General features: G+C 36.8%; 1 protein-coding gene across 1 annotated transcript; it reads right to left on the bottom strand.

The window, feature by feature from the left end:
- Positions 1-11486: 11486 nt before the first annotated feature.
- Positions 11487-100915, bottom strand: MROH9 (maestro heat like repeat family member 9). The gene is made up of 20 exons (XM_049707880.1): positions 100644-100915; positions 82848-82927; positions 76338-76473; positions 75677-75763; positions 73596-73700; positions 65101-65236; positions 56767-56891; positions 53328-53477; positions 42411-42565; positions 39917-40082; positions 38603-38745; positions 31196-31333; positions 30482-30602; positions 27806-27943; positions 25527-25703; positions 23482-23634; positions 23264-23380; positions 22599-22701; positions 13349-13411; positions 11487-11830 (listed from the first exon to the last, which is right to left on the bottom strand). Exons 1-20 carry the CDS (start codon positions 100644-100646, stop codon positions 11487-11489), a joined length of 2640 nt encoding a protein of 879 aa, XP_049563837.1. The 5' UTR covers positions 100647-100915.
- Between the last annotated feature and the right edge of the window lie 43264 nt (positions 100916-144179).

Consider the following 144179-nt stretch of genomic DNA (forward strand, 5'->3'; position numbering starts at 1 on the left):
GAAGCTGGGGTAGCAACCTGAATTAACTGAGAAGACGTTTCTGTTACCAGGCAGAAAGGGAGGGCTTGTGATAAAAACTAAGTTGTTATAGACAAAAATGCAGGTAACATATTAAACTAAATGTCTTGCATATTAGAATTTGTGCTTGTGAATATTCTTCAGTACAGTAAGTATCATTTACTGTTGGATGTATGCTAAGAACTGTGCCAAGTCCTTTATAATAGTTTTTTCATTTAGTCCTCATAATGAATTTAGGACAGGGGTTCTATTTGTGTTCCCCCATTTCACATTTATGGGAATTGAGGCTTGTAATAGGCAAGTCACTTCCCCAAAATTACAACTGGGTCACAGGGTAAGGAGTCAGTTTCTGTCTCACCAGATCCAAAGCGTCTGCTCTTAAATATTATATCAGTTCCTCAGATTTATTTTCTTAGAGTTGAAATAGCAGAAATTTGGGACTGATCTTTATCACCTTGCTTCTCTTACCCTTATGTTCGATTTCAAGACCTATGGAGTCTACGTCTAAGATACACATTGACTCCATCCACTTCTTTCTGTTTTCCCTGATAGCACACAGCCCACATTACTGTCAAAGCTGCCACATACCAGAGGGAAGCCTGCAGACCATGGAAAGCTGGTCTGCCTTCACAGAGTTTCACAATGTCTTAAAAGGGGGGAATTGCGAAAGGTACTTACACATTTCAGGCGCTGGAATTATCAAAGGGATGTTTTAAGACAGAAGAAGAAAGCAAGGTCTTGGTCAGAATTTGTGAACTTGGCAGGAGATGCTGGTCTTAGGAAAGCATGAGTCTATGCAGTTACTACTAGAACAGCTAATCAGTGGTCTTCTCCTGGAGCATGTGGGTCGCAATGAGCTGGTAACTATTTGACCTTGGTTTGTGGTACACATCCTAGTTGGGATGCTTTATCTATCTCATGAGTCGCAGCATAGTTCACTACCTCCACCTCTTTCTTGGCCTTGTGTAACAGCCCGATTAGTCTCCCTGATTTCACACTTTCTCACCTCCAATGCTGTCTTGACAAAGCAGCCAAAGCGATCTTTCTTAAAACCTCAGATTGGATGTCATTTCCCTGCCTAAAACTCTTCAATGGCTTCTCATTAAACTTGAAATAAAACACCAAATTCTTGGCACAGACTTCACCCCTGTCAATAATTCCAGTATCATCCTGTGCTATTCCTCCTGCACACACTGTGCTCCATCAACCCTGGCCGTCTTTGTTTCTTTTTCTTTTTAAAATTTTTATTGGAGTGCAGTTGATTTATTTTGTTTCTTAAATGTGCCAACTCATTGCTGCCTCCATCCCTTCACACATGTTCCAGCTGCCTGAGTGATCTCCAGTTCTTCCACTGCTACATTCCTTACAACCCCCATATCTCAACTTAAAGAAACCTCTCAAATCCACCTTTCATAGTAGGTCCCTTTAGATCACAGAGTGCAATGTATTTCCTTTCATAGCATATGTTAACAATTTATAATTGTATACTTGAAACCGTGCAACTCAGATTGGGACTTGAACCCAGCCAAAACCCAGATTGGGACTTGAACCCACGGTCTTTTAACTGAGATCACACACCTGGTCTCAGGACGTAATGAAGCTCAGGTTCTTGATGTTCTCGTTGCAGAAAGAATTCAGTGAGAGACAAAGTGATAGGTAAGAAGTAGATTTATTTGGAGAGAAACACACTCCACAGACAGAGTGTGGGCCATTTCAGAAGGTGAGAGGCACCAGGGTATAGGGTTTTCAGGGTATAGGGGTGGGTAATTTCACAGGCTAATGAGTGGGAGAAGTATTCCAGCTATTTTGGGGAAGGGGTGGGGACTTCCAGGAATTGGGCTGCTACCCACTTTCTGACTTTTTATGGTCAGCCTTGGAACTGTCATGGTGACTGTGGGTGTGTCATTTAGCATGCTGATGTGTTACAATGAGCGTATACTGAGGCTCAATGTCTAGTGGAAGTCAAAATGTCCACCATCTTGGACCTGTTGGTTCTAACCAGTTTATGTCATCTCCTTGGGCTGTGTCAGTCTGTGACCAGCTCTTAATTAGGAAAGGTAACAAACCTAAAGTTTATTTTTAAAAAAATCTTAAAAAGGGATATATCCTATCTACAGTGAATAAAGTTGTTGTGAAGATAAGAGATGTAAAATGTTTTTGATAATCAGGATCTTTGTATGAATAAGATACTGTAACCACAAAGTGTGATGACCTCATATGATAAGCCTCATAAGATTAGAAGCAACAGAGCTTATCGGTCAAGAGTTGGGTGGGTTAGAGTCAGGAAATCTGGGTTAGAACCCTTGAACTTCATGTACTAGTCGTGTATCCTTGGACAAATTAATCTCCGTCTTTGTGCTTTCATTCCTTTGTCTATAAAAAGAGAACAAAATAATTACCTTCAGAGGTTGGGGATGAAATCATATAATACATATAAAGTGCTTGGCTCTTGGGAAGAGTTTACTCAAAGAGTTCAGTAAAAGTTCGTTATGCTCAGCTTTAGATATAGAAACATAATTTGGGGAAGGGAGTGGGAAACCAATAGAACCTACAAAGACAAGCAGGTATCGGTTACTTTGTAATTGTGGCAAATTAAAAAAATTGCGAAGAAATTTTGGAAGTCAATGTTAATGCTTTGAGAGAATAGTATTAAAAATATATTTCTTCATTTAGTAAAAACAAGTGTTTGAAATACCTGTAATATCCTCTGAATGTGTGGATTCTGCTTATTTTAAACTTTTCTGAAGTAGTTAGATAATATTTCATTGTTGGGGTTATTTTATGATTTTCAGTAAACACATCTGTAAAGTGTAGAACAGTTTAAGAGCAAGGAATGACCTAATATACTCCCAAACTCCAAGATGTTTTGTAACGATTTATGCAATTAATATTGCATGCATATCAGGCCTTATTGATTTATATCCTCAGTATCTTCCTGAAGAACGCTGTGAATTACCAAACTCATTTATTGTAGTGGTTGTCATGTTCATTTTAGCCACTGTTGGCCCAGAAGACTCCTATTACTTGTGGGTTTTCCTCCATTCATCCCTTCTCTTCAATTAAAAAGTCATTTTTGGGGGGGTTACACTTGGCCACAGTTACACCCCTTAATGGAATACTTTCCTCTGTAGCTGATAGTTTGTGAACATATTTGGGACAAATTTCATATATGCTGGTGGTAAAAAGGGAGAATAAAAGGAATGGAGAAAGGCATTAACTGAAATCAAGCTGTAAAGAAATAGGACTCCAAAATATCAGCAATTAAATTCCCTGACATTGTGGGACAGCTTGGTGTTTCTGGCCTCATGAATATATTTCTAAGTGGTGATCCAGTTGCAATCAATATGTTATTATAGAATTGCAGTTCCCATGTCCTCTGACAAAGGACCTCCAAGAAGAATATTTCCTACCATTCTCCTTTCTATAGATTCATAGTTCCACTAGATTTTCTGTCTATGTCTTGGTGAAGTGGTGAAAGAAGAGGGCAGGAAGGGAGGTTTCCTTGAAGAGGAATCAGCAGAGTCTAGTGAAACTAGAGCATTAAAAGCAAAAGCAAAACAAAAAAAAAACAGGCTCAAAATACAACTTTACTCTTGTCAGTCCAGTGGAAGTATTTTTCCATTGTATATTGGGCCAGACCATGGGAAGCCACACTTGACTAAGGAGTGGGGGTATCATGTCACTCAGAGGTCACAGAATTGGAGCTAAGAGCAGTAACTGGATGAGACCATTGTCTTCCTCAGGGAAGGGGTATGTTTTGGTTGAATAGAAGAGTTGTGTTACGTTTTACATTCTCCTCCAGAAAGGATCCTTTAGACTCATTTATTTGTAGACACAATTGAATGCTACCTCATTATGCTACTGCTTCTTGAGATACAGTGTTTGCATTTTAACAGAGTTGTTTTTATGGCAAAGGGTAAAGATTTAAAAGTGTAATTTCAGGCTTTAGGGACCTGGGAGTTTGGAGAGGGGCTGTATTAATTAGAGTGAAGACTAAATCACTGCAATAGAGAGATCTATAAATGCAAAGACTAAAATAGGTAGTCATTTATTTCCCTTTAATGTAAAAGTCCAGCATGGGTAGGACCTGCTCTGAGAAGCCATCCAGATATCCAGGCTGTTAGGGGCTTTTCCATATTCCAAGGGGCATAGTATATTATTATTTTCTGCAAGTTTGAAGCTGAGTTCCACATCCACATTCAGCCATCAGGAAGGAATAAGGCAGATTTCCTTCTTAAGCAAGTGATTAGGCTAAAGTCTTATACTTTGCTTCTGCTCACCTTCTATTGGTGAGAACTTTGGCCACCCAGAGACCAAAGGGGACTGGTCTCTGGTTGATTAGCCATGTGCCTATGCTGGGTAATTAGCTGACTCAGCTATGGAGGGCTTTCCTTTGCCTTGAATTATTTCCTGAGACCTGCCTTATATATTCCACCACCACTTGACTCCATATTCAGAAGTTATATTTTTTATTCTTTGAAAAAAATGAAGATATCTCAGTTGCTATGATAGTCATAGACATAATAGCTGAAAACTTCCCTAACCTGGGAAAAGAAATAGACATCCAAGTCCAGGAGGTGCAGAGAGCCCCATACAGGATTAACCCAAAGAGGAATACAACATGACACATTGTAATTAAAATGACAAAAATTAGAGAAGGAGAAAGAGCAGGGAGAACCAGGAGATGATGGAGGAGGTTACTGTAGTAGGTTGAAAGTGAGGAAGAAATCCTTGGTCACCAGCCTAAAGGACTTTGAAGAACATGTAAATATCACAGAATATCTGACCTTTTACAAAACCCTCAACATTTGTATAAGGTCCACTATACTTGTTGCTATGTCTGTTTCTTTGGGAGGGTGGGGGTTGGAGAAGGGTGAGGAGTTATGAATTGGTTTGGTTTGCTTTGTTTTGTAGAAATCTAGGTAGGTATATTAGTTTCCTATTGCTGCTTTAACAAATTACCACAGATTAATGCCTAAAAACAATAGCAATTTAATATCTTATAGTTTTGGGGTTCAGATGTCCAACTGGCTTTCACTGGGCTGAAACCAAGGTGTCGGTAGGACTATGCTCATTCTGGGAGCACTAGGGGAGAATCCATTTCCTTGCTTTTTTCAGCTTCTAGGTTTGCATTCCTTGAATTCCTCGGCTCCTGTTCCTCATCTCCCTCTTCAAAGCCAGCATCATTGCATCTTCAAAAATCTTTCCTCTCTAACTTCCACCTTCCTCTTATAAAAACCCTTCTGATTACATGGGGCCAGCCCAGATAATACAGTTTCCTCTCCCTGTCTCAAGATTCTTTATTTAATCATATATGTAAACTTCCTTTTCCATGTAAGGTAACATACTCGTAGATTCTGGGGATTAGGAATTGGAGGATCCTGTGGAGGATGGAAGAAGATATTCCATGCAAATGGAAGTCAAAAGAAAGCTGGAGTAGCAATACGCATATCAGATAAAATAGACTTTAAAATAAAGACTGTTACAAGAGACAAGGAAGGACACTACATAATGGTCAAGGGATCAATCCAAGAAGAAGATATAACAGTTGTAAATATTTATGCACCCAATATAGGAGCACCTCAATACATAAGGAAAATGCTAACAGCCATGAAAGGGGAAATTGACAGTAAAAGAATAATAGTGGGGGACTTTAACACTCCACTTACACCACTGGACAGATCATCCAGGCAGAATATTAATAAGGAAACATAAGCTTTAATGACACAATAGACCAGATAGACGTAATTGATATTTATAGGACATTCTGTCCAAAAGCAGCAGAATACACTTTCTTTTCAAGCACACATGAACATTCTCCAGGATAGATCACATCGTGGGTCACAAATCAATCCTCAGTAAATTTAAGACAATTCAAATTGTATCAAGTATCTTTTCCGACCACAGTGCTATGAGATTAGAAATCAATTACAGGGAAAAAAAAACCCTGTAAAAACCACAAACACATGGAGGCTAAATGATACACTACTAAATAACTAAGAGCACTGAAGAAATCAAAGAGGAAATAAAAGCATACATAGAAACAAATGACAATGAAATGTGATGACCCAAAACCTATGGGATGCAGCAAAAGCAGTCCTAAGATGGAAGTTTATAGCAATTCAATCCTACCTCAAGGAATAAGAAAAATCTCAAATAACCTAACCTTACACCTAGAGCAACTAGAGAAAGAAAAACAAACAAAACCCAAAGTTAGTAGAAGGAAAGAAATCATAAAATTCAGAGCAGAAATAAATGAAATAGAAATGAAGAAAACAATAGCAAAAATCAATGAAACTAAAAGCTGGTTCTTTGAGAAGAAAAATAAAATTGATAAACCTTTGCCAGACTCATCAAGAAAAAAAGGGAGAGGATTCAAATCATAAAATTAGAAATGAAAAAGGAGAAATTACAACTGACACCTCAGAAATACAAAAGATCATAAGAGACTACTATAAGCAACTGTATGCCAATAAAGTGGACATCCTGGAAGAAATGGACAAATTCTTAGAAAGGTACAACCTTCCAAGACTGAACCAGGAAGGCATAGAAAATATAAACAGACCAATCACAAGTAATGAAATTGAAACTGCAATTAAAAATCTTCCAACAAACAAAAAGTCCAGGAACAGATGGCTTCACAGGCAAATTCTACCAAATATTTAGAGAAGAGCTAACACCCATCCTTCTCAAACTCTTCCAAAAAATTGCAGAGGAACGAACACTCCCAAGCTGATTCTCTGAGGGCACCATTACCCTGATACTAAAAAGCAGACAAAGATATCACTGAAAAGGAAAATTACAGGCCAATATCACTGATGAACATAGATGCAAAAATTCTCAGCAAAATACTAGCAAAAAGAATCCAGGACTTCCCTGGAGGCACAGTGGTTAAGAATCTGCCTGCCAGTGAAGGGGACATGGGTTTGATCCCTGGTCCAGGAAGATGCCACATGCAGCGGAGCAACTAAGCTGCTGTGCCGCAACTACTGAGCCTGTGCTCTAGAGCCCATAAGCCACAACTACTGAGTTCATGTGCCACAACTACTGAAGCCCATGTGCCTAGAGCCCATGCTCCATAACAAGAAAAGCCACTGCAATGAGAAGCCCACGCACCACAACAAAGAAAAAGTAGCCCCCTCTCGCCTCGACTAGAGAAAGCCCGTGCACAGCAACGAAGACCCAATGCAGCAAAAAATAAATAAGTAAGTAAATAAATAAATTTATTAAAAAAAGAATCAGACAATACACAAAAAGGATCATACACCATGAACAAGTGAGTTTTATGATCAAGGATCATACACCACGATCAAGTGGGTTTATCAAGGATTCTTCAATATATGTAAATCAATCAATGTGACACACCATATTAACAAATTAAAGAATAAAAACCATATGATCATCTCAATAGATGCAGAAAAAGCTTTTGACAAAATTCAACACCCATTTATGATAAAACTCTTCAGAAAGTGGGCATAGAAGGAACGTACCTCAACATAATAAAGGCCATATATGACAAACCCACAGCAAACATCATTCTCAATGGTGAAAAACTGAAAGCATTTCCTCTAAGATCAGGAACAAGAAAAAGATGTCCACTCTCACCACTATTATTCAACATAGTTTTGGAATTCCTAGCCATGCTAATCAGAGAAGAAAAAGAGATAAAAGGAATCTACACTGGAAAAGATGTAAAACTGTCACTGTTTGCAGATGACATGATACTATACATAGAATACTAAAGATGCCACCATCAATGATGCTAATCAATGAACATGGTAAAGTTGCAGGATACAAAATTAATGCACAGAAATCTCTTGCATTCCTATACACTAACAATGAAAGATCAGAAAGAGAAATTAAGGAAACAGTCCCATTTACCACAGCAACAGAAAGAGTAAAATACCTAAGAATAAACCTACCTAAGGAGGTAAAATATCTGTACTCTGAAAACTATAAGACACTGATGAAAGAAATCAAAGATGACACAAACAGATGGAGATTTTTCTTGGATTGGAAGAATCAGTATTGTGAAAATGACTACACTATCCAAAGCAATTTACAGATTCAGTGCAATCCCTTTCAAATTACTAATTGTATTTTTCACAGAATTAGAGTAAAAAATTTTACAATTTCTTTGGAAACACAAAAGACCCTTATAGCCAAAGCAATCATGAGAAAGCAAAACGGAGCTGGAGGAATCAGACTCCTTGGCTTCAGATTATACTAAAAAGCTGCAGTAATCAAGCCAGTATGGTACTGGCACAAAAACAGAAATATAGATCAATGGTACAGGATAGAAAGTCCAGAGATAAACCCACGCACCTATGGTTACCTAATCTATGACAAAGGAGGCAAGAATATACAATGGAGAAAAGACAGTCTCTTCAATAAGTGGTGCTGGGAAAACTGGACAGCTACATGTAAAAGAATGAAATTAGAACACTCGCTAACACCATATACAAAAGTAAACTCAAAATGGATTAAAGACCTAAGTGTAAGACCAGACACTATAAAACTCTTAGAGGAAAACATAGGCAGAAAACTTTTTAACATAAATCACAGCAAGATCTTTTTTGACCCACCTCCTAGAGTAATGAGAATAAAAACAAAGATAATCAAATGAGACCTTATTCAACGTAACAGCTTTTGCAAAAGAAAACCATAAATGAGACAAAAAGACAACACTCATAATGGGAGAAAATATTTGCAAAAGAATCAACTGACAAGGGATTAATCTCCAAAATATAAAAACAGCTCATGCAGCTCAATATCAGAAAAACAAACAACCTGATCAAAAAATGGGCAGAAGACCTAAATAGACATTTCTCCAAAGAAGACATACAGATGGTTAAAAAGCACATGAAAAGATTCTCAGCATCACTAATTATTAGAGAAATGCAGATCAAAACTACAGTGAGGTATCACCTCACACCAGTCAGAATGGCCATCATCAAGATATCTACGAACAATAAATGTTGAAGAGGGTGTGGAGAAAAGGGAACTCTCTTGCACTGTTGGTGGGAATGTAAATTGACACTGCCACTATGGAGAACAGTATGGAGGTTCCTTTAAAAACTAAAAATAGAACTACCATATGACCCAGCAATCCCACCTACTGGGCATTACCTTGAGAAAACCATAATTCAAAAAGACATATGTACCCCAATGTTCATTGCAGCACTATTTATGATAGCCAGAACATGGAAGCAATCTAAATGTCCATTGACAGATGAAAGGATAAAGAAGATATGGTACACATATAAAATGGGATATTACTCAGCCATAAAAAGGAACGAAATTGGGTCATTTGTTGAGACATGGATGGACCTAGAGACTGTCATACAGAGTGAAGTAAGTCAGAAAGAGAAAAACAAATACCATATGCTAACATATATATATGGCATCTAAAAAAAAATAAATGGTTCTGAAGAACCTAGGGGCAGGACAGGAATAAAGTCTCAGTTGTAGAGAATGGATTTGAGGACACAGGGAGGAGGAAGGGTAAGCTGGGACGAAGTGAGAGAATGGCATTGACATATATACACTACCAAATGTAAAATAGATAGCTAGTGGGAAGCAGCCCCATAGCACAGGGAGATCAGCTCGGTGCTTTGTGACCACCTAGATGGGTGGGATAGGAAGGGTGGGAGGGAGACGCAAGAGGGAGGGGACATGGAGATATATGTATACGTATAGCTGATTCACTTTGTTATACGGCAGAAACTAACACAACATTGTAAAGCAGTTATACTCCAATAAATATGTTTAAAAAAAGGAGAAAAACAAATATTGTATATTAATGCATATATGTGGAATCTAGAAAAATGGTACAGGTGAACCTATTTGCAAGGCAGGAATAGAGACACAGATGTAGAGAACAAACGTGTGGACACAGTGTGGGGGGAGGAGGGGAGGGATGAATTGGGAGATTGGGATTGACATATATACACTATCATGTAAAACAGTGAGCTAGTGGGAACCTGCTGTATAGAGCAGGGAGCTCAGCTCAGTGCTCTGTGGTGACCTAGATGGGTGGGATGGAAGGTGGTGGGAGGGAGGTCCAAGAGCAAGGGGATATATGTATACATAAAGGTGATTCACTTCATTGTACGGCAGAAACTAACAGCATTGTTAAGCAACTCTACCCCAATTAAAAAAAAAATAGAGGACTGGAAATGTATCTCAGATATATCAGGGTTCAATTAGAGAGGCACAACCAGAGGTTTGACTAAGCAATTGTGGGAGCGGGTTAAGAAGTCTCTGCAAAGTTGTCATCTTCACACCTTGTGCTGGAGCTCAAAGTCTGCAGGGCAGGCAATTGGCAAAGGAGTGTGGGTGTGAAGTGGAGAGCAGGGACAAGGTAGAACCCACAAGCGTGTGACTGTATCAGTCTCTTATTGCCTCCAACACTGATGATGTTGATGATGCAGATGTCCTGCAGGAGAAGCTGGTGTCCTTTGTCAACATTACTAAACCCACCTGGCCCAGAAGTCAGAGAAGCTGAAGAAGGACCCAAGGGAAGGTAGAATGGCTGCTGCCCCAACTCCCAGCAAGGCGAGCTGGCAGAGAAATGAGAACATGTGTGAACTGCAAGTTGACACATTCCAAAGCCACAACATCTGAGTCAACAGAGGAAATGGGGCTTTCATCTACCAGCAAGTAATTCCCGGTGGCTGAAGTGGTTTATGCTAGGGTGGGATGCAGGGGTGGGAGGAAGGTAAGGTGAGATGAGAGAAAGATGAGCCTGGAGCCTTAAGTCAAGCAAGATCACTGCAGTTCAACATTTATATATCAACTTCCTTATAAACCAGGACGAAGTGTTAAACTGGATCCTGACGGCCATGGGAACCACTAACTATGTTGACTCTCCAATTTTCATTTCAAAAAGTTTAAAACCATTGGCACAGCACAATCTTCCCCTCAGGTCTCAGCTCTCCCTATTCTTTCCTTAACCACCTGTACCCACAACAAACTCTCCAGCTTCCCCCAACACTCTTCTTGCCTCAGTGTCTCTACCTGGAATAGTTTGCCTGCTCTAAATCCTCTTCCCCTGCAAGCTCCATTTCTTCCTTTGTAAATACCGCCCTTGGCAGCATTCATCAGAGCAGGGTGTAAATAACCACACTGTGTGTCACTAGACTGTGGCCTTCCTGAGGAAGGGAACCTTGTTTACATCATCCAGATAGCGTCACTATCTAGCATAGTGTCTGGCACTTAGAAGATGTTCAGTAGCTATGTATTGATTAATGCAAGCTCCAAGAGCTTCTCATCAAACACTTTGCTTATATGTTTTTTCAATTTTGTTAGTTGCTTTGATGAAGTAAGTCTTCTAATCACTGTCAGACAGAGAGAGGCAACACATTTCTATATTTGAGTAGAGAATCAAGAAGAAACAGTAAAGGCTTCTAGTGTCCTTCTGAAAAGCATCTACAAACGGACTCAAGTTATCAAGAGGGAAAGGAAAATCATTCCTCTTCGGAGGTGTGCTCCAAGGCACTCGTGAACCTTGCATTCTTTACCGATACATCTTTGTTCTTTACCAGTACGTCTTCATAATTATTGTCTGTAATGGCTTCCTTATCATTCTTGGTTTCTTTAATCCCCATAGGACTGCCTGTCAGGTCCTTGGGAAGGTTATAATTATAAAGAGGCTTCAATTTTTTGATGTAGATTAAGTTAAACAGTCTTCGGAAGCTTTGTTTAATATTTGAGGAGGTCAGTCTATGGGCTGTTTCCATAAAAATTTTGTTTGTTATTTTTGCAAACTCCCTGATCACAGGATCTTCATCCCCAAGCACTGGGTCAATAGCTGTAACAGCAGAAAGGCCATTAATTCAAGGCATCACTCTCATAGTCTGAGAAGCTCTAACCCTAAATAGCCTCACCACCTTTCACAAAAGCCCCCCTCCCCCAATTTTTGTTACTTTGACAAATAGCATCCAGGAAGTTTTTTATCCTCTGTCCTCACCAGACCTCATTAAAAGAAAAAAGGAAATATTCACTAAGTGTTTACTGAGTGCCTGTTCTGTGCTGAGCATTCTGGTAGACAGCATAAACATATATTCATGAAGAGGTTCAGTATTGCTCATAATAATGAAAAAAGTGGAATCAGTCTAAATGTTCATCAATATGAAAGTGCTTAAAAATTAGAGATATCATAAAGTGAAGTAGCACATACATATTAACATGATGATGTAGACCCATATTTCTTGGCATGAAAAGATGTTTCTGACACATGAGTAAGTGAAAAAGTTATAAAACAGTTATGATAGTTTTAAAAATAAATAGGTAATAGTTTATATTCTTTAAAAATATCTGCAATAAGATATATACCAAAATACTAATATCATTATATTCATATGTTGAGCTTGTGGGAAGTTATTATTTTCTTTCTTAATAAAAAGAAATAGAGAAGGAAAAAAGGACAGGTATAGAAAAGAGAGAAAAAGTAGAAGGAACAGAAGGAGGAGGAAGAGTGAAAGAAGAAAAATATTCTGAGTGACATGGAGGGAGTGCTTAGTATTTAGCCGGCAGTCAATAAATATGAATGGATAAAAAAGGAAGATAATGATGTGTCAATGTAGATTCATCAACTGTAACAAAGGTACCACTCTGCTGGGGGATGTTGGTAACTGGGGGAGGCTCTGCATGTGTGGGGGCAGGAGGTATACAGGAAACCTCTGTATCTTCCACTCAATATTTCTATTAATGTAAAATTGCTCTAAAATATAAAGTCTATTACCAAAAAAGGGAAGGAAGGCAGCCACCTTATTTTCTGCCTCCCCTGTTTGTAATTCTGATCCTGAAGGGGAAATAGGCAGAGGCTAAGAGAGAGATGCTGAAGATCCAAACATTTTGAAAGAATAAACATTACCCTTCTTTAATTTCTTCTGGTGCAAGTGTACATTGCTCTCCACTAAAATGTAAATCCTCTGAGGGAAGGGACTTTGCTTTGTCTGCTGCTGTATATCCTGCAGATAGAATAGTGCTGTCACATAGTAGATGCTGGAAAAATGTTTGTTGAATGGATTAATGAGTGAATGAATTCTTAACTCTCTGTAGTTCCTAAGGACTCTAGGATAATAGTTAGGTCTCAACTAATGAGAGGGACAGATGGAGAGATTGAAACAGAGAGAGAAAGAATAAAAAATAAAGAAGATGTCCCTTAACCCAGTCCTTCCACTGATTTCCCCTTAACTGCCTAGCTACCTCTACCACCCTCTTCCCATCCCTGGCATCACTATAGAGCTCAGATATAAACTGAATCACAAACAGTGAAGTTATTTAGGCCTATACATAAAGATTTCATTATAACTTCAACACTTACCCTCAAGCATGACTTGAATTTCATCTCTGAGCAGTAAATGGCCACCCAATTTTGCCAAGTACCCTATGCACAAAGTAAAATTAAAGTTACTCCAAAATACGTTATGAAAATGCATCATCTGATATTATCTGGCTACTACCTTCATTGCTTTCTTCAAAGCAAAGCATCTCTAGATTATCCTTGAATCATCTTTTAGTGCTTTCAAATAATTATTAATAAAATTCTTTATTGAGATATACATGTGTTTATAAATGTGCAGAAATCATAATTGTACAGCTCAATAAATGACCACATAGTGAATACGTCTAGCTACCACCTAGGTCATTAAATAGAATATTACTATTTTCCTAGGAGCCTCCCTCATGCCCTTTGCAGCCTCCTCCTTCACCTTTCAGAATACATTCTTTTGCTCAACGTTATATTGTATGATTCATCCATGTTTTTAAACATAGCAATAGGTCATTCATTTCCATTGCTACATGACAGAGGTTGGCAAAGTTCTCTTGAAACACAGCCATGCTTATTGGCTCATTTGCTTATGGATTATCTACGGCTGCTTTCACCCTCCAACAGCAGGGTTGCATCGTTGCGACAGAGACCATATGGTGGTACTCAAAGCCTGAAATATTTACTATCTGGTTCTTTACAGAAAGAATTTGCAGAATGCTTTTATATGATATTCCATCTTATTAATGCAGCAGTTTTTAGCCATCCTGCTTATGATGGACAATGTGTTGTTTCCAATTTTGGGCTATTATGAATAATGATGTTATTGTGGGCATTCTTGTACATGAATTTTTGCGTAGATTTGTGTGCATTGCTGTTTGGTATATAGCTAGGAGTGGACTTATTGGCTAATGGATGTGCTTATGTTCACCTTTAATCATTACTGCAGAACAGTTTCCAAGGTGGTTGTACCAATTTTCACTCTTACATTTCCATTGCTGTACATCCTCTCTAACACTTGAAATTGTTAGTCTTTTACTTTCAGTCAGTCTCATGGGTTTGGTGGTATTATTTTTGTATATTTATTGGCCACTTGGATATTTCTTTTTTTTTTTTTTGCATTACGTGGGCCTCTCACTGTTGTGGCCTCTCCCATTGCGGAGCACAGGCTCCGGACGTGCAGGCTCAGCGGCCATGGCTCACGGGCCCAGCCGCTCCGTGGCATGCGGGATATTCCCAGACCGGGGCACGAATCCGTGTCCCCTGCATTGGCAGGCGGACTCTCAACCACTGAGCCACCAGGGAAGCCCTGGATATTTCTTTAGTGAAATGTCTGTTCAAGTAAGTCACTTGTTTTTATATTGAGGTGTTTTTAAATTATTTATTCTTAGGCATTTTAAATTCTGGATACTAATCTCTTAGAATATTACACCCATTACAAATACCTTCTCCTACCCCAGGGCTAAACTTTTCCATTTGTATTGTTTTTTTGGGTTTTTTTTTTGATGAACAGAAGTCCCTAATTTTAATGTAGTCCAATTTATGGTTAGTGAATTTTGGAGTCCTGATAGGGAATCTTTGCTGTCTGAAGGTCATAAAGATATTCTCCCATATTTACTTCTGGAAACTTTATTGTTTTACCTTTTCACATTTTTGGATTGCAAGCCCAACTGGAATTATATGGCATAAAATAGGGGTTGAGATTACTTACCTATGAAATTAATCGAGCACCATTAAGAGAAAAAAAACAAAGTCCTTTCCCTAATGCTTTGCAGGGTCATTTATATCGTGAATTTTGCAGGGGTCAGTGTCTTGACTCCATTCTAACATTGTGCCACTTCCATAGTACCTTAATGTAAAATGGGTCTTGATATCCAGTAGTATAAGTTCTTCAACTTTGTGATTCTTCTTCAGATTATCTTGGCTATTCTCAAATCTTTAAATTTTCATGTAAAAATTAGAATCAACTTCTCAAATTTCACACACACACACACACACACACACACACACACACACACACACACACAAAACCTCTGGTGAAATTTTGTTTGGGGTTGTATTGAATATACCGAACATTCTGGGGAGAGTTGACATTGTTACAATACTTAATTCTTTAATCCATAAACATGATATATCACTCTATTTAAGTCTTCTTAAAAACTTCTCAACATTTTCTAGTTTTTTTGTGTATCAGTCTTGTACATCTTTCCTTAGTTTTATTTTGAGGTATTTGATGAATTTTGGTACAATGCATTAGGCATCAAAAAATCGATTTTCTAGTTGTTTATTGATAGTGTGTAGAAACCCAATTGATCTTTGTATATTGATATTGTATATAGAAAACTTGCTAAATTTATTTAATTCCAGTAGTTTTTCTGAATTCTTTCCAGTGTTCTAAATACTCAATTATTTATCTGCAAATTTTGGAAGTTCTATTTTCTTTTTTCCAGACTTATACATTTTATTTCTTGTTATTACCTTATTTTAGTTTTGGAAAATTTTTGGTCATTATCTCTTCAACTATTTATTTTGTCTCATTCTTTCCCCACTATCCTTATGGAATGCATATGTTAGACCTTGTAACCATATCTCATATTATTATGCTCTGTTCATATTTTCCATTTTTAACTCTTTGAGCTTTGATCTTGAGGCTGAATATTTTATTCTGACATTTCTAATTCTCTTTATCTCTTTTCAGTTCTTTCTAGTCTGCTGCTAATTTTACCCATTGAGTTCTGCATTCCATCTCATTATTTAATCTTTTGAACATACTAATCATATTTATTTTAAAGTTCCTATCTGATAAATTTCAATAATTGCATATACTAGATTGTTTCTATTTTTTTTCCTCGTAATTAAAAAAAATCTAAACCTCTGGTTATTTTTGATTAAATCTCAGCTATTGTGTATACAATTTTGTGTAGATACTTTTAGGCTCTGGGCAATTTATCTTCTCCCAGAGAGGATTTATTTTTGCTTTTTTGGCAGGCAGTTAGGCTAGAGGTATATCCCCTTAATCCAACCAGGGAGTTAGATATTCAAAGGTTCAGTAATTTTAAGAGCTGGCCTATTTTTAGTTTACTCTCACTCTTAGGGTAGAGACATCAGGGATCCCAGTTGAAAACTTGGGGGTATTTACCAGAGTTCCTCCTCATTGTCAGTCCACTCCAAGTTTTATTCCTCCAGCTCTGTGAGACAGCTAAAATTTCTGCACAGTTTATCAGCCTCCCAGATACCCTTTTTGCATTTAGAATTGATCTATAAATTTATAAAAGAAAATCTATAAAGGAAAATAATCCCCAAATCTCAGGCCTACTTCTTTTGGTTTTTCTACTTTCTCTTCACTGCCTTTATAAAAGCTCTTACATGTTTTCAGATAGATTTAAGAAATATTTTTTTGCTGTTCTTATTATCCTCATTTTCCATGTGATAAAATAAAAGTTCATAGAGATTAAGTAACTTGGTGAAGGTCACACGGCTAGTGGGTGTTCATTCTGAGATTTCAATGGAAACGTATCTACTCTCACCAATATTTCACACTGCCTCTGCTTCAGTCAAAATAGTGACCACAGAAATCACAATAATACATTATTTTCATAATACAATTTACAGATAGTAAAGCTCAAGATATTCTTATTGACAGGTGGAACATGGACTTAAAAATTTAAGAATAGGGCTTCCCTGGTGGCGCAGTGGTTGAGAGTCCGCCTGCTGATGCAGGGGACACAGGTTCGTGCCCCGGTCCGGGAAGATCCCACATGCCACGGAGTGGCTGGGCCCGTGAGCCATGGCTGCTGAGCCTGCGCGTCAGAGCCTGTGCTCCGCAACGGGAGAGGCCACAACACTGAGAGGCCCGCGTACAAAAAAAAAAAAAAAAAAAAAAATTTAAGAATAATGTTTAAAAACAAAGCCCTGTGTTGTGGAGGTATCCTTAATTGGCATACTTTTGCTTAAGTTTGTAAATCAATGCAATTCCTTTCAGAATTAGATGGCGGGTACAAATAATGAATGAAAATTTCTTATGCTAGAGAGTACTAATTTCCCCTGTTGTCAAATTACTTCTTTATCTTTACTTCTCTTACTAAAACTACCAATTTTTAGCTGGACACGTGGCCATCTAGCAGATGACTAGACTTTTAAGACTTCTTTGCAGCTGGGTATGGCCACATCTATGTTCCGGGCTAATGATCATTTAGCAGAAGTTACAGTTGCTCTTTAAAGAGATGCCTGTGACCTCTTGATATTTTCCCCTTTCCAATTGAAGTGGTTGCAGGAGATGGAGGAAACATCTTGGACCTGATGTAGGAAACTGTGTGGTGAGAATACTAGAGCAACAGAAGAGCTGACACTAGTCTACGTATACTTGGATTGTTAAATGAGAGAGAAATAAGCTACTATTTTGTTTAAGCCGTAATTATATTTGGGTCTTTCTTATACTGTAGGAACTTCAGAAATACAACATTAGCACCAAAGGAGCAAAACAGGTGGTAAAATTAGGCAAAAACAACTGAAAATTAAATGACTCTACTGAAATGGTGTTTTTGAAAGTTACAAATGAACTTTCAAATAGAATTTGATGTTTTGAAAGTTTTGAAACACGGCAGACTAACCACAATGCCAACAAGGTGCACGTGGAAGAATACAGTTAGTAGTGGTGGGGAGCGTGGGGACAGGAACTACAAGCTCCATCCACAAGCAGTCAGCTCTGCTCAGTTGCTACCAGGCAGAAATGCAGGTTCAGTGTAGCCTTATCTCCTCCCCCTATCAAATAATTGGAAATACAGATACTTATGCGAAAACTCTTAAATTTGGCAATTGTGACACACTGCTAGCTGTCAATCTAATATCATTGTCCCCTTCTTGCCCAATAAAAAAAGTGCCAAGCAGCTCTTGCAAATGATGGTGGCATTGTGACAGTTCTGGTCATTGGGAGGTATAAGATGAATCACTGGTTGGGATTTTGAAGAAAGCCTTGTAAAATTAGGTTGACCCAGAGACACCTTTTGCCCTTTACGTTTTTCTTTCTCCTTGGTGTAACACTGCGAAAATACTGAGGGTAATCAGAAAACACAAATAAGGATACAAGTCACATGCTAAGGATGATGGTATTATAAAGCCAATGATGCAATGAATATCTACATGCACACATTACTTCTCATATGTGACTATATCAGAGGATAAATTCTCTTGAGAAGAGATTATTAAGTCAAAAGAATATGCATTTCACATTTGGATGGAAATTACCAAACTGTGCTGAGATTGTAGTAATTTACACTCTGACCAGTAATGTAAGTGTTTGCCTACTTCCTGCAACCTGGACAAAACTATGTAGTATAATCATTTTTGTTCTTTGTCAGTTTGATGGATGGAAGCACTTTATCAATTCAATTTGCATCACTTTTTGGATGAGGCTGTGAAAATTTTATGTATATGAGCCAAGTAATTTTCTTCATGTACTTTGTCCATTTTCCTAGTGGGTTGTTTGGCTTTTCTTATAGATTTGTAAGGATTCTTTAGACAGTACGAATTCATGCACCCTTTATATGTGATAAGTGCCATAAATATTTTATTACAATTTGGCTTTTGACTTTGTTTATAGTGGTTTTGCCTTGCAAAAATATTTGTTTTTACATAGTTTGTCAATCTTTTATGATTTTTACTTTTACTTAGAATGATCTTACCTACCCCATGATTATAAAGCAAATTCTTCTACACTATTTTATCTAATCTTATTTATTATTATGGTTTTATTTTTAGCATTTGAGCCTTTGACCATCTGGAATTTATTTAGTGTAAAGAGTGGGATAGGAATAAAATAATTTTAAAAATTCCAGATGGCTCACCATGTGTCCCCAAACCATTTAAGGAATATTCCATATTTTCATCACTATTACTTAAAGCCAGTGATTCACTGTAAAATATTGCATGTTTTGGCAGTTATTTCTAGATGGTATTTTGTTCCATTTGTCTATCTATTCATTCCATGTGATTTTAATTACTGTAGCTATATTAATATCTGATAAGGTTAGTCCTTTCTCATTCTTTTTTGGTTAGAACTTCCTGGATATTCTTGCATGGTAACTTTTCTATATTAATTTTAAAATTAGGATGTCAATTTTGAAAAAAAAAAGCCCTATTGATATTTCAACGGGCATCTTATTCCATGTATAGATTAATTTAGGAAAGGACTGGCACATTTACAATTTTGATTCTTTCCTAAAATATGGTTTATACCTTTCAATTTATTTAAAATTTTTTTGTGTCTTTCAGTAATGTTTGCAGGTTTTCTTCATAGAAATACTGCATACATTTTAAAGTTTCTTTTTAGATCTTCCTTCCTTCCATCTATTCAATACATGACTTCATACACCTAGAATTGATTTTTGTGTAGGGTGTCAGGTAGGAATTTGTGTGTGTGTGTGTGTGTGTGTGTGTGTGTATTCCCATTGTCCTAGCACCTTTTATTAGACAGCCCATCATTTCTGATCTGATATATAGTACCAGTTCTGATCTTTTATATTAGGTGTTTGTATATGTGTGGATCTGTTTCTAGGCTTTCTATTACAGTTTCACAGTTCTTGTCTTTCCTTGAGTGAGTAACGGATTGTCTAAAATTTGTTAGGTATATCTTCTTATGTTGGTCTTTTGCTCTTCCACATACATTTAGAATCAACTTGTCAAGATCTATGAAATTATCTGTTGGTATTTTTTATTATAACTGGATTGAACTTATTGATCAGTATTTCTCAGTAGGGGCTCTGGGGTTTCTAGATGGGATAATTTGTGACTAACACTGTTACAATTATTACTGAATATTAAGCATACTCCTGTAACATTAAATGCATTAATGGACATTAAATGCTATACCAACCTGAAAGCAAGCTGGCAAGGGAGATTGGGAGATGTAGACCATAGAGGTCAGTTTTTGAGGCATAGAGAAATGTAAAACATAGTGAAGAATGGATTGGGAGCTGGAAGTCCTACAGTTAAGTAGATACTGTATGTCCTTATGTGATAGTTTATCCATTCCTTCTTTAGTTGGCTGAATTCCATCCATCAATGATTTCTTCAAGAAGGATTCATGGTAATGAACTTATGCTGAGTTTTTATGTTTTAGAAATGTTTTCTTATTATTTTTATAGTTGGATATAATTTTGATAAGTATAAAATTCTTCAGTCATAATTTTTTTCTACTTAGGATTTATAGGCTCTATTCTACTACATTTTAGAGTTGAATACTGAAGTGGAGAAATCTAATGCCACATTTATTTATTTTGTAACGTATAGGTGACTTTTTTTTTGCTCAACGGCATGATGAATTCTTTAACTCTGAAGTTCCATAACTTTGTTAGGAAATGTCTTAATGTTTCATTCTGTATAAAACATTTCTTGAACAATTTTTACCATCAGTATATTTAATCAAATTTTTTTTAGTTCTTAAATTCTATCTTTGAATACTTTTTTCTGTCTAATTGTTCATTTTTCTTCATGGATATTATCTATGCATATTTGCATTTCTTTCATCTATCTTCTATATCTATCACTGCTCCCTAATTTTTCAAACTGTTTCTTGTTGGTTTATATTTTATTTTGCTAACATTTTTCAACCCTTTCCTCCTTGTTCCTTACTGGGTTATCAACAATATATATTTGCTCTTTCATTGGCTGCAATGAAGTTTTTTGCAATGGTTATATATTTTTTCTTACACTTTCCATCATGCTTTGAAAGCTTCTTTTACTTTTTGAAATTCTCTATTTTGCCATATATTTTCTTGAACATATTAATCAGTTTTTAAAACATATATCTCACATCTATGTCAGATAACTTTAGTATCTGGCTCTCCTGATGTTCTCCTTCCATTGTCTATTTTTTAAAAAAAATTTTATTGGAGTATAGTTGATTTACAGTGTTGTGTTAGTTTTAGGTATACAGCAAATCTCCTCCTAGAGTAATGAAAATAAAACAAAAATAAACAAATGGGGTCTAATTAAACTTAAAAGCTTTTCCACAGCAAAGGAAACCATAAACAAAGCAAAAAGACAACCCTCAGAATGCGAGAAAATATTTGCAGAGGAAGCAACCAACAAGGGATTAATCTCCAAAATATACAAACAGCTCATGAAGCTCAATATCAAAAAAACAAACAACCCAATCAAAAAATGGGCAGAAGATCTAAATAGACATTTCACCAAAGAAGACATACAGATGGCCAAAAAGCACAAAGCACATGAAAAGATGCTCAACATCACTAATTATTAGAGAAATGCAAAGCTTACTCTTCATGTGTTCCCGATATCCCATTATATATTCCCTGTGTGCTTATATCATTAGATTTTTATTTTAAAAAGTTTTGGATTCATGAATATATTTACCATGATTTTCAACTACTCTGTAGAAACATTTTCTAAAATTTGATTTTCTTCTTTATGGGAAGTTTGTGGAAATTTCCAGTGTAGAATTCCGAATAGCATGAATTCTTTATGGTTTGAAATAAAGTTCTTATAATACAGGGTTCTCTGTGTGTGTGTGTTCCTCTACTCCACTCTGATCAACACAGATCATGAACTGTAGTGCTGATCATAATACAACTTGTCTTCTACCCTGACTAATGACAGACTTTTCTGTACAAGTATAATGTGACTAAGTATTTCCTCATTCCTTGGGGCCCCAGCTATTCGAGGATGCCAAATGGGGTCAAGGGAAGATCCCACTACCAAGTTGGGAATTCAGTTCCTATCATTCCAAATAAAGGATTATTAGTTTTGATCTTCATGGCGAGAATCTAGGCGGAAAAAAATGATTGGTCAGGTTTGTCCAAGGTCAAAAATTATAGTTGTTTTCTTTTAGAATCTTCCTGCACTCCCACAACTTTACATTTTCTTCTTCAAACTTTATTGGATTTGGTAGCTCTTCCTCATCTGTTGTAGTCTGTGGTTATAGATGTTCATGTTTTGTTGAAGATGGCATTTAAAAAATACATTATTCTTATTCTTTGGGGGGTGATTTTTAAGCAGTGAAGGAAAACTGTAGTGGTTTGCCACCATCTAAAATTTTGAAATTCATCCTGTTGAATGTACTTTGTATGATAATTTAATCACACCGCTATACCCACTGTGTATTATAAAGTAGAACTCTATACTCATGATATATTTTAACTTCTGTTCATCTTAGATATCACCATGAAAAGTACTGTCTATCATAAAGAAAGAAAATTTATAATTTTTTCAAGGAAAATTTCTAGCTGCTTACCCCATTCTTTACCTTTTAAGACAAATTAGGAAATTAAAATTGAATTTTACTTACCTATTAAAATAACTGATCCTCTTCTCAGATATGTTCTGGAACTCCTCAGGAATCCTAAGGTATCAGCTATCAAATCTATAACATATTTCTGATGAGAAATAAGCTGAGAATAAAAAAGGAAAAAAAATTCTCTCACTTATTGAAAGAGCACATTTGCTCTCTCCAGAGAGGCTTTCAGGGAAAAGAACTTGGTTGCTTATACCAAATCAGGGCCAGTTTAAAACTTGGGGGTTTCTGTGTATGAACGTTATTCTTTTGCTTGCAGGTATTATTCAGCTTATTACATGATATCCAAAGTTTGGGTTTCCAACTTTTGCTTAACATCCTTCCATCCCCATTTGTCTATCGTTGCAGTTTATGCTAGTTTTCAGAGAACCAGCTCATTCAGCCATGGAAAAGAAATTCCAGCTTTTCTTTTGGTGATCTGAAATGTTGCTACCTTTACACTGCTCAAAGTAGGTAGGTTGGAGGAAGAAACGATAGATGGAAAATGTTGAGGAAAAGAGAGTGGAAATTTTTAATTTTCTCTTGTCTCAAGTTCTAGCTATAATTGTTCATTTATCTTTTCTTTATATTCCTTGCTCATCATGCTTTTCATCACTTTGGATATCCTTTAAAGTTCCTCCTATAACTCTTGTGGTAGTAAACCCTGAGGGATCACTTACAAGATTGTTACAGATGTTGAGCACTACCAGCTCAAAACTGTAATGTTCATCCTTGAGCAAATATGATGTTGCCCATTTTAATTCTGAGGCACAGATTTCTAATGTATATTTACATGCCTGTGAAGTAGAAAAAGGTCAGTAAAAATCTATTCATCTGGTGTTACATAAAGCACTGCGATTCTCAGCAAAACTAAGAAAAACAAAATCACAGGACTTACTTTAACTACTCTTGCCTCTGTATCTTCCAGAAACAGAATCAGAGGCACCAAGCCTCCGAAAACCACATCATTCAGCATCCATGTGTACTGACTCATGTCCCTGAGTAACTCACCAAAGTGTCGAATGGCCATACTCCGAATGCCTCCATTACTCTGAAATATGCACACAGAAAAGACCTCATTTGAGGATATTTATATATATGCACACACACTATATACTATATATACTATGTATACTTATATACACTATATAGTATATATATTTATACGTATATATACTATATATGATGTGTCTATATGTATATATATAATTTTTTTTTTTTTTTTTTGCGGTACGCGGGCCTCTCACTGCTGTGGCCTCTCCTGTTGCAGAGCACAGGCTCCGGATGCACAGACCCAGCGGCCATGGCTCACGGGCCCAGCCGCTCCGCGGCATGTGGGATCTTCCCAGACCAGGGCATGAACCCTTGTCCCCTGCATTGGCAGGTGGACTCTCAACCACTGCGCCACCAGGGAAGCCCGTATATATATAATTATTATCATTTATTTTTAGAAAAGATTCAGTTTGGGTCTAAGAAGTCTAAGGGTCTAAGAAGATTCACTTTGGGTCTAAGCTTGTCTTTTGATTTTAAAATAAGACTTGCTTACCAAAATTCAGATTACCTTAAAGAAAATCCCCTGTGAAAAGTGAGTTTCTTAAATTTAGGAAGATAGTATTTAATAACATCCTAAAATTATAACATGTAAAAATCTATATAACTTGGAGATGATTTCTATAATACTTAGGGTAATGTGACCATGATGTCTTCAAATGCTGGAGGACTTTGCAGAATTGCCAGTGAATACCAATGCAAGTTCTTTGCATAATGGCATAGTACTAGGTTTCCAAGGGCTTACTTATGCCAAATAGGAAGGTGATTGGATTATAAAGATTCTAGAAGAGAAAAATTTCAAGTCAGAGGAAGAGGTTAATTTTTTAAAATATAATATCACCTTCAGTTTTTAAAAACAGTTTATGATTCCATTTTGAAAATAATTCTTTACATGGGCATGCCAGCTACTTATTAGCCGTGTGAACTTGCCCAAATATTCATTTCAGTTTTCCTCAGTTTCCTTATATGTAAACTGGATAATAGCAATAGAGTTTGTTAGAGGATTATGTGAAATTGTCCATGTAAATCCCTTAAAATAGTGCCTGGTACATAGTAAACGCTCAATACATTTTAGCCACTATTATTATTACTATTCTTATCATTATGTCCTTATGAAAATATTTTCTGCCACTGTTTCCTTTTTCTATAGTTTAATAATATTGGACCTTTCTTCAATGAAATCTGCAGAACTAAGAAGTTACACATTTTGGCAAGATAATTTACTATGAAATAATTCTCTGGTTCACAAACACTCATCAAAGGAATCTTTAAAAACAAATAGATTTCCCATAGCATACCAAAATGTTCTTGTTTATTAAAATACTATATTACTGTCATCCAACTTTTCTGGAACACGTTTACCATAAAAAATGAGAATTTTCAAAATGTACAACTTTCTGATGAAATACTTTCTAATTAAAGTTTTCTATGAAAATACCATATTCATTTGGGGCATTACACATGTCAACTCTAATACCCATAATATGCCTGCTATTCACTCTCTTTTACAGATGATGCACTAAGAGACTGAACCACCTGCTCAAGATTTCACAGCTAGTCAGTGGCAGCACAGGGATTTGAACCTAGGAAGTCCAGATTCAGGGTTAACAAACACAGCCACTAAACTATAATTCCTCTTTCATCTAAGAACAGAGGCTACATTTTGATTCTCTTTTCCTATGGGCAGACTTTTCCAGGTTCTCATAGTGTAGTTTAAAAACAAACAAACATAGAGCTTACTTGATTAATATTATTATCTCTGGAAAAAAAAAGGTAGCTCTGCACAAAATGACTGCCTTTTGTTGACTTATTCTGGGATGTAATAGCATTGCCTTACCTGGGGCTTCAGCTTAATGATAAAACCTAATGATCTCATATATCTATGTAACTCACATGATCCATCAGAGAACAGTAGCTGCAAGCAATTCTGGTACACAGGGAGGAGTAGGTCACCTTGTCCAGTTTGCCTAAAAGTCTTCGAAGGGTCATCAAGGCCCGAATTACAACAGTCTTGTCTTGGGAAAGGAAGGCATCCAGGATAGCTATTAATAAGCTGCAGACATTTTCTATCTATATGTAAAAGGAAGAAAATGGTGGGATTTAAGAACTAGAAGGAGACTTGAGGTAGCTTTGGTACACACACCTCTGAGTTTGGGCAGTATGCAGTGATGTGCTGGAGCTAGCTTACAAGAGTCAATTGCCAAATTGTCAAAAATTTTGCAAGCTGATCATTAAAAGTCACTATTAAAAATTAAGTTTTATAAATTTAGAAATAAAAACTATGGTAATAAATACTGAAGACTTATCACTTCCCGTTCTTTTGCTACATTTTGCTCTTTTATGCCTTTGAGGTTATTTACATGTAGTGTATCTGTATGGTGGGGATATTAAATAATGATGCACTACTGTGCATCTCCTCCCAAATCCATGTCTACTGATGTCCCTTTGATAGATTGAAATCATCCATAGTGGGAGTTTTTACACCAGAGAAATTGGTCTTATTTTCACAGAGCTGCTTGTTTAAACATTTACCAACACACCACTGGCAGTATAACCTCGAAACTAGGTGACAATGACCTGTTTGGACATGAGAGCCACTGAGCTGCTGAGCTAGGTCATGGGCATCAATTGCAGATCAGAGACAAGCAGAGTATCAGGCAATTAAAGCATGAAAAGGAGACACAAAAGGAGTGAAAGAAAGGCTGGAAAGAAAGGAAGTAAAAGAAATAAATAATATTTGCCAAAATAACAGCCAGAGGACACTTGTGTCTGGCTGGAGTCTTTACCAATAGATAGTACGTGAAACCTCAAAACAGATCCCTCTCCACTGTTTCTCTCCCACTTTCCTAGACAACTTTGTTACGTTGTTAATCGCATTGGTAAGAGGACTAGACAAGGCAATAAATAACTTTCTGTTCACAATACATCCTATTGACTTGTATGATTTACCTAAAGCAAATAAACTATGGCTCATTTCGTTCTAAATGCAAAATGAGTGCCCACTGACAGGCTTTAAGCTTTCAGAGACTATGCTTAATGGATATACTAGGATTTATTATTAAATTTATTATTAAATCAGTAATAATTTATGGAATATCTACAGTCTCAGCATTGTGCAGGCTACTTTGAAATTTACAAAAGAATTACAACACATAGGTGTATGCATTGACACACTCTTCCTGGAAGGCAAGAAGTATTCACATGACTTAGTGGGAAATGATATAGGGCAGTAGTTCTCAAGTTCAACCTGCATTAGAATTACCTGGAGGACTTTTGAAAACATAGATTGGTGGGCACAACCCCCAGGATTTCTGATTCCATAGGCCTGTGATAGGGCCTGACAGTGTGCTTTTTTTTTTTTTTTTTTTTTTGTGGTACGTGGGCCTCCCACTGTTGTGGCCTCTCCCGTTGCGGAGCACAGGCTCCAGACGCACAGGCTCAGCGGCCATGGCTCACAGGCCCAGCCGCTCCGCGGCATATGGGATCTTCCCATACTGGGGCACGAACCCGTGCCCCCTGCATCGGCAGGTGGACTCTCAACCACTGCGCCACCAGGGAAGTCCGACAGTGTGCATTTTTAACAAATTTCCAAAAGACTCTGATGCTGTTGGTTCAAGAGTCATAGGTAGAGAGCCATAAATATGAAATATTATATAAGCAAGTGCTTATAGTTGGTGTGGCCCTGAAAGGGTTGAGGCTGCTAGAGACCAGAATATCCAGTGAAGTTCGACTTGAGCTGATCATTGGAAAATAAGAAAAATGTGAATGGGTGAAGGAGGAAAGTGGTATAAAGGAAGAAAAAGCTTGAGCGAGTGCTCTGAGACAGGAAATTAATGTGTATGCATGTGTGTATGTTGGAGTGGAAAATAACGTATGTGTGGTTTAGAGTGTAACAAGAGTGTTCATGTAGAGCAATGCTGATAAATTCTGAGTGTAATGAGCGATTTTCTGGGAAAAATATAAATAAGGTGATAAAGCCAATAAATTGACTTAACGCATCCTTTCCATTCAACCCAGTTTCCTTATTGATAAAACACTCAGCTTTGATATTGTGTTAGTGACGTATAAACTAAAAAATAATCAATGTTTTGTCAGTAAGGATACTGAGTTCTACCAAATCTCAGATTATGAGTTCGATGGTGCTGGCAGACACAGATCACACACACACATACCTCGTTGATAACCGGTGCCATGCTGGCAATCTTCTGAAGGCTCAGTTTGCTAACTGCAGGATCAGAGTCATTGACCCAGTTTCTGAAGAGAACCAAAAATTCTTCTGGGAATGGGTCCTTGAAGAAATTATTGAGAAGCTAAAAGAAAACAATTAAGTTCATAGGCAGAGTAATGGCCAGGCATTGTTCTTGCTTCAGTCATAAAAATCAAGACATTTTCAGTAAAACAAACACAAATCACACTAAAACTCTAAATACTTACACATATTTTTACATATATTTCTGTGCCCATAGAGGGAAGGAGAAGTAGCAGATGGAATAGGAAATACATGCTTTGTTTTATATATATGATGAAAGAAATTTTCACATGTGGAATAACAGAGTTTACGTTAACTTTTTACACTTTTATGTTGCCTCATCTTTCTCTTACGTGGAAAACCTTGGTGCCTAATAGCATTAATATGTTTACTTATTCGTTTTCTACCATATAATGCATATACTAGTCTTAAAATTATGATATCAACACATATAACATCAATAAACCTCCTGAGGAAAAATAAATATTTCTTTACAGATTTTTTTTGTCCTTGCAATTTATCTCACTAAGGATGTACAAAGCACAGTGTTCATGTATTACTTGATCTTTCACAAATCTGTGGGGTGTGTATATGTATGTGTGTGTGTGTGTGTGTGTGTGTGTGAGTGTGTGAGAGAGAGAGAGAGAGAGAGAGAGAGAGAGAAGCATACAATTCACAGAGAAAGACACTAAGATCATAATAGTTAAATAGGTAAAGGAAAGATCAGGTTGTTCATAATATGGAACTTTAATTTATAAATAATATTTTAAAAATGTTCAAACTCTCTTTAAACAATAAGTACAAATCAAATCACCCCACAGGACATCACATCTGCCTCACACATTGGAAAGCTTGTTTATGGTGGTGAGAGTGCCATGGGGTAAGCAGACCCACGAGCTGTGTGGGGAGCTCTGATTGGCACTGCTTTCCAGATAGCGGTTTGGCATTAAAAATCCTTAGCCTTGAGAATGTTTATACCCTTTGGTTATTATTTCAGATTCTTGGAATCTATTATAAGAAAATAATCGAAAATACCAAAAGAAAGAAGATTTAGGCACAAAGATGTAAACTTGATTACTATTTATATCAGTAGAACTTGATTGCTATTTATATCAGTAGAAAACTAGAAATAACAAATATATATAAATAAATGGCATAGGCATTGGTAATACTATCTTAGGTATCACTGGCTGATAAGACCAAAATAAGGTAAAATGCATAGATTGTGTGTTCAGAACAACAAAAGGCCAAGGGACCTCACAGTTGAACTGGAAAGTTGACGATTGCCCAGAATTTCTAAACAGAGAAAAGTGGTGGGAGAGTGTGGTCATTGCTGAGTTCCTGGAAAGACAGGCATGCCAATCTCCAGTAGCAGGAAGCATTACATTCATGATGAGAGAGGCAACTAGGTTTCCATCTAGGTATATTAATGATGCTTACATAAATCTTACGTAGTTTGTAAATTTCTTTTAAATGTAGCATTTTATGGAAGGGATTTTGTATCTCATGTTTAGACCTGTTTGGTGTTTGTACATACTTAAAGGGTAGTACAATAAAAATAATGAGTCACATAATAAAATAATGAGAGGTTCAAATGGATTAAGCAAGTTAGAAAAATACTGATTTGCTACTGCAATGTTAAGTTAAACTAATTCATGTATCCTTGTGAAAGCTTTAGAAGTATATAGTAGGGCTTCCCTGGTGGCGCAGGGGTTGAGGGTCCGCCTGCCGATGCAGGGGACACGGGTTCGTGCCCCGGTCTGGGAAGATACCACATGCCGCGTAGCGGCTGGGCCCGTGAGTCATGGCTGCTGAGCCTGCGCGTCCGGAGCCTGTGCTCCGCAACGGGAGAGGCCACAACAGTGACAGGCCCGCGTACCGCAAAAAAAAAAGAAGAAAAAACGAAGTATATAGTATACTGTATGGGTATGCCTTTTATACTTTATTAACTATTTTGACATGAAGTTTGAAATGTAAAACTTTTGGGAATATTTGGCATCGTACCTTAGATCAGTACTTCCTTATTATATATTACTTTTATGGAAAATTAGATTTGACTCAGATAATTTCAATTTATAGAACTTTTTACATGCCTTTTGTAAGCAAAAGTACTGCCTCAATTTGCTTAACTCTGGTATGGCATTCCAATATTTGATGTAATATTCATATACAAAGTAATATAGTTCTATATCTTCATGTTACCCAGTTATTTAGCCCATTCCTTTTTTCCCCTAGGCAGTCTGAAGTATCGTTTAGACACTAGATGTTACCTACCACCTTTAGTAAACTTAATTATCCCTATATACTTTAAGAAGCTTGTAAAGAAATATGAACTAGGACTACAAAAATAATTAGTTTGTGCAAATCCGCACCCCCTAGGAAACTACAAAGGCCAACTCCTGAAACAGTCTAAAGGGACAACCCTCTCATAAATCTATCTTCGCCTTACGCCCCTCAGCTTCAGATATCTGTTATTGTCTTAACTTTTGGTAAGAATCAATATTCGGAGAGGGAGACAAAACATTAGAGAGTTGATTTAAGTTTGGATAAGGAAAGGGAATGAGAACTTGGTTGTTCACAGTCTCGTAATAAAACTCACTTCAGTGAGGAATATTATTGTGATGACGTTGTCTTCTGGCCTTCTAGGACCTTCCACTGAGAGCTTATAGAGATAATGCAAGGTGTCTGGAAACTGTGGAAAGTTATAGTCACTGAGAGTTCTGTAAAGAAGAATAAAGCACTGAATTAGCAAAGAAGATGAAAACACTTTCTGCATCAGCAAATGCTAATGGTAGAAAAGAGGGAAACATTATCCTCATATTTTGTATCACCAGATAAAAAGAAAGATATTCTTGAATATTCCTTAATCCAAGGTAAAGTGCGGGCTCAGTATGAGTTCTACGCAGACTCTGTGGATAAAAGTCCTCTTCTATTATACTTTCCCAAATTTGTCTCATTGGGTACAGGTTTTTATCAGACCTCTTTAAAGTGGGAGCACATGTCTGATGCCTGCAGAGGAGGAATCAGTTAACAACAGAGGAAGGAAAAAGCAGATTCACCTCTAGTTCTCCATATCTGTTCTGTGGAGGGAGAATAATTTGGTGTCTACATCACTAGGTAAGAGAGCAAGGCAAGGAAAAGTAAAACCCCCCAAAATAAGTGAAAAAGTAGAAGTCAAACGGCAATTCAGATCATTAGGAGAGATTTGGAAGTTGGAGTGGCTATTGACTGTGTTCCCACAGTGGCTTAGTCGAAGAAAGATGAAACAGGTGGGAAAGAGACAGAGAACATTTCTCAATGCCCCTGTTCTTACTTGGCAACAAGGTAGACTCCATGATGGTGAAACAGTGCTTGGGAAAACTGGTTCCAACAATTCTTTCTCTTTAGAGCAATATCCACTTGTTGCAGTCCAGAACAATTCAGCAGAACTCTCAGTGCATCTCGAGCATAGCTAAGGTCCCAAAGAAGAGGAGAGTCATCACCTGCAAGTGGCCTTCACATAACTAGATACAAGTGATTATTTGCCTTTTCATTCTATGTTGGGCAGGATGCCAGTTTTGGGAAAGGGGGGTGTTTCAAAGGAAAAGACCATTAAATGCTCTTAATCTCCCCTGATTAACAGGACATGGGTTGCGGGGTTAAACTGAAATTGTAGCATGTAAAATCTAGGATTAATCATAGAGCAGCTTATTAGTTTATTAAAAGCTTGTTAGCAAAAGATGTTAAGTGATGTGAAGACATGCTAAAGGTGCCTGTTGATTGTCTTCTTTGAATGCTTTAAATAAATAGATTACATTCTTATCTACTTGGGATGATTTGGTGTCTGTCTGCTTGAAAGACAGAGAGTGGATTAAATATCTTAATGGGATTGTGTTTTAGAGTCCTGCCTGACTTAGAAGTCCACACCAGATGAGGGCAAATAGCAGAAAGTTGGGTCCTGATTTCCCTGGAGAGCAGGGAAGCTTACTGTAATCTCTTGGGCAAAAGAGAAGAGCTGAACCTTACCTTATGTGGACAGAATGACTGCATGCTATCATAAGCCCACACATCACATCACCAACCGCAAAATAAATTTACAGTTCACAAAGCACATTTGTGCACATTATTATTTTTTCTTTTAACATCTTTATTGGGGTATAATTGCTTTACAATGGTGTGTTAGTTTCTGCTTTATAACAAAGTAAATCAGTTATACATATACATATGTTCCCATATCTCTTCCCTCTTGCGTCTCCCTCCCTCCCACCCTCCCTATCCCACCCCTCCAGGCTGTCACAAAGCACCAAGCCAATATCCCTGTGCCATGTGGCTGCTTCCCACTAGCTATCTACCTTACTACGTTTGTTAGTGTGTATATGTCCATGACTCTCTCTCGCCCTGTCACAGCTCACCCTTCCCCCTCCCCATAACCTCAAGTCCGTTCTCTAGGAGGTCTGCGTCTTTATTCCTGCCTTACCCCTAGGTTCTTCATGACATTTTTTTTTTCTTAAATTCCATATATATGTGTTAGCATACGGTATTTGTCTTTTTCTTTCTGACTTACTTCACTCTGTATGACAGACTCTAGGTCTATCCACCTCATTACAAATAGCTCAATTTCGTTTCTTTTTATGGCTGAGTAATATTCCATTGTATATATGTGCCACATCTTCTTTATCCATTCATCCGATGATGGACACTTAGGTTGTTTACATCTCCGGGCTATTGTAAATAGAGCTGCAATGAACATTTTGGTACATGACTCTTTTTGAATTTTGGTTTTCTCAGGGTATATGCCCAGTAGTGGGATTGCTGGGTCATATGGTAGTTCTATTTGTAGCTTTTTAAGGAACCTCCATACTGTTCTCCATAGTGGCTGAACCAATTCACATTCCCACCAGCAGTGCAAGAGTGTTCCCTTTTCTCCACACCCTCTCCAGCATTTATTGTTTCTAGATTTTTTGATGATGGCCATTCTGACTGCTGTGAGATGATATCTCATTCTAGTTTTGATTTGCATTTCTCTAATGATTAATGATGTTGAGCATTCTTTCATGTGTTTGTTGGCAGTCTGTATATCTTCTTTGGAGAAATGTCTATTTAGGTCTTCTGCCCATTTTTGGATTGGGTTGTTTGTTTTTTTGTTATTGAGCTGCATGAGCTGCTTGTAAATTTTGGAGATTAATCCTTTGTCAGTTGCTTCATTTGCAAATATTTTCTCCCATTCTGAGGGTTGTCTTTTGGTCTTGTTTATGGTTTCCTTTGCTGTGCAAAAGCTTTGAAGTTTCATTAGGTCCCATTTGTTTATTTTTGTTTTTATTTCCATTTCTCTAGGAGGTGGGTCAGAAAGGATCTTGCTGTGATTTATGTCATAGAGTGTTCTGCCTATGTTTTCCTCTAAGAGTTTGATAGTTTCTGGCCTTATATTTAGGTCTTTAATCCATTTTGAGCTTATTTTTGTGTATGGTGTTAGGGAGTGATCTAATCTCATACTTTTACATGTACCTGTCCAGTTTTCCCAGCACCACTTATTGAAGAGGCTGTCCTTTCTCCACTGTACATTCCTGCCACCTTTATCAAAGATAAGGTGTCCATATGTGCATGGGTTTATCTCTGGGCTTTCTATCCTGTTCCATTGATCTATCTTTCTGTTTTTGTGCCAGTACCATACCGTCTTGATAACTGTAGCTTTGTAGTATAGTCTGAAGTCAGGGAGCCTGATTCCTCCAGTTCCTTTTTTTGTTCTCAAGATTGCTTTGGCTATTCGGGGTCTTTTGTGTTTCCATACAAATTGTGAAATTTTTTGTTCTAGTTCTGTGAAAAATGCCAGTGGTAGTTTGATAGGGATTGCATTGAATCTATAGATTGCTTTGGGTAGTAGAGTCATTTTCACAATGTTGATTCTTCCAATCCAAGAACATGGTATATCTCTCCATCTATTTGTATCATCTTTAATTTCTTTCATCAGTGTCTTATAATTTTCTGCATACAGGTCTTTTGTCTCCTTAGGTAGGTTTATTCCTAGATATTTTATTCTTTTTGTTGCAATGGTAAATGGGAGTGTTTTCTTGATTTCACTTTCAGATTTTTCATCATTAGTATATAGGAATGCCAGAGATTTCTGTGCATTAATTTTGTATCCTGCCACTTTACCAAATTCATTGATTAGCTCTAGTAGTTTTCTGGTAGCATCTTTAGGATTCTCTATGTATAGGATCATGTCATCTGCAAACAGTGACAGCTTTACTTCTTCTTTTCCGATTTGGATTCCTTTTATTTCCTTTTCTTCTCTGATTGCTGTGGCTAAAACTTCCAAAACTATGTTGAATAACAGTGGTGAGAGTGGGCAACCTTGTCTTGTTCCTGATCTTAGTGGAAATGCTTTCAGTTTTTCACCATTGAGGATGATGTTTGCTGTGGGCTTGTCATATATGGCCTTTATTATGTTGAGGAAAGTTCCCTCTATGCCTACTTTCTGCAGGGTTTTTATCATAAATGGGTGTTGAATTTTGTCAAAAGCTTTCTCTGCATCTATTGAGATGATCATATGGTTTTTCTCCTTCAATTTGTTAATATGGTTTATCACATTGATAGATTTGTGTATATTGAAGAATCCTTGCATTCCTGGAATAAACCCCACTTGATCATGGTGTATGATCGTTTTAATGTGCTGTTGGATTCTGTTTGCTAGTATTTTGTTGAGGATTTTTGCATCTATGTTCATCAGTGATATTGGCCTGTAGTTTTCTTTCTTTGTGACATCCTTGTCTGGTTTTGGTATCAAGGTGATGGTGGCCTCGTAGAAGGAGCTTGGGAGTGTTCCTCCCTCTGCTATATTTTGGAAGAGTTTGAGAAGGATAGGTGTTAGCTCTTCTCTAAATGTTTGATAGAATTCGCCTGTGAAGCCATCTGGTCCTGGGCTTTTCTTTGTTGGAAGATTTTTAATCACAGTTTCAATTTCAGTGCTTGTGATTGGTCTGTTCATATTTTCTCTTTCTTCCTGATTCAGTCTTGGCAGGTTGTGCATTTCTAAGAATTTGTCCATTTCTTCCAGATTGTCCATTTTATTGGCATAGAGTTGCTTGTAGTAATCTCTCATGATCTCTTTTATTTCTGCAGTGTCAGTTGTTACCTCCCCTTTTTCATTTCTAATTCTATTGATTTGAGTCTTCTCCCTTTTTTTCTTGATGAGTCTGGCTAGTGGTTTATCTATTTTGTTTATCTTCTCAAAGAACCAGCTTTTAGTTTTATTGATCTTTGCTATTGTTTCCTTTATTTCTTTTTCATTTATTTCTGATCTGATTTTTATGATTTCTTTCCTTCTGCTAGCTTTGGGGTTTTTTTGTTCTTCTTTCTCTAATTGCTTGAGGTGCAAGGTTAGGTTATTTATTCTAGATGTTTCCTGCTTCTTAAGGTGGGCTTGTATTGCTATAAACTTCCCCCTTAGAACTGCTTTTGCTGCATCCCACAAGTTTTGGGTCGTTGTGTCTCCATTGTCATTTGTTTCTAGGTATTTTTTGATTTCCTCTTTGATTTCTTCAGTGATCACTTCATTATTAAGTAGTGTATTGTTTAGCCTCCATGTGTTTGTATTTTTTACAGATCTTTTCCTGTAATTGATATCTAGTCTCATGGCATTGTGGTCAGAAAAGATACTTGATACAATTTCAGTTTTCTTAAATTTACCAAGGCTTGATTTGTGACCCAAGATATGATCTATCCTGGAGAATGTTCCATGAGCACTTGAGAAAAATGTGTATTCTGTTGTTTTTGGATGGAGTGTCCTATAAATATCAATTAAGTCCATCTTGTTTAATGTATCATTTAAAGCTTGTGTTTCCTTATTTATTTTCATTTTGGATGATCTGTCCATGGGTGAAAGTGGAGTGTTTAAGTCTCCTACTATGAATGTGTTACTGTCGATTTCCCCTTTTATGGCTGTTAGTATTTGCCTTATGTATTGAGGTGCTCCTATGTTGGGTGCATAAATATTTACAATTGTTATATCTTCTTCTTGGATCGATCCCTTGATCATTATGTAGTGTCCTTCTTTGTCTCTTTTAATAGTCCTTATTTTAAAGTCTGTTTTGTCTGATATGAGAATTGCTACTCCAGCTTTCTTTTGGTTTCCATTTGCATGGAATATCTTTTTCCATCCCCTTACTTTCAGTCTGTATGTGTCTCTAGGTCTGAAGTGGGTCTCTTGTAGACAGCATATATATGGGTCTTGTTTTTGTATCCATTCAGCTAATCTGTGTCTTTTGGTGGGAGCATTTAGTCCATTTACATTTAAGGTAATTATCGATATGTATGTTCCTATTCCCATTTTCTAAATTGTTTTGTGTTTGTTATTATAGGTCTTTTCCTTCTCTTGTGTTTCTTGCCTAGAGAAGATCCTTTAGCATTTGTTGCAAAGCTGGTTTGGTGGTGCTGAACTCTCTCAGCTTTTGCTTGTCTGTAAAGGTTTTAATTTCTCCATCAAATCTGAATGAGATCCTTGCTGGGTAGAGTAGTCTTGGCTGCAGGTTTTTCTCCTTCATCACTTTCAGTATGTCCTGCCACTCCCTTCTGGCTTGTAGGGTTTCTGCTGAGAGATCAGCTGTTAACCTTATGGGGATTCCCTTATGTGTTATTTGTTGTTTTTCCCTTGCTGCTTTTAATATGCTTTCTTTGTATTTAATTTTTGACAGTTTGATTAATATGTGTCTTGGCGTATTTCTCCTTGTATTTATCCTGTATGGGACTCTCTGTGCTTCCTGGACTTGATTAACTATTTCCTTTCCCATATTAGGGAAGTTTTCAACTATAATCTCTTCAAATATTTTCTCAGTCCCTTTCTTTTTCTCTTCTTCTTCTGGAACCCCTATAATTCGAATGTTGGTGCGTTTAATGTTGTCCCAGAGGTCTCTGAGACTGTCCTCAGTTCTTTTCATTCTTTTTTCTTTATTCTGCTCTGCAGTAGTTATTTCCACTATTTCCACTATTTATCTTCCAGGTCACTTATCCGTTCTTCTGCCTCAGTTATTCTGCTATTGATCCCATCTAGAGTATTTTTAATTTCATTTATTGTGTTGTTCATCGTTGCTTGTTTCATCTTTAGTTCTTCTAGGTCCTTGTTAACTGATTCTTGCATTTTGTCCATTCTATTGTCCATTCTATCTCCAAGATTTCGGATCATCCTTACTATCATTATTCTGAATTCTTTTTCAGGTAAGCTGCCTATTTCCTCTTCATTTGTTAGGTCTGGTGCATTTTTATCTTGCTCCTTTATCTGCTGTGTGTTTTTCTGTCTTCTCATTTTGCTTATCTTACTGTGTTTGGGGTCTCCTTTTTGCAGGCTGCAGGTTCGTAGTTCCTGCTGTTTTTGATGTCTGTCCCCAGTGGCTAAGGTTGGTTCAGTGGGTTGTGTAGGTTTCCTGGTGGAGGGGACTAGTGCCTGTGTTGTGGTGGATGAGGCTGGATCTTGTCTCTCTAGTGGGCAGGTTTACGTCTGGTGGTGTGTTTGGGGTGTCTGTGGCCTTATTATTATTTTAGGCAGCCTCTCTGCTAATGGGTGGGGTTGTGTTCCTGTCTTGCTAGTTGTTTGGCATAGGTTGTCCAGCACTGTGGCTTGCTGGTCGTTGAGTGAAGCTGGGTGCTGGTGTTAAGATGGAGGTCTCTGGGAGATTTTCGCCGTTTGATATTATGTGGAGCTGGGATGTCTCTTGTTGACCAGTGTCCTGAAGTTGGCTCTCCTACCTCAGAGGCAGAGCCCTGACTCCTGGCTGGAGCACCAAGAGCTTTTCATCCACACGGCTCAGAATAAAAGGGAGAAAAAGTAGAGGGAATTAGTAGAAGTATGAGGAAAGAAAGAAGGAAAGGAGGGAAGGAAGGAAAGAAGAAAGAAAGAAAGAAGCAAAGAAGGAAAGAAGGGAAGAAAGGAGGGTGGGAGGGAGGGAGGAAAGAAGGAAGGAGGGAAAGAAGGAAAAAAGACAGAAAGAAAGAAGATACAGTAAAAATAAAATAAAGTATAATAAAATTATTGAATTAAAAAATTCTTATTTAGAAAAAAAAGAAGGGACGGATAGAACCTTAGGACAAATGTTGGAAGCAAAGCTATACAGACAAAATCTTACACAGAAGCATACACATACACCCTCACTAAAAGAGGTAAAGGGGGAAAAATCATAAATCTTGCTGTCAGAGACCACCTCCTCAATTTGGGATGATTCGTTGTCTTTTGGGAGGTCTGAGGTCTTCTGCCAGCGTTCAGTAGGTGTTCTGTAGGAGTTGTTCCACGTGTAGATGTATTTCTGGTGTATCTGTGGGGAGGAAGGTGATCTCCGCGTTTTACTCTTCCGCCATCTTCCACTACTGTTTGTATGCACATTATTTTTACCTTACACGTAATTTACCCTGAGAGATCACTATCAGAGTAAATGGCAGAGCTAGTACATGTCTGGTTTTGGACCTGTTTTTCCTCCCTACTCTCTCTCTGCGTGGTGGCTTCCCTTTGTGGCAGGAATAAACCGTGTTCTGTGGGAGTGGTTTTTTATATACTGCATACACATTCAGGGAAGGTCCCAGCTTACTTCTAGGTACTTAGGATAGTTACTTTTCCAAAGGCATCCTACCCTGCAGAGGAGAGAAAACTGTAATAAATGAATATACTGCGCAAGGGATTATATAGTTCCACATGAACCCAAGGGAGTAGAAATATTTGATAGCTGGAAGCTCATTTCTTATACCACTAGTATCTCACAAAGTCCTGTCCTCTGTCATCAGTCTCAGGTTGCTAGTGTAATAGAGTTGAAGCATGAGGGCCATCAAGAGCTGGGGGAAAAACTGGGCCACCGCTTTCTTGTAAGAACCAATAGGCAGCAATGTGCACAGGGCCTGGGATGCCTATAAGGGAAGGAAAAAGGAGTCAAGAATGTAACCATCTCCCTTTAAACCCAGTCAGCAGTGGTGAGGTGGGTGGAAAGGCAGGGACTCTGCAACTCCTCCCCCAAATTCCTTGAAGGAAGCCTGAAGCATGCATGTGTATTCATTCATTCAATAACAGTTACTCAGTCCATTTTGAAGCAGGAACTGCACCAAGCATTCTCTGACCATGGGCTCCCAAATCACTATCAACAGTGCCTGATTGCCAAACCAGCAGGAAGCAAGCTGATTCTCAAGGAAGGCATACCTCCCAAGGCTCCATGCCTATGTGCTCATGAAGAATAGTCTTGCCAGTAACCCAGGTCCTCCCAGTGCTTCAACAATCCAGGGCAGTGAAATATTTAAGGAGGGGCATGCCAGGTCAACTAACAAATTTTTTGGTCTACTGACCACTACAATACCCACTCTATCAGAGAAACACATCTCACCACCTCACATTTCTGGAGGATTATCCAGTTTTTCCCCTCCTATATGTCTGCAAGACTTGAATTTACTCCCAGGAGTGGCGATTTGGGTGCTTGGGAGATATATAATGATGGACACAAATGAGGTTTGGCCTTCACATGCCTATCAAGAGTCTGTGTGATCTGGCTGGTGGCTACCTCTCTGATACCATCTCCTACACCTTCACCCTTGCTCAGTACTCTCCAGATGTTTTGGCCTCCTTGCTTCACTGATATACCAGGTAAGCTCCCGTCACCACGTGGCTTTTGCCCTTCTCTCTGTCTAGAACTCTCATGCCCAGATATCTGCAAGGATCACTCCCTCACCTCATTCAGGTCTCTGATTCGATGTCACTGCAGCAGAGAGACCTGCCCTGACCAATTTACCTAAACCTTCCCTGCCACTTTCTTTTCCCCACCCCACTTTATATCTCTTCTAAGCTTTGTATCATCTGACACATAACACATTTTTTTGGTTCATTGTCTGTGTCTCTTACAAGAATGTAAGCTTCATGATCGAGGTGTGACATGTAGTAGGCATTCAATAAATATGTGTTGAGTGAATGAATGAATGAATGAATGAGAGCCAGATTGTGTCAAGGAAGTATGACTCAGGCTGCGAGCAGATAGGGATTTTCACGACTAAGAAAACAACACCAGGAAAAAGAAACACTCATTGTATTATTTACCGCCACGGGCATCATGTTAGTAGTGTCAAGAGAGAAATGTCTTCTTTCCGTTTTTCTTTCTTCCATTGTCCCAGGCTTTCCTTTCAGTATCAACAAGATTGTCTTCAGCACAAGTGGAGCCACACTTGACTCAGAACCAGCCGCCTGCCACATCAGCATCAGAGTGCTGCAAACACAGCCCCCCATCCCCGATAATGAAAATCATACGTTTTTCATTTCCTACTCAACACTGTGACACAAATCAGGAAAAGAGTCTTGGTTTTACATCTTTATAGTGCGAAGAAACTGCAGACAAGTCCAAAACTAACTGATACTCCCATTTCCAAATGATCCCATTAAGTTTCTTGTCCTTGAAAACAGGGGAAGAATTTCAATATGATCTTGTGGAAAATACAGACTGTAAGTCTGCAAGTTCATTTCCTACTGCTATTTAAATACCTGTCCAGCTCAGTATCAGGAACTGATCAGCTTTCTGTACTCCATACTCTTCCCTCCCACCTTGTGACCTTGTTTGTCTAGGGATAATAGAGTATTTAAAAACTGGTACGGAAATACAAATTAATATATAAATATATCAATTAAAAAAACTAGGTAAAATAACTAAATTAAAGAAAAACTACATAACTTAAAAATTAGAAAATTAAATTTAATAACTAGGGCTTCCCTGGTGGCGCAGTGGTTGAGAGTACGCCTGCCGATGCAGGAGACACAGGTTCGTGCCCTGGTCCGGGAAGATCCCACATGCCGCGGAGCGGCTGGGCCCATGACCCATGGCCACTGAGCCTGCGTGTCCAGAGCCTGTGCTCTGCAGCGGGAGAGGCCACAACAGTGAGAGAGGCCCACGTACCGCAAACAAAACAAAACACTGAGCCATTTCCCCAAATGTCACACATATAGTCAGTGACACAGATGTAACTAGAACCCTGACTTCTCAATCTCCAATTCCTGAGCTCCTTTCCCTACGTACCTGTCACACTTCAAGATTATTCTTACCATTGCTCATCTTAAAAACTGCTATATGTCAAGCCATGCTGGGTTCTGAACTCTGTCGTTCTTTCTCTTTGCATTTAGGTTCCTAATATGGGGGCCTGGTCCCTCAGAACATGGACACACCTATCTCTCTAGAACCCCAGTACTCAATTGCTTTTATCTGCAGGGCTTATTCGTAGTACCATGCTTAGAACCGCATGGACATCAAATCTCTCAAGCCCTGTCTCATTCTCTTACCTCTTGATCACACCTTCTTTCTGTTTCTCTGTTTGAGCTTACCTACAAATCCCAGTTTTTCTACCTCAATCCTCACCTACTGTTGCACAAGACCTGCTAGTGACTATTTTAATTTTCACCTAATTCTAATTATGTTTGCTTTTTGTACCTCCTCAGTACACACTGTTTGTAATGGATTCATTGGAAGCTTTTATCTTATATCCATATGGGTATATTCACTCTCCTCAACAAAATGCTTGAAGGCTGGTAACTTTACACACAATGGGTACTTAGTTCCTGAGTGAGAAAACACTGAGTCTTATGAATATTTTTAGTTTCCAAGAATTTTCTAAATAGTAAAATACTTTGTGAGTTTAAGCTTCCTAAAAAATACAATCTTTAAGTTGGAAATAGAAAGTCGGTCATATAATTGGTTTAGCATTTTGTTGATTTCATTGCCCTCTTACAGACATTAACTAATTTAATCCGTATAACAGCTTTATAGATGAAAAGAACTTTCCTCGTTTCACAGATGAGGAAATTGAGGATCAAGGAGTTTATGAAACTTACATGATGTCACACAGGATATAAGTGTCAAGGCTGGGATGCAATTCATTTTCATTTGTTTCCAAAGCCTGAATCCTTTCCATAATGTAATTTCCTGCCTTTTAAACTGTTAATAGTAGAGAAGTAATACCTTCCCTTCCAATGTACAAACTATAGAAATGCAGTGGTGTGATTTAATAAGCTCCTCTAACGTGGCTGTTAGATTCATAGTGTCACGTAGGCTCACCTTAGCATACTTTCTTCTTAAATATTTCTCATGACCCTGGATCATGAATTTCAGATAAACAGTTAAGGGACAGGGACAGGTAAAATTCCCAATTATACCTGGGAATTTGAAATGTTTTATGATTTAATAGGTGGTTGGAAATATGTCTGTCCTTCATAAATGAGAAAAAAACACTATGAATTTTATCACATGTGGGGAAAAAACCATTATAAGTTTGAGAAGAGGTTTTTCAATGTGGGATATGCAGCAGAACACAATTTAAATCCTCAGATAAATAATAGCAGCAGTTATGATTTCTTGATGGTCTACTGTGTGCCACATATTTTACGAAGATATGAATACTATAGATGATCTTATTTAAGCCTTACAATCATCCTATGTGGTACAAAAATAGATATTCTCTTTCAGAAAAAAAGAAAACAGATCTGATTTGTTCAGGTCTGTCTGACTCTGGAGACTGAACAAACTCTGTGGAAGGGGTGAGAGGGGCCTTACTTGTCTGCTGGGACTGGGTAGTCCATAAGTTGAAAGATGACCTTCTTTGGTGAAGTACGTGTCAACAAGGTAATGACCCTCAACATAACTTGCTTCAAAATGGGAGAAGCATTTCCACACAATTGTTTATAAATAACATCCACAATTTTAGACACCTGGAAAAGCAATTTCACAGGTCAACAAGAGTCTCTAGTTGCACAGCCACCTCTAACCGAGGCGTTTCTTAGACAAAAGAATTCAGTCTTCTCAGAATGACCAAGGCAGCAATTAACATACAAATAAGCACTAGAGGAAAGCATATTTATGTGTATTACTACACAATGAAAATGTTTATTTGGATGAGAAATAAACATATGCATTTATTTTTTTCTTCCGATTTTATTGAGATATAGTTGTCATAAAGCACTGTATAAGTTTAAAGTGTATAGCATAACGATTTGACTTACATCGTGAAATTATTACCACAATAAGTTTAGTAAACATCTGTCACCTCATATAGATACAAAATAAAAGGAAAAGAGAAAATATTTCCTTATGAAGAGAACTCTTAGGATTTACTCTCTCAGTAACTTTCATATATAACATAAAGCAGTGCTAATTACATTTATCATGCTGTGCATTACATCCCTAGTACTTATTTATCTTCTAACTGGAAATTACCCCTCCCACCAGCCTCTGGTAACCACAAATCTGATCTCCTTTTCAATGAGTTTATTTATTTTTGAAGTATAGTTAACCTATAACACTATGTTAACTCCTGGTGCACAACATAGTGATTCTGTATTTCTATACGTTACAAAATGTTCACCATGTTAAGTGTAGTTACCATCTGTCATTGTGCAAAGATACTATATTATTCTTGATTTTATAAGTTTCCCACACTGTACATTTTGTCCCCATTACTCACCAGAGTCTATGTCTCCAGGTGAGTCCAAGTTGCCTCCTGCCTCTCTAGGAGGCTCTCCAAGATCAGTAAGTGGGTCTGACCCAGGCTCCTTTCAAATTACTGCTTCTGCCCTGGGTCTTGTGGAGCATGTGAGGTTTACTATGTCCCCTTTAAGAGTGAAGTCTTTGTTTCTAACAGCCCTCTGGCTCTCCTGAAAGCAAGCCCCACAGACCTTCAAAGCTAGATGTTCTGGGGGCCCATCTTTCTGGTGCAGGACCCCCAGGCTGGGTAGCCCAATGTGGGGTTTCGACCCCTCGCTCCTTGGGCAGAACCTCTGAAATTGTGATTATCCTCCTGTTTGTGGCTCGCCTCCTTGGGGGTGTGGATATTGACTATACAGTGTCTCTGCCCTTCCTACTTATCTCATTGTGCTTCCTTCTTTACAGCTTTAGTTGTAGATTTTTTCTGCTAGTTTTCTGGTCTTTCTCATCAATAGTTGCTCTGTAAATAGTTGTAATTTTGGTGTACCTGTTGGGGTAGGTGAGCTCAGGGCCCTCCTATTCTGCCATCTTGGCTGCCTCCCAATCTATATGCATTTATGGATAGTGGGAGAATACCCTTTTTTTTTTTAAAAAAAGTTTATTTTGGATGGGTAGACTTTATTGTATAAAACATATAAGCTCAATTCAAAAAGCATATGTACAATATAATTTGAGTCCTTTAAAAAGAAAGTCAAAATAATGGAACAGAATAACAAGAGAACAATATACTTCTGAAAACATTTTGACAATTAAAGGAGATATGAATCTATATTTTGAAGGAGTGAACTATGTGTTGAGGGAATGGACTAGAATGGTAAAAACTGAATCATAATCATTCAAATTTTCTTTATAGGCTCCAAGATAGTTTTATTTTTTCCTTGTTTTCTGGCTGTATTCTTTTTTTAAAAAATTATTATTATTTTTAACATCTTTATTGGAGTATAATTGCTTTACAATGGTGTGTTAGTTTCTGCTTTATAACAAAGTGAATCAGTTATACATGTACATATGTTCCCATATCTCTTCCCTCTTGCGTCTCCCTCCCTCCCACCCTCCCTATCCCACCCCTCTAGGTGGTCACAAACCATTGAGCTGATCTCCCTGTGCTATGCAGCTGCTTCCCACTAGCTATCTATTTTACGTTTGGTAGTATATATATGTCCATGCCACTCTCTCACTTTGTCCCAGCTTATCCTTCCCCCTCCTCATATCCTCAAGTCCATTCTCTAGTAGGTCTGTGTCTTTATTCCCGTCTTACCCCTAGGTTCTTCATGACCTTTTTTTTTTCCCCCTTAGATTCCATATATATGTGTTAGCATACGGTATTTGTTTTTATCTTTCTGACTTACTTCACTCTGTATGACAGACTCTAGGTCCATCCACCTCACTACAAATATCTCAGTTTCGTTTCTTTTCATGGCTGAGTAATATCCCACTGTATATATGTGCCACATCTTCTTTATCCATTCATCTGATGATGGACACTTAGGTTGCTTCCATGTCCTGGCTATTGTAAATAGAGCTGCAATGAACATTTTGGTACATGAGTCTTTTTGAATTATGGTTTTCTCTGGGTATATGCCCAGTAGTGGGATTGCTGGGTTATATGGTAGTTCTATTTGTAGTTTTTTAAGGAACCTCCATACTGTTCTCCATAGTGGCTGTATCAATTTACATTCCCACCAACAGAGCAAGAGTGTTCCCTTTTCTCCACACCCTCTCCAGCATTTACTGTTTCTAGATTTTTTGATGATGGCCATTCTGACTGGTGTGAGATGACATCTCATTGTAGTTTTGATTTGCATTTCTCTAATGATTAATGATGTTGAGCATTCTTTCATGTGTTTGTTGGCAATCTGTTATATCTTCTTTGGAGAAATGTCTCTTTAGGTCTTCTGCCCATCTTTGGATTGGGTTGCTTGTTTTTTGTTATTGAGCTGCATGAGCTGCTTGTAAATCTTGGAGATTAATCCTTTGTCAGTTGCTTCATTTGCAAATATTTTCTCCCATTCTGAGGGTTGTCTTTTGGTCTTGTTTATGGTTTCCTTTGCTGTGCAAAAGCTTTGAAGTTTCATTAGGTCCCATTTGTTTATTTTTGTTTTTATTTCCATTTCTCTAGGAGGTGGGTCAGAAAGGATCTTGCTGTGATTTATGTCACAGAGTGTTCTTCCTATGTTTTCCTCTAAGAGTTTTATAGTGTCCGGTCTTACATTTAGGTCTCAAATCCATTTTGAGTTTGTTTTTGTGTATGGTGTTAGGGAGAGTTCTAATTTCATTCTTTTCCATATAGCTGTCCAGTTTTCCCAGCACCACTTATTGAAGAGACTGTCTTTTCTCCATTGTATATCCTTCCCTATTTTGTCACAGATTAGTTGACCATAGGTGCGTGGGTTTATCTCTGGGCTTTCTGTCTTGTTCCATTGATCTATCTTTCCGCTTTTGTGCCAGTACCATACTGTCTTGATTACTGTAGCTTTGTAGTATAGTCTGAAGGCAGGGAGTCTGATTCCTCCAGCTCTGTTTTTTTCCCTCAAGACTGCTTTGGCTATTTGGAGTCTTTTGTGTCTCCATACAAATTTTAAGATTTTTTGTTCTAGTTCCGTAAAAAAATGCCATTGGTAATATGATAGGGATTGCATTGAATGTGTAGATTGCTTTGGGTAGTAGAGTCATTTTCAAAATATTGATTCTTCCAATCCAAGAACATGGTATATCTCTCCATCTGTTGGTATCATCTTTAATTTCTTTCATCAGTGTCTTATAGTTTTCTACATAAAGTTCTTTTTTCTCCCTATGTAGGTTTATTTCTAGGTATTTTATTCTTTTTGTTGCAGTGGTAAATGGGAGTGTTTCCTTAATTTCTCTTTCAGATTTTTCATCATTACTGTATAGGAATGCAAGAGATTTCTGTGCATTAATTTTGTATCCTGCAACTTTACCAAATTCATTGATTAGCTCTAGTAGTTTTCTGGTGGCATCTTTAGGATTCTCTATGTATAGTATCATGTCATCTGCAAACAGTGACAGCTTTACTTCTTCTTTTCCAATTTGTATTCCATTTATTTCTTTTTCTTCTCTGACTGCCGTGGCTAGGACTTCCAAAACTATCTTGAATAATAGTGGTGGGAGTGGACATCCGTGTCTTGTTCCTGATCTTAGAGGAAATGCTTTCAGTTTTTCACCATGTAGAATGATGTTTGCTGTGGGTTTGTCATATATGGCCTTTATTATGTTCAGGTAGGTTCCCTCTATGCCCACTTTCTGGAGAGTTTTTATCATAAATGAGTATTGAAGTTTGTTGGAAGCTTTTTCTGCATCTATTGAGATGATCATATGGTTTTTATTCTTCAATTTGTTAATATGATGTATCACATTGATTGATTTGCATATACCGAGGAATCCTTGCATCCATGGGATAAATCCCACTTGATTATGGTGTATGACCCATTTAATGTGTTGTTGTATTCTGTTTGCTAGTATTTTGTTGAGGATTTTTGCATCTATATTCATCAGTGATATTCGTCTGTAATTTTCTTTTTTTGTAGTATCTTTGTCTGGTTTTGGTATCAGGGTGATGGTGGCCTCATAGAATGAGTTTGGGAGTGTTCCTTCCTTCGCAGTTTTTTGGAAGAGTTTGAGAAGGATGGGTGCTAACTCTTCTCTAAATGTTTGATAGAATTCACCTGTGAAGCCGTCTGGTACTGGACTTTTGTTTGTTGGAAAATTTTTATTCACGGTTTCAATTTCATGACTTGTGATTTGTCTGTTCATATTTTCTATTTCTTCCTGGTTCAGTCTTTGCAGATTGTACCTTTCTAAGAGTTTGTCCCTTTCTTCTAGGTTGTCCATTTTATTGGCATACAGTTGCTTGTAGTAATGTCTTATGGTCCTTTGTATTTCTGTGGTGTCTGTTATACCTTCTCCTTTTTCATTTCTAATTTTATTGATTTGGACCCTCTAGTTTTTCTTCTTGGTGAGACGGCTAAAGGTTTATCACTTTTAAAAATGTTTTCAGAGAATGAGCTTTTATTTTCATTAATCTTTTCTACTGCTTCCTTGGTCTCTATTTCATTTATTTCTGCTCTGAACTTTATGACTTCTTTCCACCTACTAACTTTGGGTTTGTTTTGTTTTTCTTTCTCTTGTTGCTTTAGGTGTAAGGTTAGGTTGTTCATTTGAGATTTTTCTTGTTTTCTGAAGTAAGGTTGTATCGCTACAGACTTCCCTGTTAGAACTTCTTTTGCTGCATCCCATAGATTTTGGATTGTTGTTTTCATTTTTATCTGTCTCTAGGTATTTTTTGATTTCCTCTTTGATTTCTTCAGTGATCTATTTGTTGTTTAGTAGCATATTGTTTAGCATCCATGTGTTTATGTTTTTTACAGTATTTTCTTATAGTTGATTTCTAATCTCATAGAATTGTGGGTGGAATAAATGCTTGATATGATTTCAGTTTTCTTAAATTTACTCAGGCTTGCTTTGTGGCTAGCATGTGATCTATTCTGGAGAATATTCCATGTAAACTTGAAAAGAATGTGTGTTCTACTTCTTTCAGATGGAATGCTCTTTAAATGTCAATTAAGTCCATCTGGTCTAATGAGTCATTTAACACTATTAGTGTGTTACTGTTAATTTCTCCTTTTTTGTCTGATAATGTTTGCCTTGTACATTGAGGTGCTCCTATGTTGGGGGCATAAAAATTTACAATTGTTGTTTCTTCTTCTTGGGTTGATCCCTTGATCATTACATAGTGTCCTTCCTTGTCTCTGGTAACAGTCTTTATATTAAAGTCTATTTTGTCTGATATGAGTATTGCTACTCTCACTCTCTTTTGATTTCCATTTGCATGGAATATCTTTTTCCATCCCCTCACTTTCAGTCTTTATGTGTCCCTAGATCTGAAGTGGGTATCTTGTAGGCAACGTATATATGAGTCTTATTTTTGTATCCATTCAGCCAATCTGCGTCATTTGGTTGGAGCATTTAACCCATCTACATTTAAGGTAATTATTGATATGGATGTTCTTATTACCATTTTGTTAATTGTTTTGAATTTGTTTTCTGTAGGTCTTTTTTCTTTCCCTTTCCTCTTTTGTTCTCTTCTCTTGTGATTTGATGACTATCCTTAGTGTTGTGTTTGGATTCCTTTTTCTTTTTTGTGTTTATATCCATTATAGATTTTTGTTTTGCAGTTACCATGAGGTTTTGGTATAGTAGTCTCTCTCTCTATATATATACACACACATGATTGTTTTACGTTGCTGATATCTTAATTTCAAATGCATTTAAAATATCTTGCATTTGTACTGTCCTCCTCTCATGATTACTGATTTTGAGATCATATTTGTGTGTGGATAATTTCCTACATTTACTGTAAGTTTGCCTTTACAGGTGAGCTACCACTCTCATAATTTTCTTGTTTCTAGTTGTGGCCTTTTCTTTTCCACTTAGAGCAGTTCCTTTAGCATTTATTGTAAAGCTCGTTTGGTGGTGCTGAGTTCTTTTAGCTTTTGCTTGTCTGTAAAGCTTTTGATTTCTCTATTGAATCTGAACGAGAGCCTTCCTGGGTAGGGTATTCTTGGTTGTAGGTTTTTCCCTTTCATCACTTTAAATATATCATGCCACCCACTTCTGGCCTGCAGAGTTTCTGCTGACAAATCAGCTGATTCCCTTGTATGTTATTTTTTTGCTTTTCCCTTGTTGCTTTTAATGTTTTCTCTGTCTTTAATTTTTGTCCATTTGATTACTATGTGTTTAGGTGTGTTCTTCCTTGAGTTAATCCTTTATGGGATTCTCTGTGCTTCCTGAACTTGGGTGATTGTTTCTTTTCCCATGTAAGGGAAGTTTTCAGCTATTATCTCTTCAAATATTTTCTTAGGCCATTTCTCTCCCTCTTCTATTTCTGGGACCTCTATAATGTGAATGTTGGTGCCTATGACCTTGTCCCAGAGGTCTCTTAAACTTTCATTCTATTTTCTTTATTCTGCTCTGAAGTGGTGATTTCCACCATTCTGTCTTCCATCTCACTGATTCATTCTTCTGCCTCATTTATTCTGCTATTAATTCCTTCTAGTGTATTTTTCATTTCAGTTATTGTATTCTTATTTTCTAACTCTCTGATGAAAAGTTCTTGTAATTTCTTGCTCTGTGCATCCATTCTTTTCCCGAGTTCTTGGATCATCTTTAAGTTCATTACTCTGAACTCTTTCTTGGGTAGATTGCCTATCTCCACTTCACTTAGTTGTTCTTCTGGGGTTTTATCTTGTTCATTTTGTCTGGAATATATTCCTTTGCCATCTCTTTTTTTTAAATTTCTATTTGTATTTAATTTCTATAGTAGCTTAATTATGTTTCTCAACCTTGAAGAAGTGGCCCTCAGTAGGGGATGTCCTTTGTGTCACAGCAATATACTTTCCTCTTATCACCAAATGGCCAGGGACTAGCGGGTCCCAGGGTAGGTTCTCACCTGTGTTTGCACACTCAGTTCTGCAGCCTGTGGGATCATAATTTTCTTGCTTCTGGTGCCTGCCCCTTGGTGGGTGAGGCTGGTTTAGAGGCTTGTGCAGACTTCCTGGTGAGAGGATCCAGTGCCTGCCTTCTGGTTGGTGGACCTGGGTCTTGGTCCTCTTGTGGGCAGGGCCATGTCAAGGGGTGTGCTATTCGTGGCTATGGGCTCAGGAAGTCTTTAGACAGCATGTTTGCTGATGGGTGTGGCTGTGTTCCCACCTTGTTGGTTGTTTGGCCTGAGGAATCCCAACACTGGAGCCCACAGGCTGTTGGGTGAAGCCAGATCTCAGTGCCAAGGACCCAAGCAAGATATCTTCCTCCAGCCAGAGTTCACATAGATGAACACTCCCTGATATGTCCACCACCAGCTTTTATGACCCCAGAGAGAGCCACAGCTGCTCCCTGCCTTCCCAGGAGACCCTCCAAGACCAGCAGGTAAGTCTGGCCCAGGCTTCTATGAAATCACTGTTTTGCCCTGGGTCCCAGTATGCACAAGAACTTGTGTGTGCCAAGACTGGAGTCTCTGTTTCCCCCAGTCCTATGGAGCTCCTGCAGTCAAGCTCCATTGGCCTTCAAAGCCAAATACTCAGGGAGCTCCACCTCCTGATTCTGAGGAGACTGCCATGGAGCTCAGAGCTCTCACTCCTGTGGGAGAACTTATGTGATATGATTATTCTCCAGTTTGTGGGTCGCCCACCTGGATGGTATGGGATTTGGTTATATCACTAGTGTGCCCCTTGTACCATCTCATTGTGGTTTCTTCTTTGTGTCTTTGGATGTAGAATATCTTTTTTAAAATAGATCTTTACTGGAGTATAATTGCTTCACAATACTGTGCTAGTTTCTGTTGCACAGCAAAGCGAATCAGCCATATGCATACACATGTCCCCATATCCCCTCCCTCTTGAGCCTCCCTCCCACCCTCCCTATCCCATCCCTCTAGGTCATCACAAAGCACTGAGCCGATTTCCCTGTGCTATGTGGCTGCTTCCCACCAGCCAACTGTTTTACGTTCGGTAGTGTATATATGTCGATGCTACTCTCACTTTGCCCCAGCTTCGCCCTCCCACCCCATGTCCTCAAGTCCATTTTCTATGTCTACCTCTTTATTCCTGCCTTGCAATATCTTTTTTGGTAGGCTCCCGTCTTTTTTGTCAATTGTTGTTCAGCAGTTGTGATTTTGGTGTACTTGTGAGAGGAGGTGAACTCAGGTCTTTCTACTCCACCATCTTGTCTCCAATCCCTCTTCATGTTTGAATAAGGAGAGTTTTAGCTAGACCTGGAATTTTTCTCAAACCATTGGTTGTATATTCAACATCAAATTTAATCTACCCAGATCACCTCACTTCTTATTTTGAAAGTACTTCTCAGAGACCATAAGCTGAAAAGTTGTTTGATGTAAATTTACATTCCATTGCAATTGCCTCGTATACAATTGAATTATCTGTGTCCAACCCTCTACTCTAAACAAACAAAATGAAGTGTTTATTGTAAAACATTCATCCCACCACATATGCTCCAAGGTAAACATGAAATGGGAGACATAAACCAGTGATCTTCTTCAGAGTTCTCTTAACTATTGGGTTTAGAGCTTTTTCTTCTCATCCTCCTCCTCCTACTTTAAATGCAGCATGCCCCTAAAACAAGCCAGCTATGTTACTGTATGCTCAATTGTAGAAATGATGATTTCCTTCAGTCCTCAAGGAAAGACGTGCTGTGTTAGATTTATTTAGAAATAGTAAGCCCACAAACTATACTTGCAATTTAGGAGATTTTCAGGATAATTTTAATGCAATTCTTCATTATAACTGACTTTAGAATCCAACCCTGTTTAAGCCAAGAATCCAGTGTATTCAGTAGTTCAATTGTTTGTGGGAGCTGGGGTGGGGAAATAAGTTGCTGAACCCCATTTTTGTTCAGTTTATTTCTCCATGTTTAATGATTTCATTGTAGCACAGGCTAGGTTTACACATCTAGTTTTCCAATTGGCTTCTTGTCTTCTGTAGGACCTGATATGGTTTTACCTAGCCTCCTTTTCTCACTGCATGAGAGGAGAACTTTTATTTTGTGAAAGAAATAACTGTTGCCCTCCAGCTTTCCCCTTGGTCTGCATGCCTTTTGGAATGCTCCTGTCTGTAGAAGCATGAGAATTTGTAAGAAGCATTATTTCCCCTTTCCTGCTCTCTGAGTTTGAGTGCAAGCACTCAGTTTATCTACAATCACATAACACTGCTATGTCAGGAGAGGGAACTGGGAGTTCAGCCCTTATGTCTCCATCAGGGCTGGTTTCATGGGCATATGACCTATGCTTTTGCACAAGGTCCCACATTCAGAAGGTCCTTCACTTTGTTTAAACCTCTGCTGTCGTCATATTGAAATTTTTAATAAGTTTTTCCTTGAGTTTGTGTTTTGTAAGTGAAGTCCCATGGGACAATGGAGCCTGTGTGTGTGTGTGTGGCAGCCTGTGTGTATGAGAGTCAGCTACGGTTCCTGCAGCCTCATTCAGAGGCAGCATTCACAATTCCCTAAGAACACAGAATTCCAGTAGACCCATGATGTGCAGGGGTTAAGTAGGAAATCGAAGCAGGTATAAGATAAACATTTATTGATGCCTCAACCACTTAGGCTGAAAATGATGACATAGAAGGAAAGAGAAAGATGTGGCAATCCATAAATTCTTTTCCTTTCAATCTTTCCTTACTCACGAACAAAATGAAGATAGAGAGTGTTAATAGAATGTGTGAATGACAAGGAGTGAAATAAAGACAATTAAGGTAGTTTTGTGTAGTGTTTACCACTCTTCTGGTAAGAATAAAATACATATGCATGCATGAAATATGAAATATGAATTGTAGTATTTTGTTAAGTTGTGTGCTCTTATATTTGCAGCTATGATTGGCATTGCACAATAGAAAGATGGATGGCAAAATGCATGCTAATATTATAAAATTTTAGTGTTTTTTTAACTTAGAAAATAACAACACCATGACAAATTGAGAGAGAGATATGTTTCTACATCTAATATTTTTCTACATCTAATAGTAGTTTTTTTCTATGTTTTGAATAAGAAGCCCCACATTTCAGTTTGCACTGGGCCCCACAAATTATGTGGCCAGCCCTACAGCTAGCTGAGGGTTCTTAAAACTTTACTTAATGGTTACACAGGGGATTTCAATTACAGTTACACAGGGGATTTCAATTACAGTTGTACTATTTTATTGTTGTTAAAGCATTTCTTTAAAATTTGAAGCAAGTATAGCAAAATGTACAATTTGGTGTGATTGGTGAGTGAATGTTCATTACATTATTTTGAAACTTTTCTGTATGCTTGAAATATTTCACACAAAAGCCTCATTTTATTGAAGTGACATAATGAACAATGGCAAGAAATATATATGAAAAGAAGTAGGCATATAACAAATGCAGTAAGAGCCCATTAGAGAATATATTCTGCACTCCCCTGCTGATTGTCAAGTATCTTACCATGGTGACCTTATGGGCGTAATATTCCAGAGTTGGTTTCAGTATGGTTGCTGCCTCGGATGCAGTTGTTTGATCAGGTGCAGAGAGTTTCATCAGGAGACTCCACACAAAGTCAGTTAGCAAGCGTGGCAATAAGGTTTGTCCTACACTCTGAAACCAAAAAGGAGAGTCATGATCTCAGGCCTTACTTATATCAAGAGAAGCAAGACAGCTGAACCCAGACATCCTGAGGGAAGCTTCAGGGCCAGGCAGGGCCATATGATTTTTGTGGGCCCTAGGCACCTTTGCTGCTGTGGGCCTTTTCCTCCATTAAAAAATATTAAAAATTATATTTTACAATTGTGTTTCTATTAAGATGACTGTAATTCAAGTTGAATTATATATATTTTTTCATCTGATTTTTAAAGCAATTAAAACATTTTTATCTGAATAAGTCAGCTCTGGGGGCAAGCCAGGGAGAAGTGGAAAATCATGGCATTGCAATTCAGAAGAACTATAAAATATTGATTTTATCCCATTTCAGCTATTCAGATACTAGAAATTATTGTGAACTTCCGCTTTGGAAATGAATTTGCTCAGATCAGAAACAAGCATGATTTGTAGAAGATGAAGGAAAGGATGGGGTAAGAAAGGCAGGGTCATTCAAAGGTGTGGACTTTTTCTCAGAGAAGTATCAAGAAGTGGGAAGAGAAAAAAAGGCCCTATGTCCACGATTGAGGTACAACAACTACAATTCAAACAATCTCTTTTTGAAGTTAGAGGAATATCCATGGGCCATAAAATGTGAAAAAAAATCACAATATTATGGATCTCTCAAGAAAGATGAATGAACCACATTTCTTCCTTTTGTATATGTGTGTGTGTGTATATATATATATATATATATATTCAAAAAATATATATATATTCAAAATTTTCCTTTATGTGTGTGTGTGTGCCATTCTCTAAAATACAGAAAGTACTCAATATTGCTTATAAAAGCTTTTCTCCATCCCAATTAAAGGAATTGAACATAGCTCTTTCTGGTCAATAGGGAAGGACTGAGATCTGAGTGAAAATTGATGACCACCAGGCTCCCTCCTACTGGACAGAGGGGTGAGGAATAGTATTTTTGGAAAGCTATGAAAGATGGATAAAGGAGGGTCACTAAGGCTTGGTGAGGTGAACTGAATATTATAAATAGTTTGCTCTACTTTGAGAAAGCCAGATTTAATTATATAAGATGTTGAATTTTAAAAAATCATTGGAAGAGGGAATATTCTCTTTTGCATATTTTTTTATTCAACAAAATATTTTAGTTTGGTGTCTATTAAAATGTTGTAGAAGGAGCAATTCCTAGTGAAACATAGAGATAGTGTTAGAGGTTTCTGGTATGTCAAGGTTGAACAAAGAAGAACAAACCTGACTCCATATTGGATCTATTCCTTCAGCTCTAGCCTTTGTGCTCCATTGCCTGTGCTTAGTCATGCTAGCTTTGCACCTTTGTCTCAAACAGTAAGAGAATGTGGCCTATAGCCTGGAATATACATACTAACCCTTTCTCAATATTCTGCCTCCCAGGCTTGACCTTTAAATGTATAACACGTTTCCATTCATATAGAGATAAAAAGTGCAGAATAGAAAATTATAGTTGTCTTGTTGGAGGTTTACAGGAACATTGTTACCAGACCTATCTGGACAGCTGCAAGAACAAAGGATTTCAGCACCAGTTAGTTTGTAACAACCAGTCACACCTCCCCTCCCCTTTTAATGTAAAAGAAGCCTGAATTCTAACTCGGGTAAGATGGTTCTTTGGGACACTAGTCCACCATCTTCTTGGTCTGCTGGCTTTTCAAATAAAGTCACTATCTCTTGCCCCAACACCTTGTCTTTTGATTTATTGGTCTGTTGTGCAGCGAACAGTATGAGTTTGGACTCAGTAACAAAGGTATAGATATGACAGTAGAGTATCAAATGATAGGGCTCCCTTTATAAAATGTGATCTAGCTCTCTTGGCTAAAAACCTTGATGCTTTTCCTCCTATTTGCATCCTTAGGACTTTGTCTTTGGATATGGTCCTCTTGGTTTCCTTACTACAACCTTAGATTCTCTCACCCATTTGTCCCAATCTACCTCTGAAAGTACCTACCTCAGGATTTTCCAGCTACCACTCTTGCACACAGTGCTAGTACTAGACCTGCTTTGATCTCACAATTGAGAACTGAATAACAGGTCATGAACACAGGACCCAGGACACCCTCCCCCAAATCCAAGGATTTCTAAATCTGATGGACATTAAACTCAGAAAAGAGAGGATGCTAATCTGGAAGTGGAGATAGTAAGACCCATGAATCACTTGGAAGAGACCCTGAGGAAGCTGCCAGTCTTAGGCTAACTAGCCTAGTTGTGGGGCTCAGGATTTCAGTTCTAGGGCTCTGGAGTGAAGCATGGAAGGATGTAAAAGGATTTTCTAGTAAACCTCTACAGATGCCTGGTTTCTTCACTTAAATAGACAACTTTGTAGTCAACCAGGTTTGTGACTTTTGAGGGGAGGTGGATTATGAATAATGCTTGATTTTGGAAAGATGCATCATCATGAAGATGCATATTTAGGATATCTATGTGGTATTTTTGATTGTATTATTTGAGGTATATTGTTTTCATATCTCCTCAGCCTCCCACAATTCTATCTACCTCAGCCATGGGAGGGCAAGGCACTGCTTTATGCATGTACCTTTAGGAGGAGCCATAAGACCCTCCCAACTCAAGAGATGAGCTAGCCTGAAGAGCCTCCCCAGCAGGCTTTGCTGAACTGTTGACTCAATGTGTGTACCTAGACAGCCATCTGTTGGACAGCACAACTTAGGCGCCAGTGACCTCTCAAGCATATGAATAAGCCCATATACTTTGAAGAAGGTGAGGGAATGTATACAGTTATAGAGCCTCATGATTTTCCCCAAAGGTTGGGTCAGTGTAAAAATTATTTACTTGGTCCTGAGGTTTATCACTTGAACTTTTAAAAAAATTTAAATTTAAGAGGTTTTTAAAATGTAAATCGCATTATTTTGATGTTTGCTGAATAAATTATAATAACATTGAAAAGGCTGTTAATTGTTGACTTCATTAATTTTGCTAGAAAATCAGAAGTTTCCCATCTTTAATAACTTATTAGCCAAACAATAAGAAGCATAACAACTAGGAAACACCTATCTCATTTGCATTCTGTAAGGATTAGGTAAAATAATATAAATTGTTATATTCTGGAATAATAGGCATAATTCTCATTAATAGAGATGAAAATCAGGAAGCCAAATACTCTATCATTTACTCTTTGCTTTACTGAATTTAAATAAAACAGAAAAAATCTATTAAAAATATAAATTTTGTTGAAATAAGTTACCACTAAAAGTAATAATACACATGAAACAAAAGCCATAGGATAAAGTGGGGGCTAAGTTACCTGAGCAATTTTACTTTTGTCTCTTTGCAAGATCTTGGGTAGAAATTCTATATCAGAGGGAGAAGGCAGGAAGCAATGACTTCCAGGCTTATCATACTTTGTACTTTTATTTTTTTTAATATCCGCTGTATTAAGGAAAAGAATTTAAGGTTTTTATTTGATCACTGGTTCCTCTATAACATTGCTATTTCCAATTTCCTCTTCCTGCCCAATTCTGGAAGTCTAAAGTTTCTGAATGTTTAACTCTCTGCTAACAGTTTAGTCACATAAAATACTATGACTACATTGACCCAGAGTTTAAAAAGTGTTTAAGAGAGGCCTCTTTGAAATATGAATAAAGGACATAGATAATTTTAATAAGTTGACCAAATATCAAGTACATTTAGGCCATCAAATGCATTGTTCAGTGCAATGGAAGAGCTACTGCTAAGTTGGGGTGTCTATTGGTAAAAGAGCAGACTTGGAGGCATTTTGCAAAGAGCTAGGGGAGTGATACAGCAAGAAAGAGAAAAGCCCTCAACATAAGCTTCAGGTGCAGATGTCTTTTGTTCTAGAGAAGGTAGGTTTTAAATGACTTTGCTTGTTTGCTAACAGCTTTATAGAGATATAACCAATATGCAACATAGTTAAAGTGTCTAATTTGGTAAGTTAATATATATGTATGTGCCCATAAACATCACTGCAATAAAAAAAGATTTATTCCCTCCAAAAGTTTCCTCATGTCCTTTTGTAATTGATCAAACCTGCTCCCAGATCCCAGTCCCCGATTCAAAGGCAGGCACTGATCTACATTCTGTCAAGTTAGTATTTTCCAGTTTTATATAAGTGGAACCATTTAGTATATACTCTTTTGTTGTTTGGAATCTTTCATTTAGCAAAATTATTTGCAATCCATCCATGTTTTTTCTTGTATCAGTAGTCGTAGTGATGGATACTATTCCACTGTACATATACACCATCATCTGCTTATTCATTCACCTTTTGGTAGACATTTGGGTTGTTTCCAGTTTTGGGCTATTACAAATAAAGGTGCTATCAACATTCATGTACAAGTCTTTGAATGGATATTTGCTTTCATTTCTCTTAGGTAAACACTAAGCTGTGGAATGACTGGATCATATGGTAGATGTGTGTTTGACTTTTTAGGATACTGCCAAATTATTTTCTAAAGCTGTTGTATCACTTCACATTCCCTCTAGCAATGTATGAGAGTTCCAGTTGCTTCACACCTTTAATAACGCATTGTATGGTCAGTCTTTTCAATTTTAGACATTTTAACTGGAGTACAGTGGTGTCTCATTGCAGTTTTAATTTACCTTTCTTTTATGACTGTATATTGATCATCCTTTGATGTGCATCCTTGCCATCTGTGCTGCTTTAGTGAAATGACTACTCAAATCTACTATTATTATTTTAATTTGGTTGCTTGCTTTTTTTTTTTTTTTTACTGAGTTTTGAGTGTTCCTTTAAAATAATGAATGCAATTCTTCTATCAGATATGTAATTTGCAAATATTTTCTCACTGTCTGTGGCTTATCTCTTAAGTGTCTTTCAAAGAGCAGAGGTACTTAATTTATCATTTTTTTTCATTTATGGGTCATGCTTTTGGTGTTATATTTAAGAAATCTTTGCCTAATCCAAGGTACAAAGATTTTTTCTAGTTTCATAGTTTTAGGTTTTACGTGTAGTCCTATGATCCATTTTGAATTAGCTTTTATGCATTTATGAGATATATATCAAAGTTCTTTTTTTGCATACAAATCACCAATTTTTCCAACAATGTTTATTGAAGTTTATCCCTTCTCCACTGAATTGCCTTTGAACCTTTGTCGAAAATCAGTTGACCATACGTGTGTGGATCTATTTCTGGACTCTTTATTCTATTCTATCCAAAGCAATGTTGAACAGAACTAATGACAGTGCACATCCTTGTCTTTTTCCAGGTCTTTTGGGGAAATCATTCAGTATTCCACCATTAAGTATGATGTTAGGTGTAGATTTTTTCATAGATGTACTTTAGCAGATAGAGGAAGTTTCCTTTCTATTCCTAATTTTCTGAGAGTTTTTATTAGGAATGGATGTTGAATTTTGTCAAGTACTTTTTCTGTATCTACTGAAATAATCATATGGTTATTTTTTTCATCTGTTGATGTGGTATGTTACATTGGTTGATTTTCAAAAGGTTAAATTGACATTGCACTTCTGGATAAATTCCACATAGCCATGGTATATTATTCTTTTTATTTAGTGTACTGTTTGATTTGCTAAGCTTGATTAAATTTTTTCATCAGTGTTCTTGAGGGACATTGGTCTGTAGTTTTTTTGTTTTTATTTTTCTTGTAATGTCTTTGTGTGATTTTGGTTTTGGAATAATGCCAGGCTCATAGAATGAGTTGGCAAGTATTCCCTCATCCTCACATTTCTGGAAGAATTTATATAGAATTAGTATAATTTCTTTCATAAATGTTTGATAGATCATTTCAGTCTGGAGTTTTCTCTGTGGATCTGGACTTTTCTTTGCAGAAGATTTAAACTACAAACTCAACTTCTTTGCTAGATACAGAAAATTCAGATTATTTCTTTTTGAGTGAGCTTTGGTAATTTATGTCTTTCAATAAATTTGTCTGCTTAACTTGTCAAATTTATTGGCCTAAAGTTGTTCATAATGTCACTTTTTATTCTGTTAATACCCATAGAATCTTTAGTGATATTATTTCTCTCATTCCTTATATTGGTAATTTGTGTCTTTTCTCTTATTTCTCTCCTGATCTTCTCAGAGAATTTGCTTTTGGCTTCATTGCTTTCCCTTAAGGTTTTTCCGCTTTCTAGTTTTATTGGTTTTTGTTCTGGTCTTTATTATTTCCTCTCATCTTCTTACTTCTGGTTTTATTTGCTCTTCTTTCTCTACTTTCTTAAGGCAGAAGCTAAGGTCATTGATTTAAGAACTTTTCTCTATTCTAATGTAGGCATATGGTGCTAAGAATTTCCCCTCTGGAATCTTGTTTAGCTGTATTCCATAAATTTTGAAATTTTATATTTCCATTTTCATTTAGTTCAAAATGCTTTAAATATCCCTTATTTCTTTTTTTTTGACACATTTGTTATTTAGAAACAGGTTATCTAGCTTCCAGATATTTTGAACTTTCAGTTATTTTTTTTCTTTTAAAATTTATCTCCAGAGTTTCCATTTATTAAAAAGTTGATAAAAGTTTAACTTGAATAAATCCTTTCCCCACTTCTATTTATTTTTAACTTGTTTAAAATCTAAAAAAATTTTATTTTACATTGGCGTATAGTTGATTTACGATCTTTTGTTAGTTTCAGGTGTACAGGAAAGTGATGCAATTATACATATACAAGTATCTATTCTTTTTCAAGTTCTTTTCCCATTTAGTTTATTACAGAATATTGAGCAGAGCTCCCTGTGCTATGCAGTAGGTCCTTGTTGACTATTTTAAATATAGCAATGTGTATATGTCAATCCCGAACTCCCAATCTATCCTTCCTCCCCACCCTTCCCCACTGGTAACCATAAGTTCATTCTCTAAGTCTGTGAATCTGTTTCTGTTTTGTAAATAAGTTCATTTGTGTATCATTTTTTTCTTAGATTCTGCATACAAGTGATATCATATGATATTTGTCTTTCTCTGTCTTACTTCACTTAGTATGACAATCTCTATGTCCATCCATGTTGCTGCAAATGGCATTATTTCATTCTTTTTAATGGACGATATTCCATTGTATATATGTACCACATCTTCTTTATCTATTCATCTGTTGATGGACATTTAGGTTGCTTCCATGTCTTGGCTATTATAAACAGCACTGAAATGAACATTGGGATGCATGTATCCTTTCAAATCATGGTTTTCTCCAGATACGTGCCCAGGAGTGGGATTGCTGGATCATATGGTAGCTCTATTTTTAGTTTTTTAAGGAACCTCCATATTGTTCTCCACAGTGGCTGTGCTGATCTACATTCCCAGCAACAGTGTAGGAGGGTTCCCTATTCTTCACACTCTCTCCAGCATTTATTATTTGTAGATTTTTTGATGATGGCCATTCTGACTGGTGTGAGGTGATATCTCATTGTAGTTTTGATTTCCACTTCTCTAATAATTAGTGATGTTGAGCATCTTTTCATATGCCTGTTGGCCATCTGTATCGTCTTTTGCCTATTTTTTGATTGGGTTGTTTGTTTTCTTTGATATTGAGCTGCATGAGCTCTTTATAAATTTTGAGATTAATCCCTTGTCATTCGCATTGTTTGCAAATATTTTCTTCCATTCTGTGGGTTGTCTTTTTGTTTTGTTTATGGTTTCCTTTGCTGTACAAAAGATTTTAAGTTTAATTAGGTCCCATTTGTTTATTTTTGTTTTTAAATCTATTACTATAGGAGACAGATTATAAAAGATATTGCTGCGATTTATGTCAAAGGGTATTCTGCCTATGTTTTCCTCTAAGAGCTTTATAGTATCTGGTCTTACATTTAGGTCTTTAATTCGTTTTGAGTTTATTTTTCTGTATGGTGTTAATTCTGTTTTTGATTTCTAATTTAACTCTGTTTTCGTCATATTTTGTATGACTTAACTACCTGTTGATTTCTTGAAGCTTGTCTTATGGTCTATAATATGGTTTATTTTGGTAAATTTTCGGTTTTTTTCTTGAACAGAATGTTTATTTTTCCATTTTTGGAAGAGTGTTCTATAAATGTCAGTTAGATCTAGCTGGTTCAGGTCTGTATCCTTATTGATTTTTTGTGTAATAGTTTATTGAAAAAGTGGTATTGAATTCTGTGATTGTAATTGTAGATCTATTTCTCATAGTAGTCCTATCAGCTTTTGTTTAATGTATTTTGATTATTTTAATATGTTTTGTTTTCAAGTACATAAGTGTTTTGGATTATGTCTTCTTAATTAATTGACCCCTTTAGCATTATGAAATGACCCTCTTTTTCCCTGGAAACGTTCTTTGCTCTGAAATGTGTGTATTTTTTTATATTGATATAGTCATTTCAGCTTTCTTTTGACTAGTGTTAGCATGTTATATCATTTTCCAACTTCTAACTTGTATTCTATTTGTGTCTTTACATTTAAGGTAGATTTCTCATAGGCAGCATATAGTTGAGTCTTGCTCTTTATCCAGTGTGATAATCTCTGCCTTTTCATTGGAGGTACTTAGAGCATTTATATATATTATGAGTGGATTTAAGTCTTCATTTTACTTTTTGCTTTCCATCTGTTTTTCTTTATATTTTTTGTCTTTTTTTTATTAAGTATTTTTTATGATTCTATTTTATCTCCATTTTGGCTTATTATATAAAACTCTTCGTTATATTAGCTAAGTAGTTCCTTTAGGATTTATATTATACATCTTTAACTTATCACAGTTTACTTTGAAGTGATATTTTATGAATTTATGGATAAGAACCTCATATTTCATGCTCTTTCAAGACTCTGTGATATTGTTGTCACATATTTAGCTCTTACATTGTTTTTGTTTGTTTGTTTGCTTTAAATAGTTGATTCTCATTTAAAGAGATTTAAAAAGTAGGGAAGAAAATTTTAATATTTTCCTTCATAGTTGCAATCCAATGCTCCTTATTCCTTTATGTAGACCTAGATTATCATCTGACATCATTTTTTTCTTGAATAATTTCATAAAATATTTTTCATACTGCAGATATGCTAGTGATAAATTCTACCAGCTCTTGTATATCTAAAAAGTCTTTATTTCACTTTTGCTTTTGAAAGAGTACCACTTTTGCTGGTTAAAGAATTCTAGATTGACAGCTTTTTCTTTCAGTACATTATGAGGTTGCTTCATTGCCTATAGCTTGCATTGTCTCATGAGAAATTTGCTATAATCCTTACCTTACCTTTACTCTGAATGAAATGTTCCCCCCTCCCAGCCCCAGCTCCTTTTAAGATTACACTGTTGCACATGAAAAGATTCTCAGCATCACTAATTATTAGAGAAATACAAGTCAAAAAAACAATAAGATATCACCTCACACCTGTCAGAACGGCTATCATGAAAATGTCTACAAATAACAAATGTTGGAGAGAGTATGGAGAAAAGGAAACCTTTGCACAGTGTTGGTGGGAATGTAAATTGGTGCATCCACTATGGAAAACATATGGATGTTCCTCAAAAAACTAAAAATAGAACTACCATATGATCCAGCAATTCCACTCCTGGGTATATAGCCAGTAAAGTAAAATGAAGAAAAAATGAAAACACTAATTTGAAAAAATACATGCATTCCTATGTTTATAGCAGCACTGTTTACAATAGCCAAGAAATGGAAGCAACCCAAGTGCCCATAAACAGTTGAATGTATAAAGAAGATGTGATATATCTTCTATCTATCTATCTAGATATATAAAACTCATCCATAAAAAAGAATGAAATTCTGCCATTTTCAGCAACATGGATGGACCTAGAGAATATTAATGCTTAATGAAATAAGTCAGACAGACAGAGGGAGACAAATACCATATGATATCACTTATATGTGGAATCTAAAAAATTAAAAAATGCAAATGAATGTATATGCAAAATGGAAACAGACTCACAGATATAGAAAACAAACTAGTGGTTACCAAAGTGGAGAAGGAAGAGGGGATGGGCAAATTAGGCATATGGGATTAAGAGATACAAACTACTATGTATAAAAGAGATAAACAACAAGGAGATATTAACGGCACAAGGAATTATAGCCATTATCTTGTAATAACTTTTAATGGAGTAAAATCTGTATAAATACTGAATCATTATGCTGTACACCTATTGTAAATGTATATTGTGTATATTGTAAATCAACTATACCTCAATAAAAAAGATTATACCGTTAATCCCTGCCAGAGTGTTTTTCAGCTCAGATATTGTAGTTTTCATCTCCTGAGGTTTAATTTGGGTCTTTTAGAGACTTTTCTTTGTCTCTCATTAACATGTTCATCTTTTTCTCTAACTCCTTAACTAAATGGAATATGTTATAATAATTGTTTTAATGTCTCTACTAATTCTATCATCTGTGTTATTTCTGGGTCAGTTTTTATTCATTCTACTTTTTATTGTGGGTTGTATTTTGTTTCTTTGCATGCCTAGTAATTTTTTATTGCATGTCAGACGTTGTTAATTTTAACTTGTCCAAACTGTTCATTTTAACTTGTTAAGTGATGGAATTTTTGTATTCCTAGAAGTAAGCTTGAGCTTTTTCTGATAAACAATTAAAGTATTTGGAGATCAGTTGATACTTTTAGGTCTTGTTTTTAACTTTTGTTAGGTGGCACTAAAATAATTCAGGGATAATTTTTTCCTCTTGATGAGACAAAATCTCTTTGTACTCTGCTTCATTACTTATGAATTATGAAGTTTTAAATTCTAGCTTATAGGCATAGGCACCATTTCCAGTCTTTTGGGATTCAGTGGATCCTTTAACCATTTTGGGTGTTACCCCCACCCTCTCCCCTGCAAGCCTCAGGTAGTTTCCTCACATGTGTGCTCTGATCCTTACATAGCCAAATAGTTAAAGGGCTCTCTGCACATCTCTGGAGCTCTCTCTTTGTGCACTCCTTTCTGGCGCTTTGCCCTGTGAACTCTAAATATCTTGATCTATCTGGATTCCCAATTCTGTCTCTTCAACTTGGTGAGACTCTTGGGTTACTCCTTTCTGGGCTGCAGCCTAGAAACTTACTCTAGGTTGCAAACTCAGTCAGTTGTATACTCTGCCTTATTTGTTCATTTGTTCCCATCTCATTAGGAATCATTGTCCTTTGTTATCTGATGTCCAGTGACTTGAGAACAATTAGTATATATAATCTTTAAATAGTTGTTTATTATGGGACAGTAAATCTATTCTCTGTTAAAGTATTTGGAAATAGTTTGATACCATAAGGTCTTGCTCTTATGCTTTGTTAGGCAGACCAGAGCAGCATTTATTTAGGTCTTGGGCTAATTTTTCCCCACCATTGAAGCAAGAATCTGAGTATTCTATTTGATACTCCATTACAGAGAAAAAGTAAGCCTCTTTTTAGAAAGTCCCATTGGTAATTTTTCTTCCTCTCTTCCCTGCCTCCACCCAGCATTCCTGTTCCCACCATTAACACCCAACACTAATCTAAATGTAGTATGTTATAGACATTGAAGAACCAACTATAACATTATAAAAATAATTCTATAAAAGATTTAAAAATACATTTTAAAAAGTGAAGCTATAGATCTTGGGGCAGGATTTTGAAATCTACAGATGTAGAGCCCCCTTGGGACCCACAAGTATAATAATTAGGAACAGATTATTAGTAACCCTTAGAAAAGATGAATCTTTCTTACCATTCTGACACTTTGCAATGCAGAGGAGGTGATACATTCCCAAGGATGCTTGTTGTGTGATCGAGGGATCAGCATGGGAACACAAAAGAGACAGTTCTGCTGCCAGGACACCCAAACATGGAACATCAACACTTGTCTAGTGAAAAAACAAAGTAGAAAAATGTATTTGCTATGCACGGTCAACATTAAATGTTTGTGTCTGATGTATATATCAGACTACGGTTAGAGTTGAGCTTCAGAGTTCGCAAAATCTGTATTAAAATCCTCACTCTGTTACTGAGCCTCAATTTTCTCATCTATGAAATGTATATAACAAATGTTACCTTGTAACAGTTATTGTAGGAACTAAGGGGGTAGCATTTATGACAAAAAAGAAAGTTCCTAGCAAAGTGCTTGGCAATAATAGAGACTCAACTAACGTTAGTTTCTAGTCTATATTTTAGGGAGCTATTTGTAGGTATCAAATTCTTAGGATACTGGGGTGGGGGAGTCAATATCCAGAAACTTTCATGCTTCCTTCTCCATGTATGAAACACTTTACATGACTCTGTAAGTCACTGGAGAACACTTCAGATGACTCTGTAAGTCACTGAAGAAAACTTTTCTTCTGAGAATTGCTCTGATTCTTCCCAGGGAAATTAATTTTTTAAAAAACTCAAAGCATTTGCTTCTGGTATCAAACCTACTGCCAGAACATTTATATATTCCCCCCCTACACACACACAACTTCCTTGATACATAGGCTTCTCAAATATTTAGGTTTTTATCTTGACTGATTTGTTTAGCCAGATAAAATACAAATAGAGAGAGGAGTAGACACATAAAAGAAGAAAGGAGAGATGGAAGAGATATTTTGCTTTTGTGAAGATATGAGAATTATTACCAATTTTCTTTAAACCAATTTTCTTTTTCTTTAAAAGGACTCTTCCCACATGTAGGTTTGCTAAACTAGTAGACCTGCAGAATCTTCTTATCTCTCAGACAAATTATTACTTTTCCTAGATAGATGCTTTGGTGGTAAAAGTTAGAGTTCAAGTCAACCTTCCAGGGAGATCCCAAGACCTGTTTCTCCTTCTTTGTATTACTCTTATATACCCTTATCCTTGCGTCTCTTGTTGCTTGACCCACTCACGTCTCTCTGTCTGTCTGTCTGCCTGTCTCAGTCTTACACACACACACACACACACACACACACACGGAATCATTCCTGAAGAAGAATGTGAGGTGAACTAGGTCATGGGCCAAGGATATGACTGAATTAGGATGTTGGGAGTGATAGTCTTAGTAAACGAAGGGAAGATAATCTGCTTCTGTGGATGTCTTCCTTGGATTCTTTCTGCCTATATTTCTTTGTAAGGGTACCTGCGGCTCCCCCTATTTTAGGAGTCCTATGACTTAGAAGAATCTAGAAGCAGACAGTAGGGGTTGCTATTTATTCTAGGCCCTAGGAAGAAGTATTTTATTTTCCCCTGGCTATTCTCTTCTTTTGGTTTGCATTCCAAATTTCTTTTTCTATCAAATGGCAAGATTTTAAGAACCACCTTTGCATTATGGGTTTAAGAAAAAAGGGGAAGGTGTTCTGTTTCTCTGTTGGGCATGATGGAGGAGTATGAGTATGTGTCCAGTATTTTGCCACAAGCTTCTCTTCCATAAACATCTTTGCCACGAGCATTTTTGCCGCAAACCCTTTTAATACATGACTAATTGTCTGTAAGGCAATTTTGCTGTGAAAGATAAAATAATTAGTAGACTGCTTGGTTTGACACTTTGGTTTCAACTGGTTGAAATGAGTTAGACTTTCTTTCAGTTAGCCATTTTATTGGTGGCTTTATTGAGCTGAGAGATGACAGTGATTTGCCCCAAGAGTTGGTTTCTTATTTTGAAGCACACTACATTGGAGGAGAAAGAGGCTAAGGGTCTCAGAGGTACAGAGTTGAACCCACATTTCCCATAGAACTTTGGAACATCTATGAACAGACATGTGGCAAGATGCCAAGAACAAAAAACAGTGCAGAGGTTTTTATAATGCAATACAAAGCTCAGTTAGAAATATGCATCCTGATATTTGGAATGAAGGATGAAATGAGGGAAGAAATTTTAGCAAAAAAGAAAAACTATCATGCTGAATGCGGAGATGAATCAAAAAGCAAAACACATACTGTGAATGAAAGACTTCAAAGACAAGTGCTTAAGTACAACCCACAAAATAAAATCAGTTATTTGGCAGGATTGCCATGAATTTACACACAATTTAAATATATTTAAATTGTATGTAAATATTTAAATTGTATTTCTCAAGAAAGCCTTTTAAATTTTGTTATTAATTTTTCATGTTTCATTATGACCTTTATAATGTCCCCCTTTTATTTTTCGTTATTTTATCTTTTATGAAAAAATTGCCTTGCGGCCAATTCGTTATGCTACAAAGATGTCTATGGCAAAGACCTTTATAGCGAAAGTACCTAGAACCAGGGGAGTACTTCTCACAGCTTAGCTCACTGAACCTGGGGACCATTTACAGAGGATTGGTTTTAAAGTTTTATTGTGTTATAGTTTTTGCCTTGCACGTTCTCTCTGATTATTCCTTCTCATGAACTTGTGGATGTGTAACTCTTAGCAGGTGTCTTTGTAAAGGAAGCTGCTAATGATGCCAGATAGGGTCTGTCTAGATGTGTGTCTCTAGCAGAGTAGGTGTGGCCATGTCTAGATTGCATAGTAGCGTGTTTGAGGAGGAGGGGAGACCTGACCTAGGACAGGCCAAGAGAGGAATAAAGCTGTGTGAACCATGGGGCACACTGATGATGCCCTGCACAGTCCCTTCAGAAGTGTGCCAACCAAGTCACACCCCCTCAAACACAAGACTTTGGGAACATTAATACAGTATAGTCCTGCTTTTTTAGAAAATCTATCTAAAGTGCTGAAAGAAGGAAAGAGTTAAGACCTGGAGAAAAGTAACTTCTCTGTATTTGTTCCTAAGTCTAAGTGCTCCTGCTTAGTTTTCTGGCCCTTTCTTACTGGATTCCTTCTTCTGTGTACATCTGGACTCTCCAGTTCCTTATCTTAACAATTATGACAGTTTTAGGTGCTAAATTCCAGAAGCAACCACTTCTAAGTTTTTTAGCTGCTTCTTTTGGAAATCAACTGTACATCTCTAAACAATGGACTTCTACTTTCAGTTCTAAAATCACTTCGGGACATTGCCTATCTATTCCTGCTGTGATGAATCAGTGCATAGGCCATACTCATTTTTAGTTATATTTCCTTTTGGCATATAAATATGTCCTCTCTACTCCTTTTGAGACTAAATTCTCATCTGTACTCAGAATTATCTATTTTTGATAATCATTTTTGTTCTCTTTATTTACCTGGGGCTGTCTCTTGTATTTGGAGGGTTTTGGGGCTATCTCTTTTGTGTTTGTATTTGGAGGGTTTTCTCAAATGTCTGGCAAATTCTTGGTTGTCTAGTCATATGTAAGAACGTGATTCCACTGGTGGGATTTTGACCAAGGCTTGTCAACTGGTGGGCTTGGCTTTAGAGTAGTTGGGTGGGTAGGCTGGGGTCATGCTGAAGTGTATCTAAACAACAGAACCAAGATGATCGTTTCAGGGAATTTACAATTGATTTGAGAAAAATGTCCTCAAATTTTACCTACCAATGGGCTCATGTCCCTGTGGAATATAGAGTGTGTGTGTAAACGGGGATGGGAGGCACTATAGATTCTTCTGTATAAACTTTCTATGAGTCTTTTCAGTGCATGTGTATGTCTTCAGCTTTCCTTTGCCTCCCACTCTTCATCATTACTTGGGCTTCCATAGCTCCAGACTCTTCAGGGTTCCATAGGGATACCCCCTCCCTTTTCAGCTGTCCTCCATTCTCATGTTCACATGCCCCTGCCTTTCAGCTTCCCCTGCCAGACTTTATCAGTTACCATCTTCTATCTATTCTGTCATGCAGAAGTTTGCTGACATCACTAGCCAACTGAGAACCCGTTACTAATTCTCTTTGTTGCAATGGCAACATTTAACAAATTTTATTACTATCATTTTGTGGAGGGGGAGGAGATAGACATGTGGACAATCTGTTAGCTTTGACTGGAAATCTTCCACCTGTCTTTTTTTTTTTTTTTTTTTGGTAGTACGTGGGCCTCTCACTATTGTGGTCTCTCCCGTTGTGGAGCACAGGCTTCGGACGCACAGGCTCAGCAGCCATGGCTCACGGGCCTAGCCGCTCCGCGGCATGTGGGATCTTCCACGGACCAGGGCACGAACCCGTGTCCCCTGCATCGGCAGGCGGACTCTCAACCACTGCGCCACCAGGGAAGCCCCCACCTGTCTTTTAAATGCTGATGTGCCAAAGGAACAAACCTAGGAAAAATCTGTTAATGAGATAATATGACATGTTTAGCTCACATTTCTTCACCCGTTTGGAAATTCACAGTTTAATTGAAAGGACAAATATTCTTTGAGTGTAGCAGTTTCTTCATTCTGATAGGCACACAGGTCATATAAGAGGAATACCACTTTAAATTCTGGTAGAATACAAATGAAAGTATTGTTCAATAGGGCAAGGGCCTCTGAGAGTCTGGGAGACATAGGCTAGGGTAATTTATGAAGAAAATAGTTTTTATCCAGTGAATGGCCAGAACCTGAGAACAGAATAGGTAGCTACGTTTAGTTAGAGAATGGCAGAACAAATCTTCATTTATTATTTACAATGTGTCAGATATAGAGATACACAGACCTTGCCTGTGGGTAGTTTAGCTTTTAATTTATTAATAATATTTTTGATTGTTTTATGTATTTGTTCCCCCATCTCCATTAATTTCACTGACTTATTATCTTCAGAAGATAATTATCTTATCTTTATAAGATAATTATCTTATTTTAAAGAGAAAATTAACTTAGTAAAGGTTTATGCTTCCATGACTGTGATATAAGCCCGTTGAGGCTATCTTAGTTCCCACCTTCTGGAAAATGCTGGTGTGCTTCCACCTGGTGGCATTCAGCAAGCATTGCGGAACAGAGGAATACGTTAACCACTTGGCTTCTCAAAGGTCTCAGTTATAGCTTAGGAACCCTCAACAATTTATGAGAGCCTTCTGCTGTACATATGAATTTACACACTTATTTTTTCACAGTTGAAGGGTGGGCTATGTGCTGGGGAGAATGAACTTTACAACTGTAATTGAAAGAGAGTAGAGGTAATAGCAGAAGATGAAACCCCCAAATGTCATACCTGCTACCTGAGTGGAACTCACTAGTAGATATATATATATTTATACACACATATAGTATATATCTAGTATATAAATATACACTAGATATATAAATAGAAAATATATATGTGTATTGAAGTGCAAAGAGAAGCGTGTGAATGGTCTCCATCAAATGCTTGCTGAATATATAAAACATGTTAGGAACTATACAGAAAACAGACTGGAGTGTTGAACTGCACTTAATCTCAAGCCTCACTTGCAAAATGTTGTGTCCATTTGAATGGACATTCCAAACCATCTCAGAAATAGAGGGAGACTGACTTCCCAGGCCAAAGAATCAGAATATTTAAAACAAGCCACTCAGTCTCTCTTTTGGACACCGAGCTGGGGAATTAGCATGATGCAAAGAACATCGTGGACTGTATTTTCCATGTAAGTAAATTGTATTATGTTCCAAAGCTTATTTTATTTATTTAGTTTTTGGCTTTTTCTCACTTTCTTTTTTTAAATTTTTATTGGAGTATAGTTGTTTTACAATATTGTGTTAGTTTATGCTGTACAGCAAAGTGAATCAGCTATATGTATACAATTATCCCCTCTTTTTTGGATTTCCTTCTCATTTAGGTCACCACAGAGCACTGAGTAGAGTTCCCTGTGCTATGTAGTAGTTCCCTGTGCTATGTATTTTATACATAGTATAAATAGTGTATATATGTCAATCTCAGTCTCCCAATTCATCCCACCCCCCTTTCCCCTTTGGAATCCATACATTTGTTCTCTACGTCTGTGTCTCTATTTCTGCTTTTTTTTTCAGATTCCACATATACGTGTTAATATATGATATTTGTTTTTCTCTTTCTGACTCACTTCACTCTGTATGACAGTCTCTAGGTCCATCCATGTCTCTACAAATGACACAGATTCAATCCTTTTTATGGCTGAGTAACATTCCATTGTATATATATATACCACATCTTCTTTATCCATTCCTCCATTGATGGACATTTAGGTTGCTTCCATGTCCTGGCTATTGTAAATAGTGCTGCAGTGAACATTGGGGTGCATGTGACTTTTTGAATTATGGTTTTCTCTGGGTAAATGCCCAGTAGTGGGATTGCTGGATCATACGGTAGTTCTATTTTTAGTTTTTTAAGGAATCTCCATATTGTTCTCCATAGTGGCTGTATCAATTTACATTCCCACCAGCAGTGCCTGAGGTTTCTCTTTTCTCCACACCCTCTCCAGCATTTATTGTTTCTAGATTTTTTTGATCATGGCCATTGTAATCTGTGTGAGGTGATACCTCATTGTAGTTTTGATCTGCATTTTTCTAATGATTAGTGATGTTGAGCATTTTTTCATGTGTTTGTTGGCCATCTGTATGTCTTCTTTGGAGAAATGTCTATTTAGGTCTTATGCCCATTTTTTGATTGAGTTGTTTGTTTTTTTTGATATTGAGCTGCATGAGCTGTTTGTATATTTTGGAGATTAATCCTTTGTCAGTTGCTTCGTTGGCAAATATTTTCTCCCATTCTGTGGGTTGTCTTCTAATCTTGTTTATGGTTTCCTTTGCTGTGCAAAAGCTTTTAGGTTTAATTAGGTCCCATTTGTTTATTTTGGTTTTTAGTCTCATTACTCTAGGAGGTGGGTCAAAAAAGATCTTGCTGCGATTTATGTCATAGAGTGTTCTGCCTATGTTTTCGTCTAAGAGTTTTATAGTGTCTGGCCTTACATTTAGGTCTTTAATCAATTTTGAGTTTATTTTTGTGTGTGGTGTTAGGGAGTGTTCTCATTTCATTCTTTTACATGTGGCTGTCCAGTTTTCCCAGAACCACTTATTGAAGAGGGTATCTTTGCTCCATTGTATATTCTGCCTTCCTTTGTCATAGATTTGGTGACCATAAGTGCATGGGTTTATCTCCCAAAGTTTATTTTAAATAAAATAATAAAAATTCAGCTATGTTATAAGGCTGATTTAGGCTTTTCGTCTCAATATGTCTAGAGACTGTACAAGTATTAGAAATGGATACATGAAGATAGTGTCACAAATGCATGTTTCTGACCCCCTTCATACTGAACTCCTGAACTGATTTAAGCAATCAGATATACAATTAGTAGAGTATGTTTAAAAATCACGGTAAAGGGTGAGTTATGCAACAGAGACTGAAAACACAGTATCCATAAGAGAGAAAAATGTTCAGAGATAGTCTGAGGCTTCTTAGAAGGCAGGCAATAATGTTATTCAAAATATAGAAAACCTCAGTAAATATTGGCAATTATGAGATACCTATTTGTTCTCCATCTGAAAGGCAGCAGTTAAAAAGTCTGATAATATCCAGGTGTTTGTGAAGGTTGAGGAAATGGGCGCTCTAATATTCACAGGAATGCAGAATGAAGGATAATTGTGCATTACTAAGTTTTAACCTATTCATACTTTTTGGCCTATTATTTTTCTTAGCATTTCTAAGTACATACTCACATACATGCAAAAGGATGACCATTTTTGTATTGTTTGAAGTAGAAAAACCCACAATATACTTCAATGTTCATCAACTGAAGAATAGTTAAGTAGATCATGATACATCAACACTATAAGATATAAGCTGTAGTGAAAATTATGAAGCAAATCTATTAAAGTATCTGTTGGGCATACTGTTCAGTGAAAAAATCAAATTGCAGAACCATATGTAAATATGATGTAACTTTAGTAAAGAAAAACTAAGTAACAAAGCTATGTATATCCGTGTGCATGTATATTTGTATGTGTACGTAGCTGTTTGGCAGGACACACATCACACAGACGTGGCTAGGGATGAGATTGGGATGGAGAGGATAGTAAAGAAGGACTTCTGCTATGTCTTTAGCATGTCTTACAATGAAAGTACTCAAGAATTACTTGTTATACATTTAAAATAAATGGTAGTTTAAAAATATTCTAGGAAAAAGAGAAATAAGAAGGAAAGTAAGGTTGGAAGAATTTATAAGTTTACAAATAACATCGATTGTGGTCCAAAGAGGAGAATCCAGAGAGTCAGCAAAAGCCTGGTTTTGACACACTCATACTGTTTGTGGAAAGCATGAGGCATCTTAATCAATTGAGAAACTCTGCTCTAACTGACATAAAGTCATGTAGGATATTAATTCCTTTCCCAGTATCCCAACCTACTAGTATGATAATACAAAGCAGGCATCTAACACTCTCTAGACCCAAGACTTGGAAAGCAGCACTGCAGAAATGCAGTCTTCAGAAGCACGTGGCATGATTACTCTGTGACTTACACATCCCTTGACTTTCCTGGATGCAAAGCTTAGCACTCTGCTGATGATCACCATGGCTCTCTCCTGCATGTACAAATTATCTTCACTCATCCACACAGCCATTTCCTGTTGAAAACACAAGAACTATCCTAGAGCCATGGTGTTTCCATTTCCACAGGTCGCTTTCTTCTGATCACCACCTTCACCAAGTCAAAGTTCCCCATGTCCTCCCAATGGTTTCACACCTATCCTATATTTATTTTAAAAATATGACGATAAGCTGGTATATGACTGTCTAGTATAATACTTCATCGGCCATATAGCTACACCTGGGTTTTATTTTATTTAATTCTATCCAACAAGTATTTACTAATATCCACTATAACAGTCACTTTGCCAGGCATCATGAAAAGTTTAACATGAGGCTATGAGGCTGATTATCACCAGCTGCTTCTCCTTCTCTTTTTCTTTCAAAATACATATTCTCTCTTTTTTTAAAGCCATAAGATCTGATTTGCAGTTTTAAAAAAGAATCAAATGTTATTTGATCCTGAAATGTCATTTTATCCCAGAATTGCCTCTGTAAATTTACCATCCAGATACTTTCTGACTCATGGTTTAGAGTATATTCCTGGAGCCAGCTCGATGAGAAAGTTCTTGCTAATTTTGATTCATTGCTAAATATGGTCTGTCTTGCTGTAGCTTCTACCTGTTTGTTCTAAATCCTCAGATGCAGGGACATATTTACAACCTTGGGGAAGGAAGAAGACTGCATATGGCTTACATGTTAACCACCATTAGTAGACTTCTTAAGACAGATTGTTGGAGTCCTTAGTATTTATGCCAATGGTTGGCCAAATCTCATCCCCTTCTCTTGCTCCCATTGTGTAAAACTGTTCTGAAGTTTGTTTCCTAGGGCAGAAGAGTCTCTAAATCTCAGGGGGCTCAGCCTATTCCTTTTCCAGGAGTGAGGGTCAACTCTTTTTGAGGATCAGGGGAGTTTCTAGATGTGGTAGGTATAAGAACAAGGTGGTTAAGTAACAGGCTCCCTAGTTAGAGTAGGTCCTCTACTTATTAGATGCACACATATTATTTCTCCTCTCTCTGCTTCCATTTCCTTATCTGCAAATGAGAGAAATAATTTTAACTTTCTCATAGGGTTATTTTAAGGATTAAATTTAAAAACCCATATATTAAGTATTCAGCTTAGTGCCTGACATAGAGTAAATCCTCAATAAGCAGTCTAGGGTGGTAGAGAGAGCACACATGGGGAGAGGGTTGTAATAATGGGGTAATAAACAATTTACAGGATTGTGAGGTTAAAATGTTTTAAATGCATGGAAAATATTTGGCTAAAATTAGGCACAAGTTACCTCAGTATATTTTATTATCCCCCCCATTTCTCCTAATCTTCATATATACCAGTTCTGCTTCTTTCCTTGAATGTATTTTACGACTTGCAAATCCCATGATTCTCATGGTACAGTAAGTAAATCTAGTTTCTCAGTATTTTCAGACAGCTTCCTCCTGATGCCATCATGTTAAAAATGCAAAATTAAAGGTCATAAAATGTCCAGATCAGTCTCTGTCTCTGCCAGGCACATTAAAAACACAGTGAAATCTTGGATGTGAAAAGTAGGGTTATGGTTGTTTATTAGAACTTCCTTTGATACTATGGTGTCCATGAAGATAGGATGCTCATGGGATTCCCTAGCCCAGGGTTGTTAGGGAAGAACATGCATGTAGATACTATCAAAATATGGCTCATTGTTAGGTGGACCTGAAGGTGGTTTAGGCCAATCATCGTATGTTCTGCTACCACGTATTGTGTTTTCTCTTACATTGCTACATAACCCTTGGCTTCTTAAGTGTCTGTTGCCATTCTCCCAAAATTGGCTTCTTAAAATTGTGTCTCTGTAATTCAAATAAAAGAAAGTAATTTTATTTGGGAGATAATGACACATTCTGAAAGGTAAAGAAAAATTTTCAGCTGCGAAATACTTGAAGGAGATGTAAGTATGGCAAATGGTAAATAATAAGTAAAATATAGTATACCCTTTAGATTTATGACAAGAAAATGAGACTACTTGTTTTCCCTTTACCTTTAAGATTTGCAGTTTGTAGAGGTCTTTAGACACTAAGATCAGAAGAGTGTCCTCAAATATGTTTAAAATAGTTCGGTATAAATTCTGAAAAACAAGAAATTTGCACAACCAGCCAGCCAGCCTTAGATAAAATTTTACCAACGCCTATAGTTTTGCATCCTGGGGTCCTGAGTTCTCCCCATAAACTGAAGGTAAGAAAGGAGAGAGGTAGCTCTGGAGATGAGACCTCATTCAATACTGTATGCCATGAATTGCTTTAATACCTTGCGGGGCAAGTGAACTGTGTAGCTATGCTGAGAAATAAAAACCACAGATGTTGCTGATCTTACTACAGGATTCTTCCTACCTCCACTTTTCTTAGCTCCTGTTTCCTTCTTTGCAACACTTGCCAGTAAACTTGCTGTTTTTGTCAAACAAATTAACCAAAATCTCTTCACCCATTTGTTCCTATAGATCCTATACAATCCTTTAAATCCCATGGGTTATAGAATTCACAAGGAGTCCAGGGATAGAGATTAGTGCTAGAATATGCTGTTTATCTATTATATCTAAAGAGAACGAAGGAGAAAACAAAGATTACAACTTTTGGACAGACTTTCTGTGGGATTGCTGTGGTGCATGACGATGTCTCATTATGACTAAAGGAAGCAAGTCTTACCTCCAGGTCCTCTTGGTCATCCTCATTCTTCCCAATTTCTTTCACTTTGTCAAGACTTGGTATAGCAAATGCCATTTTAAAGGACAACTCTACTATCTTCAGCTGAGTTTCATATTGCAATAAGGGATCCACGAAGCTGACAAGAAAAAGGTATAATTATTAAATTGAGGAAAGAACAGATACAACCTAACTTTAGTGGTTTTTTCTTAGTTTAAGAGACAGTGTACTAGAAAATGAGGCCCAACTTTTGGCTTTATATAACATGGGTTTTAAATATTAGTGTAAAAATAACAATGGTGCTTTAACTATAAAGGAATCATATTTTTTGGTAAAAATCATTTATAATCTGTTCTTTAGAGTTCATAATATATTTCTGCATAGACATAATAATGTAAAGGGTGGTTACCTACCCAGCCAAGCCCGTAAAGCCATGCTGAGATTTAGGTAGTTGAAATATATTACTGCCACATTTTCTCTAGTCCATGATACTATGTTTCTTACATTTAATGTTTCTGATATTGGGATACATCTTCCAATTTATGGCAAAAGAAACCTTCCCATCAGCAGCTAAAAAGATAAGTTGTGACACAGTTATTGTTCCTACAATAAGTGTGACCTCTGGATAACAGTGCCTCCTGATTTTTTTGTGTTAAAAATAATTTTTTTAAAAAAGATGGTAATATAGTTGTTAAGGTAGGAAATCTTGTGCTGAACTCAGAATCTTTTTCCTCTACTGGAGAAGAAGACCTAAATATCTGATATCCATTGTTTGAAACGGCATTTCTTGGATTATATTAGATAATTTTCAAATCTTGAGAAGATTGATTTGACTTATTCATGGGCTCCAATGGATTTTCAGACTCTGACAGCTACCTATCAAAAGCTTCCAGTAGTATTTTCAGTTGTAGGTTTCTAGAGATATATGATTTTGTTTAGAAAAATGCAAAATTAATATTTTGATAAAATAGAAAATAGTGTCTTTTAATGTACTTTGAAATCATACTGCCAGTCCTAAAAATGCTAAAATGGTCCATGTCATGAACAAGGATTAGGAAAGTAGTGTGATACTCTGATGCCATTCATAACTGCTGATGGACTAAAGAATCTTCACATTTTAAGTGTGAAGAACGCTGAGAGTCAGATATTGGTGATACTAAAGAAAGTCCAATATAAATATATAGGTCAACATCGGCAATTATCAGCAAGTATACATTGTTTTTTGGGCTACATGTAATTGGTTTTCAAAAGAACAAGTATTAAATTACTAATGTGTTTTACAAAAAATGACATCTTGGAAATAAGAATGGCAGTGTAAACCTTTCTTATATTCCAAGATATATAACCAGGTGGTATAGAAAGAAACTTGAGAAGAAGGAATAAGCATCCCTCACAAATTACTGTATGCTTTTGTTAAATGTTTGAGTGAAATGTTTTTTCAGATATTAGAGTGAAGTGAGAAGTAAAGGTAAGCCAAATGTACTAAAATATTTCTTGAAAATGTTTTATTTCTTCCTATTATGAAGCAATAAGTATTATATAAGATCAGTAAGCAAAATTTTTACAAGTATAATTTCAAGAATCACAATTGAATAAAGGAAAGTCGATGCCTCCTAATAAAAGCATGGGAAAATTATATTAAACATGATCAAAAATAAATCAGGAGGGCTATATCAATATGGTACAAGTCTAATACAAACGAAAGAGTATTAAGAGAGATATATGCAATTATTATAAAATAATAAAAGACATAGTTATTAATACAAAAGCTCTCAAACCACGTAGAAACAAAATTGAAAAATTATTAAACAGAATTATTAATATATATAATAATTTTATGAAAAATTATTATATTATTAAAGATATAAGGAGAAATAGACACACAGATATAGGAGATGATTAAGGATTCAATTATTAGTATATGGTAGATAAAAATAAAAATTCTGCAAAAGGAGAGACCTTTAATATAATTAATAAGGAGGTATAAATTGTATTAATTGAGATAACAAGGATTATCTTTTCAGATAATCATGGAATGCTGACAAATATTTACCATATACTTAGCCATAGAAAGTTTCAAAATATAAAAGGATATATATTTCGTTCTCAAACCACAATGAGAAGTCTATTTTAAAAATTAGAAAATTCAAAGTACTTAAATACTGTCAAGACTTTTTTTTAATTTAAAATGAGGGAAAATAATAAACTAAACATATAATTTAAGATTTTAAAAGGACTAAAAATACAACCAAAGACATGAAGGACATAAGCAAAATAAATGCATTATGAAAAAAAAAGGAAAAGGAGAAATAATAGTATAATGGCAAGTTTAAAAAAAGATTTAAAAGATAAGAAATCATAGGAGACTACTACAAGCAACTATATGCCAATAAAACGGGCAACCTAGAAGAAATGGACAAATTCTTAGAAAGGTACAACCGTCCAAGACTGAACCAGGAAGAAATAGAAAACATGAATAGACCAAGCACAAATCTAGGACCAGATGGCTTCACAGGCAAATTCTATCAAATATTTAGAGAAGAGTTAACACCTGTCCTTCTGAAACTCCTCCAAAAAATTACAGAGGAGTGAACACTCCCAAGCTCATTCTATGACACCATCATCACCCTGACACCAAAACCAGATAAAGATATCACAAAAAAGAAAATGACAGGCCAATATCACTGATGAACATAGATAGATGCAAAAATCTTCAACAAAATACTAGCATACCGAATCCAACAACACATTAAAAGGATCACACACCATGATCAAGTAAGTGAGATTTATCCCAGGGATGCAAGGATTCTTCAATATCTGCAAATCAGTCAGTGTGAGACATGACATCAATAAATTGAAGAATAAAAATGATATAGTATCTCAATAGATGCAGAAAATGTTTTTGACAAAATTCAACACCCACTTATGATAAAAACTCTCCAGTAAGTGAGCATAGAGGGAACCTACCTCAACATAATAAAGGCCATACATGACAAACACACAGCAAACATCATTCTCAATGGTGAAACACTGAAAGCATTTCTTCTAAGATCAGGAACAAGACAAGGATGTCCACTGTCACCACTATTATTCAACATAGTTTTGGAAGTCCTAGCCATGGCAATCAGAGAAGAAAAAGAAATAAAAGGAATCCAAATTGGAAAAGAAGAAGTAAAACTGTCACTGTTTGCAGATGACATGATACTATACATAGAGAATCCTAAAGATGTTACCAGAAAACTACTAGAGCTCATCAAGGAATCTGGTAAAGTTGCAGGATACAAAATTAATGCACAGAAATCTCTTGCATTCCTATGCACTAACAATGAAAGATCAGAAAGAGAAATCAAAGAAAGAATCCCATTTACTATCACATCAAAAAGAATAAAATACCTAGGAATAAACCTACCTAAGGAGGTAAAAGACCTGTACTCAGAAAACTATAAGATACTAATGAAAGAAATCAAAGATGACACAAACAGATGGAGAGATATAACATGTTCTCAGATTGGAAGAATCAATATTGTGAAAATTACTACACCTCCCAAAGCAATCTACAGATTCAATGCAATCCTTATCAAATTACCAATGGCATTTTTCACAGAATTAGAACAAAACATTTTACAATTTGTATGGAAACATAAAGACCACAAAAGCCAAAGCAATCCTGAGAAAGAAGAACGGAGCTGGAGGAATGAGGCTCCATGACTTCAGACTATACTACAAAGCTACAGTCATCAAAGCAGTATGATAACTGGCACAAAACAGAAATATAGATCAATGGAACAGGATAGAAAGTCCAGAGATAAAACCATGCACCCATGGTCACCTAATCTATGACAAAGGGGGCAAGAATATACAATGGAGAAAAGACAGTCTCTTCAATAAGTCGTCCTGGGAAAACTGGACAGCTCCATGTAAAAGAATGAAATTAGAACACTCCCTAACACCACACACAAAAATAAACTCAAAATGGATTAAAGGCCTAAATGGATACTATAAGCCTAAAAGGCTGGATACTGTAAAACTCTTAGAGGAAAACATAGAAAACTCTTTGACATAAATCATAGCAAGATCTTTTTCAATATACCTCCTAGAGTAATGAAAATAAAAACAAAAATAAACAAATGGGACCTAATTAAACTTAGCTTTTCCACAGCAAAGGAAACCATAAACAAAATGAAAAGACAACCCTCATAAAGGGAGAAAATATTTGCAAATGAAGCAACTGACATGGGATTAATCTCCAAAATATACAAACATCTCATGCAGCTCAATATCAGAAAAACAAACAACCCAGTCAAAAAAATAGGCAGAAGATCTAAATAGACATCTCTCCAAAGAAGACATACAGTTAGCTAAAAAGCACATGAAAAGCTGCTCAACATCACTAATTATTGGAGAAATGCAAATCAAAACTCCAATGAAGTATCACCTCACACTAATCAGAATGGCCATCATCAAAAAATCTAGAAACAATATGTGCTGGAGAGGGTGTGGGGAAAAGGGAACCCTCCTACACTGTTGGTGGGAATGTAAATTGATACAGCAACTATGGAGAACAGTGTGGACGTGCCTTAAAAAACTAAAAATAGAGCTACCATATGATCCAGCAATCCCACTCCTGGGCATATATCTGGAGAAAAAACATGGTTCAAAAGAATATATGCACCCCAATGTTCATTGCAGCACTACTTAAAATAGCCAGGACATGGAAGCAACCTGAATGTCCATTGACAGATGAATGGATAAAGAAGGTGTGGTATGTATATACAATGGAATATTACTCAGCCATAAAAAAGAATGAAATAATGCCATTTGCAGTGACATCAGTGGACCTAGAGATTGTCATACTGAGTGAAGTAAGTCAGACAAAGAGAGACAAATATCATGTGATATTGTTTACATGTGGAATCTAAAAAAAGTGTACAAATGAACTTATCTACAAAACAGAAATAGAGTTACAGATGTAGAGAACAAACTTATGGTTACCGGGGGGTAGGGGGGAAGGGATAGATTGGAAGATTGGGATTGACAGATACACACTACTATATATAAAATAGATAACTAATAAGGACCTACTGTATAGCACAGGGAAATCTACTCAATAATCTCTAGTGGCCTATATGGGAAAAGAATCTAAAAAAGAGTAGATATATGTGTAACTGATTCACTTTACTGTACACCTGAAACTAACACAACATTGTAAATCGACTATACTCCAATAACAGCAACAAAAAAAAGACAAGGAAAAGAGTAAGCAGAAACTAAATAATAATTAATAAAGACTAAATTAGTCAAAAAAATAAGTAAGCTATTATATGAGTTTAATAGTAACAAATAAAATTTATTTATATTATTAAATTATACAAGTATATATGAAGGTATAACACATGTAAATCTTTATGTACCAAATTATACTTGGTCGAAATACGAAAACCAAAATCTATAACAAATTTTAAAGAATAAAGGAAAAACTATTAGGTGGGGGATTTTTAGGACATTTAAGTAGACCAAAAAATTAAATTAAAATATGGAGAAGGGGATTCTAATCCAGGGTCTGCCTTTCCATGAACCCTGTAAAATAATATAATACAGTATGCCAAATTTTGTTTATATGGATCTATGTATACATGTATGAGTATCTTCTAGGTGACTAGGCTTTGACAAAACACTTATTAATAAGTGCAGTTCTTCTGGAAAACAAGTTGACACAATCAAAAGCTCTTAGGAGATTCATCTCATCTGCATTACTTTGGGTTCAGGGGAAGCAGATGCCAAAACAGGATTAGAAGTACAAGAGATTTCCAAGAGAAGGAAGGAAGGAGGAATAGGGTAGGAAGAGTCTTGGACCGCAGCAAGTTCCAAGGAGGGTTCAGCTTGGCTGATGGCGATCCCTCAAGCTGAAGTCACCCATTGGAGTTATTTGTCCTACCATTCTGGGTCATTGGTGAGATCAGCCTACAGGAAGTGACACCTCACAGACCGTGCTGGTGAATCTATACAGGCAGGGCTGGAGTTGTTGACCAATGAGGATTCCCCCACAGCAGGGCATTTTCATGGTTGCCTATCACCTAAATCAGGAACCTCACTTTCAGAATGGTATTTCAAGGAAGTAGTTCAGAGCAGATACAATCTTTTATGTACCAGGATGATTATCATAATGTTGGTAAAATATAATATAATTTAGAAAATGTCAAAATTTTGGAATATTCCATTGCCATTAAAATGAAAATATGATTTTACAGAAAAATTAAGACAAAGCAAAAATGAAAAGTAGTATAGAAAATTGAATGTGCAACCTGCTTATGATTCTGCAGTAGTTAAATAATCTGCCTATTCCTGTAATACAGAAAGATTTAAAAGAACATGAGAAAGAAAGAGCTAATAGTTGCTGAATTAGGGTGGTGGAATTTGGAGTAACTTTTTATTTCTCATATTTTTGATATTTATTTATTACATTTTTAAAAAGGTATTCAATCAGTGATTTGAAAGCATTAAAGCTTATTATACCTGGAGTTCATGGCCAGGATCATGGCTTGATTACTTAACAGGCCTGAGTATGCATCCCATAGGCTGGCAGCTGTTTGCACCTGTAAGTACCAGGAGAGAGAAAAGAATCAATGATGACAGACCTGTGGGGCTCATAACATCATGTGTAATTCTGTCTTTTACAGAAACCAAAGGGACCAAATTGGACTTGAAATATAAGCCCAAGGGTTTATAGAAGTGATGAGACCAGACAAACTGTAATTTAAACCTATGCATGATATTAAATGCTGGCCTTTTACAGCCAACCACTGTGCTTATATAATTAGCATTTCCAGACAAAAATTTATTAGGAATGCTCTTTACCGGGTGCCCTCCTATGCAACGCTCTAACCATTAAGTGCAGTCTGCTCAGTGTGGAGTCTATCTATAAAGATATCAGCAAGGTGATTTAAATCAGGCCTTACTGAAAAATGTCCAAACTCACACTACTATAGAATGGGAACCATGTACAGGTCAGTGTATAGCTGTCTAATACAACTATTTAAATTTATAAATGATAATAAATGGGATTCCATTAAGAATCTCCACTTCTTTTTTTTTTTTTTTTTTTTTTTGCAGTACGTGGGCCTCTCACTGTTGTGGCCTCTCCCATTGCGGAGCACAGCCTCCGGACACGCAGGCTCAGCGGCCATGGCCCACGAGTCCAGCCGCTCCGTGGCATGTGGGATCTTCCCGGACCGGGGCACGAACCCGTGTCCCCTGCATCGGCAGGCGGACTCTCAACCACTGCGCCACCAGGGAAGCCCAAGAATCTCCACTTCTTTATTCAAGAAGTTGGAGAACTGGAGAAGACCTAATAGAATAGCACCTCTTTTCTTCTGCACATCCCACTCTTGTTCATGCAAGCCTCTGTTGCAATGTCACTTTCTTGTATCAGACCCATTAGTGCTGTTTATAGAAATTCTCAGCCTCTATTTCTGAAATAGCTCAAAGTTCTCTTTTAGGTACTGCTGTATAATAATGGTATTTCAAAGGGAATTTATTCCTCTAGTGCATGGCAAATGACTGCCCCTGAATACTTCGCACATTAAAAAAAAGCCCTTCTCTGTTTGCTACGTGCTGCTTTGCTGACTCCAGCATTGAGTGCCCTGTGGGATCTGTGTTTTGCCTCTGTGGAGTGTGAGAGCAATCTTGATGGATAGAGCTATATGCCTGTCTATTAAGATCATGTTGTGGACTGCGTGTTTGAATTTTGAGAAATTTCGATGTTGAAACCCTAACCCCCAGTGTGATGATATTAGGAAGTGGGGCCTTTGGGAGGTGATTAGGTTTAGAGGAAGTCATGAGAGATAACCCCTATGATGGGATTAGAGCCTTTATTAGAAGAGACATAAGAGAGCTTGCTTGCGATTTCTGTCTCCACCATGTGAGGATGCAAGGAAAGGATGGCTGTCTGAAACCCAGGAAGAAGAATCTCACCAGATACTGAATCTACCATTCTTTGATCTTGAACTTCCCAGCATCCAGAACTGTGAGAAATAAATTTCTGTTGTTTAAGCCACCCATTCTCTGGTACCATGGTAAACCAGCCCAAACAGATGAGAGAGTCAGAGAAACTTCCTGATTGGGGATCTGAATTAAAAAATGGCATCTCCCCACTAGGGATAAGCATCCTGCCATGACCTTCCTGGGAGTCACCACACTGATCATTGTCTAACACCTCTTCTCTGGGCTGTGCTCAGACTGAGTGGTTCAGAGGACTTATTCTCCTTTCTCTAAAATATTTATATTCATATCTAGCATTGATTCCTAACAATGCCAAACATGATTTTACTTAATCTTGAGAGAATAATTCTTTGCTATGTTATTTATTAACATACTGCACATTATTATTACTTAGAGAGCATGGAATCTTCTATATGGCAGACAACTCTCACTGTAACATGGAAGAATAATGGTGATTGGTCTATTTTGGAAAGACATTTTTGTCCTTGTCACCACTTTCATTTAATTGGGCCAGAAATCTGCTAGTTGTGTTTCTCTGGGCAGTGACTAACTGAACATTTTGTTTGATATAAGCAATGATCCTTTGGCAGTATTGTTTCAATGGGAACTTTTCTTATACAATATGTTCTAACTGGGCTTGAGTCCTTAGAAATTAATTTGTAACACTTTAAATTTAAAGCACTGATTCTTAACATTGGCAGTACATTAAGGGGTTAAAAAATATTGATTTTGATTCCTGGGCCACACCTCCAGAGATATGGATTTAATAGGTCTGTATTCAAGACCAGGCATCAACATTAAAGAAAAAGCCTTCCAGAAAATTTTGATGTACAGCCAGAATTGAGAAGCCATTTTTAAGCCTGTAGCTTGCTTGTACAGTAATAATCGTCATTACGTTGATCTCTAATAACATGGACCTCTGCTTCCCCTCTGTTAGCTAGGATCTCTCTTTTTCAAATTTGTTACCACAAATCCATCACCAGTTTATTGTTCTGCCCATATTACTTTAGCGTCACATCTTTTGTTGATTCACTGATTTACAGCAATATCCCTTCCTTGTTATAAGCATGCTTTCACCTGTGCCATATATACTGCTAATGTTTATCTAATTCCAAAAGCCAGTGCACACATTGATAAGCAGTAAGGATTGTCTAACATGTACAGACTGATTCTCCAGTGGTGTCGGTATAGGGAGTTATAGGATTTAGCCAGGAATTTCACCTGCTTTTCCCAATTAGCCTTTTTGTTATTGTTTCAAATATATAACATGCTCACCAGTGTTCCCAGAAATTCTTCAGTGCCTCCTCTGGGGAGATGTGATTATCATTCTGGCTTTAACTTCTATTATATGGATAAGTTCTCTTTTATATCATTTTCAATGACTCCTTAATCACTCTGGGTCTTCACTGGAAACCCACAGTAACTGATAAAACGGTCACAATCCTGGGACTTCCCTGGTGGCGCAGTGGTTAAGTATCTGCCTACCAATGCAGGGGACACGGGTTTGAGCCCTCATCCAGGAAGATCCCACATGCCTCAGAGCAACTAAGCCGTGCGTCACAACTACTGAGCCTGCGCTCTAGAGCCCACGAGCCACAGCTACTGAGCCCACGTGCCACAACTACTGAAGCCCGTGCGCCTAGAGCCTGTGCTCCACAACGAGAAGCCACTGCAATGAGAAGCCCGCGCACCGCAACGAAGAGTAGCCCCCACTCACCACAACTAGAAAAAGCCCGTGCACAGCCATGAAGACCCAATGCAGCCAAAAATAAATAAATAAATTAATTTTAAAAAATGTTCACAATCCTGGAAATCTGTACTTTGTAATATATTTCATAACACTGGATTCTAGGGCCAGTCTGGTGGGCCTTAAGCTTCCATATTTATTATTTTGGCTTTGTTCTCTAAACTATCCATGTGCTTTTTATATATATCTTATATCATTGACATTTTTTGTTCAATATCGCTTGTCATTCTTGGCCAGAAGAATTGGAGTTGTGCCAACTTGACTAGTTTCTTAAATCTCAGATGTTTCAAATCACATATGGATAATGTGTGTTTTCTTATGCCACCTTAGCCAGGGAGAAAATGGTATTATCATAATAATCATTATTCTGAGGGAATTTGAATTCCCTCTGGTAATTCCCAAACTATCCTGGGAATGTTCAAAGGGAGCCATGGACTTGATCTTCTAGAATACTATGTGAGTCTGAACTTTTCCCTTAATCTTAGCTCACTAGAATGTCTCCTTTCTCTGATAATAGCAAAATGTCAAAAGTTCAGAGAGATGGGGCATCTGAATTGAGGGCATGAATATCCAGTGCCCTTACCTCTTAGGCTTTCTGTCTTGTGCTGGTGCCTTACTGAAGGTAGTGATTGCTGTTGCTGATGCTCTTGTGTCCCTACCAACACTGCCAAGGCCAGATACCGAGATAGGTGAAGGCTACACCCAGAATAAATTCACTGCCTACTCCCAAATCCAGTTAAATTATTTTCTACTACTGCAAAAAGAACCAGAACCAGTGTAACTACACTGTGCACTCTCAGTTTTGTAGTTCTTAACAGATTTTACTTGTTCTTATATTCATTCCTTGCTTGACTTAAACTCTGGGGAAGATTGATGGGACAAATCCCTGAAAGAAAGTTACTGTGCTGTTATATTATGTAGAATTGCCCTACTCCTTTTTTTTTCCCTAATTAATCATTCTCTTTAAACTAGTTTTGTGCCTCCACTGTCTTTTCTTAGAAAGTTCTTTTCCAGGGAGATGTGGGGCCCTCATCTCTGCACACTACTGGAAGGCCTACTTCACCAAATCTCCAGACATTTTAGGGTCTTAGCATCAACATATCTTGGCTCATGAGGGTACCCCAAATACATACTTCCCTCATCAAAAATCCTTTGCCATCCTTACAAATCTCCCCTCAACCAAGAATCTTGTTATGGAAAGATGAAGAACTAAATATAATATCTCTGCAAGATTGAATCCCCAGGATACAAACATTTTCAGTTGATCATCAGATAGTTGTTTAGTGTTTACTGTGTACTAGGTGCTGTGTTAAGCAGTGGGGTTAGAACAGGGGCAAGACAGATAATTTCTGCCAGTAATCTCATGGGAAAGCAAACTGGAAACACAGGAAATCGGTAAGTATTCAACAAAAGAGGATTTATAGGGATGATTAAGGGAAGCTAAACTAGCAGAGGGTATCAAGGAAAATTTGTTTTCTGAAGAAGTTTTAAGCTCAAACTTAGAGATTATGGGGGTCAGGAGAGCAGAGGAAGAGTTTTTCAGAGAAACACTATGGGTTAAGGACTTGACTTGAGAAAGGGTTTGTTGCATTACAGACACCGTTCTCAACCCTCACTGAGCCTTAAAATCATTTGGATCCCTTCCAAAAATACAAATGCCTAGACTTCACCCCACACAAGTGAATCAAAATATCTGAAGGTGTGGCCCTAGCAACAGTATTTTTAAAAAAAATCTCCACACATAATCCTAATGAAGCCAGGATTGAGAACCATTATATCAGAGGACATGAAAGGAAACCACATGGATGGTGCAAAAAGAGTAAGGACAGTGGAAAATCATGGGGCCAGAAAGATTGAATCACAGCTGGTCCTTTTGTGAGCTCTTTTGTGAGTAATAAAGATTACTACTCATCTCTAAGGACCATGGGAGGCATTTAATAGAAGGAGGGACAAGATCACAGGGCTGCTTTGTAGAGATTTGATTGAATATGATAAAATTGTTGCCAAGAGAATGTTACCGAGGCGAGAGATTGTAACAGAGTAGGATTAGAATACTGGCAGTGGAAAAAGAGAGGTAAGTAGTGACTGGTAGCAATATCAAATGCTGCTTAAAGGTCACACAAGAAAAAGAAAATTATTATTTGGATTTGAGACATGAAAGCCACTAGGGACCTAGATGGGAGTAGCTCAGTAGAGGGTTTCTGTAGATGCTCAGTCTGGCAGGTCATCATGCTGACTAATCAGCTCAGGTCTCACATTTGGATGTGAGGTCCTCAGTTATCTGCAGACACAAATGAACAAAGAGAAAGACTCTGCTAGCCAAAGCTTACTTTTCCTTTTTACATGACCAAAGTCAACAAGTGAGACTGTCAAAAAAAAGTGAGATTGTATAATTGAGGCAAAACCATTTGTTTCCATTTCAGAACCATGTGTGCTGGGTACAATACTTGTCATTTTACTGATTCTGGTGTGACATATTAATACTCATTGAAACTTGATGTTCTATGCCTAGAGACCTATACCTTTCTCCTTATCAGTTTTCTCTGCTGGATTTCTGCCCCTTATGCTTTCTTTGATTTCTCTACCCCAAACAGAGAAGCGAGCGCTTCTGTTGAGCTGCATTATTATTGATGGCCTCTAGAGTATACTCTCTTGAGATAACTCAAAATTTATAGCATGACAGTAGAAGCAGAGAACCTCTACAAACACAGAGACCCAAATATCTCTCACTTCCTTAATGGGGAAGTTTTCCACTTTTTTTTCATTGGGAACAGCAAAGAGAGGAACTTTTTTAAAGCTTAGGTATACATGGACATCATAACCAGGTAGTATGTCCAATATCACTGCCTAGTAATATCAACCTAGTAGTGTGTTGTTGTTGTTTTATTTTATTTTTAAATTGAAGTAAAGTTGATTTACAGTGTTGTGCCAATCTCTGCTGTACAAAAAAGTGACTCAGTTGTACACATACAGACATTCTTTTTTTTAATATTCTTTTCCATTTATGGTTTATCACAGGGTATTGAATATAGTTCCCTGTGCTATATAGTAGTATCTTGTTGTTTATCCATCCTATATACAATAGTTTACATCTGCTAATCCCAGGCTCCCAGTGCTTCCCTTCTCCACCCTCCCTCCCCTATGGCAACCTTGTGGAATCTAGAGTGTTGTTTTAAGTCCAAGTCTCAATTTGACTTCATTCAAAAACTTGTTGGTGACTGCCTACTTTGGAGGCTTATATTCATAAATATCCATTTCAATATCTGATAGAATTCTGCTGATAAAACTTACTGGTTTCTTTCCCTCTCATCTTTTTAATATAATTATATAAACCCTCAGAACTAGTAATACATGGTATTATTAGTATGTAAATATAATTTTAAAAACCCTGAGCAGAATAAGTGATGAAAATCATCATGTTCACATCAACTGCAGTGGTCCAAGAGGATGAGGATTCCTAGTTACTCTCTTCCTTTTCCAAGCCTACTTAAAACTCATTTCTCTAATATATCCCTAGTTTAGACCCGGATTAGACCTCTGAGTTAGGTCATAATGGATTATTGTAATAACATAAACATTCTTCACAACTCTTCTATGATATCCATTGAAGCCCAAAATTTTTATTCCTAATAATAAGGTTTAGCCAGCTGGTGATACAGACATTGTTTCCTAATCCCCACATTTTAGAAAGGCCTATAGAACAGGCCCTTATTTTGGAACAATTTCAAGTCAGCTTTACCCAGTCCCTCTAGGACTTTAATTTGCCATCTGTTATGCCTTTTATTATCCACTTTGACAATATTAATGTTATCTAGGACACTAATAATTCTGGATAGGTCATATTAACAAACTGCTTCTCTATTCAGTATCGAAAGGTTCCCCTTTAAATGAATAGATCTCTAATGGGCAGAAAAAGTCTTTATTTTTATCCTCATTAGTCAGTGTTATCTGGTTGTTGGAAGTGATAACACTGACTTAGTAAGTCTAACCCACGGAGAACCACAAACATTTCAGTAGGTAGTCTAGTGACCCTTGAAGGCAAAATAGAGAGTATTAGCTCAGTGATTATGTTAATATGCACACATTAAAAAAACTTCCACATTTCTTTTTACTATTACTATTGGGTAGACATTTAACAAAGCAGTTAGAATGAACCACAAAGGTACCTTTTAATTATATGAATACCTAAGGCATTAATCTCTCCTCAAACCATCCTTCTAGAGCATTATTTAAACTGTCTTGTCAGTGAACATTCTGATGTGCCAGATCACTAATACACACACAACAATCCATCCACAAGGAGAAACTCTTTGGTTCTGTCCTGAGTTGATTCTTCAGTATGTTTTCATGTGTCTCAGATCAAAGCCATGAGATTTTGGGATTTCTTAAAATGTCACAATACAATGTCTAACTAATAGTAATCTCAGAAGGAAAGAATGAAGAAAACACAAGGAAGAAAATTTTCCAATAAATAACGCAAGATCTTCTCAAAGATAAATGGCTGGAATTTTTAGACTGAAACATGAGTAAGTGCTTAACATATCTGAATAAAAAATACACCTAAAACTATTTTTATGAAATTTCAGTCTAGCCAAGATGAAGAAAAATCTTAAAGGCTTCCAGAAAGAGAAAACAGGTGACAAAAGCTAGAGAATCAGATCATGATCAGATTCTTCATTGGTTATACTGGATACCAGAAAAAATGTAAGTTATGCCTCAGATTTTATTTTTTAGAGAAAATGATCTGCAACCTAGGGAAATGGCTGGAATCATAATTGATGATAGCTGTTCTTATGGTGGTATTTTAAAAAACTCATCTATATTGCATCATTTTAAAAAATGGAAACATAGCACTTTTGTAAAACTAAAAAAGCATTTAAAATTGATCATATACCCACTTCAGAAACAAAAAATCTCTAAGTTCCCAGAGACAGAAATTGTGCAGGTCACATTCTGCTGCAATAATGGTATGAGATTATATGTTAAAAATAAAAGAATGGAATAATGGATATCTATATGCAAAAAGATGAATTCATATTTCTACCTCACACCTACACAAAAATCACTCAAAATAGATAATAGATCTAAATCTAAAAGCTAAAACTATAAATCCTTTAGAAGAAAACATAGGAAATAATCTTTGTCACTTTTGGTTTAGGCAAAATTTCCTTAGATATAGTCCCCAAAGCACAGTCAAAAGAAAATGAAGATAAATTGGACTTGATCAATACTAAAACTTTTTGCTCTTCAAAAGACACAATTAAGGAAAGGAAAAAAAAATCAATGTACTGGGAGAAAATATTTGCAAATCATATATTCTACACTCAATAACTGTAAATCTATAAAATACACCTAGATAAATGATTAAGAAATATTTAAGGTATACATGAAGAAAAAACTTTACTGAAGATTCAAGTGAGAGAAAAAAACATGTTCCTGATGACAAGACAATAATTTAAATAAATTCTCCATAAACTAATCTATAAATTTATACAATTCTAATCAAATGCCAAAAGAAATTCTGGGAGAAATTTCACAAGCGCAGTCCGAAATTCTTCTGAAAGTGTAAATGAGTAAAATTAGCCAATACATTTTTTTCTTTTCATTTTGAATTTTATTTTATTTTTACACAGCAGGTTCTTATTAGTTATCTATTTTATACATATTAGTGTATATATGTCAATCCCAATCTCCCAATTCATATGTTTGTTCTCTACATCTGTGTCTCTATTTCTGCCTTGCAAACCGGTTCATCTGTACCATTTTTCTAGATTCCTAGATTTCTAGATTAACGCATTAACATATGCGTTAATATACAATATTTGTTTTTCTTTTTCTGACTTCACACTGTATGACAGTCTCTAGGTCCATCCACATCTCTACAAATTACCCAATTTCGTTCCTTTTTATGGCTAATATTCCATTGTATATATGCACCACATCTTCTTTATCCATTCATCTGTTGATGGGCATTTAGGTTGCTTCCATGACCTTAGCCAAGACATTTTTGAAAAAGAGGAATAACTGTATAGATTCACCAAATTAGATGCAGAAAGAGTTTGTGTTATATAGCCGAGCTATCTATAATAGTTTAAAAGTGTGACAGTTTCTTTATTGCTGTGATTTGGTAAGATAACATTGACTATTCTGGCTGAAACCAAAAGATTCTGCTGAAGCTGCTGCTGCCACCTGTCAAAGGCATTGATAATATTGCTAGTGCTTGCTGATGGAGTCCCATGACTGCTGATACCCATTATCAAGTTAACTGGCTTATTTCACTTAGCATAATACCCTCCAGGTCTATCAATGTTGTTGCAAATGGCAAGATTTCATTCTTTTTTAGGACTAATATTCCATTGTATATATGTACCACATATTCTTTATCCATTTATTTGTGAGTGGACAATTAGGTTGCTCACATATCTTGACTACTGTAAATAATGCTGCAATAAACATGGGGGACATATATATTTTCAAATTAGTGTTTTTGTTTTCTTCAAGTAAATACAAAGGATTTGAGTTGCTGGGTCGTACTAATATAATATTGTAATTCAACTATATTTCAATTTAAAAAGATAGAGAAAACTAGGATTGCACAAAAGATGCTCTCACTTCATAGCAAAAGCCACAGGTGACCTCATTCTCTCTCACCATTTTAGCCACTCACTCATTGTTTCTCTCTTTTTTACAGCAGCCCCATCTTTCTGCGACTCAGAAGCTGGGGCTGTGCTATTGCGAGATTCTTCCCCCTCTTCTACCAGCCTATTGTCCTTGAATCACACTATGCACCTTGATAATATCTTCACACAAGATATGTTCTTCCCTTGCAGGCTCTTCCTTCCTGGTAGTTCTGTCTCATCTGGAGTGGTCCAGACATGCCCGAATTCTAGCAAGAATTCAATTTAGGCTCAAATTGTGACCTCTACATGAAACAAGTTTGCTTTTTGTCCCATGAACCATTTGAACATCTCCTTTCTATTGACAACTATATGCAGCCTGAGTCTATGTCATTCTCTTGAATATAATTTGGTTTTTGGACTAAGTGAAATATAAACCCTGATTCTGAAAAACAAATTAAGAACTGAAATTGTAGTGCAGTTTTAACCTTCTTAGGACCATATTCATACTTTACAGGCTTAGCAGCTGTCTTACTGATTCCTGCTATGCCTCCAGAGATAAATTGGTATCTAATAAACTTGTTTCTGTAATATAAATGGCATAAATTAGCTCTTTATGTTTTCTAGATTTTCTGTTCACTTCATATTGTCAGTAAAACTCTTCATCACTCTATTGGCAATGACTGTGTTTAGACTACTCTATTTCTCTAACAGTGTATATATTTCACTAGGTCAAAACAAAGTATATTTATTGCTCACTGATGGCAAATCTCCACTTTGCAATCCCTACTAGGAACGAAACAAAATAAAACAAAAAAGAATTTCAAATTCACACAGTAAGATACTTTGCTCTCTATTAACTTTCTTTATTAATTAAAATCCCTCTTCCCCAGAGAAATAAAAAGGGATTGGGGGTGGCTTAGAGGCAAAGACAAAAATCCAATGATATAAAATTAAAATAAAGATAAAATTGATGATTTGAGGATGAGGGACATTCACAGACATACATAGTAAACAGCACCTTTACAAGAGCAAGAGATGGATTTCAAATTTAGATACAAATGCATAGATTGATCCAGTGATAAAACTTAGATTATCTATAGAAACATCTTTTTGAATAAACTTTTAAAGCATTATACCCATTTTGTTTAAACATTTTAAAAAATAATGCACAGCTCTGGAACGAAAAACCACATTCACAGAAAGATAGACAAGATGAAAAGGCAGAGGGCTATGTACCAGATGAAGGAACAAGGTAAAACACCAGAAAAACAACTAAATGAAGTGGAGATAGGCAAACTTCCAGAAAAACAATTCAGAATAATGATAGTGAAGATGATCCAGGACCTCAGAAGAAGAATGGAGGCAAAGATCGAGAAGATGCAAGAAATATTTAACAAAGACCTAGAAGAATTAAAGAACAAACAAACAGAGATGAACAATATATTAACTGAAATGAAAACTACACTAGAAGGAATAAGTAGCAGAATAACTGAGACAGAAGATCGGATAACTCAACTGGAAGACAGAATGGTGGAATTCACTGCTGTGGAACAGAATAAAGAAAAAAGAATGAAAAGAAATGAAGACAGGGGCTTCCCTGATGGAGCAGTGGTTGGGAGCCTGCCTGCTGATGCAGGGGACACGGGTTTGTGCCCCGGTCTGGGAGGATCTCACGTGCTGTGGAGCGGCTGGGCCCGTGAGCCATGGCCACTGAGCCTGGGTGTCCAGAGCCTGTGCTCCGCAATGGGAGAGGCCGTGACAGTGAGAGGCCCGCGTACCGCAAAAAAAAAAAAAAAAAATGAAGACAGCCCAAGAGACCTCTGGAACAACATTAAACGCAACAACATTCACATTATAGGGTTCCCAGAAGCAGAAGAGAGAAAGAACCTGAGAAAATATTTGAGAGATTATAGTCGAAAAATTCCCTAACATGGGAAAGGAAATAGCCACCCAAGTCCAGGAAGTTCAGCAAGTCCCATATGGGATAAATCCAAGGATAAACATGCTAAGACACATAGTAATCAAATTGGCAAATATTAAAGAAAAATTATTGAAATCAACAAGGGAAAAACAACAAATAACATACAAGGGAACTCCCATAAGGTTAACAGCTGATTTCTCAGCAGAAACTCTACAAGCCAGAAGGGAGTGGCATGATATACTTAAAGTGATGAAAGGGAAGAAACTACAACCAAGATTACCCTACCCAGCAAGGATCTCATTCAGATTTGATGGGGAAATCAAAAGCTTTACGGTCAAACAAAAGCTAAGAGAATTCAGCACCACCAAACCAGCTCTACAACAAATGCTAAAGGAACTTCTCTAAGTGGGAAACACAAGAGAAGAAAAGGACCTACAAAAACAAACCCAAAACAATTAAGAAAATGGTCAAAGGAACATACATATTGATAATTACCTGAAACGTGAATGTATTAAAAGCTCCAACCAAAAGACACAGGCTTGCTGAATGGCTACAAAAACAAGACCCATATATATGCTGTCTTCAAGAGACCCACTTCAGACCTAGGGACACATACAGACTGAAAGTGAGGGGATAGAAAAAGATATTTCATGCAAATGGAAATCAAAAGAAAGCTGGAGTAGCAATATTCATATCAGACAAAATAGACTTTAAGGAATGTTATAAGAGACAAGGAAGGACACTACATAATGATCAAGGGATCAATCCAAGAAGAAGATATAACGATTATAAATATATATGCACCCAAAATAGGAGCACCTCAATACATAAGGCAACTGCTAACAGCTGTAAAAGAGGAAATCGACAGTAATACAATAATAGTGAGGGACGTTAACACCTCACTTACACCAATGGAGAGATCATCCAAAATGAAAATAAATAAGGAAACAGAAGCTTTAAATGTCACAATAGACCAGATAGATTTAATTGATATTTATAGGACATTCCATCTAAAAACAGCAGATTACACTTTCTTCTCAAGTGCACACGGAGTATTCTCCAGGGTAGATCACATCTTGGGTCACAAATCAAGCCTCAGTAAATTTAAGAAAATTGAAATTATATCAAGCATCTTTTCTGACCACAACGCTATGAGATTAGAAATGAATTACAGGGGAAAAAATGTAAAAAATACAAACACGTGGAGGCTAAACACTACATTACTAAATAACCAAGAGATCACTGAAGAAATCAAGAGAAAATCAAAAAATACCTAGAGACAAATGACAATTGAAAAACGACAATCAAAAACCTATGGGATGCAGTAAAAGCAGTTCTAAGAGGGAAGTTTATAGCTATACAAGCCTACCTCAAGAAACAAGAAAAATCTCAAATAATCTAACCTGACACCTAAAGGAATTAGAGAAAGAAGAACAAACAAAACCCAAAGTTAGCAGAAAGAAAGAAATCATAAAGATCAGAGCAGAAATAAATGAAATAGAAACAAAGAAAACATTAGCAAAGATCAATAAAACTAAAAGCTGGTTCTTTGAGAAGATAAACAAAATTGATAAACCATTAGGCAGACTCATCAAGAAAAAGAGGGAGAGGACTCAAATCAATAAAATTACAAATGAAAAAGAAGTTACAAAAGACACTGCAGAAATACAAAGCATCCTAAGAGACTACTACAAGCAACTCTGTGCCAATAAAATGGACAACATGGAAGAAATGGACAAATTCTTAGAGAGGTATAAGCTTCCAAGACTGAACCTGGAAGAAATAGAAAATATGAACAGATCAATCACAAATAATGAAATTAAAACTGTGATTAAAAATCTTCCAACAGGGACTTCCCTGGTGGTGCAGTTGTTGGGAATCTGCCTGCCAATGTAGGGGATGCCATTTCGAGTCCTGGTCCTGGAAGGCCCCACATGCCACAGAGCAACTGGGCCCGTGCACCACAACTGCTGAGCCTGTGCTCTAGAGTCCACAAGCTACAACTACTGAAGCCTGTGCACCTGGAGCCTGTGCTCTGCAGCAAGGGAAGCCACCACAATGAGAGGCCCATTCACCACAACGAAGTGTAGACCCCGCTCACCACAACTACAGGAAGCCCACACGCAGCGGCGAAGACCCATTGCAGCCAAAAATAAATAAATAAATTTATTAAAAAAAAAAAATCTTCCAACAAACAAAAGTCCAGGACCAGATGATTTCACAGGTGAATTCTGTCAAACATTTAGAGAAGAGCTAACACCCATCCTTCTCAAACTCTTCCAAAAAATTGCAAAGGAAGTGTTCCCTCCCAAACTCATTCTATGAGGCCATCATCACCCTGATACCAAAACCAGACAAAGATACTACAAAAAAAAGAAAATCACAGACCAATATCACTGATGAATATAGATGCAAAAATCCTCCACAAAATACTAGCAAACAGAATCCAACAACACATGAAAAGGATCTTACACCATGATCAAGTGGGATTTATCCCAGGGATTCAAGGATTCTTCAATATACGCAAATCAATCAATGTGATACACAGTATTAACAAATTGAAGAATAAAAACCATATGATCATCTCAATAGATGCAGAAAAAGCTTTTGACAAAATTCAACACACATTTAGGATAAACACTCTCCAGAAAGTGGGCATAGAGGGGACCTACCTCAACATAATAAAGGCCATATATGGCAAACCCACAGCAAACATCATTCTCAATGGTGAAAAACTGAAAGCATTTCCTCTAAGATCAGTAACAAGACAAGGATGTCCACTTTCACCACTATTATTCAACATAGTTTTGGAAGTCCTAGCCTTGGCAATCAGAGAAGAAAAAGAAATAAAAGGAATACAAATTGGAAAAGAAGAAGTAAAACTGTCACTGTTTGCAGATGACATGATACTATACATAGAGAATCCTAACTATGCCACCAGAAAACTACTAGAGCTAATCAATGAATTTGGTAAAGTTGCAGGATACAAAATTAATACACAGAAATCTCTTGCATCCCTATACACTGATGCTGAAAAATCTGCAAGAGAAATTAAGGAAACACTCCCATTTACCATTACAACAAAAAGAATAAAATACCTAGGAATAAACCTACCTAGGGAGACAAAAGACCTGTATGCAGAAAAGTATAAGACACTGATGAAAGAAATTAAAGATGATACCAACAGATGGAGAGATATACCATGTTCTTGGATTGGAAGAATCAATATTTTGAAAATGACTATATTACCCAAAGCAATCTACAGATTCAATGCAACCCCTATCAAATTACCAATGGCACTTTTTACAGAACTATAACAAAAATATCTTAAAATTTGTATGGAGACACAAAAGACCCCGAATAGCCAAAGCAGTCTTGAGGGAAAAAACGGAGGTGGAGGAATCAGACTCCCTGACTTCAGACTATACTACAAAGCTACAGTAATCAAGACAATATGGTACTGGCACAAAAACAGAAACATAGATTAATGGAACAAGATAGAAAGCCCAGAGATAAACCCACATACTCATGGTCGTCTAGTCTATGACAAAGGAGGTAAGAATACACAATGGAGAAAAGACAGTCTCTTCAGTAAGTGGTGCTGGGAAAACTGGGCAGCTACATGTAAAAGAATGAAATTAGAACAATTCCTAACACCATACACAAAAATAAACTCAAAATGGATTAGACACCTAAATGTAAGACCAGACACTATAAAACTCTTAGAGGAAAACATAGGAAGAACACTCTTTGACATAAAGCACAGCAAGATCTTTTTTGATCCACCTCCTAGAGTAATGGACATAAAACCAAAAATAAACAAATGGGACCTAATGAAACCTAAAAGCTTTTGCACAGCAAAGGAAACCATAAACAAGACGAAAAGACAACCCTCAGAATGGGAGAAAATATTTGCAAACGAATCAACGGATTAATTAAATTAATTAAATTAATTAAATCAAGGATTAATCTCCAAAATATATAACCAGCTCATGGAGCTCAATATTAAAAGAACAAACAACCCACTCCAAAAGTGGGCAGAAGACCTAAATAGATATTTCTCCAAAGACATACAGACGGCCAAGAAGCACATGAAAAGCTGCTCAACATCACTAATTATTAGAGAAATGCAAATCAAAACTACAATGAGGTATCACCTTACACCAGTTAGAATGGGCTTCATCAGAAAATCTGCAAACAACAAATGCTGGAGAGGGTGTGGAGAAAAGGGAACCCTCTTGCACTGTTGGTGGGAATGTAAACTGATACAGTCACTATGGAGAATAGTATGGAGGTTCCTTAAAAAACTAAAAATAGAATTACCATATGATCCAGCAATCCCACTACTGGGCATATACCCAGAGAAAACCGCAATTCAAAAAGACACATGCACCCCAATGTTCATTGCAGCACTATTTACAATAGCCAGGTCATGGAAGCAACCTAAATGCCCATCAACAGATGAATGGATAAAGAAGATGTGGTACATGTATACAATGGACTATTACTCAGCCATAAAAAGAACGAAATTGGGTCTTTTGTTGAAACATGGATGGATGTAGAGACTGTCACACAGAGTGAAGTAAGTCGGAAAGAGAAAAACAAATATCATATATTAACGCATATATGTGGAACCTAGAAAAATGGCACAGATGAACCGGTTTGCAGGGCAGAGATTGAGACACAGATGTAGAGGACAAACGTATGGACACCAAGGGGGATAGCTGCGGGGGGGTGGTGGTGGTGGTGTGATGAATTCGGCAGTTGGGATTGACACGTGTATAAAATTGATGACTAGTAAGAACCTGCTGTATAAAAAAAGAAATAATAATAATGCACACACATGTACAGTACAGCACAAAAGAGTAAATAGCAGACAAAGATTCCAAGTCTTTATCTATCTAGAGGTAGAATACGCAGATATGGGCGCGCTAATAACATTTTTTCAGCTGAGACGACTAGGAAATTGTTCTGTTTTTTCCTGTAAGTCTTCCACTGTCCTCTATTCCCTTTCTTCTCACTGATCCCCTACCCTCGATTCCCTCCTAGATCGTTGTCTCCCTTATTGACTTCTAAGTCTGATTTCCATGAATTTTCCATCTCTTTATTAAAACAGCTTCACCATTATTAGTAATACTGAATCCTGTTTATTTAAAATCTTCAACCTCATAATTTATTCACAGGTCTTCCTTGATCCCAAGGGCAGGCAAGATTCTTGGTTTTAGGGTTGACACATTACAGCTTGATGCTTAGACCAGTGACTCTGGAACCAGATTCCATGAATTTGCACCCTGGCTCTGCCACTTGTAAATTATGTGCCAACGGGCAGGTCACCTCTTGCCTCAGTTTCCTCATTTGTCAAGCAGGGATAGTAGTAGCACTTACTCTGTAGGACTTTTGTGAGGACTAAATGAGTTTTTCATGTAAAGCGCTCAGAGCATGACTTACACGTTATAAATGCTACATAAGTGTTAGCTATTTTTACTATTATTGGAGTGGGTAATGGGGTTTCCTTCTCTCACAGCTCCCCTTGTCTCCCCTGTCTTTATTTCTCTGAGGTTGTGGCTGTGACCTGGGAAAAATATTTTTCTTTTCTCATCTGCCCATGACATGACTTGTTGTCCTCTTCTGAGTGGTGATTACTTCTGACCCATTTTGGTGGGAAGGATTTCCACAGTGAGGAAGGAGGAAGGATAATAGGCTGTTGTGGCAGAGCAATCAGGAGATGAGAGTGGATGGGGAAATAGTGGGATGGGTCAAAACTTCCTTCTTTTTGAATTAGTGTTGAAGGTCATTGCAGGGGCACAGAAGGGTGAGCACGAATATGACTCTGCCGGGAAGAAAAAGCTAAAAACAGTTTTCAATCAAACTGCCCTTTTCCCCGTTCCACCTACTCAACTATGTTAAAATATATTTTAAACATTAATTATTACAGGCTTGTAATGGAGACAGTGAACAAATTTGTTTGTTTTTTCCCCCCAAGAGATTTCAGTTACATTACTTCCTCATAGAATATCACTTACCATGCGGTGCCATTTGACACTGGACTGCAGAATCTGGAGATTACTTGCTAGTCAGGGAGAAGAGGGAGAGTAGTTAAAAGGAAATGAACTTTTACCGTCTGTTGGAACATATCCCCAAATCTGAAGTTTTATATGACCTTAATGGCAAAGCCCAATGAAGACAGTATGTGCGTGCGCATGCGTGCGCGCACGCGCGCACACACACACAACTTCAGACAAATTCATTACAAATATTACTAAACAACACTTAACTAAAAGATTAACAAACAGAATACACAGCCACATTAAAAGAATAATGAACCCTAACCAAGAGGTATTTATTCCAAACTTACAAGGATGGTTAGATAAAGGAGGACCCATAATATAATTCTCAATATTAATTGCTAAAAATGTTACATGTTCATTTATATTGAGGCAGAAAATTCTGATAAAATTTTAAATCTATTCTTGATAGCAATTCTTAATAAAACAGATATGTAGTCATTTTCTTAATGTGACATATAAACACAAAAGCCAGAGCCAGATGTAATAAGGATATAATTAGAAGCATTCTCATTAAAGTAGAGAACAAGACAATGATGACCATTATACCACTATCGTTTGCCATTTCTGGACATTCCAGCTAGTATTGTTAGAAAATAGAAATAAATAAGTGTATTAAAATTGGAAAGAAAAAGACTATATTATTTTTAAATTATTTACTTCATGGGAAAGAATATGAGTGCCTTTTAAATTTGTCTATGATATCAGAATGATTTAACTGAATTGGAGTTATCAATGACTGAAATGTTTGGTAAAATTCCCTTAGAAAACCTTTAGAACCTGATATGTCTTTCTTTGACGGTGTAGCCCTTTGATAATTATTTTTATTTCTTTCATTTTAATTGTTGTTTCAATTTTCTAGGTCTTCTGTAATTCTTTTTTTTAAAAATAATGTCTTTATTTTGGGATAATTTTAGATTTACAGAAGAGTTGCAAAGATAGTTTAGAGTTCTCATATACCCCTCACCTTGTTTCCGTAGTGTTATCATCTTACATAACCATGGACCATTTGTCAAAACTGAAAAAGTTATATTGGTACAATTTTAACAACTAAACTGTAGACTCTATTTTTCCACTAATGTCCTTTTCCTGTTCCAGGATCCAAACCAGGACCCCACATTGCATTTAGTCATCATTTCTCCTTTGTTTCCTGTGTTCTGTAATTATTTTGTAATCTTTCCTTGTTTGTGAATTTGACTATTTTGAAAAGGGTACCTGGTTAGATATTTTGGCATGCCCCTCAGGTTGCATTTATCTGATGTTTTTCTCAAGATTTGATTGGAAATACAAGTTTTGGGAAAAATATCACAGAAGTGAAGTGTCCTTCTCATCATGAGAAAGTATCAGATTTTGAATTTATTCAATAGTTCTACTATTTTTCTCTTATCACATTCAGGGATGCAGCTTCATCTTTGTGTACTCCTTCTTTCCTTCTGCCTTCCTTGGATTTATTTTGAGGTTCTTTTTCTAAATTCTTGTTGTGGATACTTGATTCAGTTATTTCTATCCTTTCTGGTTTATAATTCTAAGTATTCAAAGCTATGGATTTTTCTCTGTGTACTCTTTCAGCTATATGCTATAGGTTCCAATTTGTAGTGCTATCAACATTCTGTAATTGTGTATTAATTTTCTCTTTAACCTAAGAATTAATAGAATACCTTATATGACACATGGTAAGGATTTTTGTTCGTTTCATAAGTTTACTATTGACTGCTCATTTTTTTTTTTGCATTGTGATTAGAGACTATTTCTGCTATTTCTACATTTTGGAATTTATACAGAAATTTCTAGCCTAACATATGGTTATCTTTTGTGAGTACACCTTTCTGTGGGCATTAGAAAAAAAGATATGTTCTTTGTATTCAGGGCTAGAGATTGATATATGGGTTTCTCTCACTCTCCCACGCACAAATACACACAGTTACCTTTGTCTGAAGTACATCCTAAATTCATACTTGCTTTAATACTCCTTGACGACTTGCTGACAAAGGTGAATTAAAGACTGCTACTACTAATGCTGCAAAAGAGTATTTTGTATTAGTACATAAACCAGTAACTTTCCTATAGCTTTTTTTTTGCTTTATGAATTTTGATGCTACTATGTTATATGGTAAGTAGATCATATTAATTTTCGATCGCTGTGTAACAAGTTACCACAAATATAATGGCTTAAAAAAAAACACCCATTTATTATTATTTGACAGTTTCTGTGGGTCAAGAAGGTCAGGCTCTCCTTAGGGTCTCACATGGCTGAAATCAAGGTGTCAGTATGAACTGCCATCTCACTTGAGGCTCAGGATCTTCTTCCAAGGTCATTTAAGTTGGTGGCAGAATTCAATTCCTTGAGACTGAAAGACTGAGGATCCTGCTCTTTTGCTGGCTGAGTCTGAGGGCATCTGTCAGGTTGTAGAAACTGTCTGAGTTCCTTCTCTGTGGCCCCTTCACAAGGCCTTCTCACACTACCAATATGACTTCTGTCTCCAACGTCTAGACCCAGACTCAAAGGGATCACGTGATTACATCAGGCCCATTCATAATATTCCTTTTGATTAACTCGCAGCCAACTCTCTAGTAACCTAATTACATCTATAAAATCCCTTTTGCTGTATTGTGTAACATAATCATATCCCATCATATCAGAGCTCCAGCCTTTATCCTTCCTTAACTTTTCAGCTTTAAGAGGAGGGATTTATACAAGGCATGTATACCAAGAGACAGGAATATTGGAGGACATCTTAAAATTCTTCTTACCACATGAATTTTTATAATTATTTTATCTTTATTATGATTTATAGACTTTCTCATTATGTGATGCTTTTAAAAAATCACACTTAATTCTTTAAGTCTTAATTCAAGCCTAAAAGTCAAAGTTGTCTGAATTAAGATCCTGACTCCTAATTTGTTGTTATTGTTTACATTTTCTTGGTGTACATTTTCCCATCTTTTTATTCACAACCTTTTTTTTTTTTAACATCTTTATTGGAGTCTAATTGCTTTGCAATGGAGTATTTTGTTTTATAAATGTCTCTAGTAGGTAGCATATTGCTGGGTTTTATTTGTAATTTAACCAGACTCCTTTCTCATTATAGATGAGTTCAATCCATTTTGATTTATTTATGGAACATATTTTGGTCTTAATTTTGTTCTATATTTTATGCTTTTTCTGTAGCTGTGGCTACTTTTAAGTCCTTTATTACTTGATATTTTTTCCTTGACTTTCTTTGTGTGTGAAGTGGTGTGTTTTGTGTGTTTCTTTTATATGAAAGGTTTATATTCCTGTTGTGATTATGATTAAGATGACTCTAACTTTTTGTAATATATTTATTCCTCAAAACTGTAGACCAAACTTTAGACCAAATCTGATTCCCAATTGTGAGCAAAGATGAAATTTGTTCATCTCTGTTTCCTCCCCTTCCTTAACCCCTATAGATTTTAGTTGATTAAATTACTTAGTGAAACCTTTATGCCTTTTTGTTTATATTACTTGATGACTTATTAATCCCCAAGTTTTAATAATAAAGAATCAATGTCCTTACATTACCTTCCTCCTTATTTCCTAATTTTCCTGGGTTATTAGTTATATAATTTTCATACTTACAAAGTTTATAATATTTATATTCAGTTCTGTAACAATAATCCCCACTTTCTTTTAAATAGATTCAGTGCACACTGCATTGGCTTCTCTAGTCATCTCCTGTTGAGCTGAAGTTCATTTTCTATTAGTCTCTTGAAGGGAAACACATTCCTTGAGTTCTTTCATGTTACAAAACATTTCTCACACTCACTCTGAGTTAAAGTTAGCCTGAGTATAACATTCTTGGGCCACAATGTTTTCCTCAAGGATTTTATGTGTTCTGTTCCACTGTCATCCAGTATTGCTGTGGAAAATGCTATGGTGAGCTGGATTTTTTCTTCTCCTAGAAAGGTTAATTGAATACTTTTCCTTTTCCTGGATTTCCAAAGCATTCTTTATCTTTGGAAATCAGCAACTTTACTAGGATACTGCTCCTTTGATTGTATAGAGTTAATTTCTCTAGGGACATAGTCTGCTTTTCGACCTATATCTTCATGAAAATTTATATTAAAAATTTTATTTAAATATTTTCTTCTTTTATTTTGGTTCTCTTCTTTGGTGACACCAATTATGCTTATATTGGTCTCTCTTTTTTTTTTTTTTTTTTTTTTTTGCGGTACGCGGGCCTCTCACTGTTGTGGCCTCTCCTGTTGCAGAAGAGCACAGGCTCCGGACACGCAGGCTCAGCAGCCATGGCTCACGGACCTAGCCGCTCTGCGGCATGTGGGATCTTCCTGGGCCGGGGCACGAACCCGTGTCCCCTGCATCGGCAGGCAGACTCAACCACTGCGCCACCAGGGAAACCCTGGTCTCTTTTTTAATGTCTTTCTAGCTTATCTCAGTCTTGTCCTTCATGCTCCTTACCATATTTTCAGCAATGCTTATTTTCTTTGCACCGTTTCCAACATGACCTTTGTTTTTGTGAGAATATCCTTTCCCCTCCACTTCTGTCCTAAATGGCACTGTTTTTCCCTAAATTCTTATATCTCTATTTCAAGATTACGTTTTACAGATAAAATTGCCTCATTAAATTATAAAGTCTTTTTTATCTGCTCTGTGATATTTTCCTAGAATTATTTAACTGTCATTATTTTTATAATACATTTCTGCCTTTTTCTTGTAAAATCTTTCTTTTTTTTTTTTACATCCTCTATTGATTCCATTTTGATGATTACTCAGTATTGAATGTGATGAGCTACTCTCAGATCAAATGTTTGCTGGACTTTCAGATAGAGAAATTCTCCTCTTGACCCAGAACTGTGTGTGTAAATTTGCTCTTTCAGATTTATTCTACCCTTGCTATTTGATCTTGGCAGCTTCAGAATTTACCTCCTCTATCATGACTTACCTGCAACAGTAGATTCTTGGTTGAAAACCAGAACGAAAGAAAGGTGTTCAGTTGCATATTCCATTTCCGTTTTTCTGTCTAAGCTGCTCACCTTGCTTTTCCTTGTGCCTCCATCCCCACCAAAAAGCATCATTCATCTTCCCAGGGAGTACCTCTGGATCCAAATATCTGAACAAAAGCTTCATTCCAGAGATGTCATAGTTACTCACAATTTAGCTATTTCACCACTGGAGTGTTTTCATTGTTATTTTCAAAGATTCCATATTTACTAAATGTTTATTTAGCTTTAGCAAATGTTTCCCCTTTAAAATTCTCACAGGATTGAATACATATGTGAAGAAATTTTAGAACAGATCTAGAATTTTCCCAAGTTTTGCTAGTCTGTGTTTTCATGTGTGCATGGTTTATTTTAATAAAAAATTGATGTGTAAACTATTTAGTCTTATGAGCTTTTCACCACCTGATGAATTTTTCTATTTCCTGACTCCTTGAAATCCAGCTTCATTGAGAAAAATAAAATGTTTTCTGGAGGGGGGTTCAATTTTTGAGCTTGAGTGCTTGAGGTGAGACCAAAATTTGATGGTGTAGACTGCCATAGGTTAAGGTAAGTGCTCCAGATGCCTTCGAGGCAGGAGAGGTGTGGTCAGATGGTGGAAAAGAAGGTAGACATGGAGTTAGGAGATTCATTAACAAAGATGAACTCTTTTAATTGGCAAATTTGGAAAGAACTTTAGAGGAGGGCCATAGTGAAGTAAATTCTAATATACCCATAGTTCTTTCTTTTAACAGAACAAAAACTAAGAAAAGTAATCAAAGTTAGAAAGAAGACAGACTTTTGACTGACTGAAGGATTAATAGAATAAAAAATCACGTACTCGTGTGTGACTTCTCTGCAATTGATAGGAGGCAAGGTAGTGAAGATAAACTCAAGTGTCTTACCTCTTAGCCAAAGGTAAAATATTCTAACAACGAAAGGAATCCTTTGAGATGTTGTCATTCGTCATGACAACCATATATTTCAAAGATTCCATTCTGGAATGGATGTACTTGCCTAGAAAGTACTGATATGCTCAAGTGGCTGGTAATGCTCACTGTCACTCCTGAGGAGGGAAGCTTCTGGTTCTTGTGTTATCTGCACTGAAAGGTAGCTCTGCAAACCAACAAGCTTGCTAGAAGTTGGGTGAAGGATATGAATAGAAAACTCACAGAAGAGGAAAACTGAATGGTCAATAAATATTACAAGATGCTTAATCGTCCTCAAAGTCACGAAAATGCAAACCAATAAAATACCATTTCACAACAAATAAGTAAAAAAATACAAATAAGTAAAAATTTTTAAATTGATTATCTAAGTATTGGCAAAGATAAAAGAAACTGGAACTTTCTCACACCACTGGAGGAAGTACAAATGATATAGCTACTTTGTAGAGCAATTTGTCACATTTTAGTAAAATTGAAAAATTGCGACCCAGAATTTCCACCTGTAGGTCCATAGACATAGAAACATTTATAGAATTTGTGTACTGGGAGGCATGGGGAAGTGTGTTCATTGCAGCATTTTTTTGTAACAAATTTACGATATAACTTGTATTCCATATAATTCACCCTTTTAAAGTGTACAACTCCGTAGTTTTAAATATAGTTACAGACGGGTACAACACTATCTATGCACCTATATTTATAAGAGATATTGGTCTGTAGTTTTCTTGAGATGTCTTTGTCTGGTTTTGGTATCGGGGGTAATGCTGGCCTCGTAAATAAGTTGGATAATGTTCAATCCTCTTCTATTTTTTAGAAGAGTTTATAAAGATAGTTGTCAATTTTTTGTTAAATACTTGGTAGAATTTACCACTAATGTCATTTGGTTCTGACATTTTCTTTGTAGGAAGGTTTTTGACTACTAATTTAATCTCTTATTATAGTTCTATTCAATTTTTTCTACTTCTTGAGCAAGTTTTGATAGTTTGTGTCTCTCTAGAAATCTCTCCACTTCATATGTTATGTAATTTGTTGGCATACAATTATTCAGAGCATTCCCTTATAATCTTTTCAATTTCTGTAAGGTTTTTCTTAATTTTTGAAGCATTGTTTTGCCAGATATAGAAATCTTGGTTGACAATTTTTTCCTCCCAGCCTTTTGCATATGTCACCCTGCTACATTCTGCCATCCATGTTTCTGATGACAAACCAGCTGTTAATCTTATGACAATATCTTATACATGATGAGCTGCTTTTCACTTGTTGCTTTTAAGATTTTCTCTTTGTTTTTGGCTTTACACGTGCTACTTGACATTCTTTGAGCTTTGTGTGTGCAGGTTAATGGGATTTTTGGGTTAAATTTGGGAAGTTTTTGGCCATTATTTCTACAAATATTATTTCTGCTCCTTTCTCTCCTCTCCATCTATTACTCATATTAGGCATATTTTGATATACTTGATGATGTACCACAAGTCACTGAGTCTTTGTTTATTTTTCCTCTTTCTTTTAAATTTCTGCTCTTTAGACTGGATAACATCGATTGACCTATTGGCAAGTTTGGTGATTTTGCCATCTGCTATTCAAATCTGCTGTTGAGCCCCTCTAAGTAGATTTTTCATTTCAGTTATACTTTTCACTCCAGAATTTCTATTTGGCTGTGTTGTATAATTTCTGTTTCCTTTTTGATATTCTCTATTTGGTAAGAGACATTGTTTTTATACTTTCTTTAAAAACATGGTTTACTTTAGTTCTTTCACTGCATTTATAACAGTTTGTTAAAAGTCGTTGCCTAGTAGGTACAACATCTGGTTTCCTTAGTGACAGTTTCTATTGTTTTTTATTCCTGTATATGGGCCATAATTTCCTTTTTCTTTGCATGTGTCATAATTTTTATTAAAATCTGGATATTTAAAAAAATTTAATATAGCAGCTCTAGAAATCATATTGCTCTCCCCTCAGAGTTTGTTGTTATGCTCATTATTGTTATTGATGGTGGTTTTATTTTGTGAATGTAGTGACTTTCCTGGACTAATACTGTAAAGCCTGTAGTTTTTCTTTTTTGTCATATATGGCCACTGAATTCTCTGTTCAGTTAGCTAATGATTGGATAGAGGTTTTTTTAAAGTGTTTTGAACCAGTAAGTCTCCCAACCTTTGCCAAGGAGCTCCATGTGTTTGTACGTGTGTGTGTGTATATTGTTGTTGTTATTGAATGCTTTCCATACTTCCAGCAGTTTACAACACTGCCTTAGTCTTTGCTTCCTGATTGCAGAGCCTTAATGTTGCCCAGAGGGAAGAGATTAGAACCTTCTCATGTCTTTCCTTGGTGTGTACAGAGCTCTGAACATGATTTCCAGAAATAGATCAGAGCTTTCAAAGCGTCCTATGGGCACCTTATTTCTCTATTTTTCCTTTTTTGGTCAGGCTCTTATTTGCTCCAACTGTTGTTGCCACCTCTGGGAGCTACAGTCTTAGACAACTGCCACTGATTGGTTTTGGCAAATGCTCTGAGAATAGGACTGTTTGCACTGAAGGACCTCTGAGTCAGGTAAAATAATGACAGGCCCTATGAATGGTACTTTTTCAAGGAGATAACAAAAAGGTCAAATAATGATGGTTCCCTGGAGGATTTGTGCGATCTATGAACATATTCTGCCCTCTCTAGCAGTGGCTAGGCTACTGATTTTCACAGCTACTGTGGTTTTGGGGTTTTGGGTTTTCACCCATTTTTAAAAATAAACACTTCTTAGATGATTGCAAGCATTCAGTTAATTCCCCAAGTTCTAAAAATGTTGATTTTGCCAGTGTTCTCATTGCTTTTATGGAGGAATAGATTTTGAGAGGTTCTTACTCCACCATTATAAAAGTACTTGCACAACCTTATTTTTAGTAGGAAAAAAATTGGAAACAATATGTTATAGTAAGAGAATGGACAAGTAAATTGTGATCTCTTTATACAATGGAACTCAGCAGTTAAAATAATGGACTAAGATTATATATCTATAGATGGCTAGCTATAAAAACAAGTTGTAGAATGATACCTACAGAGCAATAATATTTACATAATTACAACATATAAAACACACCAACTAATATTTTTGATATGTGCATATATTGAAAGCAAATTATTTTTACAAAACATGAGCTGAGAGGATAAACATCTTATGCATGATAGTGATGGGGATTTGGAATGAAGTAAGAAAATAAGTAACTTTTCCCATAATATTTTTATTTATTTTATTAAAGAAAATATGGACACATGAGTGTATACTATATTATTTTTGTGTTTTTATCTATTTAAAACTTAGGAAGAAAGAAGAAAGTCATAATGGGTTGGATTCTTCTGTTCCCTGGGGACTCACTTGACTCTGCTCAATTTTTTATAATCTATGGGTGGATAGAAAACAAAAGACAAGAGTAAGATAAATAACTGCTGAATCACAATTGGGTCTGTTATAAAATGATTTTGAAATGGCTTTCAAATATGGAATGTCATATTCTGCTCTTTATTTTGCTTTTAAAAAAATTACAAGTTCAAACCAGACAGAAAAATGTGAGTCATTGGCTTCTTCCTCCCTAAAAATCTCCATACTATGTCTCTGCTCCAGTCAGGGAAGTGAAACAATTGACATTATCTGTCTTCTTTCCTCCACACTCTTGGTCAGTAGCACCTCCATATATTCCAGCAGAGAGAAAGAGAGTTGCTTTACAATTTATAACAACTTGAAAGAACATAGCACCTCTCTTCCAGAAATTTCTGACATCCCATTGATGATATGGGAGCACAAATATCAATTCTATTTTACAGACAGGAATGGGAGAATCTGATCTACTATGATACAAAGTAATTTTTCTCACAGACTATTTGACAAGGGTAAAAATGAGAAACAAACCCAAGCCTAGCCCCTCTTGGCCTGTTACGCAGCCAGAGAAAGCATCAAAGCAAGTGTTCTCATTACCACATGGAACCACTAGGTGTCACTAAATATAAAACTTGTATTCATTAGCGATTACAACTAGGAAAGCAGAAAAGGCAAGTGAAATTCGTCATGTTAATGGAGAAAACTGAAAATTCCACCTTCAGTTGACACAATGGAAAGTGGCTTCTCTCTAACCCAATACCCCCAGGAAATGGTTTCAGACCCTGTCATATCTGTGTGTGGACCCATTTTGGACTGGCAAAAGCATTTAGCAGAAAAGTAACTAAATGATCTCATAAAACTCAAGAAATATGTTATAGAATGACTCTGTTAATAAAATGGGGTTAAAATTCCAAGCCTCAAGTGCTGGAGTCCTCTTGGGACTTGTGTCTAAAGTTTCAACAGCTGCCCCCAGGTGGCAGTGAGTCAGATAAATTGAATTCTCTTTAGACAGGGAAAATTGAGATATGAATTTTTTCAAATTAATTTCTACTTTTCTCAATGATTTCCCCCCTTTTATGTCTTTATTCTGAAAAACATAACTGGCAAATAGTATGAATTCAACACATATTTGTTGGATGAATAGTATAAAACAAGGGAAGGAAACCAACATTTATTTAGTTGCTTTTTATACCTTGTTCTCTACTGCTTTCTTGCATTCCTTTTTTTGAACATACTCTTCACCAAAAATCCTATGAGGTAATTATTGTCGTCATGGCTGCGTACAAGCAATACTCATGAGATATAATGACAAATAATCTTTACTTTTATTTCTCATTTTTCCTTTAAACTTTATTCAGTAGGAAAGCTCTTTCCCTGCTCCTGGATAAAATCTTCAAGCACACATATAACACTTCTGATCTCCTGTTGCTACTCAAATGTCCTATGATCACTTTAAGTAATAGAACTATCACAATTTAGTAATAAAAACTGTCCAATTTTATGTAATAACGTTACTTATTTCACTCAAAATCACAACTTCTCCTCCCCAAGCTAGAGCTGGTGGTGGTCTGGCAGTTTCCAGAAGGGGCTAAAGTATGTTTCTTTTTCATACTCAACTCCTCCCCAACTCCCTAACATACTTTGGAGAGTGTGGGAAAGAAGAAGAGATGAAGAGGGAAGTAAATTATCTTTCTTTGAATGGTGCTTTTGAGATGTCCCCACTAGAAACATTTGATGGCCCTTCCAAAGATGCAAGCTAAGCATTTTCTTCTGGCTGGCCATTCTCTCTCAGGTTTTCATATACTTTTATTTTCTTTATTGTACGTTAAAATTTTTCTTGCATACACTTTTCTGTATTAAATACTGAGGCATTCCCTCCTTCTATAATAATAGAATTCCCAAGTTTAAGCTGAATCCATGGCGACTTGGAATAGGACTGCTTTTCCCAGCCTCCCTTATCATGGTCCATGTACGAATTCTTGAAGCATCCTTAAATGGAGACGCTTGCTTTGTTTTTCCTTTCTTCTTTCCTATTGGCTGCAGAAGGGACATGGTCACTGCAGACTGGACGATGAGGTGGAAGCCCTGTGCTAAGGGCCTTGACAATCATGAAGCTGACTTGGCAGCTTAGTATATTGATATATAGGCTTTTTTCATAAAAATAAACTTCTAGTCTCCTGCTTTCAGTTTTTATCACTTGCAGACAAACAAAATCCCAACTGATAGAAATACACAAGCAAATAAGATTTAATTTTAGGAAAGCTTTGTTAATGAATAAAGTCAAGATTAGAAAAATAGCCTTTACTCATGCGTACTGAATTTTATCACCTTACATACATGACATTGTGTGTGGTTCTGGAAGAAGAGTGTACAAAGTTGAAATAGGGAGGTTCTGCCCACAAGAGGTCACGCTCATCCCCTTCTTGTCCTTCCTGTACCAGACATTGGATCAACACCCTGAGGCTGATTTCTTCTCCAGCATTTCATAGCTGCTGCTTCTCTGTTCTCTGAGGCAGCAAGCCTTTGTTTTATTCTTATTAAATTCCAAGAATATCTTTGACATCTGGGGAAATAAATAAATAAATAGATAAATAATGTTACCATAGTTTTTTCATGCTTAACTTCCTATAATTCTGTTTCTCTTAGATAAATTGTATATTGTAATGTGTTATAAAAAGTTATAATAGGAAATTAGGGGTTTTTTCCTAAACTGGTGAATTACCTGTCAGAGTCTGAGAATATTTCCCTCTGTGACTTCCAGGGTAAGGACATGCTTCATGAAAACAAGCCTCTATAGTCACTGCCTCCTTTGCAAATTCATATTGCACTTTCACATATTAAATAGCAGAGTACCCCTGAGATACTCTCAGAAATGTATTTAACTTTTTTTAACCTAGCGTTTTCCAATCTCATTTGATTATGGGACGCTTTTTTTTTTTTTTTGCGGTACGCGGGCCTCTCACTGTTGTGGCCTCTCCGGTTGCGGAGCACAGGCTCCGGACGCGCAGGCTCAGCAGCCATGGCTCACGGGCCCAGCCGCACCGCGGCATCTGGGATCTCCCCGGGCCAGGGCACGAACCCGTGTCCCCTGCATTAGCAGGCGGACTCTCAACCACTGCGCCACCAGGAGAGCCCTGGGACGCTTTTATCCTATAGCATCTATTAACACGTATTAGCATAGCACCCTCTGCATCCTAGGCTGTTACAGTGAGCTCCTTGCGCTTTCTGCGGCAATGATCCATGGGTCTGATCACTGATTGAATCAAAACAGTCTTTCCTAATTTGCAGATAAAAGTTAGGCTCATGGAGAGCATTGCCTTAGTTTGAAATAATTTTCTCATAAATTTTTGCTTAAATCTGCGGTATCAATTATTGATTTTCTGCTTGACAGAATAAGTGAACATACACATACATACCACACCTTCTTTATCCAGTCCTCTGTCAATGAACATTTAGGTTTCTTCCATGTCTTGGCTATTGTAAATAGTGCTGCTGTGAACATAGAGGTGCATGTATCTTTTTGAATTAGAGGTTTCTCTGGATCTATGCCCAGGAGTGGGATGGCTGGATCATATAACTCTGTTTTTAGTTTTTTAAGGAACTTCCATACTGTTTTCCACAGTGACTGCACCAATTTACATTCCCAGCAACAGAGTAGGAGAATTCCCTTTTCTCTACATCCTCTCCAGGATTTATCATTTGTAGACTTTTTAATGATGGCTATTTGAGGCCAATGAGATGATACCTCATTTTGGTTTGATTTGCATTTTTCTAATAAATTAGAGATGTTGAGCATCTTATGTGCCTGTTGGTCATCTGTATGTCTTCTTTAGATAAATGTCTGTTTAGGTCTTCTGTCAGTTTTTTTTTTTTTTTTTTTTTTTGATTTTGAGTTGTGTGAGCTGTCTGTATATTTTGGAAATTAAGCCCTTGTTGGTTGCATTATTTGCAATATTTTCTCCCATTCCGTAGGCTTTTTCATTTTATGATTTCCTTTGCTGTGCAAAATCTTATGAGTTCGATTAGGTCCCATTTGTTTATTTTTGCTTTTATTTCTTTGCCTTGGGAGACTGACCTAAGAAAATATTACTAAGATTTATGTCTGTGAATATTTTGCCTATGTTCTCTTCTAGGAATTTCATGGTGTCATGTCTTATATTTAAGACTTTAAGCCATTTTGAGTTTATTTTTGTGCATTATGTGAGGGAATGTTCTAACTTCATTGATTTACATGAGGCTGTACAGCTTTCCCAACACCTTTTGCTGAAGAGACTGTCTTTTCTCCACTGTATATTCTTGCCTCCTTTGCTGAAGACTGACCATAAGTGTATGGGTTTATTTCTGGGCTCTCTCCTCTGTTCCATTGATTCATATGTCTGTTTTTGTGCCAATACCATGGTATTTTGATCACTGTAGCTTTGTAGTATTGTCTGAAGTCTGGGAGGGTTACGCCTCCAGCTTTGGTCTTTTTCCTCAGGATTGCTTTGGCAATTCTGGGTCTTTTATGATTCCATATTAATGTTAGGATTATTAGTTCTGTGAAAAATGTCATGGGTAATTTAGTAGGGATCGCATTAAATCTGTAGATCACTTTGAGTAGTATGGCAATTTTAACAATATTAGTTCTTCCAGTCCCAGAGCATGGGATATCTTTCCATTTCTTTGAATCACCTTCAGTTTCCTTTATCATTGTTTGATAGTGCTCAGCATATAAGTCTTTCACCTCCTTGGTTATGTTTATTCCTAAGTACTTTTTTTTTTTTTTGGATGCAATTTTAAAAGTGATTTTTTTTTTTTTTACTTTCCCTTTGTGATACTAAATTTTTTTCTTACGTAACACTCAGCAAAACTCTTGAGGTTTTATAGGGAAGGAGTAATTCACAGAAGTGTGCTCTAGGGTTTCAATGCACATTGAGTATACCTGCTTAAAAAAAAATCTGATGAGTGGAAGTCAGAATTATGAACACAACAATAATGGAGACTTATGGAATAATCATGTGACAGATGGTATAATACATAGGCATTAAAATTGTGCTCAAAACATTTTAAAGACATAAGAAAAACACTTAGATAATATTAACTTTTCCATATGGAGAAAGAGCAAGCAAGAAGAACAAAAACACAAGAAGATACTTTAGCAATGACCATAGTTGGGGAAAAGTGGAAAATAGTGAAGGAGTGAAGCTGTAGAGAATACCCTCTCCAGTCAACTTCAAGTTTTGTTCACCTGGCTGGACCTGGGGGGCAGGAGGTTCTGAAGTGCACACTGGCTGTGAGATTAAAATGGAAAAACTTTGTGTCTTCTATATATCAATGTGAGTTAGAAAATAAAGCTGTTCCCTAGCTTAGTTGAAGGCAATGATGAGGAAAAAAAATACAAAACTCTTTCATGCTTTGTATTCCTACTGAGTTCATAATATTTAATTAGTTAGTTTAACGAGAGAGAGAGCATTTTAACAGTGGTTACCACTTTTTTATTATTCCTATTTTCTTATGTCAACTTTTATTTGTATATTTCCTATTTTTTTTTTTTACAGTGAATGTGTATTTTTCTCTTAAAAAGACCCAAAATATACAAAGTAGTAATGTGGCATTAGGAGAAATTTTCTATTGTCTTTCCCCCCTTTGTTTCTTTCCTTTTTTCTACTAGGAAAAAAAAATGTAAAACACATTCTACATACAAGGAAAATGCTTTACTTTTGTACTCAGAAAAGACAACTGTAAAAGTTTTAAACAATAGGAAGTGATTACCTGCTTGGGAAAAGTTCACCGGAGAAATCTTTTCAAAACCAAGTTTTCTTGATAAATATTTAATGTGTCAATGTGCAAAAATGTACTTTCCAGTTGATCCACACACCTATTTTATCAAACTAGGTACATTTGCACTAAAATTGGCTTTATATCTTACATTACTTTGTGGGTAAATTTTCCCCAAATGCTGAGGTTAGTTGCTATCTAATACTGATAAGTCGAAGCTACAGATTTACATTTCTTTGAAACATTAAAGTGCAATTGTAGAAAACGGAATTCTCATTCTTGTATACTCTACAAGAACTTTCCTAAATTTGCCCAGTGAAGTATTGTCTAATCAAGATTATTCCCATGGTAGTAAGGAAGTAATAACAGGGAGAATCCAAATGTATTTTTCACATCTCAAATGCAAAATGCTTTTATCATTTAATTTAGTTTCTTATTTTATATTAGATTTTTATTCATTCGATTCCTTCATTAACTGCAGTGATAAGGTTTATAGCCTGCCCCTAAGATACTCTCCTTTAAGTATCTTCCATTCAAGGTTACTTTGAACATAAACCAAATAGGAATTAAGCTCTCCTTTTCAGAGCCTAAGCTTTTCCTTCCTTGCCACTCTCCTGTAATCTTTACTTCAAATCATACTCTATCAGAATTAATATACTATAGGGCAGGAGTTTTCAAAGCATCATCAGCAATCGGCAGTTTTGGAGGCCCCTGAGATCCTATCAGGAGTCCATGAGGTCAAAAGTATTTTCATAATAATGCACTTATGGTACAAAAGCATTGATGGGTAAAACTGCCAGTCCTTCAGCATGAATCAGTGCAGTGGCACCAAACTGTATTAGTAGTCACAGTAAATAAAACAAAACAGGCAAAGCTAGTACAAGTCTTTTAAATATTCTGTGTAATGAAATGGGAAGGACGCATAAAACACTTCCGTACAAAATAAAATGCAATGACTTCTTATTTTTGAGGAAAAGCACTTGTGCGGTTATCTGAGTTGTGAGTTGAACTCAATGTTTTATTCATGAAACACATTTTCTTTTTTAATTTGAAAGAAGGAATGACACACTATGGTTATTCAGACTTGGGTATTTGGCAGACATTTTCTCAAAAACGAGTGAAGTGAGTATGTCACTTTGGGGAAAACAAGTATCTGGTGCCAATGATAAAATTAAAGTTTTAAAGAGAAAATTCAAATCTTGGAAAATTTTATCCACCACCATGAGTTTGACAGCTTCCCAATATTTAAAGACTTTTCTGATGAAGTTGGTGCTTGGCGGTGATATTAATAAATGTGACCTTGTGTCAGCATTTGGAAGATCTGCATAACTAAGTAAATCAGTATGTTCCAAATTACCAATCTATGATGTTACAAAATTGGACATGAGTGAAAAATCTCCTCAAAGTGAAGATAGACCAATGGATTTTAATGTAATAGAGTGTGAAAAGTTTGATAGGATTTCAAGTTGCACACTGTAACTAACCTTTAATAAATCACTGCTTATCAAATTTTAGTATAGTAGCAAAGAATAACAACAAATATGTGAAAAGGTATAAGGAAAGACAAGGGGACTACAAGTAGTTCAATAATTACTGGAACAGTGGTCCTTTTTTTTTTTTTTTTTTTTTTTTGCGGTACATGGGCCTCTCACTGTTGTGGCCTCTCCCGTTGCGGAACACAGGCTCCGGACGCGCAGGCTCAGCGGCCATGGCTCACGGGCCCAGCCACTCCGCGGCATGTGGGATCTTCCTGGACCGGGGCACGAACCCGTGTCCCCTGCATCGGCAGGTGGACTCTCAACCACTGTGCCACCAGGGAAGCCTGAACAGTGGTCCTTTTGTAGGCATATTTGCTATTGAAAAATTTGTCTTTAAGACACTAAACTACTTTGTTGAAATTACTGCTTAGTTTACAAAATGCTTCCTTCTCTGCAAATGGTAGCTAAGAGTAGTAACTGCTTCATGGTTTTCTTCCCCATCAACAATTTACACGATGAGGGGACATAAAAAACATTGACTGACATTTGTAAAGGCCCATTTTGATTAACAGCGCATTTAAAAGGCAAAATTTTGAATAACAACTTCAATTTTTAATTTCCTTGCGAACATTTCTTCAATTCAGCCACTGAAATTTCTCAAGAATAATTGACCTATTAGGACATAGGTTTAATATGTCTTTGAAATACACTTTAGCTCTCAAGTTCCTCACAGATGAAAGCTTTGTTCTTGGCAGTGCAAGAAATATACACCCTTCTTGAAAACTGTTTTTGGGAAAGAATATGCTTACTTTGGATGTTCCCTGTGAACTGTTAGGACACTCTCAAATAAAATAAATGTTTCCTTTACTTCAAGGCAAATAAATGATATTTTCAGATGTCTCTGAATAGACCTCAAAAATGATCCACACCACTGTCATTTTTAAGTTTTTGGAGGGGTGTCATCAGCCATGAAGAAAACCGGAGACCTGAAGTAGGACCTTTGGGCACTACTGCCTAAGGTTTGACCTATAAAATCCTTTGGAAACTTGATCCTGTAAAACAAAGAATTGAATGGCAGGGAATGATTTGGTTTCCTGAAAACCCAGAAATGGTGGTCTGGTTGTTCTAGATCTATTCAACCCTACCACACTTATTCCTTTCTCTGTTTCCCAATATTAAGGGAACTCCCCAAATAAGGTACTTTACAGCTCTAGTCATAATTGGATGAATGGACTTTCCCACACATGCCATGCTGGGATATAAGAAACATATAACTTGTCTTACTGGAATCTTGAGATCTGGATTCTAGGGACTGTTTAATTGCCAGTTGTTTGATTTTTAACAAATTACTTGACCTCTCTGGTCCCCAGTTATCACCTCAGTAAAAGAAAAGGATAAAGTAGATTCCAGTAACAAAATTCTGTAATTTTATGGAAACTGTCCTGCCATTGGTTCTTGGGCTTCACAGAAGAGAGATGGTAAATACCTCCACATGCATCCACTTTCCCCACCCTTGCAGACCGAAGTCTAAGTTATCTTTTGCTGTGCCCACATTTGGTCTCAAAATCATACTCATTTCAAGACTTCAGGAAGCTACTACCAAATGATTAGTGTTGGAACGTTTTCCAGCTGGGCTTCAAAATTAATTCCTTGTTTATTAGGATGACTTCTCATTAAATAGCTAACATGTATTAGCATATATAGGTATGTGTCACTGTTTTAAGTGCTTTATGTGTATTAATTCACTGACTCTCAGCAACTTTGTTAGACAAGTACCATTATTACCTCACTGAACAGATGAGGAAACTGAGGCACAAGAAAATTTAGTACTTGCTCCGGTCACTCAGCTAATAAGTAGGAGAGCTGGAATTCAATCTCAGGCAGTCGATTAGAGAGGTGCATTCTTAACCACAACCTTAGACTGTTTCCGTTATTCTTTTCTGCCTGTTTTCTCCCTCTTTTTACACTGTTTATTATGGAAATATTAAAACATACATGAAAGTAGTGAGAACATTATAATAAATCTACATATACCTATTACCCAGCCTCAGTAATTATCAAACACAACCAAATATGGTTTATCTATATATGGTTTACGTTTTTCAACTAGATTATTTTGAAAGAAATCCCATGGATCATATCCTTTATTTGTAAATACTTCAATATGTATCTCTAAAAGGTTTCTACCAATACCATTGTCATGCCTAAAAGAACTAACAATAATTCTTTAATATGATCAAATTCTTAGTATTCAAACTTTCCTAATTGTCTCACAATTTAAAAAATTTTTTACATTTTTTTTCAAATCAGAACCCCAAAGTGTTTGTACATTGCATTTTGTTGATATGTCTTTTAAATCTCTTACAAATCACAGGTTTCTCTTCCCTCTTTTTTTCTCCCTTGCCATATATTTGTGGAGGGAAATGAGATGTTTATTTGGTAGAATTTCCTATAGTCTGGATTTGCTTATTGCATTCTGTGGTGTCACTAGCATGTTCCTCTGCCCCCTGTAATTCCTACAAACTGGAAATTTGATCTGGAAGCTTGATGAGATGCAGATTTGATTTTTTGTTTGTTTGGTTTTTTTTTTTTTTTTTTTTTTTTTTTTTTGCAGTACGCGGGCCTCTCACTGTTGTGGCCTCTCCCGTTGCGGAGCACAGGCTCCGGATGCTCAGGCTCAGCGGCCGTGGCTCACGGGCCCAGCCGCTCCGCGGCATGTGGGATCTTCCCGGACCGGGGCATGAACCCGTGTCCCATGCATCGGCAGGCGGACTCTCAACCACTGCACCACCAGAGAAGCCCAGATTTGATTTTTGGCAAGAATACAGGCATACCCGCGGAGCAACTAAGCCAGTGTGCCACAACTACTGAGCCTGCGCTCTAGAGCCTGTGAGCCACAACTACTGAAGCCCACACACCTAGAGCCCATGCTCTGCAACAAGAGAAACCACCGCAATGAGAAGTCCGCGCAACACAACAAAGAGTAGCCTCCACTCGCTGCAACTAGAGAAAGCCCCCATGCAGCAACGAAGACTCAACACAGCCAAAAATAAATAAATAAATTCAAAAAGAAAAGGTTTAAGATTTTCTCTCTTAACTGTCTTATAGATTTATTTTCCCTTCAGTATATTTTTATAGTTATTATTAAGGTAATATGTATGCTTTATTGCTATGGTATATATATATTTTTCTAAATTACATTTTCTGGTTTTTCTAGTATTCAAAATTATACAATTAATCATGCTTTAAAACTTTTATCCTGAAATAATTATAGACTCCAGAACTTATAAAAGTAGTGCAGAAAGGTCCCATGTACCCATCACTTAGTGTCCCTCAGTGGTAACATCTTAGATTACTATAGTACATACATGATCAAAACCAGGAAATTGACATTGATTAAATACAATTAATTATCCTACAGACTTTATTCCAATTTTACCAGTTTTTGCACAAATTCCTTTTTTGGTATGTCTTTGTGTATAGCTTTATGTATTTTTATCATGTTTAGATTCATATAACCACCATCCTAATCAAGATATAGAACTGTTAATGTCACCACAAAGGAAGTCCCTGGAGATACCATTTTAAAGTCACACCTCCCTCCTTGCCTAACCGCTGATCTGTTCTCCATTTCTTTAACTTTGTCTTTTCAAGAATGATGCATAAATTGAAATATACATTATGCAACTTTTTGAGATTGTTTTTTTTTTCTCACTCACCATAATGCCCTGAGATCCATCCAAGTTGTTACATGTATCAGTAGTTTGTTCTTTTTAAATTTTATTTTATTTTTTAGCTGAACAATATTCCATTGTAGGGACATACTACAGTTTATTTAACCATTTACTTGTTGAAGGACATCTGGGCTGTTTGCAAATTTGGGCTATTACAGTTAAAGCTCCTATGAGCAATGAAAAAAAAAAAAAGAACTGAGGAAAACAAAGCAAATCAGAGGAAAATAAAACAACACATGTGAGAGAGAACTAAGAAACGCACCCTGCTTTTAACTACTATGTTTTATTCCATTTAGGATGGAATCAACTGACCTATGAGTCAAGCTGACTCCACTGATCAAGAAGTAAACACATGTACTATCACAATTGGTAAATAATATCAATGAAATAATGTACTCATTATAATGTATGATTTTCAAAACTAGGAGTTTTATTTAAAATTTTGATAACTGAATTTTAAATTGATATAAAATTTATGATTGTGTGAACTGAATGTTCAACAAAGAGGCTGCAGAAACGTTGCTTTAGATTGTACCACTGTGATGAAAAATAAAATCCATGAAGACTAGCCTAAGGATAAGGATACTGAGTGAAGGAAAGGGAGAAGAAGAGGTAGAAGGGGAAGAATACAAGTTTCTCCTTGAGGTCTAGAGTAGAACTACTTAACCTGGTTTTCCTTGAGGCTCACAGAGGTCTTCAGAAGACCTCTGAAGCAGGAAGTAAATTCCATGAAGGTAGGAACTACACAGTTATAATCACCAATGGCTTTCCCAGTGCTTTAAGCACAAGTAAAAATTACTGAAGGAACAATGAGTGTTGTAAGTGTTTGACTGCTCAGGAATGAGACCCCGTGGCCTTATGAGAAATGAGCTACCCTACAGAGACTGAGGTGTAGAGGTTAAAAATGTGTGCTATCCAATAAAGCCAAGTATATTTGCATGGGAAAATAGTGTATTAATTCACCTTCTAGAGCCAAGGCAACATTTTACAGAGAACTCCAATGCCTTTCAGGTCTTTGGGCACTGTAACTACATCAATCAGTACACATGTACCTTTGAGAATAACTTGTCCAATATGGTAGCCCCTAGCCACAGATGGCTACTTAAATTTAAACTGATAAAACTAAATAAAATTTAAAATCTAGTTTCTTAGTCATTCAAGCCACAGTTCGGGTGCTGAGTAGCCAAATGTGGCTAGTGGCTACTAAATTGGACAGCTCAGCTCTAGAATATTTTTATCATTACAGAAAGTTCTATTAGACAATGCTTTTATGAGGAATGAACAGAAAATAACTTATATTGAAAGAGTAGATCTTGATAAAGTGCAAAATAAACAAGTCAACTATCACCATCAATACTAACACCAATATTAACAGCAGTCTTTATCCTTTACCTACGCTACTAGGTAAAATTGTCTTTCTGGGGTTTGCTGTTCCCCAGTTCTTGGATGAAACCTAGAGCAGGTCCCACGACTTCTCTGGTTACTCTCAAATGTGATTTTACTCACGAAACTTATTTCAGTAATTATTTTGTCTAATTTCATTTAATAATCAAAACTCCAATTTTTATTATCAAGAGTTCCCTTAATGTAGGCAGCATTTCCTCTGGCTGGCCAAGTACATCTCTGGTTTACAGCCCCTGTCAGATTGGCTTCTTTGAAGATGATTCTAGGCTGATCCCTGGGAAAAAATTATTGCTGTATTTCCAGGACACATAACAATGCCTGGTGTGGGTACTAAATGCATACTTGTGGTTAAATAAAGAGGGCCACAAACTTTGTAAGTAAATAAAATTTAATTTTATACTCAAGTACTCATCAAGAGTGAAAAAATATGGGGTAGGCATATATGGAGAGATGAGATCAAAGAGCAAAATTATAGTATGAATTTTTTCATTATAAATTTTTCTTAAAGTTAAAGTATAATTTATATCAATGAAATGGACAGATTTAAGGATTGATGAGTTTGTCCAAATGTATACACCCATGTAACCGTTATCCTCTCCAAGATGTAGAACATTTTAATCACACCAGAGATGTCTTTCCTTGACCCTTCACAGTCCATTCCTGCTAACCACCCATTGCCACACCCCAGGGAACTGTAGATTTGTTTTCACTATTACAGAACAGTTGAATGAAAATCACACTATTAAATGAAATCAAACTATACTCATTTGTGTCTGGCTTCTTTAACTCAGCATAATTGTTTTTTTGAGGTCCAGCCATGTTGTATGTAGTATTCCACTGCATGGATATACCACAGTTTGTTCATTCATCGGTTAACGGATATTTGCGTTATTTTCAGCTTTTTAATTATTATGAACAAAGTTGCTTTGAACATTCACTTTTTTTAATAAATAAATAAATTTATTTATTTATTTATATTTTTGGCTGCGTTGGGTCTTCGTTGCTGCGCGGGCTTTCTCTAGTTGCTGCGAGCAGGAGCTACTCTTTGTTGTGGTGCACGGGCTTCTCATTGTGGTAGCTTCTCTTGTTGTGGAGCACGGGCTCTAGGCGCGCAGGCTGTAGTAGTTGTGGCATGTGGGCTCTGCAGCGCAAGTTCAGTAGTTGTGGTGCACAGGCTTAGTTACTCCGCAACCCTTGGGATCTTCCTGGACCAGGGCTCAAACCTGTGTCCCCTGCATTGGCAGGTGGTTTCTTAACCACTGTGCCACCAGGGAAGCCTCTGAACATTCCCTTTTTAAAACTTATCCTTTCATTTATATTGGGTAAGTAGCTAAAAGTGACATAGTTGGATCATAGATAGGTATATATTTAACTTTATGAAAGACTGCCAGAATGTTTCCAAAGTGGTTTTACCATATAATATTCCCACTAGCATTGTATAAAAGGTTAAATTATTTCATGTGCTCCTCAACAATTGGCGTTATCAGTCTTTAAGTGTTAACCATTCTAGTGAGTATCAATTAGTATTTAATTGAGGTTTTAGTTTGCTTTTCTCTGATGATTGATGGTGTAGAGTACATTGTACTTTTTCATATACAAATTGGCCACTTGCATATTGTCCTTGTAAACTGCCTGTTCAAATGTTGTTTTTTTAAAGTTATATATATATACATATATATACGTATATATATACACACACATATATATATATATATACACACACACAATATTTTCTCCCAATTTGTGGTTTGTCTTTAGATTATCTTAACAGAATCTTCCAAAAGTTTTAATTTTGATAAAGTTGATTTCACATTTTTTCTTTTATGGTTAGTGAAAATTATTGCCTGCACCAACATCATGGAAGTGTTTTCCTTTGTTTTCTTCTTGAAACTATATATACTTGATTTTTATATTTGAGTCTGTGGTCCATTTCAAAATAATCACTTGTGTGATCCATTTCAAAATAATCACTTGTGTGATCGTGTAAGGTGTAGGTTGAGTGAGGCTCACTTATTTTCATATAGGTAGCTAGTTGACCCAGCACCATTTGTTGAAAAGACTTTCTTTCCCTCATTGAATTGCTTTGGATTCTTAGTTAAAAAATCAGGTGATTGTAAAAGTATGGGTTTATTTCTGGATTGGTATCATAACACTATCGAGTCTTTCATTCTATGAACATAGCACATCTCTCCATTTATTTAACTCTAATTTCAGCAGTATTTATAGTTTTGCATGCATAGGTCTCACATATATACCACTATATTTGTCTTTAAGTATATTATATTCTTCAAAGCTATTGTAAATATTGTTCTCCTAATTTTATTTTCCACATTTTGTTGTTAGTATTTAGACTTAAAGTTAAATTTTTGTATATTGGCCTTATATTCTGTGACCTTGCTGAATTTACATATTAGTTATAGTACATTGAGGAGTTATGATTTTCTATGCACATGATTATATCATCTGGAAATAAAGACTGTTTTATAGCTTCCTTTCCAACATGCATATCTTTATTTTTCTTGCCTTATTTAATTGGCTGAGATCTCCAGTAAAATGTTAAATAGAAGTGTCAAAGTGGGTATCTTTTTTATCAGCTCCAGAAATCTATCTTGAAACTTTAGTTAGCCAAATCATAAGCTGTGCATGCTTAGGGCAAGATTCTACAATGCTGGGCAAAGTACAGTCGTTCTTCTGGGGGAAGAACGACTATCAAGAAGCTGTGAGCTAAAAAACCATCTCAGCTCACACAGGAGTGGAAAATGTTCAAGGTTTGACAGAAAGAATAGAAAGACCTTATAGAACAGCTTGAGAATCCAATAAAGGCTGAGCCTAATTATTGATAGTTGGTGAATGGCTCTCTCAACTATAATGAAGAGTTGGAACTGTCCCAGTTCAGTCATCCACCAAGCTATCTTTTGATGTTTTATTTTCCTTTCAATATAACATGCAATGATTACCTTAAACAGATGTCACATCTTGGGGGTTAAGAGGTCCTCACTGAGATTCTGTAACATCCCACTCCCTTATACGTACCTATTCCCACTCTCAGTACATTAACTGAGGAAATGCTTAAATGCCTTTCTTAATACGAAGGCTGTAACCCCATGTTATGATTACTGAATAATATACATGTAGCTCAGAGAAATATGAGTAGAAAATTTGGAAACCAGAATCAGAAATAAATATCTAATACATAATAATAATCATTAGATTTGGGAGACATGTCCCAGAGAAAGTAGTGAAAACATTACCATAATTTAAGGTTAGTTTAGTTCATAGAAGTCCTAGAATACACACCATAGGAAGTAATTCTTTGGCCAGAGCAATAGAGAGGATGACTTAATGCTTTTTCTCAGTTTTGCATTACCACAGTTTAAAAAAAAATAAAGTAAGGAAAAAAACACCAAAGGCAAAATTTGAGTTTTTGCCTTGCCAAGAATAGCAGGAAGATACTTATGCTGTCACTCAAAGCATAAAAATACAGCAAACTGTAGTTCAAATCCATCATCTGCCCTTGATGCCAACTTTTTACCAGCCATATAGAGCCTGTCTGCCTTCTTTATCTCTTTGAACTATTTGGAAAGTTATTTATTTTTAGAACTTTGGACTGATGCTGGGCCTCATTTATGCGCCTGCCTCTCCCAATGCGTTTGGGAATTACATTGGCACACATAAAAAGAGTTCTAGGTTGGGTTAGCCTTTTGGGCTCTATCCAGTTAGGGGAAGCTATGGGTATAAAGAATCAAGGACAAAGAAGCACAGAGGTGAACAAGTTGAGGCATCATTGTCTTTTTAGTTCACAATATACATGGTCTTTCTTTGCCATTTTATGTCTCACTGCACAGTAGTGCATTATAAATTTGTGGGGAGGTCAACGTATAGTCTCATAGTCTGGTGACTTTTTTTAGAACTAGTCTTTAACCAAGTGTCTCTTATTTTGACTTGCAAAGTCATCAAACTTGAATGGATCATAAGAAGTCAACAGACTAAAATTAATAGGACACAGAAACTGGTCCAAATAAGTTGTCAAAATAAAGAGAGATCTAAAGCAGGTAATAGGATCAGGGCCACAAAGCCAAAAGATCAAAGATTCAGAAGATGAGAAATGGAAAAAGCTAGTCAAGTGAGTAAAGGCGAATTGGGAAGGTGGCTAGAACAAACACTGGCAACAGAGAGCTATTATCTGGGGCTGGATTTTTACTTTCTCATACTAATATGAAAGTGGACCAAGATTAGAGCAAGCAGTTGTATTCAATTAAATTTAAGTGAGTGATCTGACCTGGACTGAATTGGTATAAACGAATTGAACTAGATTAAAATAAATTATATTGGATTGTACAATTTCCCTTTATAGAAACAGATAATTTTATACATAGACACATACATACAACTGTAAAATTCAGATAACACAATGCTTTAAGTTGTTTTTACTCAGGCCTTGGAATGGACATGAAAAAATTTTAAGTCTATCCTCTTTACCTGTAGGACCACATGTAAACTGTATTAATAATGTAACAATTTATCTTCATTAAACACACACAACATATGTATTATGTATAGTTTTGGCCTTTTCAAAATATTTTTGTTCATTTTTAGGTATTTTGAGAGGGAAAACCTGTACCCCTGCTTCTCCTTTCCATCTTAACCTGGTATAATGCTACATAGTGCTTCATGGTTAAAAAAAAGTGATAATGTCATGAAGCACATCTTCTGATAACTTTTTCAGTGAGAGACTGTGTATGATAAACTGTGTTTCCCCCCTGAGCTCTTAAATAATAGTTAAGCTGACTGAAAAATTCTAGGTTTACTGACTTTCCTTTAACACTTTAAATATATTATGCCATTGTCTTCTGATATCTATTGTCCTGATTAAAACTCTGCGTTTAACCTCATTCTTATTTCTTTATATATAATCCTCAATTTCACTACATGTCTCAGTTTGAATGATAGTCATTATATGTTAGCCCTGGTTTGGGGGGATTTTTTTTGTTTTGTTTTGTTTTGTTTTTTCTACGCGGGCCTCTCACTGTTGTGGCCTCTCCCATCGCGGAGCACAGGCTCCGGACGCTCAGGCCCAGCGGCCATGGCTCACGGGCCCAGCCGCTCCGCGGCATGTGGGATCTTCCTGGACCGGGGCACGAACCCGTGTCCCCTGCATCGGCAGTTGGACTCTCAACCACTGCGCCACCAGGGAGGCCCTAGCCCTGGTTTTTTAATAGGCAGTGGCTTCATCAATCCATGGACGCTTAATACCAGGAATGACCTTAGAAGTCATTTTTGGAGGAGAGAGATTATTCTTCTCTTCTTCTTCTTTTCCATCCCCTACTTCTGCCTTGGTCCATTCAGAAGAGAAAGTTCACCCACAGTTTGACCTAATGTTTCCTTGCACTTGGATGGCTGAGACAAGTTGTCTGTTATTACCCATGAGGTTAGTTATTTACGTAAATTTGGAATATGCTACCCAGATCCAGTCATGCTAGATGCGAGTAGGGAAAGGAAGGCCCAATATAGTCTCAAAGCCCAAGATGCTCTAGAATGACTTAATCAAGGAGCTCCACTCCTGAAATGCTGGCATATTATTTCCCATTTGGTTATTTAGCCTTGCTGAAATATCTCCTTCAACAGAGAACCCTGAGGTACGAGTAGGGTGAGATTTGGATACCAAAACTTCCCACTGAAATCTTTAACAGCATTAAATTCATCTCCTTAATTTGATAGAATACATGATAAAACTAAAGCCCAGAGAGGTGAAGTGACTTCACCCAAGTAGAAAGTTAATTAGCGAAGCAGCAGAAAATAGAACTTTAATTTCCAGTTCAGGAATATTTCCAGGATCCAATGGTAAGTTTTTAACTTCTCTATTTTCTCAATCTCCTTCCTTAACAGAACGAAATTTACTTTTTTTAAAAAACACAACATGATTCTATTTTAGTACACAACCAAAATACAAAACACCATAGTAAATTGATGGCAATAAAATATGGTATTTCATTTGCATTGCATGGCAAATGGTTAACATCCTTAGTCATAAATGAGTTCTTAGTAACCAGTAACAAAGACATTGGTATACCAAGGGAAATGAAAAAAACAGAAAAAAATGAAATAGCACAAGTGACTAGTAAGGATTAAGCATATATGAAGATGACTGAGCTTAACAGTAACAGAAGAAAAGCAATTTCTTTGTAATATCATATTACCAAAGATTAAATTTTTAACATTTGTACAGTTTTAGGAAACATACCCACATAAACACTGGGGGACAAGGTTGATGAGGTCCTGTCTATATAGTAGGGGAAAAATCTAGTGTGGACTCAAAACTATAAATTTTTGATATCCTTAGTCCTAGCAGTTCCAATTCACTGGAATTATTTCAAAAAATTAGTTGGATAAATTTACAATTTATATATAAACCATGTTTACTGCATAGAAAATTTGTAGCTAATATATAGAGCCCCCAAAATGACTTGCATATTAATTTGGTGATAATGATTATGATGACTGAATAGGAAAACTGATGCCATTGCTTCTGCCACCATCTTCAGTAAAACCAAAAGACAGTCTTAGTAATATTTGGAGATTCCTCATTGATGTGTTACAATGGACACTCCCTGCAGATCAGTAAAACAAGCTGACGAGGCTCAAGTTTAAAGTGACCTAAAGGGTGATATTGGAGAGAATCGTAACCAGGCATGTTGACTGTTTTCATTGTTGCCATTGGACTAAATCTCAGGAGCTTGAACGATGGAGGCATGATTACATAGGGAAGCTCAGGATGGTGCAATTTCAATGCTTCATTTCATTGCTCTCATAAGTATTAAGTGCATATATTTAAAATTTCCACTTATCACAGGAAAATTTAAAATTGATTCATAAAAATTAATCTTTTTCAAGACTTCAAAGGACATGGAAATTTGTGAAGTATAAGATTTTATTTCCTAAATGCCTTTTTTCCTTCTCTAATTCTGCCACCTCCATCTATGTTATCCACTATGAATGAAATTTTGAGAACAAAATTTTCTGTACCACATTCTCTACTAATGATCCTTTAGACAAACTGCATTAATATGGAATGAGCAGAGGTTTTGGAGTCAGGAAGAGCTGGTTTGAATTCTGCTTTTATCGTTTACTAGCTCTGGAACCTAATGTTAGTCTCTTTGAGTCTCAATTTTCTCATTTGTAAAATAGGGATAAGAATATTCATCTCAAAGGGGTTCTTATAAAGTTACTATGAAACTTCTAGTGTTGTGCCTGGCACACAGTACAAACTAAATAAATATTAATTTTGTTATTGTTATTATTAGTTTTTTCATTTTAACACACTGACTTTTGCCCTATCCTGATATTCTTTTTTTAAATTTATTTCTTTTTAATGCAGTATAGTTGATTTACAATGTCATGTTAGTTTCAGGTGTACAGCACAGTGATTCAGATATAAATAGATAGGTTCTTTTTCAGATTCTTTTCCTTTATATGTTATTATAAAATATTGAGTAAGTTCTTTGTGCTATACAGTAGGTCCTTATTGGTTATCTGTTTTATACATAGTAGTATGTATATGTTAATTCCATCCTCCTAATTTATCCTTCCCCCACCTTTCCCTTTGGTAACCATAAGTTTGTTTTCTATGCCTGTGGATCTATTTCTGTTTTGTAAATAAGTTCATTTGTATCTTTTTTTTCATATTCCACATATAAGCAATATCATATGATATTTGTCTTTGGCTTACTTCACTTAGTATGATAATCTCTATGTCTGTCCATGTTGTGGCATATGGCATTATTTCACTCTTTTTGATGGTTGAGTGATATTCCATTGTGTGTGTGTGTATATATATATATATATATATATATATCCATTCATCTACTGATGGACATTTAGGTTGCTTCCATGTCTTGGCTGTTGTAAATAGTGCTGCAGTGAACACTGGGGTGCATCTCTGGATATATGTCCAGGAGTGGGGTTGCTGGTAACTCCATCATATGGTAGTTCTATTTTTAGTTTTTTAAGGACCCGCCATACTGTTTTCCATAGTGGCTGCACCAATTTGTATTCCCACCAACAATGTAGGAGGGTTCCCTTTTCTCCACACCGTCTCCAGCATTTTTTATTTGTAGACTATTGATGATAGCCGTTCCAACTGGAGTGAGGTGATACCTCATTGTAGTTTTGATTTATATTTCTCTAGTAATTTGTGATGTTAAGCATTTTTTCATGTGTCTGTTGCCCATCTGTATGTCTTCTTTGGAGAAATGTCTACTTAGGTCTTCTGCCCATTTTTTGATTGGGTTGTTTGATACTGAGTTTTATGAATTGTTTGTATATTTTGGAAATTAAGCCCTTGTCAGTTGCATCATTTGCAAATATTTTCTCCCAATCTGTGGGTTGTCTTTTTGTTTTGTTTGTGGTTTCCTTTGCTGTGCGAAAGCTTTTAAGTTTAATTAGATCCCATTTGTTTATTTTTGTTTTTATTTCCATTACTCTAGGAGATGAATCCAAAAAGATGTTGCTGAAATTTATGTCGAAGTGTGTTTTGCCTATGCTTTCCTCTAGGAGTTTTATAGTATCTGGTCTGATATTTAGGTCTTTAATTCATTTCAAGTTTATTTTTGTATATGGTGTTAGAGAGTATTCTAATTTCATACTTTTACATGTGACTGTCCAGTTTTCCCAGCACCACTTATTGAAGAGACTGTCTTTTCTCCATTGTATACTCTCGCCTCCTTTATCATAGATTAAACAACAATAAGTGCATGGGTCTATTTCTGGGCTTTCTATCCTGTTCCATTGATCTATATGTCCCTTTTTGTGCCAGTACCATAGTGTTTTGATTACTGTAGCTTTGTAGTATAGTCTGAAGTCAGGGAGCCTGATTCCTCCAGCTCTATTTTTCTTTCTCCGGATTGCTTTGGCTATCCAGGGCCTTTTGTGTTTCCATACAAATTGTAAAATTGTTTGTTCCAATTCTGTGAAAAATGCCATTGGTAATTTGGTAGAGATTGCATTGAATCTGTAGATTGCCTTGGGTAGTATAGTCATTTTAACAATATTGATTCTTCCAATCTAATAAAATGGCATATCCTTCCTTCTCTGTGTGTCATCTTCAGTTTCTTTTATCAGGGGATAAACCTGCCTAAGGAGGCAAAAGACCTGTACTCTGATATTCTTATTTTCTTTGAGGGAGCTCTTATCTTCATCCCATATTTATGTATGTGTGTGTTTAATGAACTTAAATGGGACATTTCTGAATAAAGATACATCTCACTTGCTGCTAGGGTAACATCTAGTACACTGTGCATGAAGACTGAGAAGTGGTGATTGATATTATTAAGTGATAAATGAACAGTTGACAAATAGATCATAGCAACTCTAATATAGAGGTAGTGCTAGTAGTTTGTTCATAACTTGTTAGTCTGCTACAGACCCAGCATGAGTCATAGCTCCTGAATGTCAGGCTCAAGAACATGGAGGCCAGCTTCCTCCTTGACCACACAGTATCAGGAGCCACTCATTAGCGTGACTATGTGAAGATGCTCAGCCACTGCATAATTAGGGTGTCTCTGTTCTCTTTCCCAACTTTCCATCACGTCTCTCCACATTTCCCATTGTTGCATCATCCTGTACTGCCTCTCACTGGACAGTCCCACAGGAATTCTGATGGCTTTCTGAAAAGTTGGGGATGGGATTAAATTATGAAGGTTTAAGGGATTTTGTTACACTTCCATTTAAATCATCAGAGGAAGAGAGCGTGGGATAGATGGGTGGTTTTTTTAATTCAAGCCTGCCAAGTTCATCCAACGTGACAGGATAACATTTCAATTCCAAACAGAAAAAAATATATTACTTAGCCTCATGATTCTTGGGAAACAAGGAAAATATCTTCTTGGATGGAGCCCATAAGATCCAAAAGCTACAGATGCTCAGGAAGCTAAAGTTGAAGGATGTTGTTATTAGGAGGTCCAGTCAATGTACAACTCCAGAAACTTCAAGGGAGAAATGGGAATGGAAATTGTTGTTTCCCAAATGATAACATGGTTTCAGATTTTTTAAATATGTGACCATGAAATCCCTAAGCTTTGGTGTGTTAGAAGGAGGCCTTCCTGGACACTTTGAGCTTTGCATGTGAGAAAATAGAGAGCTCATATGAATATCGACTTTCAACTAAGATGGACCTGAATTCTTAATCTCAGATTAGCATTTACTAACTGCTCAATCTCACTAAGTTACTGACCATACATAAGCTTCAGCTCTGCATCTAAACATTGGAAATAGTTTATATCTATTTCACAGGGTGTCTATTTGTTTGTTTTGAGGATCGTAGGGGCTCATGTGTATAAAACATTCATCACAGTGAATGGAACTTATTAAAGGCTCAGTAAATGGTAGCTTTTTTAGGTGTTGGCCAAGACACATATGCTTGCTGAGCTAAATTAACCAAATATTTAATAAACACCAACTCTGACCGAGACCCTTTGCATCAGATACCTTCTAGGCACAGAGGTGATCTTGCTGTTCTATCTTTAAGATGCTCATGGTCAATATGTCTTGTCTTTGACCCTTTTGTTTTCATCTCCAAGACATCATAAGAGCAGAGATTTTGTATGTCTTATATTAACATTGTTATGGTCTAGAAGAGGGAATAAATTTAACAAATATTCACTGAGGATCTATTTGTCCCAGGTACTGTTTGTTGTAGGTATTTGGGATATATCAGTGGACAAATCAGTCAAAGTTCTCTGATGGACAAATGAAGCTATTTAATAATAACATCCAAAAACATGCCATGAACCATTTTTTTGACCTGTGGATTGAAAATTTCCCTGAAGAACAGAGCAATTTAGAAATAACTCTTCCCTAGGTAGTGTGATGCCACTTATAAGCCACCACCACAGTTGCTGCATTTTGCAAGGTCACCAAGCTTTCTTACAGCTTGTATGAGAATGACATGTGAGTGTGTGGTCTAAGAGAATGTCTGGCTCCTTTGGGGAGATGGGCTTCATCCTGATGCAACTTAGGAGTCCTGGTCTCCCACCTATCAAATCACTTCATTGGTCCCCACCCTAGAAGACAACATGGAGTCAAGCATGGAACCCGGGAGGTTAAGCGAACTTTCTCTGACCAGTAGGTGTGTATCTGCTGCTTTTCTAGATCTGCTCCCCTTGGGGACTCTGTGCCTCCTTCATCAAGAAATCTGCCAGCATTCACAATTGGAAAATAAACAGGCCAGCAGGTTCTGATTAACCCAAATTGGAACTATTCAAACAGTCACAAAAAGGGATCTTTTCCCCTGAAGGAATTTACATGTGAAGAGAGACTAAGATGGGAAATAAACATTTCTATAATGATTAAAGTTAATTGGCTTGAAAGGATGCCTCTGAAAGAAATGCTTTCTGGTTTTAGTTCCAATCTATTTCGGGACAAGCCTGTTTTTCATAAGATTGGTAACTGCAAACAGATACTGCCCTTTCATTGGAAACAGATGGTACAGGACATAATTAAAGAAGTATGCACTGGCATCTCAAATAACTGCTTTCAATTACAGCATTTCAAGAGTATTAAGGGGAAATATTTTAAACAAGACCACTGCAAAAATAGTTTTTGTCATTAACTTTGAAATAATATTTGACTTAAGGCTGAAATTTCCATGTGCCAGGTCTGGATCTCACGGCTGATGCCGATTGGTGCAAAAGAAATTGAATCATTATGGTCCTATCATTCAGGGGGAAAATAAAAAAGACTTCTCATTTTTTTAATGCAGAGAAAAACTGCTTTTTTCCCCTTCTGGTAAGACTTGTATTTTATTTTGCACTTGAATCTCAGTTCTATATTACAACTTTGAGGAGCTTTCATAGTGAAACCATCTCAATGTTAACTCCAAGCTTATCTGTCCCTAATGTGGTTGTCTGTCCGTGTGTAGGCAGTGGGTACAGGCCTGCCCCCCACCATGAAGCATGTGTATATGCCCTGTAGCCCATGTTGTCATGTATATACTGAATACATTCATGTTGAGATCTATACCTAAAACCCCCAAATTAGATAATATGCAAACTCATCAGATTGCCTGGGCTGGTACATTCATAATCTGGGGTTTGCTTACTGTAATTTTTCTCATTAGGTAATTTTAGTGGAGATTATAACAATTATAAGAAGTTATATAACTTTGGTAAGTTACAAAATGCTTCACTTGTCCTTTTTTAATATATTGGAACGGTGTTTATTTCTCTGAATAAATACTTTCTTATTTATTGAGCATCTAACACATGACAGGTGCTGTACCAGGAGATAAAACGATGAACAGATACAATTGTTTACTTGCCCTCCTAGAGCTTATGATCAAATGATGGATAGAAAGACAAGGGAACAATTGCAATACAGGATGGTAAATGCTATGATGAAGAGTAGTCAGGGTGGCATAGAAACACTGAATAGGGGTACTTCACCCAAGAAGAGGCTTCTACCCTATTACCTTAAACTTGGGTTTAGAAACAGAAGAGTAAAGCAACTGTACAATACATCACCTTAGTGACTCAAACACATATACTTTTGGATGTACTAATAGTTCCTAATGATGAGAGCAGCAATCTGGCAGATATGATACAATTTATTGATCATCGATTGGTATTAATTAATCAACAAGCACGGCATAAGTTTACTTTTTATTATATGTACACACACGTGTGCACATATGGGGGGAGAGACACAGAGGACACTCATGAACCGTACCACTGACCACCACCGCCCGAAAGTTGCATGGGCTCTAAGCTCTGTCTAGTTGTGGCGATGGGTTAGGTGTGAGCTATGCCTACTCTCACTCACTTGCCTTTACCCTAATGGTCTGTGTTCTTGAGAAGGTTGGACAAAGGCTTGTGATGAATAACAAGTACAAGAGCAAAATACTCATCAGTCCACACATCTATTTCCTCATCACATGGACAGTGAGTGCAATTGGAATTTTGGACTATTAAAAAAAATTTTTTTGAGTAATTAAGCCCTTAAGAAGCTTGGTAATTTCCTTCAAAACTATACTCAGTATTCAAATTCTCCATGAAGTCATTCAGATTAACCCCACCCAATAATTAACTTTTCCTGTTTTTGACTACTCTCTGTAGTTTTGTGGGTGTGGGTGTGTGCGTGCATGTGTGTGCACACACCCTATATCCTTTATTATTTATGGGGAGTAAACAGGCAGTACCACAAATATTAATATTATTTGTTCAATAAAATGCTATACAGATTGGTTCCCAAAGAATTATGAAGAAAATACAGCACAAAAAATGATCATACTTTGATAAGCAATAAGGGGAGAAAGTTTCCAATTTGAGGCAGGAAATGAAGAGAAGAGAGAATTCTGGACTCTGGCCAAGGGAGAAGTGGAAAGGATTTAGAACCTTGATAATAATGTAAAGAGTGAGGAAGAAAAATCATTTTAATAAAGTTCAAATTCTTCATGTAAAGCACCTTTTTTTAGGGTTGGGGTGATTCCGGTTTGTAGACTAAATGACCCCAATCCTTCCATTTTCCCTGCATCTATATACACTTGCCACAAGCTCATTGTGGGTGGAGCGTATTTCCTTGCTTCTTAGACTTTGGGCTTGGCTACATGACTTGCTTTGACCACATGGGCAGGAGTGATAGGGGCCAGTTCCACAGCTAGGTTTTCAGAGGCCTCACATGCTTCTTCTTGCTTCCTTTTGCTTCTGCTCCTTCTATGAGAGAAGCATGGCTTGGCTAGCTCTTTACTCCAGGACGACGAGAGACATATGGAGCAGAGCCACCCCAGCTTGCCCACAGACCTGCAGTAAGAAGCAGGCGCACCCAGCTGAGCCCAGTCTCACTCCCAGCTCAGCCAACCCACAGACCCATGAAAAAAAAAAGATTGTTCCTTTAAGCCACTGAGTCTTGGGGTCGTTTCTTGTTCAGAAATATTGTGTCAAAGATAATTAAGCCATTGCAAAAGAAATGGTGGTGTCTAGAGGGAGGAAGAGAGTGGAGCTGGAAATGGGCATCCTTTTCTGGCTGTCTTTCCCTGGTTCTCCATAATCTATGGAGAGACAGCTATCAGGCAATGGCTGGTCTGCCCAGTGGTTGACTGCCTTCCTTGACTAGGTGAAGTTCATGTCTTGCTTGCTTAGCTAAAAACTCTGCTCTTTAAAATTCAGAGCAAGTTCACCCAGTTTGAGGGGTGGGAGGCTATTATTTCTGGTCCATATATCTTCACTAGTTTGCTGAAAGGTATTAAGCCCAGGACATTGTTTTTCTACATGTCTTTTCCACAGGTGGAGAGTAGTCTTACCCTTACTTTGCTCCAACTTTCTCTTGATTGAACTCCCAAAACACTTAACAGCTTCTAAATGTAGCAGTGGGTGACTCCTGCTCTTTTCCTATTTAAATTCCCTCTTCCAGTTCAATTCAAGGGCCACCACACTGAAGCCTTCAAGCAGGATGGGTTTATGGAAGAAATGTAGAAAGATCTAATTTGTTGCCGAGAACTTCATAAGGCAACATACATAAGAACCAGTGTGGCCTTACCCAAATGAGCTCCTTACCTCTATTGAGTTTTATCATAAACATTATTTTTTTAAATAAATCTCACCCATTATTTTGATATTTTCTTCTTTCTGAAAATACTAAACTATTCCCAAGAGATTACCTGGGGCTAAGGAGGGCAAATCTCTGTCTCAGTCACACCAAAGGCTTGTAGAAAGTTTACTCAAAAGTTTTCATGTGGCAAGCTATCTAGGTCCTACTGATGAAGCAAGTCATACAAGTTGGAAAAAAAAAAAAAAAGAAAAGGAAAAAAACCTTTTTTTAAAGATGAGAAAAACATTACTTTGTGCTATTTAGAGAAGCTTGGGAGATTTGTTTTTCCTTTGGTAAATGCCACAAAGGAGACGTTTCTCATGAAAACTTAACTGATAGACAGACAGTAGCATGGTGAGGGATGGCCTCTGGGAATAGTTATGGGAGAGAGCTTGGAGCCAGGACCAGCAATTATGAGACACCAAGGAAAAAAGCAGAGGTTGTGTAGACATAAAATATTCCAAAAGCAATCATGGAAGTGGAGTGAGAGGAAGAAAGAGAGTAAATGCTTTAAATAAAAGTAGTTCTCACCATACAAGACCCAACAGCATTCACATCTGGTATAGCAGAATTATACTTGACTAGGACATATCCTTGAAAATATATTAAAAACTTGGGTATATGCATAAAACTATACTGGACAGAGAGAACTGGAATTTGAATCCTGGACTTATTTACAATTTGAGTGATCTTGAACAATTTTTCTACAGCTTTGAATTTATTATTTGTAAAATGGAAGTCATGAAACAACATGTGTGGAACTGCCTAGCATATATAGTAAATGTTTAAAATGTATTTGTTGAATCTAAATAATACAACCAATTCTACACTAGAAGCAAGAGTTCATATTATGGCCAACTGAACTTGAAACATAATGCTCAGACTTCAGATTTCTCAAGATCAGTCATTTGACAGCATCAGGAGAAGATGATAGAGTTCTATTACAGAGCTGGAAACATGTGATATGAATTCACTGAGTCCCTAAGTGAACTTAGCACTTTGGTAGGCACTCAGTGCAGCGGGGAATGAGAGTTAGGTGGTAGGAGAGGAGAATAAAAAAGAAGACCTATTGGATGTTGCTTCTCTCAATCAAGTTTAGACTTCAGATATGTGTGGCTGAGAACACAAGCTCTGGGGTCAGACTTGCTCTCAAATCTTGACTTTGCTTGTATGACCTGGGTCTAGTTGTTCAAAGCCTCAGGTTCCCCATCCATAGAATGGGAACAAAAATACTTATATTGCAATGCCATTTAAGGATTACAGATAGTTTATGAAAAATGCCTAGCAGTTAGTAGACATATGATACAGGGCAGCTATTGTTACTTAAAAGGCCATAGCTCTTTCAGAGCAGAAACTAGATCTCATGAATCTTTGTATTCTTCATTGTGTTTAGCACAATGCCTGTCATATATTAGGTATAATAAATCTTCATCGAATGGATGAATTACCAAAACATCTTGTTTAATGTTCTTGCCTTTTGCCCTAATTGCCATCAGATGGAGCTTTTGCCTGGTTTGAGGGGGGGGTTTTGCCCTTACAAGACCAACATCACCACCTTTGACTTCAGAGCATATCTCCAAGACAGAAGAACTACAATAGACATAAATTGGCTGTCTGGGGTGCTTGCCTATTAATGGCACATTCAGATTCCACCTAAACATTGGTCATACCTCTCTGGTTTTGGACTCAGTCCTGCATTCATTTCCCAGCGCCATTATGTCTGACAAGTCACTTTGGGAAAGTTAGTTACCTCTTTGAACTTAATTTCCTCATTCATAAATAATGACCTTAACGGTTGATGCGAAGATTAAATGAGACAGCATATGTATAATGCCAGACATATAATAGGCAGCACAAGATTTGAAACTGAATATATGACAACAAAGCTCAAGTTCCTTATATTACATTTGATTTCCAAAGGATTTTAGGTTTCTTAAAGAAAGGAGTCATATCTTGTTCAGAATCACTTTGCATATACCTTGGTGCCTAGCATAATGCAGGGCAAAGAGTAGTATGTAATCAAGACTTGTGGTGCTGAATTGCTTCCAACTGTTAACCATACTCTAAGTGAATCAAGAACATTTCTTTAGGAAAATGTGCCTTTGGACACAAGGAACCATAATTGATTCACAAAAACAAGGAATACCAAAGAAACTTTCTTTCCCTTCTTAAAATTATTAGACTGGTTGTTTGGAGAAAAAAATAGACATCACACCCTTTCATTTTAATAAGTCTTTAGGCAGTTAAACACTTAAGATGCTTTTACATGCAAGTAACAGAAAACCCAAATCAAACTGGCTTCAAAAGTAAGCACGTTTATTGGCTCACATGCTTGGAAGTGTATGTCAGAATTGGTTGATCTAGCAGTTCAACAACGTGATCAAGGATCCAGGTTTCTTTTTGTCTCTCTATTTTGATAACAGTGTCAGCTTCATTACGGATATAAGTTGTTCAGTAGTAGAAAATAGGCTACATGTTTCCTTATTCATTTCTGGAAAGAGAAAATGAAAGAGAGCCTGCCACTCATGAGCTTTGAACTTAATTTTTCCCTTCATAACGTTCCCACTTCTTAAACAGTAATTGTCATCCATGAAATGCTATGCAGTGATAGGCTTAGCTTAGGAATCCTGGCAAGGGATATGGTATTAAGACTACAGTTAAGGTCAACTCTTCATGCACCATCCAGGTGGTGGGAAGGTGCTAGAGTCAACGGTCTGAATCATGAAAATTCAAACCTTCTTTTCAGGGCCATAGCCTCTACGAAGGGAGCACATTCCATTCTCCGTGCCAGCTGTGATGACCAGTTCTTGCCGATTGTCGCCTGCTATGGGTTTGGCATTCTCTGCCTGCTTACAGTCAGATGGCAAAAAAATAAGAAACATAACTGAAGGAAGCTCATGAGCCAATATAGTGCCAGAGGTGGGGGAGGAATTTCTTAACAGCTGGAATAATCTTTAGCTCAAACAATCTTTAAGAAAGAGAATAAACAAAAGCAGAACTCGGGCTTCCCTGGTGGCGCAGTGGTTGAGAGTCCGCCTGCCAATGCAGGGGATACGGGTTCGTGCCCCGGTCCGGGAGGATTCCACATGCCGCGGAGCGGCTGTGCCCGTGAGCCATGGCCGCTGAGCCTGTGCTCCGCAACGGGAGAGGCCACAACAGGGAGAGGCCCGTGTACTGAAAAAAAAAAAAAAAGCAGAACTCAATATGGCAGACATTCATTGTTTACCTAGCACTGGGGACTGGGCAGGCCCTCTGGTGGTTAGGAGAATAATAAATACATGGAGACAAGGTTCTGGCCTACAATAAACTTTAGAGTTTAGAGTGGAATATTTGCAACACACACACATGTGCACACACACGGTACTTGAGAAATGTTCAGAACAACATCCAAAACAGTAAAGGGGGTGACTGGACAATATGACATCCAGAAATGTATTACACACAGTCTACCCTCCCACTCACCCTCCTAGCCTGTCCTAACCTCTCAATTCACTTCAACACTGATACTCTCTCTGCCCTATTAGAATTGACTTTCTTAAGTCAATTGACTTTCCTAAATATTCCATGTAACCTTAGCTTGCTGTCTGTTGAAGTCATCTTTTTTTTTTTTTTTTTTTATTCTTTTTTTTTTTTGTGGTATGCGGGCCTCTCACTGTTGTGGCCTCTCCCGTTGCGGAGCACAGGCTCTGGACGCGCAGGCTCAGCGGCCATGGCTCACGGGCCCAGCCGCTCCGCGGCATGTGGAATCTTCCTGGACCGGGGTACGAACCCGTGTCCCCTGCATCGGCAGGCGGACTCTCAACCACTGCGCCACCAGGGAAGCCCTGTTGAAGTCATCTTTATCACAATTTTATTGGTATAAAACTTATGCATCACTCTTAATCCTACCACTCAGATATAACCACCATTAGCATAGTGATGTGTATTCTCTCAGTTTTTTCTATATGTATTCTTTTTTTTTTTTTTTTTTTTGCGGTACGCGGGCCTCTCACTGTTGTGGCCTCTCCCGTTGCGGAGCACAGGCTCCAGATGCGCAGGCTCAGTGGCCATGGCTCACGGGCCCAGCTGCTCCACGGCATGTGGGATCTTCCCGGACCGGGGCAGGAACCCGTGTCCCCAGCATCGGCAGGCGGACTCTCAACCACTGCACCACCAGGGAAGCCCTATATGTATTCTTTTCTTTCACAAATTTACAGGGTTTTCACTTGCCACTCCTAGAACACTAATTTATATATGTAAAGATGTGGAAGGATATATGAAAAATTGGTAACTGTGGTCTTCTCTGGAAAAGGAAGGGTGTTGGCACTTTTTTTTTTATTCTGTGCACTTCTATGTTATTATTTTAAACAACAAAGACATATTTAGGTAAATTAGTAAAATTTCTAAAAGGGAAAAGTAAAATCTCTACTTCCTATGCAGTTACCAATAAAAAGTACCTGTTCTTTCACTCTGATTTATTGCAGTAGTCCTCATCCTTGGGGGCATCGCAAGAAATGAAAGTTTTCAGTCTTGATCCTAAACTTCTTTTTTTTCTAGAGAGGAATAAGAAAAGAAAAATGAGAAAGAGGAGCCTTGATTTTCTCCTACAGCCCCAGAGCGCTTAATAATCAAAAGAGCAGGTATCAGGGGATGAAGAACACTCCACGTCGGGAAAGGGATTTTCTCGACAGCTTCTCAGAGGAAGGAGTTTTTGTGTAGAGAAAGCAGAACTGGCTGGAAGTGAGGATACATGAGTTTTAGTTCCAGTTCTGTGAACACACAGATCTGTGAAACTGCAGGAGTCATGGTGTCCCTCTTGGCTTCAGTTTCTTACCTTATAAAAGAACTCATTTTAGAATATTTTAAAATTGAAAATTATTGAGGATGCTAAATTTTTTAACCTTGCCAAACAAGGACAATGAAAAGGAAAAAGGAAACCAACAAACTGCAAACCAAAAACTGTCATCAAACTCCATCATCATTTCACAAATGAAAGGACACATTAGCACCAAAAGTGTAAGGACACAATCTCACATTTTAAAAATTAGCTTTATGTTAAAAACTCTCAAAATTTGCCCTTCTTTGTCTCTTTCCTCCATGCACAAGTACACATTCGCCATGGACTGCATTTGGGAACCTCAGCAGTAAGCTCTCTCACATTCCCTTCTGGTGCTATCATGCTGGCATGCTGTGATCGTGAGCCTGACCCCCGATAGCATACTGGATGTTGAATGGCAAATTCAAGGACTCAGAGGGAAAGTAGAAGCCACACTGCAGAGCATAGATATTCAGCACTGGGAAACTAATTATTATTGAACAACTGCTACATGCCAGGAACTCCTCTGTGTGACAGAATTCCATAGAGAACAAAACAAACACAAGAGCTGCCTCCAGGGAACTTATGTTGTTAAGAGAACCAGATTATTAACAAAGACACAGCAAATACATAGTGTATCACATGGCCTTAAATACTATAGAGAAAAATACAGCACGGTAAGTCTGAGAGGTAGAGTCACTCAAGCGTGAAAAGCTATCAGAGAAGGTCTCCCAGAGAGACACTAGAAGGAAAGGTAGGAAGTGTGCCATGTAGACGTCTAAGGGGAGAACACCTTTCATAGAGGTAATGGTAACTACAGATGCCCTGAGGCAAGAGTGTGCTTGATAGTGTTGAGGAAAAGCTATGCACAGGGTAAGAGGAAAGAAAAGGAAATCACAAGTAGTTGAGGACAAGAGCATACAGGACCCTACAAGCTCCAGCAAGGACTGCCTTTTCTCTGAGTGCATGGTGAGCTATCAAAGGGCGTTATGTAGAGGAGCGACATAGTTGACTCATGTTTTCATAAACTTGCTCTGCTATTGTATAAAGAGACTCTGTGGACAAAAGTAGAAGCAGGGGATCCAGTTGATGCTATAATTTCAGTCTGGGCAGTGAAGAAGAATATTTTATAACAGAAAAGAGAGATACCCCCGTGGTGGTGTTGTTTTTGTTGTTGCTGCTGCTATTTTAAGGGTGAGGGAAATAGGGAAACAATATGGTACTCAGTGGGAGGAAGGCTAAGATTTGGAAATACATATCTAAACCAGTATATGTCTATATATCCTCTCTATATATAAATCTCTGTGTATATATATATACATATATATACATATATATGTATATATATATACAGATTGTGTGTATATATAGAGTTATCTATCTATCTATCTTCTGTCTACAGGTTACTAAATAAATTCTTGTCCTTTAGTTCCCTCCAAACTAATGCTTTCTAATTTTAGGCTCTTTAAGACTTTTTCTTTTCTTAGCTAATTATTATATATATTCCATGGGAACCCTGTGTATTAGTCCAGAAGGGCTAGGTGATGGGTCAGTGACAAATAAACCTCAAAATTTTAACAGTTTAACACCATAAAAGTATATATCCAGTGTGGATTAGCAGGCGACTGATCCTCTTCGTCATCCAGAGACCAGACTGAGAGAAGCTTCCTCTCAACATTTGGATCTATAATTGCTGAGGTAGGAAAGGATTCATGAAAAATGCTGTACTGGATTTGAAAGCTTCTGCCCAGAAATAACACACACTGTTTTCCCTCATATGTCACTGGTGTAAGTCACATGGCCATGCCTCACTTCATTGAGGCAGGAAAATGCAGTTGTACCGTGTTCCTGAAAGACTGGGAAGTGGAAAAATAATTGAACCGTCCTAATGACTCCCATAATCTGGCTTGCTGTTTCTGATTGGATCTCAGAGTTTCCTTGCTTTCACCATTCCATTTGCATAGGTCTTCCCTGTTTATCTTAATTGGAATATTTATGACCTATAAACTCCCAAATCACTTATGCCACTCATACGACATTGCACATTACCTTATATTGTCATCATTTTTGTACAGACACACAAGTGGCATGTGCTGTTCTCAGTGTCACCTGTGTTTTCCTTTACCCCACTAGGTTGGTCTTTGCAGTAGGGAAATCAATCCAAATAGGTCCTAGGGTAATTATCCTGCCTGAAGATAAAAAAAAACAGAGATGCCTGTTTCCTTTAGACTCCTTCTGTTCTTTGATAATATGCCTCTTATTTCCCACCTGCCATGCCCACTAGGCTTTTCAATAAGTGTGGCAATGGCAGCAGATTTTCTCTGCTGCTGAGGCCAAACCAAAAGTTAACTTCATGTGCTTGCTAGCAATGGAAAAGCAATAGCATTGAGTGTTTCATTGTTAGATTAATGCATTAGTGAGTGACAAGGTGCCATCTTGAGCAGTAGTGATAGGTTTCCAACTCTGAGGACGTTCTAAAACTGTTTTT

This window comes from Orcinus orca, chromosome 1, assembly GCF_937001465.1.
Source record: "Orcinus orca chromosome 1, mOrcOrc1.1, whole genome shotgun sequence".
NCBI classification, from domain to species: domain Eukaryota; kingdom Metazoa; phylum Chordata; class Mammalia; order Artiodactyla; family Delphinidae; genus Orcinus; species Orcinus orca.

Excerpts from the sequence above, each read along its gene's own strand:
- MROH9 (XM_049707880.1), bottom strand. Across the intron at positions 23,635-25,526 it reads ACTGTTCTCTGATGGATCAT|AGTAATGGAGGCATTCGGAG; the intron begins GTGAGTTACATA and ends TGCATATTTCAG. Across the intron at positions 22,702-23,263 it reads TCAACATCTGTAACAATCTT|CTTATTTCTCATCAGAAATA; the intron begins GTAAGTGATCCC and ends TTTTATTCTCAG.